The 144,179-nt window shown below is 42.2% G+C and overlaps 2 protein-coding genes and 2 long non-coding RNA genes across 6 annotated transcripts in view; 1 reads left to right on the forward strand and 3 right to left on the reverse strand.

Annotated features, from left to right (window-relative positions):
• The window catches only part of DIAPH3 (diaphanous related formin 3), a 123,359-nt gene extending 106,420 nt beyond the window's left edge, over positions 1–16,939 (reverse strand). The window contains exons 1-9 of the mRNA XM_083610496.1: positions 16,738–16,939; positions 15,075–15,107; positions 13,200–13,376; positions 11,362–11,466; positions 7,662–7,792; positions 5,523–5,597; positions 4,507–4,576; positions 1,936–2,072; positions 196–301 (exon numbers count right to left, since the gene is read on the reverse strand). Coding sequence (XP_083466622.1) covers positions 196–301; positions 1,936–2,072; positions 4,507–4,576; positions 5,523–5,597; positions 7,662–7,792; positions 11,362–11,466; positions 13,200–13,376; positions 15,075–15,107; positions 16,738–16,875 — 972 coding nt within the window. The 5' untranslated portion in view covers positions 16,876–16,939. The remainder of the gene's footprint in view (positions 1–195; positions 302–1,935; positions 2,073–4,506; positions 4,577–5,522; positions 5,598–7,661; positions 7,793–11,361; positions 11,467–13,199; positions 13,377–15,074; positions 15,108–16,737) is intronic.
• Positions 16,940–32,862: 15,923 nt separating this feature from the next.
• Positions 32,863–49,047, reverse strand: LOC310761291. Its single transcript, XR_014547338.1, has 5 exons — positions 48,918–49,047; positions 40,297–43,412; positions 38,478–39,967; positions 33,581–33,666; positions 32,863–32,991 (listed from the first exon to the last, which is right to left on the reverse strand). It is a non-coding gene; the product is annotated as an uncharacterized lncRNA (long non-coding RNA).
• Positions 49,048–49,169: 122 nt separating this feature from the next.
• TDRD3 (tudor domain containing 3) lies at positions 49,170–112,857 on the forward strand. Of its 3 annotated transcripts, XM_083610637.1 has the most exons (15): positions 49,230–49,470; positions 50,249–50,356; positions 60,809–60,893; positions 63,162–63,227; positions 68,739–68,899; positions 73,026–73,167; positions 74,879–74,950; positions 75,939–76,088; positions 77,540–77,674; positions 79,888–80,044; positions 82,123–82,248; positions 88,498–89,330; positions 90,297–90,422; positions 109,226–109,351; positions 112,634–112,857. In XM_083610637.1, the coding sequence occupies exons 1-14, from the start codon at positions 49,430–49,432 to the stop codon at positions 109,343–109,345; spliced, it is 2,322 nt and encodes a 773-aa protein (XP_083466763.1). In that variant the 5' UTR covers positions 49,230–49,429; the 3' UTR covers positions 109,346–109,351; positions 112,634–112,857. The 3 variants fall into 3 exon arrangements, with proteins under 3 accessions (XP_083466764.1, XP_083466765.1, XP_083466763.1); XM_083610638.1 differs by lacking the exon at positions 50,249–50,356 and having other exon boundaries at positions 49,170–49,470; XM_083610639.1 differs by lacking the exon at positions 50,249–50,356 and having other exon boundaries at positions 49,204–49,470; positions 63,166–63,227.
• On the reverse strand, positions 70,638–73,018 carry LOC310761364. Its single transcript, XR_014547432.1, has 2 exons — positions 72,690–73,018; positions 70,638–71,994 (listed from the first exon to the last, which is right to left on the reverse strand). It is a non-coding gene; the product is annotated as an uncharacterized lncRNA (long non-coding RNA).
• Positions 112,858–144,179: the final 31,322 nt, after the last annotated feature.

The following is a 144,179-nucleotide window of genomic DNA, read 5'->3' on the forward strand; positions in this document are numbered from 1 at the left end:
AGCTCTGACATCCTAAGTGATCATCATAATAGAGCCATAATAGAGCCACAAATCAATACAATTGATTGCACAGAAATGTCACTGTCTGCCCATCTGCAAATAGAACTGGTACATATACCCAATCCTAGCTTTATTTTTAGTCTTCCTTAGACGCTGCCTCTGCTATAAAAAAAAGCACACAAACTTATCATTTACTTGCAGATGGATGGAATTCCCCTGAAGACCTTCCACAATGGGACAAAATCTGTCAATGTTTTTCTCTTCTGCTGCTGTAGTCAAAGCATCCAAAATTTTTTCAAGGCTATAACATGAAAAACCAAATAAATAATTTATATTTACCAATAAAAAGAAATGGATTATAATAGCATAAAACTAATTTTAAAGCAATTTCTTTATTTACTGTCCTTAGAGCAAGTTAGAGGAGGACTATGCATAGAGAATTCTATATAAAGATTACCAACTGGAATGGAATCTTTATAATCTATTATTACTTATTATCATCATCATCATCATTAATTATTATTATTAATTACTATTACAGTGGTACCTCGGGTTAAGAATTTAATTCATTTTGGAGGTCTGTTCTTAACCTGAAACTATTCTTAACCTGAGGTATCACTTTAGCTAATGGGGCCTCCTGTCGCCACCGCGCAATTTCTGTTCTCATCCTGAAGCAAAGTTCTTAACCCGAGGTACTTCTTCCAGGTTAGCAGAGTCTGTAACCTGAAGCATCTGTAACCTGAAGCATCTGCAACCCGAGGTACCACTGTACTACTACTACTACGATTTGTATGCCACCCTTTATCCGAAGATCACAGGGTAGTTTACACTACAAAAATACCCAATTTAGTAACAAACAAAAACAATACCCACCCACCCACAGTTTAAAAGGCCAGGTTGTTTAGAAGAATTGGGAGAATTCCCCACCAGCTGAAGTTTCCAAACCGTCTTCAGAGGCAGCCCCATGTATAACATGTTCCAATAATCTAACCTAGATTACCAGAGCATAGACAACATATGTTAGGCTATTCTTGCCCTGACAGCGGTACAGCTGGGCCACTAGTCGAAGCCAATGAAAGGCACTCTGCACCACCAAGAACACTTGAGCCACAAGTGGGCTCTACAAAGTGGGAAAGTGCACTCGTGTGATTGTTTCAATGGCCTGAACCATTTGGATGTTCTACAAGTCAGCCCAGGCTTCAACAAGTGTGCCAGTCACATCAACCAGGGCTGTCTGGAAACCAACTGAATCCATCAGCCTCTGAGGGCTGGCACAGTCACAAAGTGCCTGTGCAGTGTACCCCTTACCAGGCATGCCCCACCCCTACACCACACCTCCCCTTGCCCAGAGCCACTGTAATTGGAGTCCCCCTACTCTCCGCAGTTCCTTTCTTCCCATACATGTCTTTCTTCCCATTGGACCATGTCTTGATATAGCCCCCAATTCCTTGCTAGATTGAGCCCAGATGAGCTCTCAATCGTTCAGTCAGCAGGGGGTGAGACGGGGGGGGGGAGGCTTCCCTCTGCCAGCCAAAGGTGTAAAAAGGCTGGCTTTCTTAAGAGAAGGAGGAATTCCAGCAGTTATGGAAGAGGGGCTGCTAAACAGCTCACCTCCTCCACTGATGGTCTCTGGCTGCTGCCACCTTTGAGAGCGAAGCACCAGTTCCCTAGCTTTAACCCTTGTGATTGTACAGATGTTTGTAAAACAGGCCTCCATTCTGTACATCTTGGCAAAGCCTTGTTTGCAAACACCACCAAAACAATGTGTGCTTTCCATCAAAAGCTTTCCATGCACTGTTTAAAAATGCTTACTGCCAAGGTATTGGTATTTTCAAGATTAAACTTTATGTCTCAATACAACCATTTCCAATTAACAACTTTCACCTACTTATTTCTAAGTCACCAACCAACTTAGATATTCAGTGCTGTACTTACATGTTTTCCTCTCCAACAATACATATTGCAGAAAGAAGTTTAACTATATCAGTCATCATGCTGATTTGTTTAGGATCAATTGCTTTGGCCAGTAATGAAAAGCTTCTCTCTTCACCCATTATTCTTTCCAAACCATACTAGACAAAACAAAAAGTGATAGTTAACAGAAAGTAGGCAAGTGCCATCCATTTATAAAAAGAATAATTTCTATTAGTTTACCAATTCTCCTAGCCACTTTCAAAATACAAATATTCCAGGTAGGCAGGACTGCACACTACTCAAATGACTGAAAAACTACCATGTAGTATTTTGTTGAAGCACTCATACAAAAACCCTATAGCAATAAGAATAAAATAACAAGGAAGAATACACAAGTGGAAATTTGCTTAGGCTCTTACAATTCTCAGAATATTTACCGTATTGGCCTGAATATAAGTTGTACTTCTTTTCCAAATTCTGACCACGAACAGTTAAAAGAGCAACTAAAATTTACGACCTTGCAAAAATTGGCTTTTACAATAACACTGCTGAAACAAACATATAGTAAAATGGAACGGGTGGGAGAGCCTGTGGAATTTTAAGGGAGTGGCTTATATTGGGTAGTTTTCTTTTCTCCCCTCCCCCAAATTTTAAAGGTGTGGCTTATTTGCAGGTGCAGCTTATATTCGGGCCAATACGGTAATACTCAGCCACACTATACACACCCTTCACATTACTCACACACTGTAAACTTATACTACAGGCATACACGCAGTCTAATAATTGCCTAACACTGCCACACTGTGTCCTTCCACATCTGTCGCTAAGCCTTGCATGCTCAGTTTTTTAAAGAACCTGGCTGTTGTATGTGTGCTATCATACATGTGGGGTGGAATGGGGGACATCCCCACTTACACACATCCAAGTGATGCAAGCAGGGGGGCGGAATGCAACCCTGTAGTGGAAATGTGGAAGACAATTGTATTTTGAGGAGTGTGGTGGCATGTCCCTTTCCCTTTAACATCCCCAGTTTGAGGTCTGCTGGATTCTCACCTGTCAGGAGTTTATTGGGTTCTTCTGTGTTGCAAGTGTTGGCTGGATGCCGGCTGCAGGTAGTGGGAGACTCTCAGCCGCTCTGTATTAATCATGAGTAATGCCAGGTGCACTTGAACGCATCAAGGCAGGCTATAAAAGTCATAGGTGGGAGGGGCCTGGTGAGCTTCTGTCCAGATCAAAGGACCTGATGATGGGACACCAACGGTTGGGGTTTTTCTCATGCTGCTCTACCTGGGGTTCCGGGCAGCTGAAGGGGAGATTGAGTAGCCCATGTCGGGTATGTTTTATGTTATGCTTTGTATACCTGCTAATGCTTTGTATGCCTGTTAATAAAACTGTTCTGGTTCCCCTTCCTCCACCTCATTCCTTTTGTCCTGATATCCTTGGAAAGAACTGTTGTATTTGGCAGCACAAACCCCCATATAAGTGGGAATTCCTGTATCCCACAGCGGAGCCACAGAAAGAATGTGGTTGGTCAATGGAGCCATGGACTCAAAAAGGTTGAAAACCACTGTCATAGGCAAATGATTAATTTGCAACATTCAGTATTTTTATAGAATCCCATTGTTTCACGTCCAGTCTTTGGCTTTACATGTTTCATTTTCATATGCATCATCTGCTATCTGTGTAAGCACATAAAGTTTTTCATAAATACACTCTGTATGTGTCAACTGATTTACTCCTAACTGCCATAGTTAAATTTTAAGTGAATATTTTGCAGGGAGTGCAACAGATACAGTATCTTCTGCTGCTTTTGGAACATGCGTAGGGTCTTATATAGAAACAATGCTGTCCTGCAGAAAGGAAACTGGACTTGGATTTAAAATAAATGTGTGAGTTTCAGTGTGTAAATTTTGAAGTTTGATTCTACCAGTGGACTAAGCTACCTTCTTTTTCCAATTGGCACCTCATAAAAATGCATGAAGGCCTCCTAACGAGGAAACTAAATTAGTACTATGAGGTTGAAATCCTAAACACAAGGGGAAGGGGGAGGAGCCCCATTGGTCACTACAAGATTAACTTGTAGATTAACTATGATCTTTTGGCACCTCACTGGCTTGATTCGCAGATAATGCTTAACATGTAATGCAAAAAAGAAACTATTATTGAATGGAAATGTGTAGCATTTTTCTTAAAAATATAAAGCAGTACAGAAATGAAATGAAATGAAATGTTCCATCATCATCATCACTACTACTACTGCAGCACTTTTAAGCCACTGGCATAGGCATAGCTTTCTGTTAGGCATGAAAATAGTTAAACCATAACACACCAGATATTGACCCCAACAAGAACTGAACACAGGATTGCAGCTTCAATTTGTGTATCTAGTTATGTAAATGCCAGTAGAATCAAGGATATGAGACAAAGGTTGGCATGTCACTTAACAACTGTTAACAGTATCAGTTATGTGTGTTTATACTTCATTTCTTCTTGAAATGAAAGCATCACTGAGTTTAATAGGGCTTATTTCCAAGTAACCAAGTACTGTATACGACAGCAGTCTTAAATAATTAAGCAAATGATGTTGCTAACCTTATTATTCATAAAGGCCTTCAAACACTGTATGATCTTGTGCTGTAACTTCTTCAGAATTTGTTCCTGTCTGAAACAAATTAAGGACAAATTTATATCATAATGCAAGCTATTCTACTCTTACTGAGGAGTGTATTAGGGCTGGGCAATATCTGCTTTTCAACATTGTGATGCATCACCAGCAGAGCATTACAATATAGTGATATATCACAATGTCTGAAAATGAGGAGGAAGGAGGACTTCAAAGTCGTTTGAACTAGTTTAGTAGAGTAGCCAGTTAACCCTCCATAGCCATTCCTCATTTACACCACAATGCAGCTCCCATCTGCACCAATGGGACAGCATACACTGACAGCACAGCATCGCCTTGCCTAAGCACCTCACCGCCCCCAAGCAGACACACCAGCTCCCTCCTAGCTTACCCCATGGCCATTGCCACCTCACTGCGTTCCCAACAGCTCCAGCACCACAGCCAGCCCCACTACTTCCATCTTGCAAGTAGCAACTTGAAGGGAAATGGGCACTGCCACCACCAATCAACCATGAAGGTACAGGGCCGGAGATGAGGAAAAGGAGCCAGCGCTGCTGCTACTGCTGTTCTCCACATGCTCCCATCACAGGGGCTTGCAGGAGGCACCAGGTGTGAGGCAGAAGGGATGGAGGAACAGCCCACTTGCTCAGCCGAAGAAATGATGGGCGGGCAAGCAGCGAGCACAGCACAAAGCACAAGAGGTAGGTGCAAGCATGCTGCCACCCCCAAACCCACTCCAGTATCTTTGGGGATGGCTGGCTGGGCTGTGGAGGGAGGGAGCGGGTCTTGAGTGGCCCTGCTGGGCTCGCTGAGGATTGAGGAGGCCTGGCCTGAAATGCTGGCAACACCTGCTGGCATTCATGGTATATTGCCTGGCCTAAAATTGTGAAATCATTGCTGCAATGCAGGTTTCAAAACTGGTTTTGGGCGATGAATCAATACATCACCCAGGCCTAGACTGTATATTTGTAGAAAAAAATCTTACTGCTTTGCTTCAACCAATCTTTCCAAGATGTCCAGTAGTAATCCAAGTCCTTCATATCCAAAGTTCTCGACCCAACTGCAAGTATTAAGAGGTGGTGAAAAAGACATTTTGAATATTGTATCCATTAGGTGACCTTTTATTTTAAGCAATTACTATAGTTATATAAAAATAGCGTCAAGAGTGTCAAGAGCTCAGAATCCTTTCCGTGTGGTGGGCAGCAAGACACCCACAAACCAGGAGACACAGATTTTTGCAGGCCAGTTTGATTTCTAGATTGGAATGTTAGTCTTGGTTTTGAGAAAGAGATGTCAGGTTTACATCTCCCAGCTCAACTATTTATTTATTTATTTATTTTCTTTCTTTATGGGGGCTGTAGAGCTTGTAATCTAGTCCAGGACTATGGTGTGGGACAGTGGGGGTTAACCCACACCATCTTCTCCACTTAAATGTGTCCCTTCCTCCCACAAATACTATTTCCTCTATGTGAGCATACATTTTTCCCCAATCATGGCAAGTCACAGCTTAGCTGAGATATTTCGCTGCAAGAAAGCAGAGCACAAGGTCTCTATCCTATGCTGCAGTCATAATCTGGGCTGGGGCTTCCACAGCCTCCTTTCTGTGCAAGGCAATTATCAGGCGTTGCTAATTGTTTCCAATATAACCCACAATGATTACTGGGTCTTGGGCAAGTTAGTTTCCAACAGCCGCAAACTATGCAAGGGAATACATCTGTTCAATTACAGTACATACCCTGACTGCTGTTCATGAGCTAATGTTTGGTACCAAAAGAAAAAACCAATGTAGATATAACTGAAATTCAAAAACCAAGACAGCAGCAAAAAAAGTTGAGAAAAGAAGAAAAAACCCCTCAAATAACATACAATTAAATACAGTATAACCACAGAAAATTGAAAAAGACTTTGAAAAACAGGTAACGAAAAACAGACAAAAGTATGCTTATGTATGATTAACACCAATGTATCATTTTGACCAAATGTTTTTCAACCAGACACCAAACTTTTTTAGTGATACAATGCTTCCTATGTACACACAGACACAAACATGGGAAACTAAGTTTCTTAGCCTAATGTGCCAAATATTTTAACCATGTAACAGTAGTTACCACTTGAAAACAGCTGTCGCATCCTTAGGAAATAAAGTTTTAACAGCACTGAAAATCTCTACACATTCCAAAATCTAAACTCCCCATGTGACATCACTCAAAAATAGGCAAAGACTTGCAGGCAACCTGTATGATATTTGAGTAAGGGATGTGTGTTTCATATATCATTTCCCAACTTGTTTACTGCTGTTTGGTATCAACTTATCTGCACATAGATAAGGAGGATGCATTCTTTATAGTAAGAATGCCAATCATGCGGCATTAATATTGCAGCTCTGCTCCACATCTCTTCTCAGTAGCCCTACTGTGGGACACAAACAGTTGACACAGAAAGGGCCTTGAAAAGGTGCGTAGACAATGCTAGAGAATAAGTTCTGAAATGTGTGAACATTTAGTGTTCATAAATGATTCTAAACAATTTATACGTAGACATTGCCATAAAACACTACAGCTAGTATTAAAACTGTTGATTTAATCAAATTCTAATTTTAGTTCAAGAGACCTTTTGGCAACATCATAATGATATGGAGATTAATTTAGTATCCAGTGAATGAGCAACACAGATGAAGTACACGAGCAGCATAGCAATGCACACACGGGAGAATCATTGAGCTGCTATAAAACAAAAGCACCATCTTTTCTCTGGATCACAACACAAACTGTAGTCACTTGTTCCTACTTTAAAGTCCAATTCTGCTATCCCTACAACTTCAGCAAAAATATTAGACATGCAACTTCATATTTCTAATACCACTTGTATATATTTACAGGGGGAAAACAACAAGACATCTAGGAAAGGCATTTGGAGGAAAGTGACTGCCACTGATATTGAGATCGAGATTCTGGAGAAACTCTACCTTAAACAAAGTCATAAACACACCTGGTAAAAGACAACACCTTATAAAATTTTACTAATTTGCTTTTTGTTTACTGAAGGAAGATGGTCATATAGAAATACAGCGACACACCTTTTTTTTAAAGAAAAAAAACAACAACTTTTGAACTACTTGAATTACCTGACAGGATTGCTAGTCAATGACACGCGGAGGGATTCTAAGCAACCGACAAGTTTTTCATCTACTGTTCCTGATTTCAGTTCATATATGAACTCCTGTGGTGAAATCTGCTTGCTACTCTTGAGGCACCCCTGCAAGGAAAGTAATACTTGCTCAATATCTCAGTTCACTGTATTTTACCAGTTACAATTCACAAGCATCTCATTAAACTACTAACTTTTAGAGAAACTCAGTATTTAACTAAAGCAATTTTCTAGCTAGTTTAAAATCATAAAATATGAAGAATGTATAACTTAGAAAGCTGGAATATAGATGCAATAAAATAAATAATTTAAAATTATATCTAGCTGATCATAAAAATTAAGCAATTACACATGGTACATAGGATTACTTGGAGAGCATTACATGTTTAAAGTTAACTATCTCCTTACATTTATACAAGTAGTATTTTTTTAAAATAAAAAAATGTATTTATAGCCTGCCCTACATTACAATAGATTCCAGGTTGGGGTACAGAAGTTACATAAAATTAACTAAAAACAACTAACCATAAAGCAACACATAATGGTCACTAACACTTTTAAAACTACTAGATTGGGTACTCACTCTAAGAACAAATACACTAATCATCTGCAAGTGCCTCCCTAATGTATCCTCCCAAACATGCTAGCTTGGCATGTGCTGGGGGACCTGCAGTACAGAAAAAACTGAAACGTGTCATTACCCACCTGCATACTGAGCAGTATACAATTTAAAATTAAATCTCAATACAAACATATTCAATTCTATATTTTAAAAAATGAATACTTATCTAATACACTGTGGCCACAACTGCATCAAGCCAGCCCTTTGCAGCAGCTTTTAAAAAATGCAACAAAAGCCGTATGGATTTCATGAGCAAAGGTTGCTGTATTTATAGTTTCCCCCGGATGCTATATCTATAGTAGCCTCCAGATGCTGGATCTGCAGCAAGGGGCAAAGGTGGCTCTTTTGCCAGTTTATCAGGAAGCCATATTGTTGAAGACAGGTTAAGGTATTCTCCAGGTCCTAGTGGGACCTTGCACGGCAGGGGAACCGGATGCAGTTCTGAATATAGGTAAATGTAAATGCCTTTAAGGCACAGGTTGTTCATTTTGAAAAGATTCTGGAAGCTAACTGAATTGAAGAGTCTTTACCAATACTGCTTTGTCTTTCAAACCTTATGAATCCCCTGTGTTTTGGAGAGGAGGGGCCTATAAGGACATGTAAATAGGTCTCTGGGCACATGAGGGTTTACAACTTGGGTATTCCCTAGATCTTAATCTAGCCTCTTTTCTTTTCTTTTCCCTTTCTTTTTGAGAGGAGATCTTTACTTTTGGACCTGGTTTCCACTAAGACATCTGTGAGAGCACCATTTCAGGGAGCAAGGCCAAATTGGAATTAAAGGCTGAATCCACTCCATTCCTAGGCAGTAGAAATAGGCAACCTATGAACCTGTGTACTGAACAGCTTTGACCTCTCTTCTTTCAAAAGTTGCTTCTTTCTGCTTCATTCTGCCTTGTCCTACCCAAACAAACTAAATTGCCATGACTGATAGTTACTGGGCAAACTTAAGCAATTCATCAGATGAAAATGAAACACACCTGTTTGGTAGATAAAGCGTTGTAAATCATTCATACTTCATTTAAATGAAAGAGGCACTGTTTTCATTTTCTAAAAATAGCAGAACTAACAAACTTACATTCAGATTTAATAGTAGCCTAAATAGCCAGGAGTACCTTTTACCAACTATAGATAGTGTGCCAATAGGGTTAGCCTAGCTGTGGAAATTCATGAATTGATAACCTCAAAACTTGATTATTGCAAGGCTCTCTATGTGGGGCTACCCTGTGCCTGGTTCAGAAGCTCCAGCTGATGCAAAATGCTGTGGCTAGTCTGTTGATGTACCTGTCGGAAATCAAGCCTATATCGGGAGTAACTGGCAACACTCCCAGGCACCCGGCTTGGTCTCCCGTTGACCTCCCTGACTGCATTCCCCAGCAAGATCCAGGCTAGGTCTCGATAGGCGATTCTTCTCAACGTGGGAAGAACACACCCCTCCCTCCTGCTCTCCCGGCAGGGAAAAGGAGATAGACAGAAACGTATTTACATGCTTTTATTCCTGTCTTTGCAGCATTACAGAAAACATGACTGCTCTCTTCAAGCTCCAGCAGTCGAGTGACAAACACCTCCTGTACTTCCTGTACAAGAGCAAGCGGAAGAGCTCATATTACACTCTGAGCTAATTCCGGTGCATTGCCCTGTGAGCTGACTGTCCCTCTGTTTCCCACGGACAGTCACAACATTCCCATCATGTTTACTTTTCAAGCTAGCAGTTTGCAGCTGCATTGCTTCTATATCGTAACAGTACCAGCACATAATTCCAGTGCTTAAAAGCAAGCACTGGCTGTCCATATTTAACCGGTCCAGGTTCAAGGTTCGTGCGTTAATTTACAAAGTTAATTTGTAACAATATGAGTCCATAATCCCTTATAGGTAAAGGTAAAGGTACCCCTGCCCGTACGGGCCAGTCGTGTCCGGCTCTAGGGTTGTGCGCCCATCTCACTTAAGAGGCCGGGGGCCAGCGCTGTCCGAAGACACTTCCGGGTCACGTGGCCAGCGTGACAAGCTGCATCTGGCGAACCAGCGCAGCACACGGAAACGCCGTTTACCTTCCCGCTAGTAAGCGGTCCCTATTTATCTACTTGCACCCGGGGGTGCTTTCGAACTGCTAGGTTGGCAGGCGCTGGGACCGAGTAACGGGAGCGCACCCCGCCGCGGGGATTCGAACCGCCGACCTGACGATCGGCAAGTCCTACGCGCTGAGGTATTACCCACAGCGCCACCCGCGTCCCCTAATCCCTTATATCCAGGCCCAAACACTGAGATCTTTGAGTGAGTCTCTGTCAGTAGTCCCCCGTGGCTCAGATATGCAGCTCATAACTAACCAAAGTTATGAATTAAGTATAGTGGACCCAAGGCTGTGAACTCCCTCCCAGCTGAGCGCCTTCCTTGCTGAACTTCAGACACTTGACTCAGACTTTCTTGTTCCAGCACTTATTTTAAGGTGATGTTTGGTTTCATGATAAAGTCTTAGCATTCTATTGTCCCATTTTCTGTGGATTGTTTTTATTTACACCACTTAGAAATGTGAATAAGTGGTACAGTGGTGCCCCGCAAGACGAATGCCTTGCAAGACGGAAAACCCGCTAGAGGAAAGGGTTTTCCGTTTTGGAGGTGCTTCACAAAACGAATTTCCTATGGGCTTGCTTCGCAAGACGAAAATGTCTTGCGAGTTCCTGCGGGGTTTTTTTCCTCCCCCCCACTTTTTCCCAAGCCGCTAAGCCGCTTATTAGCTGATCCGCTAAGCCGCTTAACAGCTGATCCGCTAAGCCCGCTAAGCCGCTAATAGCGCTAATCCGCTAATGGGCTTGCTTCGCAAGACGAAAAAACCGCAAGACGAAGAGACTCGCGGAACGGATTCTTTTCGTCTTGCGAGGCACCACTGTATATAAATATCTTAACTAAATAACATGCAATCTGGCATGAACTGGACTGTACTTGTTGGGAGCTGTGATTGCAGTTGCTGATAAAAGTAGTGTTTTCCTTGATTTGCATCAATCTCTTAATATCTGTTAGTTTTTCTCCCACCCAAACACCCACTCCACTCAAGAGTGCTTACCACTTTAGAAGCAGTACTAATATATTGCACCACCATTTCTTTTTTGGTACTGAAATCTTTCTCTCTCAATGGTGCCTTCCGATCTTCATTTAAATTCATATCTTCCTAAGGGGAAAAGGCAAAACAGACATTACATACTATGATTTACCCCCCTTCTACAAACAAAATCACCTTACCATAAACCAGGAATGAATAAAAGGTTCATTAGAATATGCTGGCAAATCCTGAGTTATTTGCTGTAGATTGCAAGGATTTTTTTATTTAACAAAAGCAACAAAATGATCCTATTAACTATTGAAATGTAGAAAGATTAGATTAACCTGGAGTGGATTTTTGTGTTGAAGGACTGTGAGCTCAGCTCAGCTTAGTTACAGTGAAAATGAAGATGTGGATGATACCAAGTTCTACCTCTCATTTAAATTGGAACCAGTGAAGTGCAGGGAATGTCGTGTGTGAGTTTCTGGGGGCAGTTGGAGGATGGATGGCGGCTAATGGACTGAAGTTGAATCCCAACAAGATTGAAGTAATGTTTCTGGGGGAAAGGGGGACTTCCTGGTCTTGAATGGGGTAACTGTGTCTCTGAACAACCAGGTGCGCAGCCTGGGAGTCATTTTGGACTCACAGCTGTCCATGAAGTCACAGGTTAATTCTGTGTCTAGGGCGACTGTCTACCAGCTCCATCTGGTATGCTGGCTGAGACCCTGCCTGTCTGTGCACTGTCTCACCAGAATGGTACAGGCACTGGTTATCTCCCACTTGGACTACTGCAATGCACTCTACGCGGCACTACCTTTGAAGGTAACTCGGAGACTACAATTAATCTAGAATGTGGCAACTAGAATGGTGACTGGGCGTGGCCACCGGAACCATATAACACCCGTTCTGTAAGACCTACATTGACTCCTAGTACATTTCCGAGCATAATTCAAAGTGTTGGTGCTGACCTTTAAAGCCCTAAACAGCCTTGGCCCTGTATACCTGAAGGAGCGTCTCCACCCCCATCACTCAGCCCAGACACAGAGATCCAGCACTGAGGCCTTTTGGCGGTTCCCTCACTCCAAGAAGTGAAGTTACAGGGAAACACGCAGAGGGCCTTCTTGGTAGTGGCGCCCACCCTGTGGAATGCCATCCCATCATATATTAAGGAGATGAGTAATTATATAACATTTAGGAAACATCTGAAGACAGCACTACATAGGGAAGCTCTTCAAGGATTAATCTTTTACTATGTTTTACAATGTATATATGCTGAAAACCGCTCAGAGTGGCAAGGACAACCCAGTCAGATGGGTAGGGTACAAATAATAAATTACTATTATTAATTATTATTAGTTGGGACTAGTAGAAATTATAGAAAGATGCAATTTAGGGTTTACTAATATATATGATTTATTGGTAACCATTTCCTTCATTATTGCTGCTCATTTATAAATTGCTCTCGTCGATTTTTCAAGAAAAAATAGTCAAAAATATTTTTGTCGCATATATAAAACAAGAGTAATGGTACTAGTATAATCTTTGCCATAACTATTTTGAAAGGTACCATTCACCCTTATGGAATAATATGAAAATTAAGCTGGTGCCATAAGTGGACAAGGCTATATCAACAGGCAAGATTTCTAGTAGAAGAGAGCCATTCATATAATGGACTGTAATACTATCTGCCACTGCTAAAATTCACACACAACTAGTTGAACTATTTTTTAATGAGTGTGCAGATATAACTTTAACAGTGCTTTTATTGTGCAGAAAGAGAAACCCAATAGCATAGTGGGAACTTTAGTATTCTGTTTACGATACCATTACACCTTCATAGCCAATTGAACAATTTCTCTTACCATCATTTTTTCAAATAGTGATAGGATCTCCCCATCTGATAAAGGATTAGGAATGAAGTCATCCAAATCTGTAGATGTAGGCCAGCTGCTGGTTGTAGAATGCAATTGTTTCAGATTCATTATAGTTGGTCGATCTTTTTTGCTCCCAGGAATTCGTATACTTGAAAATCTATCAAACTGAACAAGAACTAAGAATGAATATGTCTAAAGTTCATATTATACACAGTGCATCCTAAAAATACTTCTTATACATGGGATCAGTAGTATCTCTTTACAGTAGCACTGAAATACAAAAAAGCAAAAACATTTTTTTAAAAAAAATGTTGTATACCTAGTACTATTTCATTCCTACCATCATTAGGTGACTCCGACTCATTGTGGCTTTGCTTAGACAAACACTAAACTTTGGTTTGATATTACAGGATTGAGCCTGGACGAGCCAGGTTGTACTTTGTCTGATATACCAGGTACCTAGTTTACGGGTACTCCCAGCTTTGTCACTTGAGGTTCAGGTTACCTCAGTAGCTACAACCGCATTTTACCAGCATCGTTTGGTACATCAGCTGCAACCATTATTGGATTCGGATAGTTTGGCTGCATGGGTTCAAGCATCACTAGCCCTGAATATAAAGTATTGTAACTCACCCTTTGGAGAGCCACCCTTGAAGCTGGTTTGTAAGCTGCAGCCACTGAAGAATTCTGTAGTCTAGATGTTATTGGGCATTAGCTACTGACACCTGCGTTGTATGTCAGCATGCTATCAAGGTAAGTATATAAAGTCCTGAACAACATGGCACAAGTGTACTTTAAAAATTGCCATATTCCTTATACCCCTGCCCATACTTTGCAATTTGCTGCTGTGGCATATCCAACCACATGTGGCAGTCTTCAACAAAAAAATTGTACATTAGTATGGTGATACTGGGATTATGCAACTCTCTACCTAATCAGCAATAGCTTTATTCAACAAACCATAGTAAATATAAACTACAGTTTAGGGTTCTAAAATAATTAAATAAGCAGTTGACTGGACACACAAGTTAAAGCTTCCAATCTCCTCACAGCAGTACCAGAAAGGTGATCTGGAATGCAAACCTGAAGTAAACTTAGGCTCATACACATAATTCTAAACTATAATTTAGTATCATGCCCAAAGAAGTTAATAGGACCCCTAAATACATTCCTGCAGCAAAATCTTGCAATGCAAAATACCTAAAAATAAGGTAGGACCCAGGACTGTCATCTATAACTCTGACCTCCCAGATGTAGAAAGTTGTTAGCTGAATAGATAATGGAGAATTCCAGCCAAAACACGATAAATAGGACATCTCTTTCATAAGTGTGGAAGCATGGTTAAAGCATAGTTAACCAATGGCACACTCAACTTATTGGCTTGGTTTGCATGAACAACACTTAGGATACCCATTTATTCCTCCTATACTTGTTTTGTCAAAAACTATAGTTTATCACTACATCCAATCTGGGCAAACTATTATTTACAACCAAACATTTAATTCCCAATTCTAGTTTACAAGCAAACTTGCCACAGCAAATTGTAGGGTGCCACAGCAAATTGTTATAGTTTTTATTGTTATTATTTCTTACTCACATTTATCCATTTATTGGTTCACTTACCCATTAACTAAAGAAAAAATATGAGATGGCATTATGGGCAGGGGGACAGCACATTAGCCCTAGGCAAGTTCATGTAACACAAAATCATTATTTGGCATTACATCTGAAGTGAGTTACTGCATTTCAGTTAAGTGCCAAATCTGAATGACAAAAAGTGTTTATTTTACAAAGCAAGTTCCCGTTATCTGTGTGGTAAAACATACAGTTAGTCACAGCAGAATAAAAGCAAAATAATCTTACCACATCATCTGTCAGTGTCTTGATGTGCAAATGCTGTAAATAAAGAAACAAGCTCTTAATGCAGTTCAGATAGTCTACCAAAAATTAGCAAAGAAATTCTAGGTATAATTTCACTATGCAAGCAATATTCCTTCACTTTCCATCATCATATTGGTCTCTGTAAATGTGGAGGTAATCCTGATGATACCCCACTAGACAACCTCAAGAACCCATTCCATGGAACAGCCACATGTCCCTGGCCTCCTTGGCTTGGCTTGAGTGGCAGTAAGTGAAAAAGAACTGCCCCTGCTGCCCCCCTTTTTTTAACCTGGTTATGCCCAGAAAAGCTAGCAGATAAGGAGACAACCATCCCTTCCCTGCGAACTCTGTATGAACTTGTGGCTAAGAGTCCCCTTTATCAGTATCAGAATAAAACACCCTAGGGCAGTGGTTATCAACCAGTGTGCCTTGAATGATGGTCAGGTGTGCCATGGGCAACACTGGCCTCCATCTCTCTTTCCTTCCTTCCCTCCCTCCTCTGATGCCCTATTGCATCTCTGCCTCCCAAAGGCTTGCATGGCTGTTTGTTGCAGCAGCCCTGGCTCTGGGGCTGGCCAGGGGGTGCTGGTTGCCAGCAGCTGCGGCAGCCTCGGAGGAAGCAAGCAAGTGGATGAGGGAGCCCAGCCAGCCAGCCCTTGCTGTTGGGAATGGACAGACAAGTGAGAGGCCGGACAGGTAGACAGGTGCAGTGCTGGCCTTTCTTGTGCTTGCTGTGTGCAAGGCCTGCCTGAGAGCTGAGTGTCCAGCACTGAAGAGGAGCCTTTCCGCCATGCAGGCCCAGCTGCGCCAGCTGCTGCCACTCAAGGTGAGTAAGATGCTGGCCTCACATTCTCTTTCAGCCAGTCTCTGCTGGGCTACTAAGGCTGGGGACATCCTCTTCCGAGGCCCCAGTGGGACGTTGTGAGGAGGCACCTCTCTCTGGGGCAGGGTGCGGGTGGCTCAGAGACCGGGGCAGCTTCCCTAAGAAGAGGGGAGAGGAGGCTGAGGAAACACTCCACAAAAGAAGGGTGTTTGAAAAGGGATGAGGGGCTGCTGGCTGGGCAGGCAAGGGGGGACCAAGCTGGGCTTCTGAGGCTTGGTGCATGTTTCCCACCGGGGAGCTGCAGAAAGAACGGAGTTCCTCAAGGGACTCAAAAAGTTGGAAAACCTCTGCCCGAGGGTGAGGTAGCAAGCAGCGGCAGCATCTCTAGAGATGCCTGAACACCCTTCTCCCGACTGGCCTCATGCTGAAAGAAAAACGCCTTCCTTGAGCTTTTGTTTAAATATCCTAGTTATAGTTTTTTTATATATTAAAAAACCTCACCCTTAAAGCGGTTTACAAAAAGAAAATCCAGAAAAATGCGCAGCCATCAGAGTTGGCCTAACTTTCCCAGCGGCTTGTCTAACCAATTATCTTTTTCAGCAGCTGCAGGAAAGAGTCAAGGCGCCTCCTGGACCTCAAGAGGCAGCCAGTTCCCAAGGAAAGTTCCTGGGCAGCGTAATGGCGGGGGGGGGGGTCGCCAACCCCCCATGAGGGAAATCAGTTGCGTGGTGTTGGTTTTCAAAAAGAGGTATTTTCCAGAGACGGGCCTTGGGGAGGGAAGGAGAGGCTCCCGGGAGCCCAGAGCTGCCTCAGGCTACTCACAAACTTGGGCTTTTTACTGCTGCCGCCTCCGCCCGCCGCCGCCGCCGCCGCCTCCCAGCCGGGCTCGTCTCCGTCGCCGCGGGGCATCCTGCTCCCTCCTCGGCCCTTCTTCCCTCGCGGCGGCGCCCCCGGCTCCATGGCAGCCGCGCGGAAGGAGCCCCTCGCAGGCGCGCGCTCGGCTGAAGGCAGTTGACGAGGCCCCGCCCCCTCTCGCCCGCGCGCCCGGGGCCGTTGAAACGCCCGCCACGCCCGGGCTCGAAGCCCAGGCATCCGAATCTTCCCGCCACGGACTCCCCGCCCCCCTTCCTTGCCCGCCTCTGCGCAGCCAATCCCAGGCCGCCGAGCATGGCCAGGGAGCCTCTCTCCTCTCTGATAGGTGGAAACGGAGCTCTCCGGAGAGAGGGAGGGAGGAAGAAAGTCCCGGATGGAGCGGGCTGCCCTTTGGCTTGGGCGCGTGCGCGGGACCGAAGACTGACTAGGCTCCTGCCTGGGCCTGTAGATGCTTGAGGGAGCTCGTGTTTCATCTCTCTCTATACACAAACAATAACTCTATTGTTTTCCAGAGTTATTCAACACAAACAAATAAATATTGTTTGAATTCTAGAATTTTATATTTTTTTAAATGATTGGTTCCCCCATATCTACCTGTCTCTCTGTATATATATGGTTATCAATATAGTTTTAATTCTATCAATGTTAAATTGCTGTTTTTAGCTGTACTCTGTCTTGAGTCCCCACGGGGGGGGGGAGCAAGGTGCACACAAATGCTTGTTTTTATTTATTTATTTTATTTGATAAAGTTTGTATACTACCATTCCCATTGAGAACACACCCTCCCATACTTGTAGCTGGAAAATAAAATGGGAAAAGCAACACAGTTTCTTTATTCCACTCTCTGACATGAGATATTCAAGGGTAAAAACTGAAAACTGGACTTGAACCAACATTATTACTCCTGCCTCTCAGAAGACCCTGCTCTAATGAGCAGAACAAGTTCACCACTCTGGCAGATGCTGTGCTGAAAACAGAGCATCTGCCTTTTCTAATCATTACTTGACAGTCTAGGCTTATACAATCATCGTTTTGTTCCATGAGGCTCTCAAACGTGTCACAAACCAAACATCAATCTTTTTTTGGTGGTTGGGGCAGAGAAATTCCACTTGTTCAGATTACTTTGGCCAATATGTTGTTTTCCTGCTAAAATGTTTTTTTTTAAAAAAAATCTGAACACATACTGAGAAAAAAACCTGCAGATTTACATTCCATCCTAACAGAATTTCAGAGCAACAGGTGTATCATACTTGTGAGGCAGATGGCCTATGAAATGAAAAATCTTAATCTACTGCTGAGGAAGAGAAAAAGACAGAACAGTGTAATCATGGCCATGTTACCTATTTGTGTAATATTCTCCAAACCAAAGCCCACATTGCCCCATGTCCTTAACAACTATTTGTGATGAGACATACAGAAACGAGGTGCTAATTATATTGGCTTCCCTGCTTGCATTTCATAATTCCGTTAGTGTCTACAAACATTAGACCACCTGTACACTGTTTCTCATCCGCATGTGTGAAGAACCCCCACCCACGCCATGTTTTGGAGAGAAGACAAGTAAGGAAAGATGCAACACTCTTTCTCCTGCCAGTTCCCATGTCAGCAACCACCCTCCTTCCCCCCTCCAAATCTTAAAGCATAACCATGTAGCCACTTGGGTTTGCCATTGTCTGCCTTATTATCCTCCCTTAACTTTGTACATGAGAGCCTTCACTAACTGTTAACATGAACAAAATGTTGTTTTACTTTTTCAGGAAAAGTTATTTTTCTGGGAGCACTCTTGTGTTTGTTGTTCCCCCGGATGCCTTGCAAGGCTTTCCACCTCCCAGACATCCCTAAGTTACACATCCTGTGTACAGGTAGTTTCATAAATGTGCTAGTTTCTGGGCCAGCTCCACCAGACAGATGGCAGCCTGTCCTCCAGCAATATAAAGACAAGCTTGCAGTCTTTATAAGGTTCCCTTAGCACCGGGTCAGATCCCACCCCTGTGCTATTTGTGTTGCAGAAGGACTTATTTGCTGAAGGTGGAGAAGAGTTTGCAGATGTGCATAGAACATTTCCGGAGCCAGCACTGTAACACCTTTGAGATTTACCTCTGAGGCATTCACTGTAACATCATTTTGGGAGGCTGTCCTGCTGTGTCCCTTCAGCACTCGCTAGCCTCAAAAAGTCTAGCTATCTCCCCTGACTTGGTAGAGCAAATAAGGATCACGGTGCTGTTATTGAATGAGGTATAAAAACTTTTTAAAATAAAAAATCATGATTACAAAATGGTGGCAGAAAAGATTGACTTAAAACTGAATACACCTACCATTCAGCACCAAAGGTTGAACTTTAATAATGAAAGTCTACTTCGCTTTTATCATGAGGTTTTTGTGATATCTAGATTCCAAGGAGTAATGATGTTCCATTACTGTCTTACTCAGAGTTAAATATGAAGCAGCAAAATTAGGCCAAATTACTGCCAGCTTTCTGATTTATGCATTTTCATACTGTCAAAATGGCCAAAACTCCACTAAACCACTTCTAATTTTTACAACATAATTCATAAGTGCTATAAAAGATTATCTCATTATTTAAAAGTTTACACAGAAACTATGAGTTAAATTGGTTTCCTTTAAACTTCACACAGACTTTTAAAATTATTAGGAAGAGAGTTCCCCCCCCCTTGAAATAATTTATCTCGCACATGTACCAAATCTATACATATCTCAAATATGCAGAAAAAGGATGCAGCAGCAGAGCCAGGCATTTTAATGAAACTTTGGTACAGTATCTCAATTTGTAGAACATTGCTACGGATTTCTCCTTTTGCAGAATGCATGCCAAGAATTGGTCAACCTTGTGACAACTAAGAATTTATATACAAAAGCATCTGAGAAGCTTTAAAAAAGATATAGCCTGAGGCATGTTCTGCTTCATGTAGTGTCAGGAAAAAATTATACAAAGCTGCTTTTAAATAAGCAGAAACTAAACTGATGTTTGGCACTGACACTCTAACAGGAGAGAACAGTGATTCCTAATTCTTTTATCTTTTAGTTTTGCTTACTTTATGCTGAAGTTATTCATACTTGCACTCTTGAGGCCTACATAGTTTCAAGCCTTCTTGGTTTGGTTTCATCTGTGGTATGCATGCACACACTCCTACCCATCTAGATTCCGGCATGGGAAAGGGCAACGTAATCAGAATGGTCCCAACCAATTCAGTGCTACAATGATGTAGGACAGAACCACAGGTAAAATTTATCTAAATATTTTGGTTCCGACTTTTCGCTCCCATAGATCCCCAGGGTGATTTCCAAGTTAACAATGCAATCCAATGCCTGTCTTCAGAAGTAATTCCCAGTGACTTTAATGGGTTTTCTCTCATATAAGTGTGTACAGTATAGAATTGCACCATTAAACATAGAAATACAATAAAAATAACAGCAATACAACACAAATGAGTATAAGATCAATTAAAAAACCATAAAATAAAAATGGGCCAATAAATATGAGAGAGAGAGAGAAAGAGCATAAAAAGACAAATGGCTGTGTAGCTGTTGCAATATAGCTAATATGGAAATCAGGTCACAAATGCTTTTAATACACTAGCTTCCAATATAATAAAATTAGGGGAAGATCAAAATAATGAGTGCCACAAACTGCTGACCAAAACAAGTGTGCCATAGGTGTGTAAAGATGGCAGTTATAAAGTGTGCCAGTCATGCCTGTGGCTTGAGATGACTTGGTCTTCCCTTGCCAGCAGGACTGTGCTACGGTTTGGACATCTATGATAGAACTCACTTCTGTGTGCTTATTCTTGGAGCACCTTGGTCTGCAATTGATCCAAATGTGTTTCTAATTCTTGGAGCATTCTCACAGGAGGTTTACATCACTTTCAAGTCTGCCTGTGCTTTTTATGTGATTGTCATCATTGCTAAATCTATAGAGAAATCTGTAATTTGAATAGACGGTCTAGGCCGTGAAGGTTGTACAGTAATACAGTATTACGAAGCAATCTCTTTGTGGGGTGGGGGGGAATAAAGGAAACAACGGAACACTTTAACTCTTGTGTGAAAATGAGATGACATCTGATGGCTGGAAGGGACTCAAGAGAGAAAAAATGCCATGGTGCCCCTGGAGCCAGCAAAACTGGATGCCTTCATCTGTCCCACTTGCAATAAAACATGTCTCTCCCATATAGGTCTCTGCAGCCTCAGCAGACGCTGTAACTCTCCAGTGGTTTGACTTTACCCTCAAAAGTGCACCCCTCCATAGTCTCCCAAGACAGGCAGATGCCAACAACATCTGATTAAAGAAATCTTAACTAATTAAATGTATAAGTTACCAGTAATTGATTGACCAATCATGTATGTACAGTATATGGGGGGAGGGTTCCAAAGGAGAAAAATGTTTTAGATTCTGTATGCATGTGTCACAGCTAGCATAATGTTGGAAAAGCAATTTCCTTTATGTGAGAGAGGAGGAATTCCTTTTTCTGGTATGCTGCATGCTTTAAAAAACCGCAAAACCTGCGGACCAATTAATTAGAGGCAAATGAGTGCCCTCTTGAATGTCTGTGCACAAGAAGCACAGGGTTTTGTTACGTATTTCCATCATTTCCAAGGCTGGAGTGCCAATATGGTCCGGTGTAACTGAAGTGACATACATAGCCACATTAGCATCAGGATTACATTTCTCAAAATAAGCACGCACACCCGGTCACATAAAAAAAAACACTTCATAAAAATGGAAAATACTTCCGTAAGTAAGCTGTGATATGATGCACAGGTTGGGTCTTCCAAAGTTAAAAAAGCAAAACTCCCATTGGGCATGCAGAAGTCTTTGGGCATATCTAAATTAGTTATTTGGATACCAGCCAATAATTTTAAAGCGGTGGTGGTGGTGTGAGAGAGGCCATATGTTGCCATTTCCTTTGTAACACAATCATCTGTCAAACCTGTGTTTGAAGAACCATCAATCCTGCATGATTTGAGGTTGGAAAAGTGTGTGCGTCACAGGCAATGAATGTGCTGCCACACCATCTATCGTCCGTTTTCAGATTCAGGTGCCCTAGATGACTATCTAGCAGCCACCAAAGGGTTTAATGTAGTATTTTGGTCACTCCAAGGATGACGAATACCCTTCCACTACCTGTTGCTTTGAAAGAAAAGAGACCAGTTAAAGGGTTATAGCAGAAGCATGTTCTAGTGGGGCTGATGAGGAAAACATGGAGCTGACAGGGCTACATGAAATAATCTGGGGGAGGCCAGCCTCATGTATCACATGGCCCAGTGGAAGGATAACCATGAATTTCAGATCCAATTGAAGCTGTTGTGAAGAATTTGATTTCATAGAACCAAATGCATCTATTTATCTTTTAGGTATGTTAATCTGCACTACTACAACAAAAATGGAGGGAAAATAAAACCAATATAATTAACCCACCAATTATTTAGTAGTTCCTGGGCTCTGCAAATAATATATTATTTTTAAATATATTCTTTGTAAAATTTGTAAAATCTTTGTAAAATATCTCATTCTTCTCCTCTTCCTCCTTCTGATGTGGTAAAAACCATGTAAAATCAAGTTGAAAATTAAGTAAATTACGTAGATGTATCACAGAAAATAGCTTCTTTTCAAAACATTGCTTTATAGTTACAGTCTCCATATTTTCAGAACTGAGGATGGTGGATATTGCATATATTTCTGATTTGCATATGAAATAAAGGCATGGCATGCTACATAAAACACACTTTGTCTATCAATGTCTCTCATCAGATAGCCTGTGTTATTTTTTTTTATTTTTTTTATAAATTTTTTATTGGTTTTTCAACACATATTAAAAGACAATACAACACAATACATAGACAAACAAACATATAAACATGTATAATTTCTTGACCTTTCTTTCCTAAAACCTTCTTTCAGCGACTTCCCCATACCTCCCCTTTCTGCATCCCTGTTTTAAATCATTCCAGCAACCCCTAATTTCAATTTCTTATAGCACCTTCTTTAACTCTTTTTTTTTTCATGTCCAATTGTTTGTCACTGCAATTCTATTTTGCATTACCCAAGACATTTTAACATTCATTAATTTTACAGCAATTCTTAAGATAAACTTTAAATTTCTTCCAGTCTTCCTCCACCGTCTCTTTCCCTTGGTCACGGATTCTGCCAGTCATCTCCGCCAGTCCCATGTAGTCGATCACCTTGGTCTGCCATTCTTCCAGTGTGGGTAGTTCTTGTGTCTTCCAATACTTTGCTAAAAGTACTCTTGCTGCTGTTGTAGCATACATAAAAAACATCCTATCTTTCCTTGACACCAATTGGCCTACCATGCCCAGGAGGAAAGCTTCTGGTTTCTTCACGAAAGTGCGTTTAAGCACCTTTTTCATTTCATTATAAATCATTTCCCAGAAGACCTTAATCCTAGGGCACGTCCTAGCCTGTGTTATTTTTTACAGCCACTGCAGCCTTTTAAATGCTTCTATAAATGCTATGTTTAGTTCTTCTAGGGATTTTCATTTTATGCAACAGATAGTCTAGCTGCTATAATAAGAAACATAAGCAATTATTATGTTTTAATATCTAAACCTGGCCTCTCACCTAAGAGAATAATATTCACTAAAATGCAAACTTAATGGGTTCTTTCAAATTCAAAGTAAATTCCTGTTGTACTTTCCCCCCAAAAGTCACACTCATCAGATAGGTCCACCATAGGTGGTAGCAGATGCCCCATTCAGATGTGCAAACAAGTTATGGAAACCCCATCTACAATTGTATGGGAGTCGTATACCATACTGTATATGTATCCCAAAATTTCAAGGTGTTTTTTATATGCAAAAACTGATTGCATGGTTAACCAAATAGCTTTCCAATCATAATAGTCTATAGACTGCTCCACATTGGTTTCCCATGCTATCTTTAAACTAGTCATAGTGCTTGTTAAAGAAAATATTGTGTATTTAGTTTTTATATTAGCCCCCATTCAGAAACATTGTTCACTTCTACCATTCTTTCAAAGCCAGTAAATAGCAATGCCCTCATCCTTAAGAGTACATCATTCTAACTGGTGTATTCAAATTGTCCAATATCAGCTCTGTGGTAAAGAATATATATTTAGGTCTAAAATATCAATTTTCTTCCCATTTTACTAATTTACCTTTGGGTATATCACATTTAAATCTAGGGTGATAATCAGGTGGCATTATTGGAGAAATTCCTGGAGAAGGTGAGGCTTTGCCAGTTTTTCCAGACCTGAAAAGTGCACCTGATAATTGGGTTTTTTTATTTTATTCCAAACTGCTGAGGTACAATGGGTGGAATGACAATACACATAAAGATTCTTTGCCATAGTTTTTGTTTATTCTATTTTTATCCATGGCTACTCTTATTTGAAAATCAAGTAGCACAGTTGCTGAAGATGGAATGAATCATCATATATAGCCAGATTAGAGACTCCCCATTCATTCACTTAAAAAACAAAAAACAAAATGCATGGTAATTCTAGATCTTTCACTCTGAAAAAAATTGAATATTTTTAGTCTTAATAGTGGGAGTGGGGAAAGGGAAACAAATAAAGGAATATTGGAATAAGTTTCATTTCTGCCATTCTATTTCTGCCCAGCATACATTATTCTTCCCCTACCTCTTTATATTTTTTGAATGGCTTTCACTAAAGGCTTTTAATATAAATTATATAGTTTACCCAGTGTTATAGGAATATGTGCTCTATATAGTCCTAAATATTTAAATGCCTTTGGGCCAAAAAGTACCCCAGCCATTCAGTTAAGCTCTGTTGGTTGCTTAGGTCCTAAAGTTCTGTCCTCTGGTTTATTAATGTGGTTAAATTAAAGTTTCACCTAAGTATCAGTTCAGATTTCACTTCTGGGAAGTAAGAGAAAACACGTGTTCCTGGAAGGTAAGCAATAAGGAAGGCTTGCTGCTCTTTTGGCACCACAGAAACATCTAACTGAGCAGTGTTGGGATATTGGGAAAGATGGAGCCCTGCTCTGACCCCACATGGCAATAATATTTTTGTGAAAGAACAATTTTCCTCCCAAATTCTGTGGAGAGATGAGACAAAACTTTCCTTCTCAGATTTTTGCCACACATAAGAGCAACTTAAGGACCAATGATAAACACTTCCCACAGCAGTTTGTCTCTGATTCTCTCCTGCAATTTTTCTTTCAAGATTGTGCCTTGATCCTCTGACCTTGAACTACCATTGTACAATCATTGTACAGCTTTACTTGTTCAAGAATTTATTTCAAATGTCTCACAGCTTATGGTTAATCACTCAGTACTGTATACACACTTGTGGTGTGACACTCATTTATAATGCATTTGGGAATTTAAAACAACAACCCAGAAACACTCAACTGAATAAGATGTGGGGGTTAATTTCTGTCATTGAAAGAAGAGAAAATAAAGTGCAAGAGTGGATGATAGGGACTGTAGGAATTCTGCAATATCTCTAATGTCTTGAAACATTATTCAGGCTGTTAACTGTTAATGCCACTACAGCAACACAAAGAGCATATGCATAGCACATATAATTATAAGTTACTTTTTCGATATCAAACTGTGTGGGTGTGGGTGGAGGGGGAAAGAATGCTTTAATAGCCACTTGACATGTTTTGAAAAGCTTTCTATACACTATATTACAAATAACAATTGTTATATTACAAATGTTATATAACATTTTTTATATTACAAATAACCTTTGGATGGATTCAACTTTTACTACTTACAATGTCTAATTCATGGTATATTGCTCTGTCCCAGCTCCTGCCAACCTAGCAGTTTAAAAGCATACCAGCATGAGTAGATAAATACATACCGCTGTGGCGGAAAGGTAAACGCCAGAAGCAGTTTAGTCATGCTGGCCACATGACCCAGAAAGCTGTCTGTGGACAAATACCAGCTCCCGTGGCCTGAAGCGCGATGAGTGCCACACCCCATAGTTGCCTTTGACTGGACTTAACCATCCATGGGCGGAATCACACAAAGAAGACACAGCCCAAGTGCCCAGAGACAGTAGTGGCATAAGGTAAAGGTAAAGGGACCCCTGACCGTTAGGTCCAGTCGTGAACGACTCTGGGGTTGTGGCGCTCATCTCACTTTATTGGCCAAGGGAGCCAGCGTACATGTGATGGCCTGGGAATCCGATTCAGAGGCTGAACCGGAGGAATCCCAGCCTGCACAGGAGTCCCCGCCTCCAGGGCCGGCTGAACTGGGGCAGGGCCTTGATTCTGAAGCGCCTGCACCTGTGCCGGATCCTCAGGAGCAGGCACCAGGTGAATCCACTCTGGCTCCGGAGGTGGTTGAGGCCTTAGTGCCTACAGGTGAGTCTCCCCCTGGGTCCAGTAACCCTTCAGCCTCTCCTGAACTGCAGAGGCTCAGGGCAGAGAGGCGAAAGGAACTGGTTTCTCCCAGGAGGAGTGCTCGCCTTAAGGCCAGGAGAGGCGGGTCTCCTGGGGGCCGGGACCGCCCCTGGCCTCAGAGAAGATAAAGGTCAGTCAGCCCGGTCCCAGGTTGCGGGAGCAATGTCGTTGAAGAGCTGTTTTGGCCAGCATCCAGTCCTGTTCCCCCAGAGTTCCTGTCCTTGCCCGGCTTCTCGCTGTGGACCCCGCTTTGCCCGTGGAGGACTGTCTGCCGACCCTCAACTCAGGTCCTGGACCTCGCCCCACGGTAACCTCCCCCCTGGACCAGCACAGTTTGCTCCCGCCACACCCGCACTCCCCCTTCGTTGGGGTGCGTTCGGGAAAAGCCAGAAGCCATGGCCGACGCCCCAGCTCCAGGCAAGTACCCAGTGGCCTTGCCAGAGAAATTTGATGGGGCCCCGGCCAGCTTTCCCATGTTCCTCGCCCAGGCTAAGTTGTATATTCAGGGGCGAGCCTGGAACTTCCCTGACGACCGCACCAAGGTGCACTTTTTGATCAGTTTGTTAAAGGACCAGGCGGCCAAGTGGGCATTGCCACTGCTCAGGCAAGACTCCCCCTTGCTGACAGACTATATGGGGTTTTGCAACCATTTGGAAGCCGCATTCGGCAACCCCCAGAAGGAGAGTCAAGCCAACCGGGCAATTAGGCGTTTGAAACAGGGCAAGTCCACTGCGGCCGTCTACACCATGGAATTTCGGCTGCTGGCACAGGACTGGTCCTGGAATGACTCTGCTCTTCGGGACCAGTATCTTGAGGGGTTTTCGGATGAGATACTGGACCAGCTGGCCATGATGGAACGCCCCGCCATGCTAGACGCCCTCATTAAGCGGAGCCTGCAGATAGACGATCGGTTGGAGGACCGTCGCCAGGCCCGGGACCACTCGCACTCCCGGCTCCTGGCTCCAGTCCTTCCCAGCAGGTCCACGGCCACAGCCGAGTCATCGGAGGAACCTATGCAGCTCGGGGCTGCGCGACCTCGTCTCTTCCCCGCGGAGAAGATGTGGTGTCGGGAGGGGAACCTATGTCTCTACTGTGGCGGAAGCGGACACTATGCCCGGTCCTGTCCCGAAAAGTTGCCAGCCGCAGGGAAACCGCCAACCCCGGTAGCCAAGGGCCCTGGCAACCTGGGGTCCCAGACCATGCTAGAGGGGCCCTCACCACTGGAATTGTGACACCTCATGGTCCCGGTGCGTCTATACCCTCCAGGTGGGCCTTGGATTCTTACCCACGCCCTGGTAGATTCGGGGGCGACCCGCTCATATATGGACGCTGCCTTTGCCACCCATCATCAGGTGCCACTTCAGAACAAGCCAGAACCGGTACAGGTGGAGGCAATTGACGGACGGCTCCTGCGTTCGGGTGCTGTCACTCGGGAGACCCAGCCCTTGGTCCTGTGTCTCCAGCAGCACCGGGAGGTGCGAACTTTGGACATTGCCTCCATGCCCCGGTTCCCCCTGGTGCTCGGGATGGACTGGCTGGAGGCTCACAATGTTCAGATTGACTGGGTCAATCGGACTGTGCACTTCCCAGACCCATGTCCCCATGCTCAATCTGAGATGCTAGCAGCCGCGCCCACTGAGGAGGCTGCATCAACGCTCCCCGCTGAGTACCGGGACTACCAAGACGTCTTTGAGGAACGGGTGGCAGACCAGCTGCCGCCGCATCGGTCTTTTGACTGCGGCATAGACCTCCAGCCCGGAGCGCCCCTGCCGGTGAGTCGCTTATACTCTCTTACAGAGCCGGAGCGTGAAGCTTTGCAGGACTTCCTGCGCAAGAACCTGGAGCGTGGGTTCATTCGGCCTTCTACCTCGCCCACCGCTGCGCCAGTGCTCTTTGTTAAGAAGAAATGTGGGGAGCTTCACCTTTGCCATGATTACCGGGCCCTGAACAAAATTACCATCCCAGACCGGTACCCCTTGCCCCTTATTTTGGAGTTGCTGGAGCGGGTGCAAGGGGCGCAGGTGTTCACGAAACTGGACCTCTGGGGGGCCTACAATTTAATTCGGATCTGAGCCAGGGATGAGTGGAAGACAGCATTTGGGACCTGGTATGGGCAGTTTGAATACCTGGTAATACCCTTCGGATTGTGCAACGCGCCCGCTGTGTTCCAACGGTACATCAACCACGTGTTCCAGGACTTGCTAGACAAGTACGTGGTGGTGTACTTGGATGACCTTCTGGTTTTCTCCCGTGACCCGGCTCGCCACGAGGGTCATGTCCGGACCGTGCTGCAGCGTTTGCGGGAGCACCACCTGTATGCGAAGCTCAGCAAGTGCGAGTTCCATCAGCGGTCAGTGGACTTCCTTGGAAACCGACTCTCTCCAGATGGGGTGCAGATGGATCCTGGGAAGGTGGCAGCGGTTCGGGAATGGGCAGCACCTCGGAACCGCAAGGACCTACAGCGATTCCTGGGGTTCGCCAACTATTACCGGACCTTCATTGCAGACTATGCTCATCGCACCACCCCGTTGACCCGGCTACTGCGCCCCAAGACGCCATTTTCCTGGGACAAGGAGGCAGAGGAGGCGTTTCAGGGGTTGAAAGCCTGTTTCCATCCTGATCCCTCTCGACCCTTTGTGGTAGAGACTGACGCCTCCAGCATGGCTCTCGGTGCCATCTTGTCTCAGCAGCACGGACCTGATGCGCCACTCTTACCCTGTGCCTTCTATTCCCGCCAGCTCCTTCCGGCGGAGCATAACTATACCGTGTGGGAGTGGGAACTACTGGCCATCAAGGTGGCCTTTGAGGTCTGGCGCCACCATCTTGAGGGGGGCACGACACCCGGTGGAGGTGAGAACTGACCACCGGAACCTGGAGTACATCCAGACCACCCGCAAGCTGAACCAAAGGCAGATCCGGTGGTCGTTGTTCTTTTCCCGGTTCCAGTTCCGGATCCGCTACATCCCTAGCTCCCAAAACCAGAAGGCGGATGCCCTGTCCCGGAAACCTGAAGACATCGCAGACATGGTACAGCAAGCAGTAGCAACCACGATCCTACCAACGGCTGCGTTCCTGGCCACTCAGGAGGCTGAGCCACTGCAGGCTCGGGTGCGGGAACAGCAGTGGGTCAACGCTTGGGCCCAGGAACGACTCCGGGAACTGGCCAAAGGGTCATGCCCTCAGTATCCGGGGCTGGTCTTGCACCAGGGCCTTCTGCTGCACCACGGTCGCCTGTACATCCCGCCAGGGCCACTGCGGGCTGAGGTTCTCCGGATGACCCATGATGCCCCAGCAGCGGGACACTTTGGGCGGTATCGGACCACCCATTTGGTAAGCCGCGAGTTTTGGTGGCCCCGCCTGAAGGCTGACGTGGCTCGCTACGTTGCTGGTTGTGATGTCTGCCGGCGGGCCAAGGGCCCTACTGGGCGACCCCCTGGCCTACTTCAGCTGTTGCCAGTTCCACCACGTCCTTGGTACACGGTTTCGCTGGACTTTGTAGTGGACTTACCCCCGTCTCGTGGCTGTACCTGCCTCCTAGTTTTCTCCGACCATTTCACTAAGATGGTGCACTGTGCCCCCTGCCCATCCGTACCCACAGCTAAGGAAACCGCTCAGCTATACCTTCAGCGTGTCTTCTGCCTGCACGGCCTACCTGAGCGTGTGGTGTCCGACCGGGGTGTGCAGTTCACATCCGGTTTCTGGCGAGCCTTGCACCAGACCCTCGGGACAGAGGTCTGTCTATCATCAGCCTACCACCCACAGACCGATGGCCAGACGGAACGGGCGAACGCGGTGCTGGAGCAGTACCTCCGGTGTTACTGCAGTTACCAGCAGGATGACTGGGTCGACCACCTAGCATTGGCGGCGTTCGCCTACAACAACGCGGTGAACGCGTCCACCCAGCAGACCCTGTTCCAGGCCAGTTACGGTTATCATCCACGGCTTTTCCCGGATGTGCTGCCGGCATCCGCGGTCCCTGCGGTGATGGAGTGGCTTCAACAGCTCCAGTCCCAGCAACAGCTATTGATGGAGCAACTGCGCCAGGCCAAGGAGGCGTACAAGGCCCAGGCCGACCGCCACCGCCAGGTGGGGCTGGAACTCGATGTCGGTGACCTGGTATGGCTCTCCACTCGCCACCTCCACCCCTCTCGACCTTCGCGAGAGCTGGACACTCGTTTCACCGGCCCGTTTCCCATTGTGGACCAGGTCTCGCCTGTGGCATTCCGTCTCCGGTTGCCTGCAACCCTGAAGGTTCACCCTGAAGGTTGCACAGGTCCCATCTGAGTCCAGTGGCCCCGCCCAACAAGGGGTGGTGTGATGGCCTGGGAATCCGATTCAGAGGCTGAACCGGAGGAATCCCAGCCTGCACAGGAGTCCCCGCCTCCAGGGCCGGCTGAACTGGGGCAGGGCCTTGATTCTGAAGCGCCTGCACCTGTGCCGGATCCTCAGGAGCAGGCACCAGGTGAATCCACTCTGGCTCCGGAGGTGGTTGAGGACTCAGTGCCTACAGGTGAGTCTCCCCCTGGGTCCAGTAACCCTTCAGCCTCTCCTGAACTGCAGAGGCTCAGGGCAGAGAGGCGAAGGGAACTGGTTTCTCCCAGGAGGAGTGCTCGCCTTAAGGCCAGGAGAGGCGGGTCTCCTGGGGGCCGGGACCGCCCCTGGCCTCAGAGAAGATAAAGGCCAGTCAGCCCGGTCCCAGGTTGCGGGTGCAACGTCGTTGAAGAGCTGTTTTGGCCAGCATCCAGTCCTGTTCCCCCAGAGTTCTGTCCTTGCCCGGCTTCTCGCTGTGGACCCCGCTTTGCCCGTGGAGGACTGTCTGCCGACCCTCAACTCAGGTCCTGGACCTCGCCCCACGGTAACCTCCCCCCTGGACCAGCACAGTACAGCTTCCGGGTCATGTGGCCAGCATGACTAAGCCGCTTCTGGCGAAGCAGAGCAGCGCATGGAAACGCCGTTTACCTTCCCACCGGAGTGGTACCAGAGTCCCATCATCAGGTAACTGGCAGCAGATGTGACTGGTGAGCACCTGTTCTGCTTTAAGCAACCGACTCTGCAATGCAGATGTGAAGTGAGGCTTCAGCAGCACCCTGGACAGTTCCATACAGATCTCAGTTTGGAGACTCCACAAAAGCAGAGTTCAGATGCGACTCAATGATAGCTAGCCATCCTCAGTCTGAGCCTTGAACAGGAGCTGAGCTCTAGCTCAGAAGCCAGCTCCACCTTCTGTGAGAGGAGTCTCTCCATTTAAAAGGGCCCAGCTTAAAGCAAGCCATGTTTATCAGTCATGTCTGTTGTCAGCTGTATCCTGCTGAAATCACTCATCCAACAGAAATGCACATATATATACACAGATAGGTGCACCCTGGAAATAAGTGAAAATGGCCCTCCCCTCATAACATGGCATTATTTACTATCAGTTACTGAGAAGGCCTTCTTGAAGAAGAGTGAGCACTTACTTTTTTAAAAAAGAAATTTAATTATGCTTTTCAGGTTTATATATTTCACTGATCTGACAATCATTTTAACATTTCAAAAATTGTCTTCCTTCCGCCTCTTTCTGCGATTCCTTAAATTTATTTTTAATAACTTCCACATATCCAAATTAACTTAATTTGCTCATTTATTCATCAACTTTAAATATATACTCTTATAAAACTGCAAGTTATTACAATACTCCTGCCAATGTTCTTATCTGTTTACAGTTTATCTGTAAATATTCAACAAACCATTTCCATTTTTTTATATATAAAAAAAGTTATATTGATTTCTTATTCTTGCAGTAAGTTTTGCCATTTCTGCATATTCCACAAGTTTTTGTATCCATTCTTCCTTTGCTGGGACTTCTTTCCATTTTGGGGTGAGTAACATTCTTGGCGCTGTAGTAGCATACATGAATAAGATTCTATACAGTTTAGGTAGTTCTGTCCCTATAATTCCCAAAAGAAAAGCTTCTGGGTTTTTTTTTTTACAAGCGTTATTGTAAACATCCTTTTCAATTCATTATATATCATTTCCCAGTAAGCTTCAACCTTACTACAAGATCACCAAATATGATAAAAAGAACCTTCTTTCTCTTTACATTTCCAACACTTATTTGATTTAGATTTATACATTTTTTCATTTTCATATCATTTTCTCTTAGACCATAGCATGCTGTAAATTTTATATCCATATTCCACAATTGTTCCCATGCTTCCATGTCTATATTATGACCAATATCTATTGCCCAATGTATCATTGAGGATTTTACTTGCTCATTCTTTGTCTCCCATTCCAATAATATTTTATACATTTTAGACAGCACTTTTACATTGCATTCCAACAGGTCTCTCTCCAGTTGCGATATTTGTTCCCCAAACCCTCATATCCTATCTTTCTTAAATACTTCATTCAAATGATGATATTGTATCCATGTTGTTAATTTCCCTGATAATTCCTTAAATTCTTTTAATTTATACTCTCCTCCCTCTTGTTTTAATAAATTTCTGTAAGTTGTCCACCCTTCTATCATATTCTTTTCCTTTACTGCTATAGTTCCAATGGTGAGAGCTAAAGTGGTGTTTTTACCTCTAATAAATTCTTGTATTTATCCCATACATTGTACATTCCCCCCCAATTATGATTTGTAAATCCTTTATGAACTTTCACATTTTCATACCATAAATAAGCGTGCCAACCAAAAATAGTAATGACCTTCTAAGTCTAGAATATGTGAATTCTCTGATGTCATCCATTCCTTCAACCAACAGACAGGATGCCTCATAGTATATCCGGCAGGGGAAAACCTCCTTTATGTTCCTTTCTTGCTTAACTCCTCCTTCGTATTGGCTAATTTTGAGAAAACAAGAAAATAATAATAATAATCCACTCTGGGGATGTTTTGTGATCGTACCAACAATATTGTTCTTTTGATTTCTAATACTTTACTTCAATACTCAATACATGTAGAACATGCTATATCAATTATTGTTGAGGTTTATTCTTAACATTTTGAAATACATGTTGAGGGGAAAACCCCTAATGAAATAAGCTTCATCTAAGATAAGTAAACGGCGTTTCCGAGCTCTGCTCTGGTTCGCCAGAAGCGGCTTAGTCATGCTGGCCACATGACCCGGAAGCTGTCTGCAGACAAACGCCGGCTCCCTCAGCCTATAGAGCGAGATAAGCACACAACCCCAGAGTGGTCCGCGACTGGACCTAACGGTCAGGGGTACCTTTACCTTTTAAGATAAGTACAGAGTTCTGTAATATGGAACACAGAAGGGTAGAAATTGCATTCTTGGAAACTGAAGGGCTAAGAGGTTAAGAGCTAAAGTTAGTGTGTAAAATATGAACTTTTCTTTTACTAGTTTAATATGTGTGCATGTAGCTAATTGATATGTATTTACAGTCTCTTCATGCCATTAATAATACTTGCCTTGAGATAATTTTCAGTTGCACCATGTCAAGCAGACAACGGAGACTCCCTTGCATGTGAACAAAAGCTCCATTGTTCTTCCAGTTCTGAAGTAAATGATAAAAATTATAAACTAATTTGCATAACAGGAGATTAGAAAATTATCCTTTTATCCTTCTTAATATATTTGCCCTTCCTAATTATAAAGATACAAATCTTTTCAGAATAGCTTCACACAAAAATATTCTTGGATAAAAATTGCATGTTAAGCTCGATTTTGGAAGGTTATTTGCATAATAAGACAAAAGAGATAAATTGCTTCCATTTAATAATAGCCAATTTTACACTGCTGTTCCATACATGGCTGCTCAGAATAAAGTTCCACTGAGTTTAATGGGCTTACTCTCAAGTTAAGTAGTTATGGGGTGGCTGCCCAAACTGGACTCTTTGGGAGCAGAACTTTCTCTCTGAACTTTACAACTATAAGTTTCTTTGCAAAACTACTAGTCAGCATGGAGAAACACTTGTGACAGGCCAGTGTCTGCCATGAATTAGCAACCAGTTGTTTCTGTTACATGGAGACCCCCCCCCCCCGGCTTCCCCACTCTCTCCATAGCTTAGTGTTGAATCTCCTGTCAAGATGACTTTCCTGACTGGAACAGAAGGACTAAGCTACTGGGCTCAGGCAGTTGGCTTAGAGTTCCAAAAAGAGACGCTGCCTTTCAAGATTCACAGGCGATTGCACAGAGCACTATCTCTTTGGGTGTGTTTTTATGTGGGTGAGTAAGTGGGCCTGAGGCATGAGGCAGAGGGTACACAGTTGGCTACTTCATGAGATGCTGAAAGCAAAGGCAGACATGTTGGTAAACGTCTTTATTATGATAGGGAACAAGTGTCTGAATTCTCCTGAACTTGAAAGCTTTCCCACTGTTGTGAGACATTTTGGTTAGTCTAATAAAGGTTATGCCTGCCCAACTCTGGATTCGCGTACTATGTGACAGAGCATTGGCTGCCATTCAAAATGGTCCATGAACCAAACTTGGGACAGGATCTAGGTTATTCCTCTATGGTTTGTTTCTTGGCTGATCTCCTGAACTGGGACACAAGAAGCTGTCTCATTTTAAATTGTTATTAATGTTGTATTTTAAATTGTTGTAAGCCACCCCAGGATGTTAGGATGAAGGGTGGGTTGTTGTTGCTGTTAATGAGTTATAGATCACTGGTCCTTCTAGCTCAGCTCTGTTTACACACTGACTGGAGGTGGTTCTCCAGGATTTCAGACGGATCTCTACCAGTCATGCAGAGGTGACAAGGATTGCACCTGGAATCTTTTGCACACAAAGTTTCTGCTCCTCCATTAAACTAGTACCCCACCCTCAATGGACTTTGGTGGTTCAGTTTGGAAGCTGCCAAGCAGGAAACAAATTAACTTCTAGTGATTGCATGCACGTGTATTGTCCTAATGGATCACAACAGATAACTGTCTATTTAGCATGATGTTGTTATTTACATAATAGTCTAACTTGATTAGATTTATTAGACTTTCATATTGCTTTTTACTAAAAACAAGTCTCAAATTTATTTACATTACGTATAATCAACACAAACATGACAAAACATGTTATTTGACCTCTGAGCCACCCAAAGAATTCAGGACAAAAAATAAAGTACTTCTTCACACAACTCTGCAAAATGTGATGAGTCACATGACTACCACCTTGGACGGCTTTACTAGGGGATTAGACAAACAAACTCATGGATGATAGGATTGTGGGCAGATCCACACCACACACTTAAAGCACACCCAACATGCATTTAAAGCAAATGACTACTCCAAAAGAATCCTTTGAACTGTAGTTTGTTAATGGTACTATAGGTTGTAGCTCTGAGAGGGGAAAACTACCATTCCCAGTATTCTTTGGGAGAAGTCATGAGCTTTAAATGCATGATGTAGATCTGCCCACTATGGGCAGATTGAACCTCCTTCAGATGCCACATACCTCTGAACGTCAATGTAAGAAACAAGCAAACAGTTCACCAGCTCATGAGTTTGACTGGCCAAAATACTTGGTTCAATCAGTCTTTGGAAGCCATGCCTACACAGAGGAAGGGGTATAAATTTGAGAAACAAATGAATAATCCTTGGAGGTTTTTAAGCAGAGGTTGGATTGCCATCTATCATGTATGATCTAATTGAGATTCCTGCATTGCAGGGGTTAGACGAGAGGACTCTTGGGGTCCTTTCCAAGTCTACAATTCTATGATTCTGTGGATTCTATAACATAGTTACATCACACACTTTTGCAATTTGGTATCTATCAAGTAGTCATTTTAATAAATATGGTACACATGGTAATAAATGCCTCAATATGTACAGAAAGGATAAAAATGAAACTCCTGGAGCACACAATTCATAAAATAGCAGAGTTTATACGACAGACAGCTATTGCTGTTGTGCCAGGAAAACTGCTGCATAAATATCAAGAGAAAGTATTGCATTTAGATATAAATCTTCTTCATATTCAGATTTCAAGATGTGCTTTAAATGGCTAATGCAAGAATAATTTCCTGCTGTCTAATATCAATCCAGATACAAACTTAGGTTGCCCCTCCATTTTGACAAATGGTATAATCCCTCCCTCCCTCCCGTTTTTAGTTCAGTGAACAAAATTAATCTTATGCATCTTAGTGCCAAGATGGCATGTAGAGATACAACATGTGTTTAGGAGGTAAACCTATGGCAAGATCCGTGGATATCAGCAGTTTAGGATGCAGGGTTTTTTTTTTTGCTAATTCAAGGCTAGTGTAAATCTAAAAGTGGGAGCATTCGGGTGGCGGAGGGACTAGAGAGAGGGGATTAAGGTTGTACAGTATTGGAAACTCAGTCTGCTTGGTCACATGACCTGGCAACCCTGCAAAGAGCACTTTTTAAAAGGCTTGCTTTCCTTCTATCAGGGATATGTATAACTTTATGCTGGCTTAACTCACACTGGCATGTGTGGTTTTTTATATTAATATTTTATTGAAAAGTTTTCAATTATAAAGAAATAAAGTGACACGAAGAAGAAGAAGAAAAGAAAAAGAAAAATGCACAGAAATGTGTAGAGAAAGAAATATGAACATACATGAAAAATACCCTAACCCATACATTCTTTTGTAAGTTTGATATTATTATCCTAATACACATGTAAATATTACTACACTGAGAGCCCTCTCAAGCCACTGAAGGAAGCTCTGTGGCCCATCAGCCGCACACCTTGGCTTTTGGACAGAGACTTCCAACTGGACCCCTCTAATGTTATTGCACTGTTTTGGGGCGGGTGGGTGATGCGCTGCTTCAATCCTTCTCCTGAGGTTAGATGAAAAGTATTCCACCCAATGCCTCATCTGCCCAAGTTGTGACTATGGCTATGGGGAAGGCAAAACCTTCAAAGGGGGCCCATCTGTTTGCAGGCAATTTTTCCCCTGGCTCCATATTTGGCAACCATTACGCAATGCCTGGGGGAAGAAAAAGTTGGCATACAAAATCCACAGCATTACTGAATAGGGCGGGAGGGAGGGGTGTTCTTTGGCTGACTGCAGTCCCCAGGGTTGGGCACAGGTGGCTTTTATAGGCTGGGGGTGGGCCCATCTGGTCTGCTCCCAAGCCCTGCCCACCCAGCGAGGCCGGATTGGCCAGAATTCAAATACCAGGTGGTGGCAAAGTCTGCCAACCCAATCGGCTGGCCAGGGAATTTCCACAAATGCCAGCCGCTGAGCCAACATTGCTCCCTGGGGTGGGCAGAGCCTGCCAAGATGGGGCCGCAACAGTTGCCCACCTTGAGACTGGGTAAGCAGCCATTCTAACTTCTCTATTCCATTTCCCCACAACAGTTAGCATTCTGTGGCCACGAAGCACACGCAGTTGCTTTTGAACACTGGCATTCCCCCAGGCTTGCTGATATTTACCTCTTGTGAGGGTTACCTAATCAATGGAACTAAAACTGGAATTAGAGGGAGTGATGATGAGTGACCAGGAAATAAAGAGCTACATGACTAATTCCACACATGCAAGAGAACTTTGGACCCAATCCCCAGGCAAGCAGCCAGTGTGGTGTAGTGGTTAAGAGCGGTGGACTCGTAATCTGGGGAACCGGGTTCGCTTCCCCGCTCCTCCACATGCAGCTGCTGGGTGACCTTGGGCCAGTCACACTTCTTTGAAGTCTCTCAGCCTCACTCACCTCACAGGGTGTTTGTTGTGGGGGAGGAAGGGAAAGGAGAATGTGAGCTGCTTTGAGACTCCTTAGGGGAGTGATAAAGCAGGATATCAAATCCAAACTCTTCTTCTTCTTCTTCTTCTTCTTCTTCTTCTCTTTCTCCCCACTTCATCCTCCCATTGCTTGCTTTGGAAATGGAAAAAGAAAACAGTTTGCAAAATGTCTTAGGTCAAATGCCACAAGGTACTTGGGCATGCCTAAAGCACCCTTTGGATCCTGGCCAGGGTTCTCATACATAAACTGTGGCAAATTATGCCTACTTTCATCTTTAAATATTTTCTAATAGTTTATCAATGCACTCAAATGCCCAAATTCTTCAGTTTCTTCAACAGCAAGTACTCTTGACTTTTGTTAACAAGGCTGACAGAAAGTCATTCCATTTGATACCGCGGTACTTTGGTTCTCAAACTTAATCCGTTCCGGAAGTCTGTTCCAAAACCAAAGTGTTCCAAAACCAAGGTTCACTTTCCCATAGAAAGTAATGCAAAATGGATTCATCCATTCAAGACTTTAAAAAACAACGCCTGAAACAGCAATTTAACATGAATTTTACTATCTAACAAAACCATTGATCCATAAAATGAAAGCAATAATCAAAGTTCTGTACTATAAATAAGACAGTATTGTAGATAATAAAAATTAAAATTAAAAATTTTTCTTACCTGCGCTGATGATAGTCATTGTTTGGATGAGTGGCTTTTATCCATTTCCGCATTTACACAATCAGTCAATCATAAAATGAAAAACAAGCCACAGTCATGAAAATGAAAAAGCCACACAAACAAAAACGCAAAAAAAGCAAAAACAAAAGTACCAAATATCACCTCAGAAGACTGCAATCAGAAACGGAAGGTTTAAATTACGACGGGGGAGTCTCAAATGAGCAGCACAAGGGCAGAAGCGGGAGGAAAAGAGGCTTTAATTACGATGATGGGGGGGGGACTCAACTGAGCGGTGCAACAGTGAAATAGAAGCTCAGGAGCACGTTTGGCTTCCGGGGCAAAGTTTGAAAACCAGAACACCTACTTCCGGGTTTGCAGCATTCAGGTTCCGAGTTGTTTGGGAACTAAGCTGTTCGAAAACCAAGGTACCACTGTAAATTATTGCAATAGGTTCCCACATGAAGAAATGGAAGCCTTTGGCTGAAAGGTGGTCTGAAAATCATTGGAATGAATGAATAAATAAATAACAAAAAGTCTAGTGTTTGTGACATCACGCATGGGGGGGGTTATGTTCCAAAGCCAAAATTGTGCCTAGTCAAAACACATTGGGTTCAATGGTGGGTGGAATTGCCAAAGTTTTTTTTCCCAGATGTCCGTCTCCTTTCCACTTTTTTTTTTGTGTGTCAAACACTTAAAGCTGAATGTGCACAAGTTAAAAGTTGCAAGTTATCTGTATAGGGCTTTAAAGGTCAAAACCCGTACAGTCATATCTCAGAAGTCGAACGGAATTCGTTCCAGAAGTCCATTAGACTTCCAAAACGTTCGGAAACCAAGGCGCGGCTTCTGATTGGCTGCAGGAAGCTCCTGCAGCCAATCGCAAGTGGCAGAACCCACATCAGACATTCATGTTCCAAAGAACATTCACAAACCAGAACACTCACTTCTGGGTTTGCAGCGTTCGGGAGCCAAAACGTTCAACAGGTATGACTGTACTTTGAATTGGGCTAGGAAACAAATTTGCAGCAGGTGTAGTTGGGTCAGAGCCTGCGTTCTATGTTCACACCTTCTAATTTCACTTAACAATCTAGCAGCCACACTCTGCGCTAGCTGTAGTTTGTGAACCATCTTCAAAGGAAGCCACAGATTAAATACATTGCAATAGTATAACTGGGCGGTTACCAGAAAAGGTCAGCTGGAGTTTAGAGTTTATGAGCTGAAAGGGAAGAAGAGGAATTGCTTCTCCCTTGCTGTTGTTGCCCAGGCAGAATATTCTGTACTGGAAGGTAAAACTTTTGAAACCTGTGCAAAATGGGCTAAGATGTATCAGAGAAAATCATGTGAGATGGAGATGGTTTGGAAGTGGGATAGAAATAAGGTTGATTTAAAAGCATATTTAATGTTTGTTGCTACTGAGTATATATTTTTTTTCATACCAGAGTTGTGGATGCCTTGAGACGAAAGACATAGGAGAATAATGGTCAAAGACAGACCTAAATAAATAAATAAATAAGGTCAATGAGAATGCCCAACCCTATGCTGCTTTCAACCTGCTATAGCAATATTTCTTTATGCTCTTTAATCTTGGAGTTATTTTATTAATAAAATAAATTTTATTTTATTTTTTAAAGAAAAGAATGGGTCTCCTGTTTCAGTTTGGAATAGACATTAGGCATGGTTTGAAAAGCAAGTTCTGGTACAGAAGCGTCAGTAATGCCCCCTATCAATATGTGGAAATGCAGGAGCAGTTGGTCTAAAAATAAGATGCCTTTAAATGTGCAAACTATCCGCCAGATTGTAAAGATGCTAATGTAAGACCAACCTCTTGCAATATTGTGTTTACGTTGCAGTGCCATTTGCTGTTTAGTAGAAACATTGATAATGCCCATGTTCCATCTGTTAGAAAATGTAAAGGCAAACATTTAACAAATGCAGGGTGCAGCTTCCTGGCAAATTAAGCTGAATACAACCCAAACATAAAGCAAGATTTACAACTTCACTCTCGCTTTCACCTGCCCCTTTTTTACTTTATTTTACTTTTTAACTTTAATTTTTCCAGAGTTTTGAGTAAATACATAAATAAAACACAGTTTTATGTTTAAATTACTGCCTTGTAAGAATGAAATATACATATGTACACACAAACAATATAAGCAATAAAACTGAAAATAAAACAATATTGCAGCTGTGAATCACAGCAATGTGCTACTGAGTTTTCCTGTAACTGGTTGTAATGCATGCTTTTGTAATGTGCGCAAATATGAAAAGTAAACAAGGACTGTATAGTAATGAGCATCACAACAAAGCAAATCAGTTTTAAGACACTGTTTGTTCTGGATGGAATCAGAGGAATTCAAACATCAAGTGGAGCCAATTCCAACCTACCAAGCCTGCTGGCTCCCTTTCAGGGACTTGGTTATTATTAAAGGTCGGTTTAACTCAGCAAAAGGCAGCTTCATATGGCATGTCTTGGCCTCTGCCACCCAGGCCTTCTGGGAACGTGAGATTAAAGAGTAAGGATGACAGAGTTAGGTTTTTACGCCCCTTTCTAGATATCTGCCAGCAATACAATATCCTTGAAGAGTTGTGGCCACCAGAACTGTATGCAGTATTTCAAGTGTTGGTGAAACATAGCCTTGTGTAAGCTTTATTTTCAGCCCTTTTTCTCATTATTGCTAACACAGAATTATCCCTTTTCACATCTGCCATCTTAATTGTGCTATCCACTACAGCCCCAAACGTTTGTTCCTGGTCACTCATCACCAGTTCAGAGCCCATTAGTGCAGATTTCCCATTTTAATGCTCATTCACCCAGTTTGGAGAGATCCCTGAGAGTTCATCATGTTCTTTTTTAGTTTTAACTGCCCTGAGCAATCTGGTGTCATAATCAGCAAGCTTGGCCACTTCACTGCTCACCCCTAACTTCAGATTGTGAACAAGTTTAAAAGCGGAACTGAGGAGTAGCCATAATTCAGAGACTAGACAGTGTGGGGCCAGGTGGCTTGACTGAACAAAATGCAGTTTCATAGGGTATGTATTGGCATGTGCCAAATCCTCACTGCCAAAATTGATGAATAGGGAAAACACTTTGAAATGGACTTGTGAAGTTTCTAGAAAGGCTGCTTTTTCTTCTTTTTTTATTTTGATGGTGGGGCTGGGAAGTACAGGTTGGGGTTCAAAAATGGCAAACAACACATAACCAGTAATTATATCTCACACAAATTTGATGCAGTAGCATCAATAAATGGTGGATTTTTTAAAGGATCTGCTCTGATTACAATACAGAAGACCCAGTTATTAACTCTTAGACTGTATCTCCTCGGGGTAGCAGGGTAGGACAGCCTACCAAGAGAGCCTGTTTCAAACAGAGTGGGCAAACCTTTATTCCTCCAACCTCCAAAAAGATTATGAGGGGAAATGAAGAGCAAAGCAAGAAACCAATACCAAAAGAATCTCTGCTTTGAGGGTAAAGCTGCTCACTTTAGAGCGGAAAAATCATCCACAGAAGCTAGCACAAAGAGTCAGCAACAGAGTAGTTTCAGCAAGTGGTTTAAATTAATTACCGGTAGTTGGATGTTAAGGGATGTGGGTGGCACTGTGGGTTAAACCACAGATCCTAGGACTGGCCGATCAGAAGGTTGGCAGTTCGAATCCCCACAACGGGGTGAGCTCCCGTTGCTCGGTCCCAGCTCCTGCCAACCTAGCAGTTCAAAAGCATGTGAAAGTGCAAGTAGATAAATAGGTACCGCTCCGGCAGGATGGTAAACGTCGTTTCCGTGCGCTGCTCTGGTTCGCCAGAAGTGGCTTAGTCATGCTGGCCACATGACCCGGAAGCTGTACGCTGGCTCCCTCGGCCAATAAAGCGAGATGAGCGCCGCAACCCCAGAGTCATCCACGACTGGACCTAATGGTCAGGGGTCCCTTTACCTTTACCTTAGTTGGATGTTGATGTGTCTCCCTGCTCCCTCTAAGCAGCAGTAATGCAAATTAACATCTTCTATAAGAACTAAGCTTGCTGTACTGCCTGTTCACTTGCTTAATGTTTTCTACTGACAAAGTGCAAATAATATTACTTTTATTGTCAATGTACAACCTGTGTACAATGAAATTAACTGAGCCTCCCTCCCGCTCCAAAACAGTCAATCTCATTGCATTCTGTGTGCTTGTCACACAACACACCAACCCCGAAAGTCAGTTGCACTATATTATTTTCCATTCAGCAGCCTAACAGCCCACGGGTAGAAATTGTTTTTTAGCCTGTTGGTACGACAGATTATATTTCTGTCTCCTGCCCGAGGGTAGAAGATTAAAGAGGTGCTGGCCGGGGTGTGAATCGTCCCTGAGAACTTTCCTCGCTCTCCTAAGGCAACAATCTCTTGCGATGTCATCTAGCGGGCTCAGGGGACAGCCCATGATATCATGTGCTGTGTTCACCACCCTCTGTAAAGACTTTCTGTCCATGGCTGTCAAGCCAACGTACCACACTGTGATACAAAGCTTCTGGACTGCAGATCAAAAGGCTTCCTTCCAAGCAGGCCTAAAAAGAAGAGGCATTCGGGAGCGTCAGCCACCTTGCCGTGAGCCACCATTTAAGCTCCAAGCAGAAAGAATGACTAGAAGGGCATGCCTGCTGCCGCTTTGAGGAGCAATTCAGCTGAGCAGAGAGGGAACAGCAGCTTCCCTGTGCAGGGAGAAGTGAAACACTGCAGTGCTTCAGCTCTTATAGGGAGAGTAATGAGGACGGGAGAGACCAGGGGCCTGGAGGAAGGGAAGCGGCTGGGCAAGTGGATGACTGTGCATTCATGAGACTCAAATTCCTCTATTCAAGGGCACTGGGCTGGCCCTGCAGGTCTTCCCATTGCCCAGGGCCAACTTTCTTCTTCTCGGTGCCAGTGAGAAGCAGTGGCAGTGCTGAGGATGGGGTGGTAGCCAATAAATCTAAGAAAGTTTTTTTAAAAAATAAATAAATAAAACTGATTAAAAAAGAGATGGAGTGCTAACAATGCTTTGTGGTTTAGGTGGACTGTTCTTATAGTATTTGTCTTTGTAGCTCTGACACCCATTTTATGGAACACTCTCCCCAGAGAAGCTCGCCCAGAACCTACATTATGAACTTTTTGAAACCCGGTGAAGACCTGCTATACTTTCCAATGCTGTTAAACAACTATGGTTCTATTGCTGTTTAGGCTTTGAACTGTTTTTCACCCTTGGCTGGATTTTATGCTGCTGTGATTGATTTAGCTTTGTATGTAGTAAGATTTTTGTTTTTTTAAGTTGTGAACTTCTCAGATGACAGTTGATTAGGAGATATTTATGCAACGACATATAAATGCCAAAAACAGATAAAATATTACTTTTCACATCTATACCCTGCACCACCTGCAAGCTCAGGGCAATTGATGTGAGGCTATCCTATTTCATCCTTGCAACACCTCTGGGTTTGGGCAAATTATTGATCTGCCAAAAACCCCTAATGAGCTTCATGTCTGGGTGACCAGTTGAATCCAGGTTTGCTAAGTCCAGCCCATCACACTTCTCCAGTGTCATTCAAAACAAGGGAAATAGTTGCAGTGATACAATTAGAGTGCAGAAGGTCATGATCAAGCCTGCCCAATCTAAGCACCTATGATGGCTAATAACAGGATTGATGTGTGACTTTTCTCCATACTTTCAGCAGTAAAGGTACTATTAATTAAAATGGTATAAACTCTGCAATACAATGCAGATTCGGGATGGAAGCTAAGGGACTGTACTGATTCCAGTTGCACCTTGCCACCTTAACCTCAAAAGTGTTTTGCTGAATCAGACCAAGGTCTACATGATCCAGGATTCTTTCCAAGCAACCAGCAGGGAGCAAATGTTTCACTGGAAGCCTGCTTGTGGCCCACAAGCTGTCTCCACATTTGCTTGCTATGATTTGTTTGTTTTGGGTTTTGATTACACATAAAGTCTCAAATTCTAAGCAGTGCCAGTTGAAACAGCGTTATTTTTATTTGATGGTTTAGTACTTGTTTGATATGTTATCTATGAACATTTATTACAATCTTTAGTTTTATATTTTAACCTGTCTAAAAATTATGGATGCAGATTTGAAAAGATGTAATATCCAAGCAAACAAATCTAGGAGTTATGATGGAGCTCAATGAAACATCGACCCAGTGAATAGCAGCTGTGAAAAAAGCATACTGTGTGAAGGATCATTAGGAAAGTTGTCAACATGATTATCTTAATACAAATATATGGTGCAGCCGCACTTTGAATGCCATGCACAATTCTCATCATTTCATTCTTGCATTTCAAAGGGAATTCTATAGACCTGGAAAATGCAAAAAAGGACAACTCCTCACCTGTTGAAATAATTGCTTCCTTATTTGGATGCAGCTGTATTATGCGAGTTGATTATAGATTATACATCTCCAAAATAGTTCCAGGAGTAATATTTTATCACACATTCAATAAAGTAGTTCAGACCTCTGTAGTTCATACTGACTGCATGAAATTTAAATGACATCTTGCAATTGACATGAAGGTAAAAGACTTCATTGGTTATCTGACCAAAAATGAATTATTTGAGTATTTCCTGCAATTTTTTTTTTTTTTTAGAATCACACAAAAACATTGAATGGTGGGTTCCTTTGATTCTTAAACATTTTGATGCTATCAGCTTTTTCTTTTTGTGTGTGGTGGAGAGTTACTGCTTTTATTATTATATATTTTTACAAGAAGGGCCATAGAGCACTACCTAGAAATTACAAACTCATTATTTTACAAATGTCATTGCTTAACTGTAGGCTAAATATTTGCTTCTTAAAATAGAAGTTTGGGTCCGCAAAAGTAATATTACCCCAGATGAGCAAGCAAGTTTTAGAGCCAAGGTTTTAGGTAGCATGTTCATCTTGGCACATCTAACTAATAATAAATATTGCAAGAAAAGCACAAATATTATGTATACCACCATTGTAGATCTGAAACGTTTTCTCTACTCAGGTAGAATGTTTTATTTAGAAACGTAAAGAAATGAAGGGAACATTTTTTCATATGTAGTGGACATGTAAAAAGGGAAAGTAATATTGGGAAATGATTTATAATGAGTTAAAAAAATGTTTAAAATAACTTTCCCCAAAAACTGGAGTCATTTTTGTTTGGAATAATTCAAACGCAAGTCCCTAAGTTTCAACAAAATTTATTTATGTATGCAACAATTGTTAGACCAAAAATGGAAAGTGAGGGAGGTCCCAAGTGAAGAGGACGGGCAACATAAGATGGTAGAATATGCAGAGCTTGCAGGTTTAACATGTAGGATAAGAGAGCAAGGAGAACATATATTCAAAGAAAAGTGGAAAACATCTATTGAGTACCGTATTTTTCGCTCTATAACACGCACCAGACCATAACACGCACGTAGTTTTTAGAGGAGGAAAACAAGAAAAAAAATATTCTAAACGAAATAGTGGATATATGATTTTTGTGGTTCATGCTGTGGCCACAGACATGTGATCTGACAGTGAGTTTGGAGTAGCCCAAAGCAAAAATCCTGAGGATCCATGTGGATCCATGCTTTGTAACCATGGAGGAGGGAAGGGGGACCATGGATCCTCTGCTCACGACTGCAGATCCCCCCCCCCCGCCACCCGCAGGCATTCGCTCCATAACACGCACAGACATTTCCCCTTACTTTCTAGGAGGAAAAAAGTGAGTGTTATGGTGCAAAAAATACGGTATATGGAAAATAACTGTACACAACTGAAAATGCTGGTAGCATTAAGATAAAGTCAACTGTGTAATTATTGTTTGAGTGATGTAAAAGTGAACTGACTGAAATGGTTACAGCAAAATATGCAGGAATGAAAGATAAATAAAATGAACCAAGGAAAGAGGGAAGTAATGGGATATCTAACAGTATGTAAAATGTTGACTTTAAGAGGTAAAACTGCAGATTTAATAAAAATTATTACTTAAAAAAGACTTTTAATTAACATTGGAGAGGACCTTTGTTGAATTGGACTTTGTTGTGACATTATAGAAAGATCTTGGCCATGGGAAAAGGGCTATGTTGGGTTATATAGCATTATATTAAGTGCTCTGTTTTAATTCCAGTTCAGCTCATTATGAAGAGCAAGGCCTCAGCACTAAAGGCCTGTAATGTTGAAGCAACCTGTACCTGCTTATCTCCAGTAATGCTGCAGCATCTGTTGTTTTTAACACCATTTAAGGTGCATTGGTTTCTGAAGCTATGTTGCTTCTAGTTTGTTACTGCAATGAGTGGTAGCTTTTGGAAATTACATTGCTTTATGCTTCTTTCAATGTCTCAAAAAGACACATATTTAAGTTTGGTACATGATTAAATTTTTTAAAAATAATCAGTTAAAAGGGCAAGTAATCAATTAAAAGATCTGTCAGTTATGTGATACAATCTAATTTCCTATTATTAAATACATTAATCAATTATCTCATGCAGGTGATAGTTTCAGGCTACTAACAGTTTATATAGATGGTGTGCATAAATGATCTACAGCAATGCCATCAGTGGTACTTAATGTTCCATTCATGAATGAACTGCTATTTATGAACGAACTGTTAAATGATACTTGACAATGAACGTTCTTGTGCTGGAGTTCTGACTCAAAATGCACTTTCATGGAAATAAAGCCCACTGATTTCAAAATCCCTCTTCATATACTCTAAACTTGCATAGGCGACGCTTGCTGGGTACTGAGATACCAGAACCATGTAGGGTCAGGCTGATTGGGTGGGAAAGACACACAAAATCATTGGTTCAATAGTAGAGAATTTGGCAAATTAGTGGGAAACTCTCATATAATTGACCCAGTAAGTTGCAGTGGGTGTGGTTTCACTGTAATGGCCTCGTGGGCCAAATGGGGAAGCCTGATTAGGCCCACAGGCTGGAGGCCTTATTGATGGTGCAAATTTTCTCCTGTTCCAAACCTGGTACATGAATTTTTTTTCTCCCACTGACTTTAATGGGAGATATATTTTTTCAAAAAAATTGATATAATAAAATAATTAAACATAAATAAATATGCTTTTGAGAAGTGTAAGGGGGTTTGTACCCCCGCCTGCAGGGGTGCATTGAGATTTGCAGCAGTGCATTTGTTGCTGGCTGTGCAACTGAGACTGACAGATTGGCAGCACAGAGGTCTTGCATTGCATATTGCGTGCAAAGGTATGTGCTGGTGACATATCCCTTCATGTATGAGTGGCAATGTGGATATCATCACCAGCAGTCACTGATTTTTGGGCACTACTGTAATGCCTCTGCCAATTTAATTGTATGTGTTTTCCCCTCCTGGGCTGTGCGCACAATGGCGATGGCAGCTTGTATTCCAGTGTGGTGTCGTGGTTAATATTGTTGGACTAGGACCTGGGAAGCCAAGGTTCTAATCCCCACTCAGCCATGAAGCTCCCTGGGTGACCTTGGGCCAGTCCCTGCCTCTCAGCCTAACCTATCTTGCAGGGTTGTTGTTGTGAGGATAAAATGGGGAGCAATGGAAAACATGCAAGTCACTATGAGCTCCCTGGGGGAAAGGTGGGATACAATGAATTAAATGAAATATTCACTGTGCCAGGGTTAGGCAGAGCAGCAGCAACAGCCCTGCTACTACTGTAACATTATGCTGGCTTAATTTACTCTGGCCAGCTTCTTCTGCATAGGACTATGTTCCCTTAGGCTTTGTTCAAAACCTTACATTTTGCAAGCGCCACTGAATTCAACAGGATTTAGTTTTGAGTAGATATGGTTGGAATTGCACTGATAATCTAGGTTTTGGTTGCCATTTACTGTGGTCCCTCAAGACTGCTTTGCTAGAGTAGATTCTCCAGGGTTAGCACTCTAGGATTCAGCTCCTTTAGACGCTATTTACTTAACTAGAACTTAGCTCCTGAAAAATAAGGCCTTTGCTGTGTGGATGATGGATGGTACGAATACATGCTTTGATTATAACTGTTTCTAAATTGTTTCTTTAGCCATCCGTCGAATATCATTTTTTGAAACTATTAAAATCAAACAAAAAAGCCAAAGATCCCCTCCATCCCCACTGAATCCTTTCCTCCCAGCAGTCACGGACTGTGGTCTTATTGCCTCCCAAACCTTTATGGCTGAGTCCTGCCACTTTCTTGGTGCAGTGGTGGAAAAAGCGGACCAAGGAGTCTGAGAGGGAGCGAGTCAAGCAACCTGGAGGAAGGGGGTTCTGCACCCAAGTTCAGCCGCATCTTTTGACCTTGTTATGCTATCAGCACATTCACACTGCAGGACCACAAGCCACTTTTTCCTCTCTTTTTAAGAACGGTGGGGTACACAGTGCAGGACTAAATTTATTCATGGAGTTATATTATTATTATTAGTAGTAGTATTATCATTTCTATACTGCCCTTCCCCCGAGGATCACGGGCAGCTTACAGTATAAGACCAGAAAAATACATTACCTGAAAACAAAATAAAGAATAACACGCCCCCCCTTCAGCCAAAGGCTAACGGAGTGTCCGGCGGGCCCCTTTCGGAGGCCGAGCCCTTTCCCTCCCGCAGAATCCCGGGCTGCGCTGCCTGGCTCTGCCCGCCCCCCGCCCCCCAAGCGCCTCCCCGACACCGGAGCCTCGGTCCCGAAGGGCGCGCTCGGGGAAGACCCGGCCCGCTGGCCGGAAAGGCCCGCCTCCCGACCCGGAAGCGGAAGCAGCTGCGGAAGCGGAAGCGCGGATCTGGGGGCGCCGGAGACTCCCCGACTTCCGGCAGCGTGAGAGTGGGCGAAGCGGCGCTCCGGGAGGGGCGGGCGGAGGGGGGAGGGGGCCTGCCGTTCTTCCTTTTCCCTCCCCCGGCTTCGTGCGCTTCCCCTCGGGTGCCTCTGCGCCTGCGCGGCGGGGCCTGAGGCGGGCGGGGCCGAGGCCTCCCCGCGTGGCCCTTTCTCCGCGGGGGGCGGAGAGGAGGAGGAGGAAGAGGCGCCATGGCCGACAGAGGCGCCTCGGCGCTCCCGGAGGCCGGCTGGTGAGTGGGGCGGCGGGGGGGGGAGGAGGGCAGCCCCCCAGCGACTTCTCGCCCCTCTTGGCGGCTCCCCTGCCTGAGGCGGCCTCCTGGGCCGCAGCCTTTCCCCGCAGGCCTCCCGAGCGGGTCCCTCTTCATCACCGCTGTGCTCCCTGAAGGCGCCCGGGTGTCGGGGAAGGGCCGAGAGACAGGCTGGTCTTCCCCGAGGAGGGTGGGAATGCCGCGCCCTCCGCGCCGCCGCCTCCCGCATGCCCGGCGGGGTTCTGCCTCTCGGGTTTCGACAGCGGGGGGGGGGGGGTTTGCAAGGGCAGCACCGCTTTGCACCTGGGCTGCTTTTCGGAAGTTTGCAGAACTTGGGTGAGGGTTGCCTTGTCGTCAGCTCACCGTCCAAAAATATTCTTATCAGCCGTTTGTCGCCTCTTGTATTGAATTTCCTATACTTTATTTTAGCATACCTTACAACTGTGTATGGCGGATCAGTAATGCAATCTCCTATACTATAGATGTAGTGACTAAGAAAAGAGATTTGCTTAAGTTCACCTGATGAGTCAAAGTTTGAAGTTGAAGTTTGAGGCATTTCTATCATGTCAGTCTTTTAACTGCTGTCCGAGCTTTTGAACCTAGGTTTCTGTTACTCCTCACGCAGTACACTCTTTCACCTAAAGATATGTTGTCAGCTTGTGAAGATTAGGCCAGAAATGATTAAACTAGCTGCTGTGCAATGGAAATCAAGGTGGCACGATTTAAAGGTTTTTGCATTTGTGCTTGCATTTTTTTTTAGTCCTTTCTGTGGAAATCTGTCCTTGCCCTTTACTTTTCATCAGATATGTACTGAGGTTAGCTTGACAGTTAAGAGATTAATGAAAGTACACTTGAAGAACCTTGCAAGGTATATTTCATATGTTGTTGTTCAGTGCTATATTTATAACTAATAATTACATTGCTTGCAGTATATGTACTGTTGAAACAAACCATTTTCTACTTTAGCAGCTTTGGTAGAGAAAGCTGAATAATGTAAAATGCTGAATACTAAAGTATTCTAGCAAAGCTAATATTTTAAAGTAGTACTTGGGCCTAACCACGAGGTTGACAGCTTTGGTTGACAAGTTCACAACAGTATGAAAACATATTTGGTCACTGATGTGAAGCAATGTTGCTAATTATTTGGAGTGAAGGAGGTGATAGGCAAACTTTTCACCCACTCACTTCCAGCCTGCCAGGAGTTCAGGGACAAGTAGAATAGACAAAGAAAAAGTGATCATACTAGAGTGAAAATTTAGAAATTCTTTGTATTGCTTTTAAGTTTACCTTAAGTACTTCTTCATTAGATATATAATCTAAAATAATTTTGTAAGCTGCAGTGAAAGCATGATGTACCTGGCAGGCATGTGGCCAGCAACGTGTTTATTTAACTTGTATTGATGCACAAAACATATTCCCTGTTAATTTTATGTATTGTATAACTATACCAATTTCCCCCCAGTAGCCAAATGTGTAAAATAATATGACTTAAGCATTTAAAGCTTTGTTTGAAAATTTATTTTTTATTGGAGAAGACCCCTTACATTGGTTGACTTTTGATAGAGAATCAGGGGCTGATATACACTTTTGAACTGAGTTGCATCCAAAATCATGTTCAATGAAGTTCAGCTAGCATTGGGTGAAGAGGATTGAGAGGCAGACTTCACCAGGTCTTCCCGCTTCAAGATTTGGAGGTTTGAGATAACATCTGACACGAGTGGCTGCATGGAGGATGAAGGAGTCATTTTAAAAAGCCTCCCTTTCCCTCTTCCACCAGTGGGAAGCTTTTGCTGGACCTCAGTGCCTTCCAGGAGTGGAAGGAGCCCTTCCATTCACAACAATCTGGCTCCCACCCACTAACGCTAGCATTGAGCTGTGCATTAGCATCCTAGATGGAAGGCACCTGAAGGATAATCTAGTCCAGCCCCCAGAAATGCATGAATCTCAGGTGGCCCGTATGAGGATCGAACCCATAACCTTGGCATTATCAGCACCACTCTCTAACCAACTGAGCCAACTGGCATTAGGAACTCTATATATATTTTGAATAAATACTGTTTACTTTTCCTATCAACACTTTTGGTCAGCAGGTGCAGAGAGAGCAGACTTCCACCCATTAGCCCTGTCCTCATGTTCTATGTGTTAGGCAGAAGGTGAAGATAGGTTTTGTGCATACAGTATAGCTATACTCAGGTAATTTGGAGTCCCTGTGCAGACCAAGGTTCTTGATCACATACTCAAAATGAGGAAAGCCTATTCTGACTTTTTATTAAACATACAGAGATGAGGGGCCAACAAGTACAGTCTAGGTGCCCACCATGTTTTGATAGAACATATGGATAGACCATGAAAACTTGAAAAGAGGGCTATAGTTAACTGAAAAAAGTTACGTTACAATTGATATTTACTTGCATTATGTACATTCATGCATTATGTTACTAATTCAGTACTTCTTTTTTTTTAAAAAAATAATTTTTATTAACTGGCCAATCACATCAAATTAAATCACATCACATAGATTCCAAATTACAAAGCCAAATTTTTAAATTTTGTTGGGGGAACCCATACTTCAAGATCCAAAGGGGGATTCAGATCATCTTCTTATTACTGCGTTAATGTCCCAATCAGTCCAAACAAAATTCATAATTCTATTCATTCTTATCTTGGTGTTTCCACATCATATCTTGTTCATATAATTTCTATTTTTCCTTTACGATCTCTTCTGTTAGTCTCCTTAAGCTGATAAGCAAAATAATAATTCAGTACTTCTTTTAATGCTGTGTGTGTGTGTGTGTGTTGGTGCCCATCTTCAGAGAGAATAGAGTGTTCCTCCAGGGGTGAACTCAAACTGCTGTGTTAGCAACACCAAAGTCACCTCCCTGTCGCGCAAGCCTGGGTGTGTGGAGGTCCTGGACTGTCCAGATGACAAGATCCATCTCTTGGCTTCACTGATGCAGTCCAAAGGAAAGCACAGCAATATGTTTGGCACCAGCTGCAAGAGTTGCCAGAAACAGGCATACAAGGTGCCATCCAACTGTCTTGGGGATTCCACTCTGGATTTGTGTAGTTTTTACTCCTTAGCCTTTTCTTCTCCCAAAGATAACCCACAAGACAGTAGAACTTTTAAGATAAGATTTTTCTTTCTTCTACGTGGGCTACCTTCTGAGGTAGATGAGCCCCATCTGCCTCTCATTTCTCTCTACAGCACATGCAGCAACTGCCTTCTTGACCGTTGGATCCACTGTTGGTCACATCGGCTCAATCTGCAGGAGCCTGTCTTCACATGCAGGGGAAATCCCTAAGTCACCGAGGGTTTGAGACCCTTCGACTACCCTCACCTGGTTTAGCTGGCTAGTCGCAGCCATTTCCTGGGGCGTGGGTTGTTGCATGCTGACAGCTTCTAAAACTTGTTAATGTATGGGTGCTTGAAAAGCTTTCACAGCGCTAGAGCAGTGTATGGTCATATTTAACAGATGTATATGGCAACTTGTTTTTGGATACATAGAATTACACTGGTGTATGTGAACACTGGAATTCAGTACAATTTGCCTGGATTCTCTCACCTAAGATACCTACAGCCAACCTTTTTAGAACTAAAAAGGACACGCAGTGTGAGGACACACAGTGTAAATATGATGACTTAAAATGTTGATTGTAAAAGATTGCTTTATTTTCTTGTTGTTTGTATGTGAAAACCCCAATAAAAAAAGAACTAAAATATTCACCCGATGAAGTTAAACGACAGATTAACAGAGCCAGACTGATACCCAGAGAAAATTTGCTGCAAGACAGACCCCGAAAAAGAAAATAACAGAACACCACTAGTAATCACATACAGCTCCCATGTTAAAACAGTACAACACATCATCAGAGATCTACAACCTCTCCTAGACAATGGCAGTTCTCTTTCACAAGCTCTGGGAGGAAGACCTTTCATTGCCTACAGACAACCACCCAATCCTAAACAACTCCTCACCCACAATAATACAACAACCAGACTTAACATGGACACTGGTACCAGAGCCTGCAATAAACCCAGATGCCAACTTTGCTGCCACATGCACCCGGATAACACCATTACTGGCCCCAACAACATCAAACATACCATCTCAGGACTATTTAATTGCTCATCTTCTAACATTGTGTATACCATCAAATGCCAACAGTGCCCTTCAGCTCTCTATATTGTACAAACAGGCCAAACCCTACACCAAAGGATAAATGGACATAAATCTGATATCAGGAATCACAAGACAGAGAAACCAGTAGGAGAACACTTCAGTCTCCCAGGACATTCTATACAAGATCTCAAAGTAGCTGTCTTATTACAAAAGAATTTCAGAAATAGACAGGAAAGAGAAGTTGCTGAATTGCAACTTATTACCAAACTTAAAACCATGGAGAGACCTGGTCTGAATAGAGACATTGGATTCTTATATCATTATACATGATAAAGCTATTTTTAGCCATCTCACCCCTTGCTTTTTCCTGTAGGACCAATTGCAGTCATTAACAGTCGTCAACTTGTTTACCACATCTATTAGCCAATCACCCATTCCCACCACCCTTCTGAGTAATACCCCTCCCCATCCTCTCACTATATATAAGGGTCTGATGACTTCTGTTTCAGTGTATCTGAAGAAGTGTGCATGCACACAAAAGCTCATACCAATAACTAACTTAGTTGGTCTCTAAGGAGCTACCGGAAGGAATTTTATTTTATTTTATTTATGATGTTTTAATGTATTTTTAATCTTTTGTTGGAAGCCGCCCAAAGGGGCTGGGGAAACCCAGCCAGATGGATGGGGTATAAATAAATTATTATTATTATTTGCTTATTGCGTGCTGAGATTGTTTACAGTCATGGGGAAAAGAAAGCGCAGCCTCTTTGAATTCTGTGGTTTTACATATGAAGACATAATAACAACCAATTGTTCCTTAGCATGTCTTAAAATTAGGTAAATACCAGTGTGTATACTCAGTGTGTTGTAGCTGTGAAAAAGGCAAATCTCATGCTGGGGATTTTAAAGAAAGGAATTGAAAATAAAGCCACCCGTTTCCTAACCCCATTATACACACCTATGGTGCGGCTTCATTTGGAATACTGCGTACAGTTGTGGTCACCTCCCCTCAAAAAGAATATTGTATAACCAGTTCAGAAAAGGGCAACCAAAATAATCATGGGGATGGAGCGACGACTCTATGAGGAAAGGTTGCAGTGTTCAGAACTTTTAGTTTAGAGAAAGGGGGAATAAGAGGTATCATGATAGAAGTTTATAAAATTATGTCTGGCATGGAGAAAGTGGCTGGAGAATTTTTTCTCTCATAACGTTAGAACTTTTGGACATTCAATGAAGTTGAACATTGGAAGATTCAAGGAAGTCATTCTTCATGCAACACATAATCCAGTGGTTTTCAACCTTTTTGAGCCCATGGCTCCCTTGACCGACTGCAATCTTTGTGCGGCACCCCTGTGGGGCTCAGGAGCCCAGTTATGTCAACCCTTGCCTGTAGCTCCTCACCCTTTTTCAAACACCCTCCCTTGTGGAGTGTTCCCCCAGCCTCCTCTCCCCTCTTTTTGGGAGTCCTCCAGGCAGCCGCTGCCACCACCCCTGGTCTCTGAGCCACCCGCCCAAAAGAGATGCCTCATACTACCCTACAGGGGCCTCGGAAGAGGATGTCCCCAGCCTTAGCAGCCCAACAGAGACTAGCTGAAAGTGAACGTGAGGCCATCACCTTACTCACCTTGAGTGGCAGCAGCAGGCGCAGCTGGGCCTGCATGGCAGAAAAGCACCCCTTCAGTGCTGGGTACTCAGCTCCCAGACAGACACTGCACGCAGCAAGCACAAGAAAGGCCAGCACTGCGCCTGCTTGCCCAGCCTCCCACTTGTCTGTCCATTCCCAACAGCAAGGGCTGGCTGGCTGGGCTCCCTCATCCACTTGCTTGCTTCCTCCGAGGCTGCCGCAGCTGCTGACAACCAGCACCCCCTGGCCAGCCCCAGAGCCAGGGCTGCTGCAACAAACAGCCATGCAAGCCTTTGGGAGGCAGAGATGCAATAGGGCATCAGAGGAGGGAGGGAAGGAAAGAGAGATGGAGGCCAGTGTTGCCCACGGCACACCTGACCAGCATTCAAGGCACCCCAGGGTGCCATGGAACACTGGTTGATAACCAGTGCCCTATTCTATTTAACATCTACATGAAACTCTTTAATAAAATAATTATTAGAAAAAACATGGCTTAAATGATACTACTCTGGGCATAAATGCAAGTGAACATATCTCTTTTGAACCTTTGGCACAATTTTCTTGATTGCTACTTACTGGAGTGTAATCATGTGATTTCAACAAGATTCTTTTTTTTGTAGCAGTAAACTAAATTTAGTTATGCTTCTGATTCAGGATCCGAAATAAAATTATGTAGGCTTTGAGATAAATGAGAGATTCTGTTTTTCTGTTTAAGGAAGGACTAACACATTTAAGACCTTAAGTGAGAAGAGCTGTCTCTCATTACGTTAGTCTATATTAATTGCTTATTCACATATACCCGCTCCCCCAGCCAACTCACTGCATAGTTTCAAATAATGGTTTTGAAATCTGATGTGCATGACTGGGGGCTGGGGAGAGAAAGAAGGGCACACAGTCAACTCAAAGTACAGTGGTACCTTCGGTTAAGAACTTAATTCGTTCTGGAGGTCCGTTCTTAACCTGAAACTGTTCTTAACCTGAAGCACCACTTTAGCTAATGGGGCCTCCCGCTGCCGCTGCACTGCCAGAGCACAATTTCTGTTCTCATCCTGAAGCAAAGTTCTTAACCCGAGGTACTATTTTTGGGTTAGCGGAGTCTGTAACCTGAAGCGTATGTAGACTGAAGTGTATGTAACCCGAGGTACCACTGTACACAAAGGTTGTGAGCATCCAGTGCATCTCTTGCATAAACCACAATGTACATAGAACAATGTTCCTTGCTGTAATTGTGCTCTAAAAGGTCAATTTTAGCAACTTTCCTGTTTTAATTTATATACTGCTTAATGCCAAACTAGGTTTCTAAGTGGTTTACAAAATATAGAAAACCAGGTTATGAAAACATTAATATATAAACACCTATAAATAAAATGAGCAATAAGACAATACCATTAAAACAATATATCAAGTACAGGAGATTTTGGTTGTGAGATCAAGTGAATGTCTTTGTCAGAAACTTCTTCAAAAGCCAACAGAACGCCTTTCGAGAGGGGCTTTTGTGTCTCTGAGCAGGCAGTGCTTTGCACAACAGCAGTACAACCAGTGGTTGGTGTATTCATTGTGTTCTTATGATATTGTAAGCTGCCTTTGTAAGATGTTAAGCCCCAAAAGCAGAATGTGCTATATTTTATATTTTTGTTTTATACAAATGCATTATTCTAACACCCAAGTATTCCCTGGTTCCCCTATTCCTTTTTGACCTGATGGAAGTCTCATAGAACATGCATTTATGTGCTGTTCTTGCCGCACATAATAGTCTAGTTCAGGGGTTGGCAAGGCTTACCAGGCATGGGCCGGATCACTCCCACAGAGATCCTCCGTGGGCCGGGCCAGCACAGCGCGATGCCAGAAATAGCTTCTGTGCATGCCCAGACACCGAAAATCGTGCCTGCGCAGAAGCGATTTCCAGTGTCTGGGCATGCGCAGACGTGATTTCCGGTGTCTGGGCATGCACAGAAACAATTTCTGGAGCTGCGGAAGAGAGTCCCTGTGCCATGCTGTGCCAGTTTAGCGCAGCTCAGTTTGGGGGTGGCTCTTGGGCCGGTTAAACGGCCTCCGTGGGCCTCTTCTGGCCCATGGGCCTTAGGTTGCCTACCCCTGGCTCTAGTTAATGCTGGTGAGTGTATAGGAAATTATTGTGTCAGGTAGGTTTGAGTGTTTTGTGGATAATGTGTTAAGACAATTAGGCTGTAATTGTAGGTGCCTGTTCTTGGGAGTAAGTCCCACAGAATTCAGTGAAGCTTATTGTTGAGTTGGCCTGCATGCTTTTGCTCTGCATAAATTATAGACTTTCTGAAATGGAATCGAAAATACATATTCTACCTGCACTCTTCTGCTCAAACATGCAACTCCATAAAACTAGTGTTAAATTTAAAACTATTTATTTATACTTGGACATTCTCCCCCAATTTTAAAACACTCGTTTATTTTTTAAGGAACAAGGACTTGACATGCAGCAATAGTTCCACCAAGTGGTGATTCCATAGTTGTACATTGTGATGTTTCCTAGACAAGAAAATTCTGTTTGCTTTGTTTAAGTATAATTTCCTTCCAGGTTGAAAGTAAGATGTAAGCACAGCATATTGTATGTTATTATTATTTACTAAACAGTATATTACAGTATTTCAGTGACATCCTCAATTACATCATTCCATATTTTAGCGTTGGTCCAGTTCCTACTTCAAAACATTAACAAAAATACTTTTGAGTAGCATTATGAATTATTGTTGCAATTATTATTATTATTATTATTATTATTATTATTATTATACTTTATTTTCTTTCATTGGTGCACACTGCTTTGAGGTGTGTGTTTTTTAAAACAACAAAGATTACATTGGTTTGGATTTTGCTTTAGAAAGCAGGATGGTTCAGCTTATGTTGCTTTGCTTCAACTTGGGTCCAAATCAGAGCTTTGCTTCAGAAAAGCCAAGGCTTTGTAATACTTTTTTCACCGTGTGTGTGTATCTCCTTAAAATCTTTATTGAAGGTCCTGCTCTAAGTTCCCCAGCAGATGAAGTGAGATAGGTGACATCTAAGGAGGGCTATCTTGGTGACAGCAATTTATGAAGTAGATTCAGGCAAGAGGCTTACCTGGCACCATCTTTATAGTTTTTTCAGCATCAGATAAATACTTTTTTTCCACATTAAAAGAGTTAGAACCTCAGATTAAACAGACAAGTTGTTTAATCTGAGGTTCTCAAAATTATGATTCATCCTTATTATGTATCTGCCAGAAATAAATCTTCATACTCCTTTCATTGTTTTGTATCATATTTTTAATATTTATTTTCATTCTTTGTTTTTAGTGCACTTCCCTGCACTAAAGTTGTTTAACTTTATAAATATAATAAATAAATATTTTTGTAGGTAGAGGATGTACTTAACTCTGATCTAAAGCTGGTAAGCCTGCTCAAGTTGTGACCAGCTAAGCCAAACACTGCCCAACTCCCATGTGCTAAAGCCTGCCAGATACTTAGCAACCCCTTGCTTCGGCAGTGGCAGGCAGCAAAATCAAGTTTTTTACTCCTTTGTGTAGCTGTTAAATGTCTAGTGGCTATATAACTGATAGCTTGACATATAGAAGGAAGTTATTGCATGTGTGTATACCAAACTTCAAAATGACAAGCCATGTTCTGATTGTCTTCTGAACCTACTTAATGGTTAAAAGGGTGTGTGTGTGGCAGGGAATTCAATAGAGTGGTGAAGATAGCTTTGGGGGAAATGCAGTTCTTTTTACAGCTACTGGTTTGGATGTAGTGTTACTCTTAGAGTGCTCTCCTGAATCATCTTCTGCAAGCAGAGCTTGAATTCAGCACCTTTTAAATTTAGCACTATAGTACAGTGGTACCTCAGGTTACATACGCTTCAGGTTACAGACTCCACTAACCCAAAAATAGTACCTCGGGTTAAGCACTTTGCTTCAGGATGAGAACTTTGCTTCAGGATGAGAACAGAAATTGTGCTCCAGCGGCGTGGCCCCATTAGCTAAAGTGGTGCTTCAGGTTAAGAACAGTTTCACGTTAAGAACAGACCTCCGGAACGAATTAAGTACTTAACCCGAGGTACCACTGTAGTTATAAGCCCTGCTGGGATTGGCTCCGCTCCAGAGTTTCTGAGTTAAATTGATCCCCACCCAAAGCACAGCATGCATTTGGGATTGAATCCCTTCCCTGTTTTCAGCAGGAATATTTGCATCTGTGACTTGGTGCAAGCTGAGACTGTAAAAATTAAAAATAATCCAGAGTGCACTTCTAATTCTTCCCTTGAGCCAAGTCACCTGATGTGCGGCTCTTGGAGGGTTGGCTGGATCCATTTCCTCACCTGTCATTTAGTGTAATGTGTGAATGTAGAAAACAAATTTCCTATCAGGCTTCAGCTTTATTTTTTTATTTTTTATTATTTCTGGCTAAGTTGCATGAAAATGTTTCTTTTTCAATAAAGGCGTGGTTTAAAAACAAGCAATGGTGTTTGTGAACCCGATAGGTTCATGTTTGCATGGACAAGTAATGGGTGGTATCCAAAAGTTAGGACCATTAATTTCAGTACATCTTCAGTGAGTAAGACTTAATTGCGCAGCACCCAATGTTTCCTGTCCAGCTGCAGCCCTTCCTGACATGGAGGATCTCCTGATTTTTAAGGAGTGTCTTTTCCGGAAGTTCAAGAGGCTGAACTGAAAACCCCTGCTACATCAGTAGAATTTTATGCATGGCTGTTTGGTCTTTACCATTATCGTAATGGTGATCCGCCATATTGTTTCCCCCTCAAAACAGCAAAATGGGGTGGGGGGTTGAAAATAAGTATTTGGGAATATTGTATATGGAACGGTAAGGGTATTGTTGAGGCATCAGAATTTGCTGAGGAACACCTTCAATAAATAATATTTTGATAACCTGGCAAAAAAAGTAAAAGCATCAAACTTGCTTTACAAAACATAATCAAGTTCATATTAATTGAGGGTGTTGCTCTTGAATATCTTGGAACAGTCAGGTCAAAGTTACTTACAACCAATCTGTTTTGAAAGCAAAGGAATTAGCTTCAGCTGCTACAATGTTTGGTTGGATTACTTAGAAAATAAGAATGACTTTGTTATTTCAGGACAATGTCCAGCATAATGAGCAACATTTAGTGATGTCTATGTGCTTGTGCAACAGGACTTGGTTCCTTTTCTCCCTCATACAGCACCTCCCCAGGCCATTAAACTCTGTTTCATAGAGTCCCATAAGCCTCCAGAGCAGATCTTTGGAGGTCACTTGTGGGGCTCATGGGAGGGAGAGAGGTCACACTGCTACATTGGCTCTCACCCAAGGCTTCTATCGGTGACCAACTAGTCATTCCATAAAAGCTCACAAGCAAACTAGGAGGACAAGAGTTCTTCTCCTTTGTTCTCCCCATCATCTGGTATTTTGGAGACTTACTGTGCAACAGTTTAACATCCCAGAATTGCTTCAGTGAAATCGTAACTTGCTGTACAACTTAAGATGCATTAGAAATGTTTTCATGGATAGATTAAGGATTTGGGATGTTTTCATTTGAGATATCCGTATACTAAATCAACATTTTTCATTTCTTTTAATAGGTACCTGTCAGATGAAGGAATTGAAGCCTGCACAAATTCATCTGACAAAGTCAACATAAACAACATTATTCTGATTGCACTTAATGTAGGTAGCATATGTGAACTTTCATAATTGTCTTGTTAATTGTCACTTATTGTGATCATTAGCTTAAGGGTTGGCTGATATAATACAAAATGAAATACCATAGTTATTAAAGGTGCTATTATTGTAAAATAATTACTAGAAAACCCTAAAATAGGTTAGAATAGTATTATACAAATAAAGTTTTGCCTAGTAATTATTTAGGGTGGGTGACTTGAGTTGTTGTCTTAAAAGGAATAAAATAGGCCCATCACAATAACAATTGCTAGATTTAATTTCCATTCTGAGTTATGGAAATACAGTTTTGCAATTTTGTTTTTACTTGCTGGGTTTAAAGAACAGGTTTCCATCTGTAATAGAAGTTGATTGAAGCCGTTTTATGTATATATTCTACCTTGTTTTTATGCTCTGGTCTTAACTATGTTGGATAAATTAAGTTAGAAATACTATTTCTGTTATAGAAGTATAGGCATTCTTTAGTCTATTACCTGGGGATTTAGCTGGATGCAATTTCTTCTGCCATAACATTGTTAAATAGAAAACAATAGTGATATGGTTCATTCTTTGAAATCACTATTTCTCCTGCTTCTCCCCAAAGGGAACAAGGTAGAACTATCGGTGTTGACTGCATCCGTGTTATATAAGCATTTTTTCTAAGTTTTGTTAGTGCTTCATACAATTCTCTTCGTATTTCTTAAGAATAATTCTGTATAGTATATCAATTACTAACTTTATGTGTTCTCTGAAAATTTAACTGTGGGCTTCTGTTCATGCTTCTATACTAGGCAAGCAATAGTTTTTCTGGTTCTTGCCTTCGTTTAAAATTACCTTTTCAGCGCAGCAGATTTTTTTATACCAACAAAAATTGTGCTAGTGTACTGCATTGTCAGGTAATAGACTAAGCATATGTTATCATTAACCAGCAAATAGTCAGAATCTATGAGCAGACATTTAAGGAAACAGAATGGAAGACTAAAGACCCTGTCATGCCTTCTCTCTTTCTCTCCTTAGAATTATAGTCTTTTATAGTATCTGAAGAAGTGTGCATGCACATGAAAGCTTATACCAAGAACAAACTTAGTTGGTCTCTAAGGTTCTACTGGACAATTTATATATATATATATTTAGTCTTTTATAGTGTTCATTATATTTCCTTTGGGTTTCCTCACCCATATTTTGCTGGTGCGTCTCATACATCTTGCAAATCTGTTCTAGAGGGATAGCATAAGGAGCTGCAGTCAGCAGGAAAATAGCCCTAGCACCCATGTACACAACTCCTTTGTCATTTCTGCTTCCTCTCAGGATGCTTTAGATTTCATTCAATAATACCACCTACATGATCCCACAGGAGTTTTTGCAGCCATGCATACTAGAAACTTGCTTAATACAGTGGATGAACAAAATATAGTTATGTAAATAACTAATGAAGGTTATGTAAATCCTAATTGTAAAGGGTGTGCAGGTAAAGAACCAACATTTAAACCACAGAGATTTAATGATTTCTATTTTTAAAAATGAGCGGTGTCTCTGGCATTGGGTCAGCTATTGGAACAATACTATAAATGTTTAGTTCAAAGTTAAAACAAAAATTTGAAGCATAAATCATTTAATTCTATTGTGCACCTGCTTGTTTATAGGAAGAAAATGTAATCTGAGTGTTGCAGTGTCTTGGGTAGTAATATTCATTTTTTAAAAATACTGTATACTTCCTTTTAAAAGTGAACATCTCAATGTGCTTTACACAATAAAAACATAAAACAATGAAATAGTGTATATGTGTGTGTATAAAACAATTAACTAAAAAAAACCCATTCTAAATAAAAATAAAAATATCAGTAACAGCTAGCTAAAGGATATGACATACAAAACCTGCTTCAAGTAAATGTAGACTAAAGCAGCTGGATCTTAGAAACCATTATGAAATATGGAGGCAACCAAGCATACATAGCTGCTAGAGGTCTGAACTGTAATTTCTGTAAAAAGGCAACAAGTTTTTTATAACATTATTTTACTCTTCTTAAGTAGGGATTATTCCTTTTTAAAGATTTACATTAAGTTGCACAAAAGATTATTTTGTTTAAGAGCTGTGTATGAGAATCATGAGCTTGATAATATTTACTTTGTTCATGGGTATGTATATTTACCAGTATGCGTGACTGTGAAATACTGTTATTACTTCTTACTATAAATTATTTCTTATGAATTGTTACTTTCTTTCTGGTATCTATTTTGGAAAACAGTACTCAAACTTAATTTCTATTTTGACTTCAGACAGATTTAAGAGCTATTGGGAAGAAGTTCCTTCCAAGTGACATCAATGGCGGAAAGGTGGAAAAGGTAAAATTGCTGGCTTTTGCAGTACTTGTGTTCATACAGTACTTGTATTCCTGCAGCTTTTCCAGCTGAACTTGTCTCTCTTCTTCTCCCTTCTCCATTTACTGGGCATCATCCCTGCAGGGGCTACTGGTGTCAGGTGATTAACAGGTGGGTTGTCAAAGTCTCTTGCAAGGTTTTCTCAGGTGCCTGGGAGCCAGCTGATTGTCAGGTGCTTGGGAACAGAGCTAGCTTTTAGGCACTTGGAGAGCACTGTGCAAGCCCTGGGCACCAGGATGACAGTGCTGCATGCTGCATGGATCAGCTGTGTGATCTAGTTCCTTTATCTAGTGATCTAGGGAACTTGGTGGCACAGCTAAACCAGCAAGGTGAGCTCACTCGCTATCAGCTGGGTAGTAACTTTATTCCTGCTGTGATTGAGTTGTCCAATCCAGCCACTTCTCTACCCGCCCCACACCTGACGTCACATATGATGTCACATGCGGGCAGGTGGGGGAAACAGCCCCAAACACATCCCCACCCTCATCGGAACAACGATAACTAGGGTGTAACAGTACAGTTTCATGGAACATAGAATCATGATATACAAGCTTCAGCCACAAGATGGCTGTGTTAGATTAAATTTGAAGAAAAATGTTGAACTTCAGCATATGTGACAGATAATGTAACAGCGTGCCTTATTGTGAGTAGAGTTAAATGGTGTTTAATATAATGATTATTGTATTTAAACAGGAAATCTGATACTTCTCAGTGTATGAAGGGTTTGAACAAATTTAGAGCTAATCCAAACTATGCGCAGTTAGCATTTTTTCCAAATTATTGTTGGAATATTAGGTTTAAGTGCTGAAATCAATTTAGGTTAGCAGTCTTGGTCTTCTCTGCAAATATCTTTAATATCTGTTTGGTTGTACAAATGAAAATTAGGGATCTTTTTAATATATTGTTATGCTGACGGTGAGACTAGATCTTCTCTTGTCTTTTTAGTGCTGGGTGTTTAAGCGATTTTTTTCAGAAGCCTTAGCTCTGTACAGTGGTACCTCGGGTTAAGTACTTAATTCGTTCTGGAGGTCCGTTCTTAACCTGAAACTGTTCTTAACCTGAAGCACCACTTTAGCTAATGGGGCCTCCTGCCGCCTCCGCACTGCCGGAGCCCGATTTCTGTTCTCATCCTGAAGCAAAGTTCTTAACCTGAAGCACTATTTCTGGGTTAGCGGAGTCTGCAACCTGAAGCGTATGTAACTCGAGGTACCACTGTAATTAAATGTATATGTTTAATGGGTGTAACCATCAGGTGAGAAGCTGAAAAAACAGGGTGCCAAAGTATAAGCTGCACTTTTGTGGGTCAGATGGCCTCTAGATGGACCCATTTGTTAGAGGAGGGAGATAAATTGTGCTTAGACAAGGAATCATTTGGTAAATTCAACAAGGAGGTTTTAGGATTGGGACAGACATAATTTTGCAGATTCTTCTGCACAAACAGCCTGTAGATATTGGACTGCTTCACATTTTAAACTAAACAATGATTTAGTGCTATGTACACAAGCCTAGAATGAGCCTGAGGAAAGGCCAATGTCCCCCAGCTCTCCTGTGCAACCAGGAGAATAGCTTCTTAGGAGCCAGAATAAAATTCAGCCACCCCACTTGCTGTACTTAATAGTTGAATTTAGCAGCACAGAAGTTCCCGCCACAACAGTTTGGCAATTGTTTCTGAAGGTTAAAGAAGGTTTTCTAGTGGGTGGGTGTTTTTTGTCAACTCTATTTTGTCCTGTATATCTCTGGCTTTGGTGTCATTTCACCTCAGCGGCCAGTGGAATCTGTGCATGCATAGGCCCCACTGTCTTCAACTTAACTACTTTCCTGGGAGTAAGCCCCATTGCATTCAGTAGGGCTTGCTTGCGAGTAGACACACTTTTGCTTGCGCTGCTTATTGAAAAACACCCTCCCCATCATTCTCACATAGTACCCAACCTCCCATTTCAGCATACGGCAGCTAGCTAAATCTTCTCCCCCCCCCCCAGCCCTCATCCCATCAATCTCCCTTTTTATCAAAGGGAGGGAGGGAGGCCAAACAAGCAAAAAGATAGTCTCCTGATACTGAAATTTTAATCAAATCATGAAATCGCTTTTTGTTTTATATAAAAAAATGACCTTCTAATATATTGCAGATCATGTGCATGGTATTCAGAAAACACAATATTGGAAAAACCGGGAAGCTAGTGCTTCTTCCTGTGCTAACTCTGCCTCGGTCAGCTGTTCCCTGCCAGCAGGCTGCTGCAAAAATCGCCACCTCTTTGAGAATGGGTTAGCTCTCCCCAGTGGCGGAGGATGCCGCTCGGGCACATGGGGCTGGGCAAGGGCGGCAACACACCGCAAGGCCTCCGGAGTCTGCCTGCCTCCTCCCACTCAGCCGCCCTACAGCTGGGGGGAGGCAGCGGGCGGTCCGTTGGGGCAGTGCGGAGCCTGAGCACGCCCAAGCCACCATGTCTCTCCCAGGAGAGAGGCGTGGCTCGGGCGTGCTTCAGGCCCCGCGGTGAGTGCCGCCCGGCATTTTGTCACCCCCCTCAATGGTGACACACAGGGCGGCCCGCACCCATCGCACCCCCCCCTTCCTCCACCTGGCTCTCCTTGCCATCCCTACTAATAGCTACAATAAAGGTAAAGGTAAAGGTACCCTTGCCCGTACGGGCCAGTCTTGACAGACTCTAGGGTTTTGCGTTCATCTCACTCTAGAGGCCGGGAGCCAGCGCTGTCCGCAGACACTTCCGGGTCACGTGGCCAGCGTGACGAAGCTGCTCCGGCGAACCGCCACCAGAGCAGCACACGGAACGCCGTTTACCTTCCCCTAGAAAGCGGTACCTATTTATCTACTTGCACTTAATTGTGCTTTCGAACTGCTAGGTGGGCAGGAGCTGGGACCGAACGACGGGAGCTCACCCCGCCGCGGGGATTCAAACCGCTGACCATGCAATTGGCAAGTCCTAGGCGCTGAGGTTTTACCCACAGCGCCACCCGCGTCCCTGGAATAGCTACAATAGTCTGCTGCAAAAATTCCTGCCTTTTCCCGTTAGCTCTCCCCGTCATCACTACAAATAGCTACAAAAACTGGTTACAGGCTGAGCAAAAATCGCTGCAATCTCTGCACAGTTTCCTCTGCCTCCTGATCGTTTTTCACTTCCAAATTGCTTTCTTCCTTGCTCCAGTGATGCTGAGTCTCTCTGTGGCACAACACTTACAAGGAACTAGCGTATTTTTTGTCCCCATAGGACGCTCCGTCCCATAGGACGCACCTAGTTTTTTTTGGGGGGGGGGGGAAATAAAGGAAATTTTTTTCCCCTTTATTTCCCCCCCAAAAGCAGGTCGGGGAAACCGAACCAGGTCGAGGAACAGCGGGATGGCGGCGCTGCGCCTCCCTGCTGTCCCCTGAGCTTGTGGGGCTGGCCAATGTCTGCCCGGCGCGAGGGGCGCTCTGCTTCAGGGTGTTGTGCGCGCCGGGCGGCAGGCTGCTATCCGCAGCGTGGGGAGCCCTGCAGGGAACTCCTGCAGGGCTGCCTAGGCTGCGGATGTGTTCCCGAAGCGCCGGGCGCTCTGCTTTCAGCGCGCCTGGCGCTCTGGGAAGCAGGCTGCGGATTTCTTCCTGAAGCCTGGGGAGCGAGAGGGGTTGGTGTGCACCGACCCCTCTCGCTCTCCAAGCTTCAGCGAAAGCCTGCATTCGCTCCATAGGACGCACCCAGATTTCCCCTTCATTTTTGGAGGGGAAAAAGTGCGTCCTATAGGGCGAAAAATACGGTACTCTGTGATGCTGCTGCTGCTGCTTGCTCTCTGTCCCGTTCTCTTTGTTAACTCTTTCCCTTCGAAATTGCTTGCTTCCTTGCTCCATCTCTCTCTCTCTCTCTCTCTCTCTGTGTGTGTGTGTGTGTCTTTCCCCTCCCTTGTTGGTGCTGGAGCCCTTTGTTAGCTGTGTATAGACCCCCCCCCCCGCTTGACTTTCAACTTGCTTCAGAATAAAGGGGGGGAGCCCCTGTGTTTATTGTGTGCACCTTTCTTTTGGGGCAGAAGCAGCCCACAGGTTTCTTATTAACCCAGCCTATGCAGCCAGTCCCATGTTAACTGTGAGTCTTCCAGCTTATCAGTCCAAGCAGGGGGGAAATACACTCTCGAGATGCTTGTTGGCTTGCAAGTTGCTTCAGAGTAAAAGAAAAAAAGCACTCTGCTCTGCCTTTTGAACCTTTCCCCCCATCTGTGTCTCTCCCCCTCATTATGCCCCCCCCCCCATTTTCTCTTCCAATCCCATACCCTACCCTAGAACTCTTCCCAATTCTCTCCTGGCCCCTTTGGTTTCTCACACATTTGTTATTAACAACAAATTAATACATTGATATTAAATGTGAAGTTTGGGTGCACAGTTAGAAAAGAATGAAAGTGAACCTACTGCAACCATTATAGGTCTAGCCTCCGTGTGACCCAAGGTTCCAGCTGCATTTCTTGGAGGCTCCTGAGGCTGTCAGACAGGATGCCATAAAGAAGATGACAGACTTGCATGGGATTCTGTGCTGCTTCTACAGAGCCAGATACTCACCATGCTCCATAGAAAAGGGGTTGGCAAAAAATGTTTATTTCAAGTGGAGGACCAAAGAGCTAAAATAACTATATGGCTATGCCAACAGTGGACATTGATGAATGCCCTTTGATATGGTGAACGGCACATGAGGCATCCTTCCCAATATTGATGGTGCATGCAAAGAAGTTTTGGGCTATCCCAGGAACAAGTGTGCCTTCTGAAAGTGTGTTCAGCATATATTCTTCAGAGACAAATGGCATCTCTATTGCCAGAGAATGCTGAAATGCAAATTTTCCTTGCAAAAATTTTCATTTAATCATTTTTTGTTCTGTAAAATTTTATCCATTCTTTCTGGTTTGGCCTTGTTTAGAAAAGAACATTACCCATGTATAAGACTCAATGGATACTTGAATATCTAAAAGTGTGACAGTGAATTGGTGTTTTGCTTGTTTAGTAATGTAATTAAAATTTTAGCAAACATTCTCTCACCTTACTTTTGATATATGCTACTGATTACTTCCACAGCTTTAATTTTAGAGAAAATGTGCTGATTTAAACATTATTGGTACAGTACCACTATAACATAGCAGTTGTAACAATATGTTAAAGCTAATTAAAAAATTATCAGTTTTAGAATTAGACTCATAAGTGGTAGCAGTTGTCAAGACATTACCACGTTCACCTCTACATAGCTCCAGCCTTATTTCAGATATCGTGATATATTGAAATATTGCAGTGTTTAGCTGCTGATATATTGCAATGTTGAAAACCAGATATCGCCCAACCCTAGTGTCCATAGAAATGATGGCAGTGCTCTGGCAACAATAATAATGAAGTATAATTAAAAATGTTGTGTTTTTTTTAGGTAACCTAATACCTACCAGAACCATTTCCTATAGTAGTTACACAAAATAGAACAAAGCTAATTAAAATAATTTTGCCATTGGTCTTCACAGCTAGAAGGTCCGTGTGTTCTACAAATCCAAAAAGTACGCAATATAGCTGCACCAAAGGACAATGAAGAATCTCAGGCTGCTCCAAGAATGCTGCGTTTGCAGATGACTGATGGACACACAAGCTGCACTGCAATAGAATATAATTATATGTCCAAAATAAGGTAAACAATACTTATTTTGCTTCATATTGACTGAAAGCACATTACATTTTAGAACTCTCAAAGGCATTTCAATATATAGAATATGTCTGAGTTTACAATATCTTTTGAAGGAGAAAGTTTGTTCCAGAAGTGAAGAAATAATAATCCTATACGAAGAAATCCTTCATATCTTTTTCTGTTTGTGGTTTATGCCTCCAAGAATAAATTCACTTCTAATCTCTCATAGTGGTCCTTGGTTTACAATAGCTGAAAACACAGAAGTACACTGTAAAAGTAAAACATTTATAAGAAATGAATTGAATAGAAAACTTTAGGGTGTTACGTATTATACACAGCTATAGTTAAAGCTGTCCTTCAGATTCTTTGGGCAATTGTGTGCCTATATGATACCCATTCAAGTAATCAGCTGGAGTTTAACATAGGGTGATAAGAGCTGAAAGGCCATCTGGACAGCTGATCAGTTGTGTACATAAAATGAGTGGAATTTCATTACTAAAAATGCTAATGAATTGCATAATAGGTATACTGGATTAGACTACATATGAATTAGTGACTTGATGAGAAGCCATGTGCAAAGCTCGTTGGCTTTACATGTATGGTAAACCATAAAGAGATTGCAGAGCAGTTTGTGCACTAAGAAATTACTTGGTGAGCAAAATCAAGAATATTTTAACTTTATACAAAAGCCTTTCTCCCTGTGGGTAGGAGCCAACTTCTAGGGGCTGAGGGGGCTACTTCCCCAAATAAAATATTTGAGGGTGCTGGGGCCCTCAAAGTTGATGTGCATTGCCATTCAAATAGTGTGCAGGCACCGCATCAGGGGGGGACTTACCTGCCACCCCATATTTTATACAAGTTGGCACCCCTGCCAGCACCAATTTAAAACTGCCCTGCAACATTCCTGAAGCTTCTCTAACAGAAAGCTGCCGCCCCCATGCACATTCATAGCTACACTCCATAGGGATATGCAAGATTGTGCAAGGTTGCACCCAGATACATTTACCCTAGTGCTAGTTTGTGATTAATCATAAGACTTGTTGTCTTTACACAACTTCTCCCCACAGCTTTAGAGGCCACAGTACAACTGGAACACTGCCTCCGTATTAGATATTCTGTCCTTTTCCATGTTGGTCAAGGAGGTAGGCTCCTGTTTTATCCTATATTATCTACACAGTTGCCTTAAATCTTGCAACAAGACAGCACTGGAGGTAGTGTGGTGGCCAGGATTAGGTATTTGGTTTCATAGTTGTATGTATCCTTTAGATCTACTTTAGTATAAACCATTCAAGAACCACTGTGGCTTCACTTTAACTGCCCATATTTCTTCCCAGAGCTCATGTGCCCGTTTTCTCATTATCTGTAGATGAAAGCATGTTAGGCATCCAAAAATAAGTGTGAAGCTGTACTCCAGTACCAAAAGATCGGTCCAGCTTTGCAAGATCCTACAGGACAAACCTTCACTTTTATATTTGAATATATTGTATGCTATTTAATTAAATAGTTTCAAAGACAACGTTTTTGTTTCTGAAAATGTGAAATGATGGTTTTGTCATCTTAGTTCTTTAAAAGAAACATGTTTCTTTCTGGAAAAAGTTGTCCTTTAAATAAAGCCTAAGTGAAGAATAAAGTTTATTTGCACCCGTACTTGTCAAAATATTTTTTCAAAGCAGTTTCTAGAAAGAAAACAAAATAGAGTGACAATAAAAGCACAGCTTAAAATAGCTCAGCATTTTTTAAAAAAGAAGATTTTACATAAGCAAAAATCGGCTACAAAATATCTTTAAAACGTTTTCAGCATCTGTCCAAAAAGGGGGTGGGGGGCTTCTCTAGTTTCTTCAAGTGGAGAATTCTGTGATTGCAGTGCCAGTGATCAAAATTTTGCTAATGACTGGCTGGAGTTTAGATTCTCAGATGCTGATCTTGGGCAGTCCTTAAGGTAACCTGGTTCTAGACTGCTTACACATTTTGAGGATTAAAAGAACACTTTAAACTGAGCCTGGAAACAAACAGTGTATTACTGCAATGTATTACTGACCACCCTTGTACCATTGGCAGTTTTTGAACTAGAACAAAATGGCAGCTCTGCAGACGGAGCCTGCTGACTTGACTTCAGCACTCTTTTTCTTAAGGATGGAAGTTGTCACATATTATGTTAGTTAATAAACTATGATTGTAGTATTCATGGAGATCTGGAAGTAATTCGCATCACCTCAACTGTCTGAATAGAGCTGTTGGCAAAGGGCAGGACTGAGCAATATCTAGACCAGGCATAGGCAAATTCCAGCCCTCCTGATGTTTGGGACTACAATTCCCATCATCCCTAGCTGACAGGACCAGTGGTCAGGGATGATGGGAATTGTAGTCCCTAACATCTGGAGGGCCAGAGTTTGCCTATCCCTGATCTAGACCACCAGCCCATCTGATAAGATGCTAGACTAGGAATATAGAAGACCAAACTCCACAGTTGGGCTCCTTCCTTCATCTGTGGCCAGCACAGAATGCAAGAGGGTCTGTATGGAGCCAACATTATAATGAAGATGGCGAAAGTAGAATGAACATCTTTTTTCATTCAGTAATGTTTGACAAGGATTTGGAATTTCTCATGACACTTTGTACTAGAGATGTCTTGATGCTGTTGGTGGATTACAGATATGTGATGGGTCTCTATCTCCTTTCTGTGCTGCTTGGCCAATGTGTGAAGCCCTTTGCTTCATTGGGAGGGCTGCATGCTTTGGATCCTCAAGGTCCCAGTAACCAGGCTGTGAATTCTCACATGCTACCTGTAAAGGTGTCTCAGTCATGAGATGCCCCATATTCAGATATCTGAATCTCATATCTCCTTTGGGCGCTGTTCCATTTCCAGGAACGGGGTTTGTTCTCACCTAAGTATCCCTAGTCAGAGCTCAGTTTCTGAAGTGATTGACAGCTGATTTTCTTAATATATTCTGTCAATTTGACAGATGAGTGAACAGTTTAAAACTACCATTGTAATGATTGATGTTCTATAGATGCTGCAGCATTGAAAATGTGTTTTTTGTTTACCTATTTTGCCACTGAACATTGGAGGCACTTGGAAAAAAAACGTACAGTGGTGCCTCGCAAGACGAAATTAATTCGTTCTGCGAATTTTTTCGTCTAGCGAATTTTTCGTCTTGCGAAGCACGAAATCCCATAGGAATGCATTGAAAATCAATTAATGCGTTCCTATGGTCAAAAAAAGTCCAAACAAAGCCAAATTTGGTACAACAAGAGTTTATTAAGTGCTCTTTAAAGTCACACATACTGTAAAGAGCATTTCAAAATTCAAACCCAGAATTTTTTTAAAAAAACAGTAGAGTGGCCCAATGGTCACAGAAAATCATAAAAACGCAGAAAAAAAAACACAAGCTTCCAGATTCTTGCAAACCCCTCCCCAACACCAAGTCCTTGAATTCCAAACACCCCAACCCAAAATCCAAACCCCCCCAAAAAAGTTTTAAAAGCTTAACTTAACAAATGGCTGCAAAAGAAGTTTTGGAAAAGCTTCAAAAATCACCAAAGTCTTTAAAAACCTCAAAAAAGGCTACTATGTACACTGCGTTCTATGAGTTGCTCCTCGAAGTCAAGTCGCAACTGTATTAACGGTGTTAAGAAAAAGGAAACAAACTTGCAAGACGTTTTCGTCTTGCGAAGCAAGCCCATTGGGAAATTCGTCTTGCGAAGCAGCTCATAAAACGGAAAACCCTTTCGTCTAGCGAGTTTTCCGTCTTGCAAGGCATTCGTCTTGCGGGACACCACTGTACAGTAAAACACGTTTTCTGTGAGTGCTTCCTGAAGCAATATGGAAATGGATTCTTACTATGCTTCCCTCATAAGGTGATAGTGCTGGGCCATGTGTTTTCTCATGACTACATCTTCAAATGCAGATAACTTCAAGTGCAGTGAGTCCTTTCTAGTGATGCCTTAATAAGTCGCATAGCTATTTAGCATTAAAACAATGCACTGTAGTTTCACACTACCAAATTCTTTAATATGCATCACATAATAAATAACTTAGAACTGATTCAGTGTAATGGTGATTCACAACAAAATACTGAAATAATACTTTCGTCAATACTTGTGGAGTTCCTCTTGTTCTTGTGTTTAGTCTGAACACTCCTCCTGGAACGAAAATTAAACTGCTGGGAATTGTGGAAGTGAAAAATGGCATCCTCCTTCTGGATGACAGCAACACAGTGATTCTTGGCGGTGAAGTGGATCATCTTATAGAAAAGTGGGAGTTGCAAAGGGTGAGGTAACATGCTTTTCCCTACCTTAAGCTGAATAATAATAATAATAATAATATAATAATAATAAATAATAATTTTATTATTATTTATACCCCATCCATCTAGCTGGGTTTCCCCCAGCCACTCTGGGCAGCTTTCAGCATATCTAAAAACAAAATAAAAATATCAAGCATTAAAAACCTCCTGATACAGGGCTGCTTTCAGATGTCTTCTAAAAGTTGTGTAATTCTTCATCTCCTTGACATCTGAAGGGAGGGTGTTCCCCAGGGAGGATGCCACTACTGAGAAGGCCCTCTGCCTGGTTCCCTGTAACTTCGCTTCCTCCAGTGAGGGAACCAGCAGAAGACTCTCAGAGAAGGACCTCAGTGTCTGGGCTGAACGATGGGGGTGATGCTCCTTCAGGTATATTAGTTAAACTTCAAATTATTTATTAGGTATATGAAAATGAAGGCATTGTGATTGTGTTACAAAGCACATTTAATTAAGTCCCATTGTAATGTGCATTAAAAATGTTTTTATGGAAAGGTCAGCATTTAAGCTGGGGATGGGGAATCATAGGCTTGGGGGCCATACCTGGCCTCTGGGGCTCCCCAAGACCATCCCCCCAGACCACAGCCTTCACCAGTCCTGCTCCACACTCTCCTCAAGTTATTTTCCTCCTGGAATGTGTCCTTGTGCTGATGCCTCTTGCTGGCCTGGATGGAGAGATGCATGGTGTCTATGGGGCAGAATGTGGGAGGGTACAGAGGAAAGTAGAGCATCCATTGCTCTATCCGTGTTTGCCTCTGGCCCTAAACTGCTGTCAGGTTGCTCACGAGGGGATTCTCCATCCCTGATTTAAACCCAGAAAATTTAGCATTTTGTTAGCATTCTGAGGTGTCAGAGAAAAATGGGCTGGCAAAAGTTCCACATTGGAGGTGGGCCGTTTCTGTACCAGCCTTCTATCCAGTGTCAGTGCGGTACTGTAAATGTCATAAAGCTCTCTGATTTCCCTGCTGAGGCTTTCTACTTTTTGCCTCTTCACTTTATGGGAAAACCTGTCTCCTTCCTGAGGCACTTCAGAAAGAACTTCGCAAACACTCCTTGTACATTTCTTGAATAGTGGTTTTTGTCTGATTATATTATTTATTGCAATAATGTATAACCTGCTTTTCATGATGTAAATCTTTCCAAGGCAGCTTGCAGAGTAACGAAACTGTTAATAAAACTGCATTCACACTATTAAAATATTAAGCAGGATCCTTCCCAGAAGGCAGGTGTGGTAAAAGATCTTGGGGTGTGGGAGGGCATAGTCCCTCTGGAGCAGCCTCTAAGGTGGTCTTTTTCCTGCCTAATAAATTGATATCTAGCGCTGGTTGAAGACACAGTGTGTAAAACACAAAGTTCTGTGGTTTGTGTAGCATGTTTCCAGCCTGCATTTCTTTGAATCCATAGAACTTCCTATTCCTCAGTAAAAAGACTTCATATGTATTTCTTTCTAGAGGCACAAGCTTAATGCCCAATTCAAACTGGGTAGTTGATTTGCTTGTTTAGAAAGTTTGCCTTCTCTTTGTCTCCTTCAAGCTTTCCTGTGCCTTCACACTCTTCTCATGACACCGGTGCTTCTAGTAAGGTTGATCAGTAAGTTGGTAGATACAGGGCATGAGGGGTAGAATGTCATACCTCTTGCTGTGGCAATACCAGTTAATGATAATGTTGCTTAATTTCACAGAGCTTATCGAAACACAACAGAAGTAACATAGGAACAGAAGGTGGACCTCCTCCCTTTGTGCCTTTTGGGCAGGTATGACGTGCTTTTAAAATAGGTTTGAACTTTGAAACAGAAGCGACTCTGTTGTATCTTAGAATATTTCTTATTATTATTTCTTATTATTTATTGAATATATATACCGCCCCATATCCAGAGGCTTTATTTTTAAAAAGCTACATATAGGACTTTTTATTTCAATACTTTGGCATTGTGTTCTTTAGAGTCTAGTGTTTAACAGGATATGGTGCAGGAAAAAGATATTTAAGCATTAATTTACAAATTGATATAACTGTAAGAAACTAGTTTGAACATAATGCTTTTCTACATGTTTGAGAACTTTCAAGCGGCGGCCAAGTGCTTTCGCAGTCCATTCTTTCAAGTGCCACAAGGAACATCAGCTACGTGATACTTTCTATTTAGCAGTTAAATGTTTGGTTAGATATCTTTTTCATTTTAAGTTTTGCCCCTGCTTTGTACTTAGCTGTGTGTACATGGGCCATCAGTATTGGTTTATTTTTAGAGTGCGCGCGCGCGCGCACACACACACACACACACACACACCCAGTTTCTTGTGCACGTACCTATGTCAATGAGACTATATTCTAAAAGCAGCTTGATCTGTGGGGTAGAAAGTTTCAATTTCCGCTGTTTGGTACCAACCAGTTGTCTAGAAATGGAGCATTCTTCATCCAGTAGAGAGGATTCTTTAATCAAAGCAAGACCTGAGTGGGGCTGGACTGGGCGGCTTCCTCTGGAGCCTCTTGTCCACTTCTTGGAACCTGCGCAGCCCCAAAAGATCTTTAAGGGAGAGGAAGAGACAGGGGATCATGCTGGGCTGCTTGAGTAACACAATTGCTCTCTTATCATTTATCTGTCTTTGTTTCCTGTGTAGTAGAGACTGGGAAGTTCAGATCACAACTAGAATCTGGCATGTGGCTGTATTGTGATTTGATTCTATTATATTAAAAATGAAATACATGGTAGATGGAGCTGCTTTTTAAATATGCTTTTACATTTCCAGAAGTGTGTATCTCAGCTTCAAGTGGACAGCAGGGAGCTGGATCGGAGAAAAACTCTGCAAGTGACAAGCACAGCGAAACCTGCCGGGGACAATGATGAGTTTGAAAAACAGCGAACAGCTGCTATTGCAGAAGTAGCAAAAAGCAAAGAGGTTAGAAAGAGGGTCTGCAGTATATTATTATTATTATTATTATTATTATTATTATTATTATTATTATTTACAATAAATTTGTAATTTGTGGAGGTACTATAATGTCTGTGCGTTCTCTTCTTGGTATTGTATGGAGAAATGAATATGAAGGTATTTGCTGTCTTCCCACAAAATAAATTATCCAGTGAGGAGAAAGGGGGTTCTAAAGGAATTTGGCATGGAGTACTGCTGAAGAGAAAATCACCCAATCAGTTTAGAAGCATGCATTGTTCTATATTCATTGATTATAGTTATTTAAGCTAATTAGAAAACTTGAGTACAGTGATACCTCATTTTAAGAACTTAATTCATTCTGGAGGTCCATTCTTAACCTGAAACTGTTCTTAACCTGAGGTACCACTTTAGCTAATGGAGCCACCCGCTGCTGCCACGCGATTTGTGTTCTCATCCTGAAGCAAAGTTCTTAACCCGAAGTACTATTTCTGGGTTAGTAGAGTCTGTAACCCGAAGCATCTGTAACCTGAAGCGTCTGTAACCCGAAGTACCACTGTATGAAAGAAAGAAAGAAAGAAAGAAAGAAAGAAAGAAAGAAAGAAAGAAAGATAGATAGATATTGGAAACATATGTTTCAGTGTAACTTATCTCAGTACCCAGGTGTTTGTTTGTTTGTTTGTTTGTTTGCTTGTTTGCTTGTTTGCTTGTTTGCTTGTTTGCTTGCTTGCTTGTTTTGGAAAGACCAGAAATACAGGGGGAGTAGATTGATCAGATATCACACTAGCCAAGGATTAAAATGAATATGTATATTGAATCACATAAATATGTCAGACTTAGGGTAGATGTTTTGACTGGTTTATTTCGTACATAGAATGTTTTGGAACCAAAACATTTTGTTGTGTATAAAAGCAAGCAGTTTTAGTAATGTAAAAGGTCCCTTAAACTAAAAGCCTAACCCTACTGCCTGTGTAATCTCTATAATGTATCGGTGATGAAATATTCTTCCTTCCAATTTCTGATTTAAGTTGTTTTTTATATAAGTTGTGGAATTCTCTCCCCGCAGAGGTGTGTCTGGCTTCTTCATTCTGTGCCTTTGCACCTCTTTGCCTTTGACACCTGAAATGTGTGTTTTCATAGCCCACTCTGTTCTTGTAATTATAATCTGTTTTACATGTTTCTTATTCTGAATTTTAAATTGTTGTAACCTACCCTGAGAGCTGTTTGTGAAGGTTGGGTAATAAATTTGATAGTAATAATAATCCCCAATTATGCTTGTTAAAACCTTTTTACAGTATTTTGTGATTTCTAGAGAGACCAGAAGTGGAGCTAGAAATCAAAATTTTGTTTGCAGGAATGCTAAAAATGAGTATCTTCAGACTGGCTTTCCATAGTGGTTATATAAAAAAAGTTAGTACTGGTGGTACTGAAAGATTATTTTCCTTATCTCTTCTCTAAAGACTAAAACGTTTGGAGGAGGTGGCAGTACTAGAAGCAATCTCAGTGTGAGTACAGGAGGGAATCGAATCAGGGAAGTGTTCCAAAAAGAGAAGATCAAGCCTGAGGGGAAAAATGAAGGTGTCTATCGAGAACTGGTAAGGCTGGAATCTCAGCAAGCCTTCAAACATCAGTATTTTATATGAAGGATGTTCAGGGGGAGGTGAGGGGATGTTTTTGTCTGATTAAAAGCAGACATCTTGACTACCAGTACAATTCCTATGTGTTATATTCAGTGGAGCTTACTGAAGGGTACTTCAGTTAGGATTGCAGCCTAACTCAATATTTGATTAAAGTAAAATGTTAAATTGCAAGAAAATTGAAAACCAATTGTCATGGCTGAAAGGTAACGTCTTTGCAGATATGTTTCTTATAATCCAGATTTCTCCCCCATACAGATGGATGTTGAGCTTTTCAACTATGAAAATATTGCTGGATTTTAGTGACATCATCATCAACAACAACAATCATCATCTATTTCTACCTCGCTCATCTGGCTGGGTTTCCCCAGCCACTCTGGGCGGCTTCTAACAAAAGATTAAAAATACATTAAAACACCAATCATTAAAATTTCCCTAAACAGGGCTGCCTTCAGATGTCTTCTAGATGTCATATAGTTGTTTATTTCTTTGACATTTGATGGGAGAGTGTTCCACAGGGCAGGTGCCACTACTGAGAAGGCCCTCTGCCTGGTTCCCTGTAACCTCACTTCTTGCAGTGACGAAACTGCCAGAAGACCCTGGGTGCTGGACCTCAGTGTCCAGGTTGAACGATGGGGGTGGAGACGCTCCTTCAGGTATACTAGGCTGAGGCCATTTAGGGCTTTAAAGGTCAGCACCAAGACTTTGAATTGTGCTTGGAAACGTACTGGGATCCAATGTAGGTCTTTCAAGACTGGTGTTATATGGTCTTGGCGGCCGCTCCCAGTCACCAGTCTAGCTGCCGCATTCTGGATTGGTTGTAGTTTCCGGGTCACCTTCAAAGGTAGCCCCACGTAGAGCGCATTGCAGTAGTCCCAAGTGGGAGATGACCAGAGCATGTGCCACTCTGGTGAGACAGTCTGCAGGCAGGTAGGGTCTCAGCCTGCATACCAGATGGAGCTGGGAGACAGCTACCCTGGACACAGAATTGACCTGCGCCTCCATGGATGGCTGTGAGTCCAAAATGACCCCCAGGCTGCACACCTGGTCCTTCAGGGGCACAGTTGCCCCATTCAGGACCAGGGAGTCCCCCACACCCATCCGCCCCCTGTCCCCCACTAAAACTGGTTTAAAATGTTGTTCTTTTGCCAAATCTGTAGTTTGACGTCAACCTTGCTAGTAATTATTTAAAAGTCATTGTGGCAGCAGTGTGCAAGTTGAACTGTTCTTGCAAGCTGTGGCCAGGATCCAGAGAAATGCAAAGCTAGTATCATGTGCAAAGCTAGTACCTTGTGTCTTTATTGAACAGCAGTTCCCTGTGCTATACTGTGAACTGCTTCTGAAACTGAAGGAGCTTTCAAAAGCAGTTTGGCGTGGAGGTTAGCTATTCAAGAGGAATTTAAATGTTTGAGATTACCTGTGCTTGTGTATCCCTCTTGAAATTGGTTGAAAAGCACTTTCAAATGCAAGAACCCAGATGGATACTGGGTCACTCAGCCAGGCTGAAAAGTGCCTTCTTTTGAATTCATTCAAGGCAGGTAGTAGCTGCTGGATCTGTGTGCAGCCCTGACAGTGAGAGGGCTGTGATACTTGCAGTGTGATTGATGCATATAAGACGGGTCTGTTTCCATCATAGTGCAACAGTTTACAATTCCCAGAACACACCAGGTTGTATTGAATGATGTGGGGATAGAAGTGTATTCATCCCAGGCTTTCCTGACTACTCCAATCCATTGCAGTTTTCTGAACCTCCTTAAAAGACTCCCTTGAGTGGTGAGCATATCCTGAAATGTGGCACATGGACTGCAGTGGAATGGGAAGAGCTCCAAATTAGTGGGCGGCATAGGGATCACCTTTAGGTGGTGGCATCCCCTGCCTGCTCCTGCCCTCCTTGGAGATAATTCAGGAAAGACGTTTAATCAAAGGCAATAAATAAAGGGCATATTTCGATATTCCCTTTGTCTGTGGTTTGTATGAAATTATGACTTTGTAAGAAATTACTCTTAATTTAGCAAAACAGACTTGTCTTGTGGTCTTGTGTGTCTTGTCTTGTGTGTTCATGAAATACTAATTTGTGTTTTAATTTAATATAAATATTCACTTTAAAAGTAAACAGTTTTATGGGGTACATTGTATCCATGGTTTACATGTATTCATGTCTTCTATTGCAGGTTGATGAAAAGGCTCTCAAACATATAACAGAAATGGGTTTCAGCAAGGAAGCAGCAAGGCAAGCGCTTATGGATAACAGCAACAACCTTGAAGCTTCATTGAACTTCCTTCTGAACAGCAATAAACAAATGACTGTACAGGGGCCACCTCCTAGAGGTACAACTTTAAAGGCTGCTTCTTACAGAAAAGCATTTGAATAGGAACAATTTACTTCTGAACTACAACCAAAGGTTTCTGGTGGTTTTCTGTGAAGCCACCAACTATAATTACTTCCCAGTTAACATTGCTGTTGATGTGTAGAGCCTGAGGCTATTGTAACACAGTACATAATGGATTTGTAATACAACACCCCAAGGGATTCTGTAGTTGTGGTGCTGTAAAGCTTCTTTCAACGAATGTCTAACCTGCCTTAATGTCACCAAGGTCTTGAGAGTTAGAATGTTCTTTGGCTACCATGGGTTGAGCTGATGAGATCCTTCAGAGGAACATGGCAGACAGCAAGGCCAAAGGGGGCACATGAGCCCAGGAAATGACTTAGCACAAGGAACTAGGAAAAAGTTGTTCGGAAGAAGGGAGTGATACAGAGGAATGGTGAAAAGGAGCAGGAAAACTAGGAAAGGGTGTGCAGAGGTGCACGTATCTAGGAACCTTAAGGGTAAAGTTTCTTCTCCTTTTTCTTCATTAAATTTATATACTCTGCTTCATCCTAAGATTTCAGGGAGGTTCACAAGGTAAAAATACAGGATAAAAGCACAAAATAAATAGAACAAAAACAGAGCAGCACCCCCACCCTGCCGCAAACACTTTTAAAGGGCCATAGAAAATTAATCAGCCCAAGGCCTGGTTGAAGAGGAACACTTTCACCCAGCACCTAAAGACATATGTTGAGGTCGCCCAACAGACCTCCCTGGGGAGAACATTCCACAAATGGAGCCACTGCAGAAAAGGCCTGTTCTTGTCTTGCCACCCTTTGGACCTCTCATGGAGGAGGCACATGAAGAAGGGCCTCATGATGATCAAAGAGTCCAGATTGGTTTTTAGTAGAATTATGCCAAAAAGCAGTTTAAACAGAACCTCTTGGAATTTCTTCCACTTGGTTTATTTTTCACATATGCTTATTTACAGTAGCACTGACTGGGAAAGAGGGGTCAGAAAGGGAGGAGTTAATTCTTATCCACAGTGGAGATGAACACTCCATCACTGTGATCAGCACACTTTTTAACTTTGGCAGGATCTTGTAAATAACATATCTAATTTTACCAATTCTTTCCTTACTTTCCTTACTATCACTGCTGTGTGGTAAAAGTAGAATGTGCTCAATTACCAGCTTCTGTGTCTTATTCTACCTCAAAACGTGGATACTACAGAAGGTTTTTGGCTATTACTTCCACTTTCTTTTATATTCTGGCTACCCACCCACCCCATTTAGCTCATGGATTCTTCCTGTAATATTTGCAGTTAATTCCCACTGGACACCTTCTATAGTAGTCAGGTTCAGTGACTTTTAAAAGTTTTGTCATGTATTGAAGAGGCAAGGCAAGCTTGCTGTTTTGGTCAAATAAGAATAGTGTTGTTACAGACTGCTGTATACCTAATTTTTAAAAAAAGTCTCAGATAAATAAGTTTGAGTGGACATAAGGTAAAGGGTTCATTTTAATGGCCATGCATGCCCTAGTCAGGTGATCATCTCACATGATGAGAGGGGGAACAGGAGCTTGATAACTAGCTTGGTTCCCAACCTAGCTCCTCTCTCTGCTTTGGAGGGTGAATGTTTCTAATGGACCCATGCTGAATTGTGGGAGCTCCCTGTAGAATTAGAACCCTAATTGCTTACAGTATTTGGAATTTGCCAGAGCATGAAAAACTTACCTTGCATCCAGGTGCAAAGATTTTCTCTGAAATATATATCCTACTTTAATACACCTTAACATGGTAGGTGTAAGATATTGTCAACAAAAATATGGAAAATGTCTTCAGCCATCTATTTCAGCCTTCCCCAACCTTGTGTCCCAGATGTTGTTGGAGAGCATTTGCCATGCTGGCTAGGGGTGATGCAGTTGTTCTCCCAACAACGTCGGGGAACACAAGATTGGTGGAAGCTAATCCAGTTGATAAGTTACTACATTCCTTTAAGGTTTCTCTGTATACCTAACTTTAAAATACTTTGAATTGCTTTATTTTTCAAGCTAAGTTCATTTGACTATAACTAAATAGGTTATATGGTTTATCTCTAGGGAAGGGGAAAGGCAGAGGCCGGATACGACCTGAAGATGAGGAAGAACTAGGAAATGCCAGGCCATCGGCTCCAAGCACACTGTTTGACTTCCTGGAGTCTAAAATGGGTACTCTTGCAGTAGAAGGTATGTAGACAGGGTGGGAGTTTGCAGCTTCTTGCACGACGCCATGAGTAGATCCATCATCCATATGAGTAGATCCAGCTCCTTGGCTAGTTCACAAGTCCCAACTGCTGTGCCTAGGGTGGGGCTTAGAAAACCTCCTGCATATAAGTCTTCAGTCCTTATAGAAAGATGCTGGAACTCTATCTCCTTGACTTATTTGCTCTCTTTGCTGTGAGCCTGTGTGTATATGATCTTAGACTGTTAACTGGAATTCCTGTTGACCAAACTTTGGACCGTGCCTTGGTCTCACTCTGAATCACCCTGTAAGTGAAATCTGACTCTTGGCATCCTTCTCCCTGACAGCAGGATACGGACCATTGCCACACTGGCTGGGGTTCATGGACGTTTTAGTTCGAAACAGGGCACCCCATTGGCTAAGATTGATCTAGGGTAATAATCGATGGGGTAGGAGAAAGTGCTGGAGCAAGTAGAATCTATATACCATGTTGATTCAGGTGATTAGGGCCCCTGCAGAGTGATCCTCTTCCCACCCTGACCTCTGGGCATTCCATTGTACAGTGGAACCTCTAGTTATGAACTTAATTCATTCCGGAGGTTTAACCTGAAACTGTTCTCAACTAGAGGCATGCTTTCGCTAATGGGGCCTCTTGCTGCTGCCGGCACACGATTTCCGTTCTCATCCTGGGGCAAAGTTTTCAACTTGAGGTAACTCTTCCAGGTTAGCGGAGTTTGTAACCTGAAGCGTTTGTAACCTGAGGCGTTTGTAACTCAAGGTACCACTGTACTGTATAGACCTAGTATTGTGGAGCAGGCATCACCTTGAATATTTATAGCTGCCCTCTTAAGTCTGAGTTTTCTTGGACATGTCCTCTTTTGGGGGGCCAGCATACCCATCCAGGCGGATTTTTGCATTTTATATGAAATGTCCAGGTTTGGGTCTGGAGCGGGGTCTGAAGTGAGGTCTGCAGCCTACGTTGGCACTGCCAGCGACACTGAGGACAGATGTTGAGGATAACGACGCCAGACCCACATGCCTCCTCACTTGCACGTCACCCAGAGGCCACACGGTTCTTCAGAGTGGCAGAACAGTAGACCTAATCCTGTGTTTCCCAAAATGGGTGATACCGCCCCCTGGGGAGGCTGCAAAGATCCAGGTGCAATTGGTGGGTGTTGAATAAAGCTGAGGGGACGGTGGAAGCGACACCACCTCCCCTGGCTCCAGCGGTCATGCTGGAGGCCAGGGTTTTTCCCAGACATGGGTGAGCCATTTTCAGCTTCACCCAGGCTCGGGAAGTAGATCGCAGCTTGCCTGCCTATTTGGCCAATGGCAGGTGGGCAATGGCGCCAGCCCCACCACTGGGGCGGATCGGACTGAGCCAGCCGGCTTCACTCTGGTACGGCCCATGGGTTTTTAATCCCGGGGCCTAGTTCACCTCATAGAGCTGAACATTAATAAATTGAAGGCAGTGCACTAGGTTCATCCTTCTCATTAGGACTATTTTTAATGTTATTTGTAATTTTTATTTTAATATTATCCTTTGTTATCTTCATTTTGTGTGTGTAATGCAAATGTTACTATGGTTGATTTTAATAAATTTATAATTTCGAGTTTCAAGGTGTCTTATTTACAACATTTTTCTGTGCTGTGGTGTAGGACAGAGGTAGAAATATAGATACATAAACGATGCAAATTTGTCACTGCATATTTCTCTTTGTTCACTTAAGGACGGTGGATTTCCAGGGGGGAACCTCTGGTGTAATCCGTCAAGGCAGCAAAGAGGGAAACTTTAAAAGTGACTGGTTGAACAGATAACATTTTAATCCCAGCAAATGGGTTGTCCATGGGTTGGCTTATACTTGGATCATCTAGTGAAAAGACTGGAATGTTTTTTTCTCCAATACCAGTCCTGGTGGGACCTTTGGTATGCTGCCTTGTCTTTCCCACTCATGCCCAGAATATTAACCAAGATCTAATTAGAAAACGCATATTGGTCATCTTGGAGACTTCTTTCTGGCCAGGTTGTGTATGGTTTGCCTGTGTTTGTTATAGCTCAGACTTCACCACGGTTGCATTGTACAGTCTACCCAAACTTGCTTAGCCAATAGCTCTTCCTTTATTTTAGACTGGACTTGCTCCAGCTTTACTGTAGAGGCTCAAAGTTCAGGGCTAGGAGGCTCTGGGATATTCTTCTGGAGTACTTTACACTCTACTGGCAGCCCAAAGGGACTCAGCTCATAGGATATACCAGAACACTTGGACTCATTTAATTCTGTGGTGCCAGAATGTCTGTTTCTCTATGATGGTTTTGGTTGAGGTCTAAAGCCTAATACCCTCTCCAGCCAGCCTCCCACAGAAGTAGTAATGGCCTCCAACTAGAATGGTTTTGTTTTTTAAAAAAAGGGTAAGACAAATTGATGTAGTATATTTTTCCCTTGTTAACAATGGCTACAAACCACATTGGCTATGTTCTGTCTGCACTGTCGGAGGCAGGATGCATCTGAATTCCGGTTGCTGGGAATTACAAGTAGGGAGAGTTGCTGTAATGCTCATGTTGTTGTGTTCCTTTGCTTTGTGTTTTCGATTTTTCTTTAATGCTGTCAGATAATATTGAGATTTTCCAGTGTAAGAATATGCAGCTTGAAGTTGTTCTGAAATGTCTGTATATTATTATTTCTTAAATTTCTATACCACCCTTCGTCCGAAAATCACAGGGCGGTTTACAACATAAAAACACAAAAATACATACCATAGTAAGAAACAAGTATTTCGCCCTCGGTTTAAAAGACTAAAGAATGTTAACCAGCCAAAAGTCTAGTTATAGAGAAACAGTTTTGCCTGGTGCCTGAAGATATGTAATGAAGGTGAGCCTCCTTGCGGAGAGCATTCCACAAGTGGGAGCCACTGCAGAAAAGGCCCGTTCTCGTGTTGACACTCTCTGGACCTCTTGTGGAGGAGTCACAGGACGAAGGGCCTCAGATGAGGATTGCAGGGTCCAGGTCAGTTCATATGGTTCATATGTTGGCTCCCCAACCATTTTGTATGAAGTGAAACAGTAAACGTGGCATTAACCTGAAGCTACTGTGAGGGATGTTACTGGTGTAACGGGTGTGATATTTTGCATTACAAATTATACTCTAATATGTGATAGTTGCATAGTTCCAGATAGTGGGATAAACAGAGGAAGTTTGGTATGTAGTGTGCAATTGGAAGACCAAGGGGCTAAGAGCTATTTCTTCCTTTAAGTTAAAAAACAACAGCACAAGTTTTATTCCGAGCATCTTATGCACTATATTGTTGATCTCTTCCAGTCATTTTGAATCCATTGTTGCAAAAATTAAGGAAAGGTGTCTGAAGTTACAGTTTCAAACACTTTAAGGGGGGAGGAGAACCTGTGCACCATCTAGAAATTATTTTTTAAAAGAACTGCATTATTTGCATGTGAAGAAGCTTTCAGTATTCTTTAGCATTTTATTTAATGAAAGGTTTCCTTTTAAAAGTAGTTTAACTTGGAGTATTTTGAAGTATTTAGACTACACGTAAAAGGAGATTTTACTTGTTATGGAACCACTTTCAAATTTTACAAAGAGATAGTTGTTTCGGCAGCTACTTGAGGCACCCTTCCTGGAAATAAGCTTGTTGTTGTGTAAAACACAATTTATGAAGCTCCGAGCTATGCAAGAGTTTTGTTACTCCCAGTTTCTGTGATTTGTTGTTGAATGTCCTTTGGCAATACCTGACATCCTTATCGATGTCTTGTATAGCTAGATGGAAATCTTCCTAATGGGAAAACTCAGCTTTTTCCTCCTTCAGATACACACTCCCCCCGCCCGCCCCCGTCCAAAAATGGGAAGCTTAGTTCCAAATGGTTTCAACACATGTGAACCACCCTGAGATCTATAAATGAAGGACAGTATACAAATTTAATAAGCAGCAACAACACTGAGCTGGTGCAAAAACAGAATTGTCTTCTGCAGGAAATTTTGCAGAGAACTTTAATCCAGGGATGGTGGGACCTTGTGGCCCTCCAGATGATGTGGGACTCCAACTCCCCTCTGTCCCAGCCAGCATGACTAGTGACCCAGGATGATGGTTATGATTTCCCCATCTCTGCTTTAAGCTAAGAACTTGGGGATTGCTGCACAATTATGGGGCTCACCTCAGGTCCAACACTCCTAGAAGCTTATCAGCAGTTCATTTTCGTAGCATAAAGGAAACTGACAGGAACTCCAACCCCACCCCACCATTTCCTCTTGTATTATTCCTTCTCCAGTGAGCCATTAGCCCAAACTCTCAAATGGTGTATATGCTTTCGCTGGACAGTAGTAACAAACCTAATTTGACACTTAAGAGCAGGACATGCTGTTTTGTCACACAGCTAGACATCTCTTCAGCTATTATGGTAAAATGAAATTGGGGAAAATAGCTTGGAAAATGGTTCAGTCTTTGCCTTAATTGCAAGACAGGAAAGCTTTTGTCTTACACTAGGTAGTTTTAAGATGACAAGCATTTCCCTTTTAAGTTGTCAGTCAATCATTTTATTCACTTAGGTTCCCATAAATCTGTGACCTTGAAATAATCATGCCAGACTAACCTCTTTCCCTTTGCAGAAAGCTACAGAAATTCATTGGGTTGGAAACATCTGCTGTGATGGTTAATAAAATCAATGCTTTTTTAATGGATTGTGGCTTTCAAAGTCCAAAATTACTGTCAAATACAAATAGTCTGAAGTGACAGGGTAGCCGAATTACACCAGTCCACTGACTTACCTGTCTCAAGGTGGACTCTGACTGCAACAGTTCTAATGAATGTTTTTCGTCTGTGCTCAGCCTGAATTAGTAAAATTTGCTAGGGAGATCAACCAAATTAGATACCTTGTACACTCAAGAATTCCAGCAAAATTTCAGACAGAATTAATTAAGCAATATAAACAATTGATTTGAGAAGGGGGGGGATCTAATATTATTCAAAGCAAAGCATGCACCTTCAGATTTATCAGAAGGTCAGCAGTTCGAATCCCCGTGGCGGGGTGAGCTCCCGTTGCTCGGTCCCTACTCATGCCAACCTAGCAGTTCGAAAGCACGTCAAAGTGCAAGTAGATAAATAGGTACCGCTCCGGCAGAAAGTAAACGCCGTTTCCATGCACTGCTCTGGTTCGCCAGAAGCGGCTTAGTCATGACCTAGAAGCTGTATGCCGGCTCCCTCGGCCAGTACAGCGAGATGAGCGCTGCAACCCCAGAGTTGTCTGCGACTGGACCTAACGGTCAGGGGTCCCTTTACCTTTTTATCTTACCAGGTGCACCAATATATGAATTCTTTTCATTTAAAGCAAGTGTTTGACACAACAAAGAAGCAAAAGTTTATGACTTCTGCTTTTATACTCTCTGCTCAACAGATGGGGTTTGCTTCACTTACTATTTAAGCTAGACCTGCACAAGATGAAGCCTGTGAATTGTTTATAGTCTCTTTCCTGGCCACTTCACCCCTCAGCCCCCTGGATTTAAACTACTTTTAGGCTTGTGACCCTTTCCTTTCTCCTTGATGGAGTTAAGAAGTTACAGCCATTCCGTGGTTCAGAGGTTGTGGTCATTCCATGAAATACTTTCCTCTGAGGCATTGTTTTCATTCTCCCTTACTCGATTTGCCAGACATTTGAGTTGAGCGGACTATGGTTACCTGCAAAATAAGAAACATCCCAAACCACGAACCCTTCAAAGCATGGTCTGGTAGCAGTTGCTGATTAGCGGTAGCCATAGTTTGCTCTATTAACAGCTTCGAAATCAAGAGCTTCAAAGTGCTTATCTTTAGGTGGCTCATCCCCCAGTGTTTAACTCCTGTAGCTTGTGAAAACGTCATTCAGGTTAATGCCATATGAACACTTTCCCATGTGTCTTGCTAACATAGATTATTGACATGCTTCTTGATTGCACCTTATAGAATAGTTCTATGAGAATGTTCTATGAAGTTTTATTATGTTGTGATTTTATTATTTTTAACTCCCTTTTTAATTTCATGTGAATTCTTGACTTTTATGTGTAATTTTGGCATCCTAGAATCTTTGCTGAGAGGCAGGATATAACTAAAATAAATATAGGTTGAGAGTGACAATGTGACCTTAGACTCCATGTATTATTTATACACCAGATGATCAATTACATATCGGTTGTCAAATATCTAAACTGTCTTTAGGAATTAAAATTGTTTGATACTGATTAGCTGTGTCACTAATAACTGTTGTTTTTCTTTTGTAGAACCAAAGTTACAGATGTCACTGCAGCATCAGGGGCAGCACAGAGTAATGAATACTGAGCAAAATGGCATAAAAGTATATAGTCAGCAAAGGCATGTTCCTCGAAATGACACCAGGCAGCCAAGGAACGAGAAGCCACCTCGTTTTCAGCGAGACAGTCAAAATTTGAGGCACGCCATGGAGGGGAGTGTATCAATGAGAACCAGAGCTTACGAAAGACAAAATTCTTTGGGCCCTGAACAATGGATTGAAGAGAGAAATAGGTGTGATAGACTTTATGCTCGAAAAGATACTGCCTATCCCACAGCTGTTCACCCTGGTGACTTTCATTTTAAGCGGGACATCCCAGTGCAAAGCAGACAAGGAAAAGTTGCATCACCCATGGAAATGAAAGAGAATTCTGCTGCTCAAGATGCATCTGACAACAATAATCAGAAACAGGGAAGTAGGGAAAACCAGATACACCATCCTGACAATTTCTATGATAGGAAAACACTAATGCTAACAAATGAAACTTTAACTGGCTTAAAAAATGAGCAGCACTTTGGTATGAACATAGATTATCAAAACCCTGTTAGAACTGATCGTTTTAGTTCTGTACCAAATGGCGATGTGGAGCATTTTCAGAAAGGAAGGAGAGTTGGACCTATTAAACTGCCTGCGCCCAACATGGCCCCAGCATTTGATGTAAAAATGTACTATGATACTGGGCCCAAAAAGAGATCTGGACCCATCAAACCAGAAAAAATGGTGGAACCATCTACTTCAAGAGAATATGGGAAAAGCTGGCAACCAGGGGATGAATGTTTCGCCCTTTACTGGGAAGATAACAAGGTATGCCCTACTCAAGTCAAATTCTATTGCTTCTGTTTTAAGTGCAAGAGGCGTCTTTGTACTATCAAACTCTGGCTATTGTTTTGGGGAAAGGGACGTTGATAAAATATCCCTGTTTATTGTGTATTTTGTGTTTTTTATATTGTGGTTTTGTGTTGTGAACCCTGAGATGTATGGGTATAGGGCTGTATACAAATTTAATAAACGATAATAAATAAGAAAAGTAAATAGTTTGCTGCCTGGGTTTGTAAAGTTTTTCTATCCTGGCTTCCTGTCCTTCGTGGCACTCCGTTGGGTTGTGTGGAACTAATAATTTTTTTGTCATATCTGTAGTAATGGGTGTTCATAGGATATTTCCTTAAAAGCAGTAGGCTTGAAATAATCCTGGGTAATAGGTGTGACACAGAAAGTGGGACTCTTTAAGAGTGAGTTTTCTCTGAATAAGTGATCATAAAGACACAGATGTGCAGCCTTGTTTTTCCCTCTGTACAAAGTGTATAAAATGTAAGGCACTTGAGCAATTTAAGGATATTTTAATTTTTAAACAATAGATTATATCTGCATATTTAGTAAAACCTTTAAAATTGAACTGCAGATGCCTTTTTAAGAATCAAGGATATGGAAGAATATTTACAACTGATATAATCAACCATTCATTTTTAGGGTGATTTGTCATCTTTTAATTTTTAATTATTATTCTCTAGTATGTAATGCAGTTTGCCAACTCACACCTCACTGATTAAATTGTCCCGTCATTTAATCAGCTAAAGTATTTGTTGATTAAATTGCAGATTTAAATCTTTCACTAGGAATGTTTTAAAAGAAAATGGATAAAGTTACTATTAGCTGTTTCTCATACATTTTTCCTAATCCTATTACAGATTGGTTTTTATTACATGGTTTGTGAATATATTGTTGCTTTTGCAACTAAAATATGTGAACTTCTGTTTTAAATGTCTTTTCCAGTTTTATCGAGCAGAAATTGAAGCTCTTCATTCCTCTGGGACAACTGCAGTTGTTAAGTTCTGTGATTATGGAAACTATGAAGAGGTGTTACTAAGCAACATCAGACCCATTCAAGCTGACACCTGGGTACGTGATAATAAATTGTATACAAAGAGATAAAGTGCATAGTTCATACGAACAATGAAGCCATAAACAGATGACTGGTAATCGTGCAGAGAGTTTGAAGTAAAAGCCTGAAGAAGAGAATTCTAGAACTGGTTTAAGACCTTCTTTATTACATATCCATCCATAACAATGCCTTAAAGAATCTGCATGTGGTCTTACACTCATGTAATAAAATGTAAATTGTTCGGGCAATATTCTCGAGTCACTAGCAAAATAATATTTATATGAAAAATTAACAGGATGCTTTTTAAATTTGCTCTGTCAAATTAAGGGTTCTGACTGACAGCTTCCATATGGTTCTGTTTTAGTTTAGGAGATGATGAATTCATAAGTCTTAAATTCCAAAGGGTTTTTTAATCTATCTGTATGTACAGGTAAAATTAGAGCTGCTTCCACCATTGTTTTAATTGTGCTCATTATTTTGACAAATGCTACTTAAGTATATTAGATAGGTACAATAACCATAAAGACCTAAAGTGCTTCATAAAATATGCCATTCTAAAAGGTCTTATACAACATGTTCATGGAAAGCTCTATTTAGGTAAAACTAGAGTTTAAAAAACCTTTTTGTTTAGTGCACGTTTATTCAAGAACAATTGGGTTGTATCCAGTGAAGCCCAAACTGCCTCCCCCTCAATTAATTCTCAATTTCCCATTCACACTGCTCCCCACTCCCCATCCTAGAGAAGCATCCTTGCATGAGTACAGCATTGGTTACCACCCACTGCTTTGAACTCCATTTTACTAAGACTGTATAATTGGCTATGATGACACTTTATAACTATCCTGTTAATGGTACACAGAAGAGTGAACGCTTGAATTGGCTTTTACATTTTCAGTCTTTTCTGTGCTCTCTTTCTGAGTTTTTTTTGACAACCCAGTAGAAAAATTAAAAATCCATTATGGTTTTTTATAAATTTTATGACTTAACATAGCAGTTCAAGTAGTAATTACCAGAACTCGTGCTACATTTCTTCATGCTGCTGATAATTCCTCACATTTTATTCTCTTTCATATAGCTGCAAACATATTATGTAAAGTGGTGGACCTTGTTTTTCTTTCCATACAAGCTTCTGCATTCTCTTAGTACTAGTTTCTTCTAGCAAAGAGGTTTGTTCTGTAATTCAGGATGGGGACAGTCAACTGATGTCTAGAGTCTCCTGCTCTTTTCCGTCCTATCAGATTAGCTCTCAGATTCTCTGGCATCCAGCCCAATCTGAAATGTACTGTCACAGTCCCTGTTGTGGGTCCCCATGCAGTTCTTCTTGCACGACTCCCAGATTTCCAGACGACATTGAAGTAGGTTTAGAAGCCATCAGTTCTGTCACACATCTCTGCAGGATCTCGAGATAGGACCCAGGAGCATTATGCATCTCATGCTTTCTAGCATCTTGGTCCTGTGCAACATTCAGAGCCTCAGTTGGAGGCAGCAAAGAATGCTGCAGGCCATATTGTGGCAGCCACTGCAAAACCCAACTTTTGTCATACCTGTTTCCTGGCCTAGAGACCCAGTACACTCATCATTCAGAATCTGTTTAGTTTTCAGATGTCCTGTGGATATCCAGCAAAGAATTTGAGTCATTTCAGGATGAAATAAGAGAACCCACCCAAAGCCCTCATTTGTATTGATGCATTGCTAAAGATGAGTTATGCTAGTTCAGTGTTCGTCTGATTATGGGCTTGGTCAGCCTGTTGCCTGATCTGAGGGACATCACTGTGCTTTTGTTGCTTGTGGTGGCTGCAGTCATACCAGTTCCAGCCAGTGTGCTTCATTATGATACTATGGTCATGCACAGTCTATAGCATCAGGAGGAAAACTGGTAGGCAGGCCTGAAATAGTAGCAGCTGCTGCAAGTAGCAGGTGAAAATACAAGGACAGAGAAAAGAGAGAGGAAGAGGCTCAGTGAGTTGGAGGCAGTCTGTTGAAGGACAGGTGTGTGTGCCACACCCACCCACATCCCGTGGTGGCCTTTTCTAATTGCCTTGCCTCAAATTTTACATAATGAAGATACTCATAATACACACACTTAAATTGACAACAAAGCAACATAAATAATGCACCCTTAGGATTTGGTCGATTTGGAGAGTGCATGTAAATGATGCTCTGGTTGCAGAAGGCATCCAGCCTAATCTCCAAACAGTGGCCAGTAGGAGAGCTGTCCCTTGTTTTGTTTGGATCCTGCAGCTGGAGGTGTACTTAGAAATGGCATTTTTTTATTTTTGCTTCCTTACCATGGAACTGAGTAATTTCCATTTTGTTGAAAATAAACAAAAATGGATAGTCTTTTAAAGGTTCGATCCTGATATGGTTCTAACTCTTAAGCTTTTCACAATATCGTTTGAGTCCTGGCAGAAGAAAAATAGCATACAGTGATAAGGAATACAGGGAAGGAATGTTACTGTAATAAATGCATTTCAGTTATATTAAAAGTAAAAGAAAGGGCTATATGAATTCTGTATATTTCCTAAAGCAATAAATGTGAGATTTTGAATGAGTTCTTTTCAAGCAGACATACAGGTCTTTCAATAGAAAATGTAGATGAAGAAGCTTGCACTTTCCATCGCTCAAGTATTGTTTGAACGTTGAACTTGGCTATAGATATGTACCCTTATATATGCAATCCACTGTTGTGCTAAATGTAGCAGTGATCACAAAATAAAGGTATATGTTTGCAAAAAAGAGCCCAAAATTAAATGCCATCACAACAATAAACTTTTTCTTTTGCAACATTTAAAATAAATTTGAAAAGCATGCATTGTTCAGAGACTTCAGGCTAAATTAAGTCTGTTCTGTAGAAATGTAAAATAAACACAAGATAACTTAAACCTAAAGTGTTATGTTTTTCTCAGATTTCAGGAATACATTGGTTACAAATGATTATGCACTTGTCAGCATCTAATTTCATTATCAGTACTAGCTTTTCTTCTTACTCTCATACGTCCGTGTGCTTCTCAGTAATCTCTAGCATTTGGCTTTATTTCTGGAAGTAGAACTTAAGCATCTGGTTATAATATAGCTGTTTATGGTTGCTGTCTAAGAGTACTCTTAACCCCACAGTAGCCCAACAGAAATAATGAGGTACTTTCAAGTGACAGTGCTTCAATAATGGAGCACATCTTTTCAAACAAGTACCTCTTGCATCAGTCAGCAATTTTGAAACTTTTCATCTTCAGAGAACACTTCACTTCAACATGCCTGCCAAGGCGCTCTTGTGCATTGCAGAGGATTCTCAAGCATATTTTAGGTTGCACACAAACTTCACAGGAGGCGCTGGCTAGGCCTGATGAGCTCCGTGTGCCTTAGAACAAATACACCAAACATTTGGAAGTTAGTTATGTTCTGTCAGCCTTTTAGTCATTACAGAAATCTGAACATTAAGTAATACTACTGCATATCTGAAGTCTCTTTCCAAATTCACACACTTTAGTTTTAGCTTATTGGTAGTATGTTGGCAACCACCAGTAAAATAAGACAGTGAATTGGCAGGAATGCTCTAGGTAAGGGCACATATCCTTGTCCACATGAGCAAAGCTGTACTCTGTGTATATGAGGATAGGTGCTTCTGTGTCCATCCCACAGAGGTGACCAATCTGAGAGTGACTTCTCTTATCAGGGTATCTGGACCATCTGTGTTACACTAGAGAGGGGTAAGGAGAATTTTGCTACCCACAAGGTGAAGATTATGTGTGGTAAGATGATCATCTGTAAGGCTCCTATTTGTAATAGGAAGAAAGTGAAACATTAGAAAACAGTTCATATGCAGTTGCTGTGTGCTGGTTACCAGGAACACAGTGCCCAACCTTTGTGTTGTGTTTTGAATCGTACGCGCGCGCACACACACACACACACGTCAAAATCACTCTCCATGAACTCAAATTGGGTTAGCAACCTTATTATTGAATAAGTAGTGAGCTGTTATAGGGGCCTGTACTGCTGTTTACATGCTGCTCTTGAAGGTTCTTAACAAGGGCTACACGTCAGTTTAGAGGTGGGTGGGGAAAAGGCTTTTAGCATAAACAATAAAACTCTTTGATTTAAATGTACTTCCTGTATTAGCAGTGAAATGTGAATCTTGCCTTCATTTACAAGTAGTTTCCATAGTAGCACTGAAAAGTGACTTTGAAACAGTTCTAAAAACCGGTTTTCTGTTGATTTGACTGCAATGAAACTAGTGCCATGGGTGCAAACCATACAAAGTGACAGAAGGGTATATATGATTTTTGAAGAATAAAAACCTACTTCTACTTACTAGGCACGGTTGACATAAAAATGTGTGTTCGTTTGGGGTGCTGATCTGCTGGCTGGTCAACATACCACCTATATTTGATGAAAGTCAAATATTCCATGAAGTCAAAAATATTGGGTAAACAGTAGCCAGTCTCTCTTCTTGATCACGATGTCATCCAGTAGCCTTGGTGGGAGAGGGAGGCCCATTTCTCCCCAATGCTGCTGGAGACAGGATTCATTTTTCTCACACGTGCATGCATGCACACACTGTATATATTAGAAGCAGACTTCTTTACCTCAAAACTCCAGAAAACTGCATATTTCTTTCCAGTTAAGCCATTTGGTCTGGCTTCTTCTATCCATGTGCTGTAACTCACACAATTTGTGGAAAGGCTTCAGATAATTAAAATAGGATTATCTGTCTTTTCAGAAGTCTTAATAGCGATAATCACAAATGATAAGCAGCAGTTATTGGTGAAATCATCTGGTTTGATGAAGTCAGATGCACTACTGTGCCATTCAGGGATGACTTTATGGATTATGTGACATCAGTGCATTAGTTTTATATGGGCCAGTACTTGTGTTATGTCTTGTAAAGTGCTGCTTGTACATCTTAGCATTTATAACTTTGAAGTGAATAGCTGAATGGAAGCAGTAATCACTCTCACAGCCTTCTGAAAGAGATCAGTATGGCTGCAATCCATCTGTTGGTCTGCCACAGAGGTGGGGAACTAGATCTGGCCAGTGGGCTGAATCCATATAGACCCCATGGACCAAGTTTATCACAATGACATACAGTGACTTATTTTTGCTTGTGCAGATAATCATCAGATTATCATGGATGGCAGAGCTCTACACCCAGGGCTTTGTAACCCCTGATGATCATCTGATTGGCAGTGCAGCCATGTCTTTATCTGCCCCACACCTGATGTCTTATGTGATGCCAGATGCAGAGTTTATGGGCATGGTTTGGTCATGGCTTGGACCCAGTTAAGCCTCAGGCTGGAGATGCTCCACCCCATGGACCCCACCCCACTCCATAGACTGATCATGCACTTCTTTCATAGTGGAAGGAGTCCTTGGGACTCAGATACACCATTTTTTATGTGTATGCCTGAAAACTGTATAGTGTGGAGCCAAAACAATAACAACAACAACATTTGTGAGTGAAGATATATAGCTACACTTGTCAGAAATATGTGATTGGCTGTGGCTTTTTGTTTAATTTCCACTTGATGTAAATTCCTATGTGTGCTCTTAGGTGATGTGTTAAATGGCCTTCTGAACATATCTGGAGCAGAGATGCATTGAAACCACATCAGTGGTGGTAAAACAACAAAGTACTGTGTTATATTCAGCTAAGACATCCCATTAGTGCAAGGATGTTAGCCTGCACAATGGGACTTCGCTTCTTGTGTCTCTCCCATCTGCTGTAGAATGTTGGCAGAACCCTCAGAACAAACTGTGGAGGGAAGGGAAGACATTTTGGGACAGGAGAGGAAGTCCCATTCTGCAGGCAGAAGTTATTGTATTAGTGGGACAACATTATAAGATACAACCCTTTTTTTTTATTGCTGCATCTGAAATAGAGGCTTAGGGGAAGGCTGGAAGAGGACATGATGAGGACATGACATGACGATTATCAAAAATCAAGTGCAAACTATGGAACCAACAATCTGGATTTTTGCACTGAATAGTCTTTGAATTCTGCCAAACCGGTATTTTGTAAGCAGGCAGACTTTGGTAAATTATAGGAATAAGCAGGATTTCAGACACTTAGAAAAGTAAAATTTCCATCAACTTCAGTGTCACAGAGGAACGAAATGTTTCCTCTCCCATTTGGGTGGGCAGGTGGAGAGAATGAAAGATAATTTTTTGGGAGAAAGTAGAATATTTACTATGCTTTTTATCATTTCCTGGTGAGTTTCTATTTCTACGATTTGAGAGAGCTTCCAGGACCTACAGTTGGCAGTGAGGAACCTCAGCTGAATGCCCAAATTAGACCCACCAGGCCACGTTCAATAGCCACAGTTGCCTGCTACTCATCTGCTTACAATGCATCAGGAATGGAACAGCTAAAGTCATGGTGGCAAAGGAACAATCAGAAGCCTTAGGGTGGTTCTCAGTTGTTTTGTTGCAGCCCTAGCTGCAGTTTACATTTGGCATTGAATGCCACCCTGCTTCTTTAGAGTACAACCATAGCTGCCTTATAAAAGTTGATTGATAGTTGGACAGCCCCACCCACCTGTCAAATGTGGAGGGCTGCATTTTGATCCGGCCCATCCAATGGAAGTGGTTCCCCTAGCCTATGGAACTGTAAGGGCCTTTGTTGTTGGCATCAGTCTGTCTCAAGAGGCAATGAAGTGCGTCTGGGTTAGCAGCACTGAGGTGACATCCCTGGGGCACAAGCCTGGGCAGTGTGTAAGGAGGTCCTGGGCTGCCTAGACAGGACCCCGCCCCCTTCAGCCTCACTGGTGTGGCCTAAAGGAAAGTAGAGCAATGTGTTTGGCACCAGCTTGGCAGACTGTAAGTCTAGAAATTAAGCTGCAGTTGACGACAGCTGAGCCACATCTATTTTAAAAATCACAATAGATGGGGAGAGAACTGGGTCTGAAGGTGAGCTTAAGGTGTTCTGCAAACAGCTCCACAGACCTAATCCCATTCTGTCTAGAGACTTAGCACAGGGATGTTACCATTGGGGGATGGGACAGCACTGTAAGGTTTTGTTGGTGCTCATTTGCCACCTCTAAACTTAGGGTGATAAAGAGAGAAACAGTTTTCTTTAGCTTTGCACATGAAGTGATACTGTTAGGAAAATACCTGAAAATTAAAAATTAGTAATTAAAAGGATTTCCAGTATTGGAGATGGAGCAAGAAGCAGCTGCACTGAAGGTAGTTAGGCATATTTCAGTTTTGCCAGTTAAAATATAGTAAAAATAGAGTTGAAATAAAAGGCCTTAATACCATCTTGGCTTAGGAACAGGCTTCCCTTCATGCCATCAACATTACCCAGAAACAGAAGAAATGAAACCTGTTAACTGGAGGCAACTGTGATCTAGCAGCATACACCATAAGCACTTTTTTCTACAGAGGGTTGAAATTACTTTGGAAAAGTCTGTTCCCTGGCCTCCACTGATCACATTATTAAGGACCATTAGTACATCTAGACACTTGAGTTAGCTTGATGATACTGAAGTACTCAGCAGTGTATCATCATTATACAATTCCATAGGAACTAGAAAAAGTTAGCCACAAGAAACTCAGGTCATTTTTAAAACTAAAAGTACAACCCTCAGGTTTCTCTCTCAGAGTATTTCTGAAAGATCAATAGCTTCTGATTCTGGAATTCCATTTTTATCTTCATGAACCTAACGAAAGTGAATATTTACTGAGGCTGAAAAAAGCTTTTTGTTATGCATGTTAGCTTCTTCTTTTTTCTTTAAAAAATGGTATGCATATTTTGAAACAGCTGTTTGTTTTGCGTGTCAATAGGAATATGAAGGTTGACAGGATTTGAATTTTACACCTCTAGAGTAAATGGGATAGATTGCCTTATAGATTGTCTTAAATGGTCACTAGAAAACATTTTGAGGGCATAATCAGCAATTAATAGCAGTATATTTAAAAACTTTGCTTGCTTTAAAAATTAGAAAATATTTCATCACATATTTTTTCAATGTTTACCCAGATTTAACAACCACACACTCTTAATGCACAAAACACACATGCAGGTACATGTGCATGAACACATCTTCTATTTATTTTTCTGGGCCTTCTCTACGAGGCAGCAGTTAGGGGATGAGAGATGTAGCAGTGCAGCATATAAATAAAGGAATTTGAACAAAATATCTCATTATTTTCAGTATTTGTGCTTCACTTCATCCCACAACACTCCCAGTACAAAGGCATATTATCCAATGTTATATAGGCTAGCTGTTTGGACCTAACACATTGATTCAACATTGATTCAAAAAGGGTTCATTTTTTCAGGTGGAAGGTATTCCATTCTGAAAGCTATTTAATTTTGGAGTCTGTTATGAGCATAGACTCCCAATCATGTCAAATAACACTTGGTATAGGCATAAGCTGTGAACAGCCTGAAGTCAGAATTAGTCTAGTACGCAAAACAAGATGGTTTATTAGATTGAATTCCTTCAAGTATAAATTACAAGTCCTTTCTAGCTTTAATTCAGTTCTGTTTGCTTTTCAGAGAGATCTAAAAAATTCAGTAGCTTTATCCTTTTGAAAGCATACTTGTTTTAATCTTTAAGACATTGGGAGAAGAGTTTATTGAGTTTTGAGATGGAGCCTTTTCTAACTTGTTGACTACATCATAACTGAACCACATTTGGATGTCAGGCTGAACTGTGTTTTAGTATGTGGAGAATAGTCCTAGACTCATCCAGTGTTTGCACACTTCTCCTATCATCCCATAAGTTCAAAAGGAGGAATTCTGAAGCTTCTCCTTTTTCTTTAGGATATCACAGTTTCTTGTGTCACTTGGAGCTAAAAAATAAGCCAGTTTCAATTACAGTTCCTTGTATGGAAGACATGGGAGGCTGCACTTAACAAAAACCAAAAGCAGGAGCTTTCAAACAAATCTCAGCCTTGTAGGAAGGAGAAGGGAAGGCGAGAGGAGCATGTCAACTTAGGAGGAGGCTAAGCCCTTTCACAGTGCACTAAACTCTGGTTTAGCATGACATTCAAATACAGCCAGTATCTTGGCGACTTGATATTATTCAGGTCAAAAGACCTGTTGTGGAGAAAAATATTGTTCCTTGTGAGGGACATAGGAATAGCCAGTGAAAACCATGTTGCCGGTGCAAGTGTGTGAGAGGATTATGAGGCAGCATTCATATTTGTGCTGAAATGTGATAATTTATTGATATTATGGGTATGTGGACAGCAGTACATTACTTTTGCAAAAACAAAACTTAAACCCCTAAATGTTTTGTCAAAGTGAACAAATTGTTTTGGAAAAGGACAGCACTTATGAACTGTGCCAGAGGAACAATAGTTGGATTTCTAACCAATCACTTGCAAACAATTGTTATCCTTTCTTCACAATGAAAGCCTTGATATTTCATATTCTCATTCTGACTGCTAGAATGATTTAAATATGAAAGCATCATGTGTCAGAGCCATTAGAATAATTGAAATGTTAATGGACATGACCTCCAACCCCTGCCAGAAGAAAGCGTTAGGCTCCAAACCTATCTTTGGAAAACAGGTTTTCAAATAAGTCTACATTAGTTTGCTCTAGAGAGCATATGGATAGTGAGCAAAGACCAAAACCGCACCAGAAAGAAAAACAACTGACAAGTGGTGAAAAATTGGAAATATTCATTGCAAACATGATGAAAAATAAGCACTAAATTAAATAGATATGAATGCAATACAATAGATGAAACAATTTCAGTGGGGCTACTACAAACATTAAATAGGGGGAAAATATAGCTGGTTGCATTAACTGCTTAAGATTAAGATGACATGTAGGAGATAGATGTAAAGACTTTGTGGAACAATGAGTAAATAAATTATTGGAAATTGAGAAAATGTTAATCAAAACATCCTTATTTACCAGACTTTCTTGGGTGAGATCTACTGTTTTCCATTAGAAGATTCCTGAGCAAATGTAGTCCACAAGGATCAGGAAGAATAAAAAAGGAAACAGAAAAAAAGGAAAAAACTGAAGAAAACTATCATCTTTGAGACCTGACCTGGAAGGAGTACAAGTCTCCACTTAGCGAACAAAGCAGTGTGCCCAATAAAAGCATAGATTGATTCTTCATTTCTCCAAAACACCAAACCACTGTTCCTGCCTTCATAGAAGGTGGGTTTGGAGAGGAAAATGTCACTGGAGGAAAATCCCATGTGAACTAGAAGTTGTAAGATAAAGGTCGAGAAAGAGAAGAAGGCCCTTTCCCTAAAATAAAAAAAAATCATTTTAAATCTGGTTCTCATTGGTTACATCCTCAAATAATTTTATTCATTAAAAATTAATCCTCCATCAATTTGTGACTTACACCAAGATTCTGAGTCGTCTTTGTTCCTCCTCTTTTAATTACCCAAAGAAAGGCTTCGATTTTTAAACAAGAAAAGAATGTTGTTTTAAAAAGGAAAAACAATCTGCTAATGTAACATACATACTTTGACATCAAACAATGTCATGGAAACGTGGAAAACCCAATCTTACAGCACTAAAACGACAAAGGAAGAGCAGGAAGAGCAGATATTTTTAATCTAAAATGCCTCATTGCAGCAGGAAACAGGGCATCTCTTCCTTCATTTACGTTCTCTTCTACAGTTTATTTTTTTCTGTCCATTTATGTTATTTTATTTTGGTCCATTCTGCACTGATTGACACCTTCGCTGCCCTCCAGCAGAGCCTGTGATGCAATGGGTGGCCTTTTGGCCGTGTTTGCTTTTGGTAGCATTCCACCCTCCACTGATGGGCATGAATGTCTTGTTGAGGGACAAAGAGTGGACATGTACCCAGCCATTGCCAGCATTTCCACCAGGCACACCAAAACCACTCATGCCGTCTACCATGTGACACTGTGAGAGCAAGCCTCCTTGGTGCTTGACACTGATGCCAAGATTTCCAACCACCACAACCTTTGGCATTTCTCTACTTTGGTTCCATTCATTTTGTTGTTGACAGCAAACTGTTTTTTCAGACTGAGAGGTCACGAGTTTCCTTTGACATGCCTACAACACCACACCTTAGGGACTTGACCCATTCTCAAATTTGAGCATGGCAGTTACTACTTCAGTACTGATGATGGGTGTGGAAAATACCACACATTTGGTTCCTCAACATCAAATGGGGTCATGCCCTGGTTCATCAGCTGTAGAAATCCAAAGCTAAGCAATCTTTCTGTTCTTGTGCTTCAGAACCTAAGAAAGAAGATAAAGGGATATGTTTGCATCTCAGGAACTTTTCTATCTAAGACTATGCAAGAAACCCAAATTTCATAGGCTAAGTCTGATCTGCCCTTGTTTGGTCCCCAGTCCTATACATGTTGCATTAAAAGGACTCAGTTGAAGTCTAGGTCATCAGGTTGATGTATGAAAGAGGGATCAAGGATTATATAACCCCCAGACAGAACGATACTATCTTGTCATTCTGGCTCTCTTGTATCTGAGACTGGTGTTTGCTCTCTTTTTGGCATAGTTGTATACCACATTTTGCTTGTAGCTTTCTGGGATCAAAGAAGTTGTCTTCTAGATCTTGGACATCCAGAGACTATTTACACTCACTATAATACTTGAGAAAGTATCTGTGGGATCCCATTGTCAAAAAGTCCCATTGGTATCAGTACTCTTGCTCCCTGCCATACCATTAACACTGCAGCTCATCAGGGGATTTTTGTAGATGCATCCAAGGCATGAGCCATTTTTGTCAGGGACGGGGACACTTAGCACCATAATATCATTACAGGAGCAGATATCCTTTGGGCCACAGGGAGTTAATATAAATCTTTCAATATGAGATCTGTTGTCTGACAAATCTATGCCTCCAAACATATGGTGGATTGTAGGCCATGGCAGGTGCTGTTGCCCTCTGCTTGCATACTTTGCTAAACTACGTGCGGCATAACCAGGATGCCTGATCCCACACTGAAGGCCTGCCTTTCAGTGGGAAGGGACTCATCAGTTCTAAAACTAATGCCATTCTGTACCGAAGCTCCATACCTAGGCCCACAGTGTTCCATATGCCCTTGTCATGGAGGTTTCTCCAGATGTCCTGTATCTCAACCAACAGAGGCACAATTATCCTGTTAGTCATCTTCACTTTGATCCAAGAGGTCGTTCCCATCTGTGAAGTTCAGTTATCTAACCATCCCAGGGCAGCAGATATCCCAAGCATCTGTTTTGACTTGTGACATGTCATAGTTGGGAGCTATACCCACCAGCATTTGGGACCAGACTCTGGCACTTCTGCTTGGTGTGGCATACTGTCACCATGGTTCACATGCAATATGCAGTTGACTTTTTCTTGCTTCCTGGAGATGACATTTCCTGTTCAAAACCTTTGTCTCCTCTTAAGAGAGATGGATCAGAACCCTCCTCTGAAAGGAGACAATGGAATCGTTATCTGATGCCTTGAGACTTCAGGGCTTCTGCTCACTATCCTGAGAAAGGTCGATGCCTCTAGACAATTGTAGACCTTCTTGACATAATTCCTTCATGAGACCAAGGAAATTCAGGGTTGCCAGCATCCTTCCATTCCTTTATGTTGGGAATTTGTACCCATAGACTTGAAGATATGTACTTCCACATAGCGATCTGACACAAACATCACATCCTGCACTTTGCTCAGGGAGACCATTGCTTCCAACTCCTCCCATTTCTACTGGCCATGGCCGCCAGAGTATTCATAGAATGTGTGACTTCTTCCCACATGCTATTTGGATGGTCATGCACATCTGGCCTCTAGCATACCTCAAAACCTTATTGTATTGGCTACCAGTGTGGTTGCTGGACCTGCTCACACAGCCAGCTGCCAAAGTGCCTAGGATCAATGCCTTCAACTGTGTCACCTCTTCATCTGTTTGAAGAGGCACCTTCTTTAGCATTGGCTCCTAGATATGTTCCAGCAGGGAGTGGGCTCCCATGCCAAATGTCTTCTTCCACCTTTGGGAGTTCAGTGCTCCTTGTGGTGAATGCAGATGATCGACTTGTACTGCTCTTTCACCTCTCAGTCCTTGACTGCTGTAGTTGCCACAAACACTCACTTTTGTGTGGGGTGGGGGCACATTGTGGGTCTTATGGTCAAGGCTGTGTGTTCCTGAGTAGAGCCAAGGCTTCTCATACATTCCCCTGAACTGCTGGCCATCACCAGAGTCTTCAGGTTCTCCTTTTGGAGCCATACCATCCAAGTGGCCTCTGACAGTGTTCTACATAAACAAGCAAACTGGCACTGGTTCAAGGATTCTCCTGCCCTTACACTGGAGTTGTGGAACTGGTGTGTACCTAATTCCTGTGGTGATTTATATTGCTGTGAAAGAAACTGACCCAGCAGACCACCTGAACCATACTTCATTACTCTGGCAGGTGGACCCCTGTGCTTTCCACTACCTATTCCTCTATTAGAGGATGCTGCAGGTAGAGGTTTTTGTCACCTTCACCAACAGGTAGTGCAATGATAGTTCTGCAGCCAGAAGGGCATGTACAGGAGACGTCTGGTGGTGCTTTCCTCTTGAATAACTAGTGATGGGTCAACAAATTATCACTGGCCTTAAGAACCACTTTCTACTAGTCAGCTGTAACATATAGCTACATCATGATAGTGCGACAATATTCATGCAATTACCAGCACAGATATTACCTGACAGAGTTATATAACTCAGTTTGTGATTTAGGGGTAGGTAACCTTTTTTCTGTCTTGGTGCAAGGGACCACACTCAAGTGGTAGTCTTGGCCAAGACAAAGGTAGGTGCGGCTGTTCAGCTGTTCCCAATCACCAGGGCAGCAATGAGACAGAATGAGATCTCCACGGCCTCCCAGTTTCCCCCTCCCCACAATAGAAGAGGCTGCTGGTCCTTTGAGAACCACAGCTTCATGGTGTTCCAGGAACCTTGAGGTAGTAGTTCCCCGTAGCTCCCAGCATATCCCGCTTCCCTCACTTTTTGTGACAGAAATGGCAAGGGATGCAGAATCACCATTGGGAAAAATCACTTGAAGGTGCTCTGGATACCTTCCCTTGTCCTTTGCCTTTCCCAAGTAGTTTCAAGCAGTATCCTAAGAGAGCAGTGGTCCAAAACATCCTGTTTGGACCTGTTGAGGAGGCTGGTTCTGGCCCATTGGCTGCTGGCTCCCTGGGGATGATTTCTGACTAAACAGCAAGAATCTTAATGTGATTGTGTTGCCAGTTACATAGATTGATGAGTATATGAATCATTCATGTGATTTATTTGACAGCTGGTATTAATTCCACAGTTTTTGACACCCCCACCCTTTCAGCTATTTAGGATTTTTATTCCATTAAACTAAAAAGAATTATGACACAACTGCAGTTGTTTCTATACTTAACTTGGGGCTAAGCTCCTTTGAGCTCTGTGCTGCTTACTTCTGAACATGTAGGTTAACTAGCAAAACATAGGTAAAGGTAAAGGGACCCCTGACCATTAGGTCCAGTCGTGAACGACTCTGGGGTTGCAGCGTTCATCTCGCTTTATTGGCCGAGGGAACCAACGTACAGCTTCCAGGTCATGTGGCTAGCATGACTAAGCCGCTTCTGGTGAACCAGAGCAGCACATGGAAACACCGTTTACCTTCCTGCCAGAGCAGTACCTATTTATCTACTTGCACTTTTGACGTGCTTTTGAACTGCTAGGTTGGCAGGAGCAGGGACCGAACAACAGGAGCTCACCCTGTCATGGGGATTCGAACTGCCGACCTTCTGATCAGCAAGTCCTAGGTTCTGTGGTTTAACCCACAGCGCCACCCGTGTCCCTCTTAGCAAAACATATTGAGCTTTAAAAAGCCTAGTGAAATGCAACCTTTAGTTTTAAATTAGAAATGGAAACAATCTGACAAAGAATTGTAAGCATTTACCCTGTTAGCCTGAACTTTCCCGGTTAGAAGAAATCCTTCTCAGTTCTCTGAGAGGCTGCAAAGCTTGCAGACCAAAAAAGGATCAAGCTCCACCTATTCACTCCCCAAGTTTGTTTTTAATCAGAGTTATCTGCATTCTCCATTCAATTCGTGCTGGTAAAACAACTGAACAAGTGATCTCCTACAGAAAGACTGTCTGTGCTTCCTCAAAGTCTACACCTTTTGAATTTGAGCTAATCTGCCACGAACAAGCCAGTTGCGGGAGGGCATGGCCATAATGACCCAGGCAATTATGGCCCTCTTCTTAGAACAGCCTATTCCAGTATGAGCTTCCTCTTTTCATCTGCAATGAGAGCCCCAAGAATGTAGCTGTGAACTGGCATAGTACTTTGCTGGTCAGTGTGGTAAGAAACTTCTCACTCGCTAGATGGACATGGTATGTGCCACAAAATGGTCTAGCTGCCACTGTGCCAGAAACCTATCTGCTTCACTGGACAATGTAGCTTTGGGAAAAGGTTTGGGGCACATCAGCAGCTCTTCAGAGTCTTAGGCAAGATACAAGAGACATGCCCCAGTCATTCCGATGTGAGGAAACCAAGTTTTTCTGCTCAAGCTAATGTCTGATCTGATTTACAAAGGCAGGCTGAAATCTATGTCCTAAGCTCATTCTTAACCATTGTCTTAGCAAAGCATTCACATGGCTTAATAGCAACTGTGGAGAATACACTTTTGCTGCTGATGGTCTTTGGTGGATGCCGAGAGGGCATTTGACAAGTTCACTTGGGGCTACTTTATTTGAAGCACATACGGTCATAAACAGCTTCAATAACAGTACTATGTTTGGTCAGAAATGAGGTATGACTGCAGACCAGCTCCACTGCCAACCCCCACTTGATTTAGCATGGTCCCAAAGTCTCTTGTTAACCTTATCTGAGAGTGTAGCACGTGCAATTCCCTTTCAAATATCTGAAGCGAGGTGTAGGGCAACACCTATGCCAGGGCTGGGGAACCTCTGGGTTGTGGGCCTAATTAGGTCTGCTAACCAGTTCCATGAAACTACACATACCTACCCAACACCTCCCATCATATGTGATGTCAGATGTGGTAGGGACATTGCTGTTAGCTCACAGTCGTGAGCCATATCGTGTGCACCTGAGGGTTTATTGGCAATGCAGGCTTGCTCTCACCCTTGTAGTGAGAGCAAAGGCACCAGCATCAGCTTCCTTAGAGAGTTCCCCATAGGGAATTCATAACACAGCTATGCCTTGCCAAACCAGGACTTGAGCTTCAAGCCTTGCTTGGCTTTTCCTTTGTATCCCAGTTTGCGCTGCTGCAGAGGAATGCCAGGGTGCTCTCCCACAGGCCAAATGCAGTTCCACACCCCTGGCCCAGTCATAACCAAAAGGTATGAGCCACCTGGAAAAAGTGTAGACTAAAACATACACATGTGCTTTAAGCACAGCAAGAAAAGGATAGAGCTGCATTTTAACCTGCATTTAGAATAATGGGAACTCTTATTCTAGTAACTATGAGCTAGCTTTTTAGGTCACTTACTAATTTCCTCCTCTTTTCTTTGCTTTTAATCTTTCTGAGAGGAGGTTGTACTATAATTTAAAATAAGAGGCGGGGAAGCAGATGGGAGGCCAAAAATTCAAGTTTAAATTTAAATTCATGCTCAGTGGTGATAGCTATTGCAGTTGTTATATGTAACATCTGTTGAAAGAGCTGCTGACACTTTAAAAGGGTATCAGAAGTTTAAAGGTGAGAAATCTTCTACTTAATATGTTTTGGTTTTTTCCTTTACACTAGGAGAACTGAACTGGCTTTGAAATAAAAATAGGGCCAGGTGTTCCTATTTCCCCCCATGCTGTTCAATCCTTGTTCCATTTATCCCTGCTAGTTCTTTCTATAAATGATGTGAACAAGAGGTGTCTCTAATGTCATAGCAAAACATGTGAGTTTGTACAAAAAAGTACTGATAGAAATGTCTACTGCTCCTCTTTCCCCTTACAATCTTAACCTCCACCTAGTGTAGCTGGAGTGAGAAATTTGCACAGATTGTGAAAAAGAAACACAAACGGTATTCTGGACCAGACTTCAATTGACTTGTGATACTTCAATCTAATATAGTCTATGTTACAGGTGGGGAAACAAGATCCAACCAGGAGACCACATCCTGAGCTCCACCAACTCCCATCCCCATTTTGTGTCAAAGTGTCCTGAGGTCACTATGACCTTTAGCTGATTGGCACTTACAGCAAGGCCTGCTTTGTGCAGTCAGGAACTCCGTGCAGCTGATCCCAGCAGGCTTGACAAGGAGGCTGTGCTGTCAGCACCATATCTTTGTCTCCCTGCTGGAACTGGCTGCAGCAGGGAGTTGACAGCTAGGAAGTCTGTAGAGCAGCTAATCCCTGCAGAATTTATCTTCTTTGGGAACCCACATGCTTGCATGGTCTCGCTAAGGCAAGGCTTAGTGTGTCTTGCAAGCCAGTGTTTTACACTTGCAGTGAGCAGTAAGCACCCAAGTGTTCAATGGAATTTCCTCCAGAAACTACATAGGACTGCAGTCATTCTGAGCCTCATAAATAGGGTATTATGCTATGTACTCTTGTGTGTTCTTATCTCTATCTATCTATCTATCTATCTATCTATCTATCTGTCTGTCTATCTGTCTATCTAATCTATCTATCTATCATCTATCATCTATCATCTATCAATCTGTCTATCTATCTATCTATCTATCTATCTATCTATCTATCATCTATCTATCTATCATCTATCATCTATCCAAAAAATCTAAAAAAATGTTTAGGGGTACTCTCATTTTCCTACTCATATTGAAATACTGCCCCTCAATGAGGCCAGACTTAGATTCACAAAATGTTTAGGGTTATGCGACCTCTGTGACCCCCCAAAAGCACTGTATCTATCTATCATCTACATTCTACAGTATCTCTGTATCTATCATCTATCTATGAAGGCATCAACAGAACAGCTTGCATTTTGGGATTCTTTTTGGGGCATGACTATGGGGATTGTCATGGTGAGCTTCCAATTCAGTAAGGAGCAACAATTTACGGCCAAAAAACTATAATTAGTATTAGTTTTTTAAGTGCTTGCTGTTGAATGGCCTTCTGTCACATATGATTTCGTTGAGATTCCTGCTTTTCAGGGGGTTGGACTAGATGACCCTCAGGTCCCTTTCAACTTTACAATTCTATGATTCTATGATTTTGGTTATGTGTGTTCCACCTTTCCTCCAAAGATCTCAAAGCAACATACAGCATATGGTTGCCCCCTGTCCGCACTCCATTTATTTCACAACTCTGTGAGGTAGGCTAGAGTAAGAATGTGTGACTGATCTGAGCTCACAGAAGGAGTTTCAGTGCTAGGTCTCCCCGGTTCCAATGTGTCATTAACTTGTGCACCGTGCTAGCTAATCACTCTGAGCCAACCTCAAAGTAGTGTGGGACATACATATAACTATAGTTTTCAGAGCTTGTTTATACCCTACTGAATTCTCTATTTATTCATTACGGACATTATATCACAGATAGGGTTCCTACAGAAAGAGTAGTAACATTTTTCTGTTTCACGTTTTCATTTCATCTTTGATGCTTCTGTGTTGGATCTCACACCTTAAGTACTTGTCACTCCAATGCCATGTTTTTAATCATTAAAAGTCCCACTAGTCACTTTTCTGGCCCTTTTTTGCAGATTAGTTTGTGTAGACTTTTGGGGGGAAAGATGTTCTATCTATACGATTCCTTGCTACACATACAGCCTCTCCCTGCTCTTTCCAGTAACCAGATTTCACTTCTCAGGCTTCTGTCCTTAAGAAAACATGAGTGTGATCTGGCCCAGCCATTCTTGTAAGGGCCATTTTAGCTAAAGATCTTTTTGCCTAGAAAGGGAACTTCTTTCTGTATAATTCTGTCAGTGTACACTTTTAAATAATGTTGTTTACCTGCAGGAAGAGGAAGAATTGGCTTATGAACAAACTTTAGAATTCCGAAGAGGTGGTGATGGACAGCCCCGGCGGTCAACACGGCCTACTCAACAGTTTTATCAACCTCCAAGAGCTAGGAACTGATAATGGGTAAATACTGATGATGGTCATGCAGAGTGAGGGGGTGGTGGGGGTAGTGCACAAAACCTTTTAATGTTTGGTTTTGCAAACATTTATCACTTCCTAGAATAAGAGAATAACTCACAGACGTTCTGTTGGAATTTATCTGATGCTGCGGGGCTGTCTAGAAATTTGCACTGATGGGGCTACTGTTTTGAGTCAGCTAAAAATTACTAGTCATGGAGATAATCTCTGAAAAGGAATGGGTATCTGAGGCAAATGTGGTGAACCTGGCTAAAGCATTTTGTTTGTTTGTTTGTTTCTATACCCGAAGGTCTCAGGGTGGTTCACATAAAATATCAAAGACATAAAATCAAAACAATACCAACAACCCAATAAAAACCCTCAAAAGAGCCAGCATTTTAAAAAAGGGTATAGGATGTAGATCAAGTCAGGCAAAGGCCTGGTTGAAAAGGAAGGTTTTTGCCTGGTGCCTAAAGGTGTACAGTGAAGGCGCAGGCAAAGCATGATCATGCCTGGATTCCTCTCTGTTCAGTAGATGCTGAAAACCACACCAAACCACAAAGCGGCTCAATATAAATGGTGAGATACTTGATTTGAGAAATACTTGCCAAAAGCATTACCCACCACTGGGTCTGTGGATAAAAAAATGTGACTAAAGCCAGTATGTGGCAACCATGGAATTGATTGGTTTAGGACTTTATATTAATTAACAGTATAAATCTATGCTAGTGTCAATTGGTTGCAGTTTATTTATTTATTATTTATTTAAAATATTTATATATCTCTGTATCATGAAAATATATCACAGCAGAAATTATAGGGAAACTAAAAGGAGGGAAACCCCAGGAGTGTGGGAACAGAATATTATAAGGTATTTTTTTAAAAATACTGTTTCCTAAATTAAAAGTATTATCTAATTCAATAATAGAGGGTGAGAGGAGCCCACCATTGTGGGAACAATCAATAATTATCTTAATTCCAAAACCAGGAAAAGATTTGAAAGACCCAGAATCGTATAGGCCAATTTCCCTAGTAAATCAAGATGCTAAAATATTGACAACAATAATGACAAAAAGGATGAACACTTTCATGTATAAATAAAAACCAATGTGGCTTTATAGCAGGAAGACAGGTGTCTAGTTTAATAGGACTGTGTAGAATGACCAGTGTTAAAAATGATTATAGAAAGTTTAGGATTTGGAGAACGATTTAAAGGATTAGATTTAGACTTGATTTAGGCATATGTCATGGTGAACGATAGTATAACAGAACAAATAACACAACCTGAGGTACAAGGCAAAGATGCCCCCTTTTCCCAATCTTATTTGTATTGGTCATTGAAACTCTGGCCAATGTAATTAGAGAAGATGGAAATATGAAAGGAATAAGCAATAAAGGAAAGGAGAAGATAAGCTTATTTGCAGATGACACCTTGCTAACAACTGAAAATCCATTGGAAAATATGCAGGTAATAGAAGCACATTTGGAATAAAAATTGAAGAAATAACAGGGTTGTGAATTAATTGGTCCAAATTAGAGATGATGATATTTAATTACGGTGAAGATGAAAAACATTTTCTTGAAGAAAAATAAAATAGATATAAAATTAAGAAATGTAATAAAGTATTTGGGAATAAATATAACAAGAAACTTAGAAAATTTCCCACTAACTCCAGTGGTGATGATAGAAGATTTCTCAGTAAATTTTTAAAAGGCAGGCTGTTCCACAGGATTGGGCCGATGGCCGATGGCTTGATTTCTTGTTGTTGTCAAACGAGTCTCACCAACTCAGGGAACGACCAAAGACGCAAAATGATCTCAGTGATAGAGCTGGAATATCAGGCGATCCCTGAGGTGTACAGGAACCTTGAGCCTGTCTTGGTGGCAGATGGAGCTGTGTGGACAATGGCGTCACATGTTCTCAGCCAGAAGCTCCCACCAATGGAGAAACACGCAGCCACAGCCCTCGCCCAAAGAGCACAGAATGGCAAGTGGTTTTTGAGGCTGGGGGAGGAAACGAGGGGTGAGAGGGAGCGGAAGTGTGGAATATCCACAAACAGGACATGGCTGGCTTGGAACTTGGACTTAACAGGAGCAATCCATATGGCAACATTTTCTTGTGGGTCCCCTTTGTATCTATTTATCTTCCAAGGTTATAAACTGCCCTTCTCTTTTTCTATATTTGATATTTAGTGTACAGAAATTACACTATTTGATGTGATTTCTTTCCTGACATGTTTCTTCTTCAGAGCTGTAGCCTCTTGGGCTGCTTAGAGACAGCTGTTGCCACCTTTACATGCCCGGCTTTACTGGGATGCCAAGTGTGGCAGCAGGGCAACATGGGCTTCTGTCAATATCAGAAGCACCTGGGATGCTCCTGAGCTGGGAAAACACAAACTACAAAATTGTGGATCCACTTCTCCGTTTTGGAGTTCATTGCTAACATGAATGTGGGTGGTGATTTTTGCATTCTTTGTTTATTAATTAAATTAGTATACTGCCCTATACCCCCAGGTCTCAGGGCAGTTCACAGGATAAAATCACGATATAAAAACACAGAATACATAATCAAAAGAAAAAAGAACAACCCCCCTCCCCCACAAAAGCACATTTTAAAAGGGCATTGAATGTTAGTCAACCAAAGGCCTGGTTAAAAAGGAATGTTTTTGCCTGGCGCCTAAGGGTGTATAATGAAGGCGCCAGGCGAACTTCCCTGGGGAGAGCATTCCACAGATGGGGAGCCACTGCAGAAAAGGTCCATTCTCGTGTTTCCACCCTCCAGACCTCGAGGAGGAGGCACACGGAGGAGGGCCTCGGAAGATGATCTCAGCGTCTGGGTAGGTTCATATGGAAAGAGGCGGACCTTGAGGTATTGGGGTCCTTAAGGCTTTATAGGTCAAAACCAGCACTTTGAATTGGGCCTGGAAACTAATTGGTAATCAGTGCAGGTGGACCAGGATCGGTGTAATACGCTCACACTGTCTTGCCCCAGTGAGCAACCTGGCTGCTGAAATTAATGAGGAACACTCATTAAGTTAATACCTAACCTACTACTGGGTTCTTTCTTTTCTCCTAAAAAGTGCTTCAAAATCCAACAACAGTGCGTCTTACCTCATAATGTCAAAGCAGCTTTACCTCAAAAAATAAAAGTTATCTGAGACAAAATTGCAGTTTTTTGAAGCCTGTTTTTATAGAACATCTGCTAATTTTTTTGATTAACAATGGGAGATGGAGTGCAAATGACAATGAGATCTCCATGTTACCTTTTTCCTCTCCTCCGCATTTCAGGTATTTGTTGTGGCAAAAGTTCTCAGTGTTCTCCTTGGTGCTCAAGACGTCTCACTTTGCCTCATGGATGGCACTTGATAAAGAAGGCTGGTACAAGCAGGGAGTACGTATAGGATGTATTCAACAGAGACATTTTTTTAAGTTCCATGAAGCTAAACTTTTTACATATGAGATAAAACCATTGTTAATATTGCCATCAATAAAAGCCACCATGATCTACCCTGTCCTTGCTTTGTGTCTTTTTTTTCCCTTGGCTGAGTGCAATCCTAATTCCTCGTATTTTAGCATCTGAAGAGGACATTATTTTCTGTGGTGGTACATTTATTAGGCAATCCTATGGCAAGATGAGCAGTTGTTTTTTTTAAATAAATTTTTATTGGAGTTTTACAAAAGAGAAAATTAAAGATTCACAGAATAAAAGAAAGACCACAGATAAAAATAGACATTACAAAAAAGAAAACACACAAAATACACAAAAAACAGCTAATTAAGAAAAAAAAAAGAAATTTGAAAAAAGAAATAAAACAAGTCCATTTTTCTCAATATCCTCAAATTCATATGCTTGTATCCTTGACCTCCTCACACCTCCCCCCTTTTGTGTTCCCATTTACATACTTAATTCAGCAAATTCTTACCCTTTCTCAAATATCTTAACTTTGTGCCATAACATATTAAACCTCAATATTTTCAACCATTTATCAATACATTTTTTTACATAATCTTATTAACTTTTGTCACTAGTTACCACTTATTACCAATCCAAGCATAATTTTAACATTCATTAATTTTACAGTATTTCTGAAGATAGTCTTTAAATTTCTTCCAGTCTTCTTCCACCATCTCTTCTCCCAGGTCTCGGATTCTGCCAGTCATTTCCGCAAGATGAGCAGTTTAGGATGCCTGAGCTCAGGCAGCCCCAGCTGGTGTTAAATCCCCAACCCTGTTCAGCTGAAGCTACACCAGAGTTATTTACTCTCCCGAGCTCAACCAGGGCTCAGCTGGCTGGGTTGAAGGTGGCTGAGCCCCGGATGGTGTAAAATGACCAGAGAGGAAAGACTTAGGCTGGTTCTTACACCTGTTCAGCTTGGTCACATGACCTGGCTGTTACGAAAGTACCACAAAGAGATGGCATATGAAGTGTTTAGCAGACAGGTAGTCTTCCAAAGAAAGTCAAACGGCAAGTCTAGGAGGTAGCGTTTGAAGTGCATCACAAAGCAGGTCCAGGAAGTAGCAGTCTAAAAAGTGTGTCATGTAGCTTTACTAAGGATATTTATAATAACTGGGGGAGGGGAGATATCTGGCAACTTGCCAGCTCAGCCATACCCTCCTACTCAGAAGTCCAATTAACAAGATCTGCCTCTACTGGACAATCAAATACTTAAAAAAACCCCCACCCAATTGGAGACACCTTCCTGTGCTAAAAATCAAATTCATTGCACTGGCAACCCAACATAGAACACTATTTTAAAGGGCAAAAGGAGCTTACAGTCTAAAATTTGACACAGGGGAGGGAGATGAGGCAGGGGTAAACAGGAAATAAAATTTTAAATGTTTCAATTGCTTGTGGTTAGGTTTAGTTACAGGCTTACATGGAGTAGTGCACAGGAGCTAGGGGACGGAGCCAAAGGTTTACTACTACAGATGAGATTAGAGACTCAATAGGCCTTTCATTCTGACTCATAAGGCTGCTTTTCCACAATACAGCCTGGATTGTCTCACTGTGACTTCTGCAATCAAGGCATGGAGAGAACTAAAATTAGATTTGTGAAACTCTAATACAAAGTAGCACAGAAGTTCCAAACCACTTGAAGCACATATGAAATATGTATTTTGCTTTGCAATTGTACTTCTAAAAACACTACAGATCACATTCTAAGTCTTGCATATCAGTGTTACAGCTGATGCTTTATATGCAGATGGTACCAGGCTCAATCTCCAGGGATGACTGAGAAAGACTTCTTCAAACCCCTGGAGAGGTGCTGCCAGGCAATGCTGATGTGGATGGAACAATAGTTTGACAGTGCTGCTTCCTGAATTGAGCCATAAGCGCTTCTTTAACACACATTGGGACCCCAAGATGGCATGATAACCACTGAAACACTCTTTTCCCATGCTCATTCAATTTCCCTCAACGGTCTAAGCATGTGAATCACTCTGATCACAGACTCATGGGCTACTAGGCTGCTGCTTTGGGAGACACAGTGAGATGGCAGCTCAGTCTTTGTGCCAAATGTGCATGGCAAAGGTGTATTGTTCCACCAGCATGCAATCCTGTTCTCTGAAAGTTTGCCCTATTTAGGATATCTGATTGATTACAGATGTAAACAGGTTTGGTGTAGGCATTGGGTGTGTACCTTAAATCAACTGCCTGCTGGTTGATGGATGGAAGGGCTTGACCAGGGTCAAGTTCACCGTATGACACGCACAGCATATGACCCACCGCCCTTCAGCCCTTGAGTTGGGCGTCTGGACAAGAAACAGCCCCACTCCCCGGCTCCCTTAAGGGAATTAAAAAGGAATTATTTTTTCTTATGTGCAAAAGTCAATGGATTTCAGTGTTCTCCTGCTTTTAGATATTCCCTTGGGCCACTTTTTTAAAAATGCTACTTTGGTGCATTTAGATTGTATTCCAACATAAAAAAATGCAGCACATTATCCTTTTTTCAAAGTACAACAAAGGCTGAGATACTGTACACATATGCCATGTAATTGTATTATATACATAGCAAGAAAAACTGTCATACAAGTCTTTATATTTCATAATATATCTACCTAGGAAAAGGAAGATTCTCACCAAATTTGTTCATAAACTGAGGTGACTCTTAGACTTCGAATCATGCAAATTTGTATGTATTCTATACAGAGGCATGGGGGGGGCTGAGGGGGCTGCAGCTTCAGGCACATTTTTGGGAGGGGTGAGATCAGGTGCCCCCCCGTGAGGAAGCTGCTGAGGCTGGGGTTGCTACACCCCTGATTCTATACACATAGCTGTTAGCACTTTAAACTAAATGTGAGTTGTTTTTCTGAATAGACATGCATAGGATTGTACTGCCATCTATTGAGACATGACTGTTGAGGAGTTATTTCTGCTGGAATTTAAGGTGCAGTACAATGGTTTAACTTTATCTGCCTGTTGTCACAGAAGCAACAAGATACAAGAAATTAGTTGAAAGAGACTATTTAGCTCAGGAATGGGGGACCACTACATGTTGTTGCACATTGGTCAAGGTAGCTGGGGCTGTTGAAAGTTAGATTTGAGCAAACCTTGGTGACCTGTTCTTGTCTTAGATGAAGCATAGTGAGAAGCAACAAGCTAACAACTATGGGATCATCTGCACTTCCACTTTGCCTGTCCCTACAAAGAGTGGGTCCAAGCAGCTTTGCCTTAGCTCTGACACTTTCCCCTGGAAAACCTGCTCTTTAGTGCTAAACTTGAACAAATAGTGCTCCATGGACAACCCGATTGCCATTCGTTCTGATTCAGTGCTTTCCCAGGGGAAAGCAGTAGAGAAAGTGCAAGTGTGGACGAGCCCCATGTTTCAATCACGACAGTCTCAGTATGGAGGCTATCAGAAAGTTCACCTCCCAGGCACCGTTGTCAAAGATTTCATCATTAATGTCAAAGGTCGTCATTTCCAATCCACAACCTCAAGCTACATAACTGTTTATTACTTCCATTATGAGAACTGTTTTCTTTCATTTTGAAAAATTCTATTTAGTCTGGAATAAAGGCATAAAACACGTCAGATAACAGACAGCAAAGAAAGAAAAAAGTTACAGTCACTTAATGCAAGATAAGTACATTTAGGTAAGGAGATAAAAGTGCTATTGTGCTAATCCAAAAGAGAATCTCTTATTTCATGATGGCTGTATTTTCTTGGGAAACTTTGATAAGAGAATGAAAAAATCTTTTTCGTGTATGCTTCAAATAGAACACTATAAAGTTGTCCCATGGGCATGAATGCTCCAAGGGGGTAGCAGGTATTTCTCCTCTGGTGCTCGCTTTAGGGCCGAACCCCTTACCTGAGGTACTTCACAAAAGCTAGGTTCCCGGGTCAGAGTAAAAAATAAAGAGAACACAACCAGGCAAAAATCCAAAAGCACAGTGGGCTGCTCAGCCTTTGATTGTTTACCTATTTGTCGTGACAAAGATTCAACCTCTCTAAAAGCAAAGAAAGGAGAACCCTGAGACAAAGGGGGGTTTGCCTTTCAAGTCTTACATTTGGCGCAAAACAGTAAAAAAATCCCACCCCACAAGTGTCAGTGAAGCATAGGCAAATGTCAAAGAGACATCCCAAAATTGGGAGGGGTTACAGCAGGTGAGGCAGGTCAAAATTGCCTGTGTCAATCAAAGCATTTGGCATTTACAAGCATTATACCTTTCCAGACAGAATTTACATCTGGCATTGACATTCCAATGAGTTTCTGCAAGTTACAAACAGGTGACATTGTGTGCAATCTACATAACCGGCACATCCCATTCAGTAGACAGTCTGGGTAAACAGAGTCATACTCAGTGCTATTTTTCTAGAAAAAGGTGCCAGAAATGGCCTGTGTTTTCAGGGGTTGTGTGTGTGATGTAGTGCTTTGTGAAGACATATTGACACGTTTATGTACATGCACTGATGAGGACTGAGGAGGGGGAGGTCATGCTCCCATATCACCACAAATAGTTCTTCCTATCCCCTTTGCTCTTCCAGCTTTCAATCATTGTATCAAGGTCTATGGTATAAGATAGGTATAATGGATTAAACTTTGCTTGCCTTACAGTGGTCTTTGCCACTTGTTCACTTCCAAATACTCAATTCCTATAACTTTCCAGTGTACCAAGTTCGTTTTCAAGTCTCTCATTCATAGATCTGTTAGGTCAGTCAGGCTGCCAGCGGCATTTGAACTCCATGTATTAATGTATTCTTAGTTTGACACTATTGCAGATTTTGGGACAACATACTTTAATTATTTCAAGATGATGCATTTTGTGTGGTTTTGAGGTATGACTTTGTGGGAGGTAAGCACAGAGTAATTAGACTAAATTTAACTGATGAAATTCAGAAGAAGGAGATTAAGTCTTAATAACACAACAGCTCTGTGTGATGCATCTTGAAGAGATTTAGCTAAATGCAAACTCCTGTGAAACCAAGAAGAACTAAATGCTGTTACGCAAAGACTCAAGTATAAGTAAAGTACGTAAATTAAAGAACCAGGCAGCCCCTAATGTGTTTGCTGGTTTTGTCTGCTTTCCTGCTGCTGCCACCCGTAACTCTGCATTTATTTTTCTGAGCTGTGAATCATTTACATAATGTGAAGTGTAGAGATTTAATCAAAATCAATGGTCTTTGACATCCCAATTAGTAAGATGAATGCCACCTGCTTTCTGTGTAGGTTGCTCAGTTCATATTTTCAAAAGATCCAGAAGTGTGCATTTACAAAATGTTATGTACTTAAAGTAAATTATGTGTGAAGAACAAAATAAAGGTCATGATCCAGCAAGACTCTCCTATGTGCATGGTGTGAAGTGCTGCTGCTTTCACTGGGCTGATTTAAAGGGGATCCTACCATAAATGGAAGACATTTCCTCTTGCCCAAGGGAGGTCCACAATTTCTGCGGATTTCACTCTCCAGCTGAAGCCATCATAGAGTAATAGAACCATAGAGTTGGAAGGAACCCCAAGGGGCATCTAGTCCAACTCCCTGCAGTGCAGGAATCACAAGGATCTCAGACAAAGTCTCCACTCTCTGCAGGTGCAGGTGAAGTTGATGTGCTGCTCTGGGCATTGGCTGCCTGTCTGAGATCTCTTGTGGCCTCTGCTCTGGCGGGGGGCCAGCTCCTCCCCCACCTCACCCTCAACTTTCTGCTTGGGCCTGGTGGAACTTTGACCAGAGGGCTGCCCCTCCTGGTGCCAGTCTCCAGGTGTAGTCCCTGGCTCTGCTGTTTATTGCATAAAAGCACACCTCTGTGCTGTGACGGGTGAGCCCCCGCCCCAGCGTGTCCCTCCTCAATAGCAGAAGGCAGAATGGGGACATGGCTTTTGAAGAGCAGTGCCAAAGTGGTGCCCATGGACACTCCCCTCATTCCATATTTCACATGGGGGGGGGGCGGGTTCAGGCGGTGCAGGGCCTTCACTATGGAGGATGGGGTAGGAAAACCTAATTCCATGACCAAAGATCTGATTGTGGTGGTTAGTCATGTTGCTGCTTCCACAAATTGTCTCCTGTGCCTAAGAAGGTTCATAGCATTTCATCTACATTATAAGCAAGTGCTTGAGCCATCTTCAGAGCTAATGAAAATATATACCTTAGTTGTAAAGGGGTTTACTCTTCAACAACAGTGCCATTTATTTTGTTTCTTCCTCTTTACACATTAGCAGTATGTGAGTGCAGCAAATATACGGAACTGAACGCTGAAACAAAGCATGGAATTTTGCAAATTGCTAGCATTTACAACAGCATTGGGGAAGCTGTGATCATCCAAATTTTGTAGGACTACACCCTCTCCTTGCTTTACGGGAAGACATGGGGCTCAACTATACAGCTGCAAATAAAACATTTTAAGTGACTTGTAAAGTGCAATATACAAATGTGACACCAGATAGCGATGGTGAACTATGGCAATTTCAATATATTTTTTGAAATGTTTTTTAAAAAAACATTTTCTCAGTGTTTTTTATATGTGTGTAGATTCCACCATGGAATTGCTACTGGTGATGGTAGTATGGAGACAATGGCTCATGGGATGGTGAGCATATGCTATCACAGTAGCTATTTAGGGGTGGGAGGGAGCATTTTTGCAAGCAAGCAGAGATGCATGGGAAGGGAACTTAGGTGGAGAGGAGTTGGGAACTGTAGGGGGTTATTCAGACACACTAAGGAGGTAATGAAAAGAATCATAGTGAGAGAGTAAAATTGGTAGAGGGGCTGGACAGGTGAGATGGCTGTGATGGGAAGGGAGCACTGGCAAGCACCAAAAAGATATCTACCAGAACTACAGCATATATATCCTCAGTCTTTTTCACTTGCTCAGCAAGAAAGGGTTGGTGAGCTCTGCAGATATGAAGGAATGAATGTCAGTGTGATCCCACTAAGTTAGCATTGCCTAGTTTTGTAACATTCAATTTTCCTGACAAACTTGAGCCTGATTAAGAGTCCTGCTGGATCCAGATGTTTGCTTGTGGGGTTTTCAAACTCTAGAGAAGAAGGATGGGAAGAGAAAATGAGCGACAACAACCCAACGCAGATGGAGTGGTAGAAAGCCTCTGCAAGTGACCTCTGGCCAGAGTGATCTCAGCTTCCTATGACAGCACACTGGATGCAGAGGGAGAGGTTTAAGAAAGAGAAAGAGAAAGAAGAGGATGAGTCAGAAAGACAGTGAAGAAAAAGCAGGTTCCCTGCTCCTGTCCAGTGACATTGAAAGTTCTGGAGGTTGTGCATTTTTTAATGGCTTAAGTAAGTGACAGATGCGTTATAAATCCAACTTATGTTTTCACAGTTCTTTGTGTATGGCTGTGACTTATTGAGTGTGCCAGTTTGGCTGTGTCATTCAGGATTGCCTAGCAAGGGAGCTTGTGCCTTTAAAAACTATAAGCTCTACTTTTCTAAGTTATTAAACTCCTTCATGGTGCAATGAAAAAATCATTATGACATCTGCAAAACGCCTAGCATCCTCCTCAACAAACAAAGAGAAATATAGCACAGTTCTGTTAAAAAAAGAAGTATCAATCCCTTAAAACAGTCCCATGCACAGGATTTGGGGCAATGCTCCCTGGGTGCTTCCCTTTTCCCAATAGGAAAGGGTTTCAGCAGTGAAAAGCTCTTTTTCAGCAGAATGTCCCCAGACTGGGCTCTTCCTCTTTTCAGATTGCGCATCTTGATTGGTTCTTAGCAGTAGAAAGGAAGTACGTATTAATTATAAGTTCCCCCTGTGGTTATTTTTCAAACAGTTGCTGCAACATACAAGCACAGAGGAGGACTGCAATACTAACAAAGGTACTCCAGATGGCCCAGCAAAATCAAGTGTACAGAACTACCCTGACATATCAGACATGACAGAACAGGAAGCCCAATCACATCTTCACCATACATTTAACGCACATCAGCTCCCTCAAAAAATATTGTACAGTGGTACCTCAGGTTACATTCGCTTCAGGTTACATTCGCTTCAGGTTACAGACGCTTCAGGTTACATTCGCTTCAGGTTACATACGCTTCAGGTTACAGACGCTTCAGGTTATAGACTCCGCTAACCCAGAAATAGTGCTTCAGGTTAAGAACCTTGATTCAGGATGAGAACAGAAATCGTGCTCTGGCGGCGCAGCAGCAGCAGCAGCAGCAGCGGGAGGCCCCATTAGCTAAAGTGGTGCTTCAGGTTAAGAACAGTTTCAGGTTAAGAACGGACCTCTGGAACGAATTAAGTACTTAACCCGAGGTACCACTGTAGTTTGTAAAAGGTTCTGGGAACTGCACTCTATGAGGGTAAACTATGGTTCTCAAGATTCTTTGGGGAAAGCCATGTGCTTTAAATATATGGTCATATTGTGAATGTTCAGATAGTGAAAATGTTATCTCTTTATCTTATAAATAATAAACTTGAAGTCACTGAATGAAAGTTATTTACAGCAGGTAAATACGCACACTTATTTACAAGATAAGTAAAGATATTTTAAGCACACTTATTTACAAGATGTCTCGGGAAGTGTGCTGTCTCCCCGGGGCTAAGATCCAAGATGTAACTGAACGACTGCAAGGAATCATAAAACCCACTGACAAATACCCCTTCCTCTTGGTTCATGTGGGAACCAATGACACCGCAAGCAATAGCCTCCAGAAGATCAAAAGAGAGTACGAGGCTCTGGGCAGGAAATTGAAGCAATTAAATGCACAAATTGTCATCTCATCTGTCCTCCCAGTTGAACGACGTGGCCCAGGGAGAGAGGGAAAAATAGTGGAAGTGAACAACTGGCTTCGCAAATGGTGTAAACAGGAACGGTTTAGATTCTTAGATCACGGACTGCAGTTTCTTAAAGATGGACTTCTGGCAAGTGATGGGCTGTACCTCACAACGGTTGGGAGGAATGTTTTTGCCCAGAAACCTCATCAGGAGGGCTTTAAACTGACTAATGTGGGGGAGGGAGACAGTGCTCCTGAAGGTAGGAGTCTATCAATTGATGAAGATGATCATCCAAATGTCATAGACCAAATGGAGCAAACAGCACGCAGACCTAGTGGTGGGAGGAAAAAATCCTTAAATAAGAGACACGGGGGAATGATTAATGGACTTCAATGTCTGTACACTAATGCGCAAAGCATGGGAAATAAACAAGATGAGCTTGAGCTCTTGGTACAGCAAATTAAATATGACATAATAGGCATCACTGAAACCTGGTGGGATAAGTCCCACGATTGGAATGTAATAATGGAGGGATACAATCTATTTCAGAGAAACAGACCAGACAAGAAAGGAGGAGGAGTGGCGTTATATGTCAGGGATGTGTATACCTGTGAAGAGATCCAAGATTTAGAACCTCAAAGCCAAAGTGAGAGCATTTGGGTCAAAATTAAGGGAGAGAAAAATAACAGTGACCTCATTGTGGGAGTTTACTATAGACCCCCAAGCCAAACGGAGGACATAGATGATGCCTTCCTGGAACAGATGGCCAAGCATGCAAAAGGAAGGGAGATAGTAGTAATGGGGGACTTCAATTACCTGGATATTTGTTGGATGTCAAACTCAGCCAAGAGCATAAGGTCAAACAGATTCCTCACTGGCCTTGCAGACAACTTCATTGTCCAGAAAGTGGGAGAAGCAACAAGAGGAACAGCCATTTTAGATCTGGTCCTAACCAATGTTGATGACCTGGTTAGTGGGGTAGAAGTGGAAGGATCATTAGGCGCGAGTGATCATGCTCTTCTGAAGTTTACTATACAGCGGAAAGGAGCAGCCAAGCATACTAGGACTCAATTTCTTGACTTTAAGAAAGCCGACTTCATAAAACTTAGGGAAGTGCTGGGTGAGATCCCATGGGCAGTAATACTAAAAGGAAAGGGAGTTCATGATGGCTGGGAGTTTGTTAAGAGGGAGATAGTAAAAGCACAACTTCAGGCAATACCAATGAGACGGAAACATGGAAGGTACCTAAAAAAGCCAGGGTGGCTATCTAAAGAACTTTTAACTGAGTTAAGATTAAAAAAGGATGTGTACAAAAAATGGAAAAGGGGGGAAACCACCAAAGAGGAATTCAAACAAATAGCCAGCACGTGTAGACACAAAGTCAGAAAAGCTAAAGCACAGAATGAACTCAGGCTTGCTAGAGAGGTTAAAAGCAACAAAAAAGGCTTTTATGGGTTCGTAGCAAAAGGAAGAACAAAGAAACAGTGGGGTCACTCAGAGGAGAAGATGGTGAAATGCAAACAGGGGACACAGAAAGGGCTGAACTCCTCAATGCCTTCTTTGCCTCAGTCTTCTCCGATAAAGCAAACAATGCCCGACCTGAAGAATTTGGAGCAAATGATTCAGCAGAGGAAACACAGCCCAGAATAACTAAGGAGACAGTGCAAGAATACTTGGCTAGTCTAGATGTATTCAAGTCTCCAGGGCCAGATGAACTGCATCCAAGAGTATTAAAAGAACTGGCAGATGTGATCTCAGAATCACTGGCAGTCATCTTTGAGAATTCCTGGAGAACAGGCGAAGTCCCGGCAGACTGGAGGAGGGCAAATGTTGTCCCTATTTTCAAAAAGGGGAAAAGAGAGGACCCAAATAATTACGGCCCAGTCAGTCTGACATCAATACCAGGGAAGATTCTGGAGCAGATCATTAAGCAAACAGTCTGTGAGCACCTAGAAAGGAATGCTGTGATCACCAATAGTCAGCATGGATTTCTGAAAAATAAGTCATGTCAGACTAACCTGATCTCGTTTTTTGACAGAATTACAAGCCTGGTAGACGAAGGGAACGCAGTGGATGTAGCCTACCTTGATTTCAGCAAGGCATTTGACAAGGTGCCCCATGATATTCTTGTAAAGAAGCTGGTAAAATGCGGTCTTGACTATGCTACCACTCAGTGGATTTGTAACTGGCTGACTGACCGAACCCAAAGGGTGCTCATCAATGGTTCCTCTTCATCCTGGAGAAGAGTGACTAGTGGGGTGCCACAGGGTTCTGTCTTGGGCCCGGTCTTATTCAACATCTTTATCAACGACTTGGATGATGGACTCAAGGGCATCCTGATCAAATTTGCAGATGACACCAAACTGGGAGGGGTGGCTAACACCCCAGAGGACAGGATCACACTTCAAAACGACCTTGACAGATTAGAGAACTGGGCCAAAACAAACAAGATGAATTTTAACAGGGAGAAATGTAAAGTATTGCACTTGGGCAAAAAAAAAAATGAGAGGCACAAATACAAGATGGGTGACACCTGGCTTGAGAGCAGTACATGTGAAAAGGATCTAGGAGTCTTGGTTGACCACAAACCTGAGCCAACAGTGTGACGCGGCAGCTAAAAAAGCCAACGCAATTCTGGGCTGCATCAATAGGAGTATAGCATCTAGATCAAGGGAAGTAATAGTGCCACTGTATTCTGCTCTGGTCAGACCTCACCTGGAGTACTGTGTCCTGTTCTGGGCACCACAGTTCAAGAAGGACACTGACAAACTGGAACGTGTCCAGAGGAGGGCAACCAAAATGGTCAAAGGCCTGGAAACGATGCCTTATGAGGAACGGCTAAGGGAGCTGGGCATGTTTAGCCTGGAGAAGAGGAGGTTAAGGGGTGATATGATAGCCATGTTCAAATATATAAAAGGATGTCACATAGAGGAGGGAGAAAGGTTGTTTTCTGCTGCTCCAGAGAAGCGGACACGGAGCAATGGATCCAAACTACAAGAAAGAAGATTCCACCTAAACATTAGGAAGAACTTCCTGACAGTAAGAGCTGTTCGACAGTGGAATTTGCTGCCAAGGAGTGTGGTGGAGTCTCCTTCTTTGGAGGTCTTTAAGCAGAGGCTTGACAACCATATGTCAGGAGTGCTCTGATGGTGTTTCCTGCTTGGCAGGGGGTTGGACTCGATGGCCCTTGTGGTCTCTTCCAACTCTATGATTCTATGATTCTATGATTCTATAGGTACTCAGAACAGCAGAATTTGCTCTAACAGCAATCAAAATTTAACGGATCTAGGTAAGGATGTAATTCTTAAATTTTTACTGATACATTTTGCTCATTTTCTTTCTCTCTGTAACTATGAACTATGCAGACAACTTTGATCACTAAAACTGTCTGATGCCTGGTAGGTAAAATACAATTAAACATGCTTTGTGTTTTTTTCTCTGGGGTGTGGAGAGTGTAAATGTACACCATACACAATAGATGAGATTATTTGTCACAAAGTTAGATTGCTTTAAAATCAATGAAAGATATTCATGGTAGATGGCTCCCTTAACAGCTGTCACCCATGATACTTAAATGCTGACTCCATGTTCAGGTGCCCCCTCCCCCATTGCATCAGCTGAACACCTCAGCTTGACAGAGCACTCAGTCTAGCTCAGGCTTCCTCAAACCCGGCCCTCCAGATGCTTTGAGACTACAGTTCCCATCATCCCTGACCACTGGTCCTGCTCTAGCTAGGGATCATGGGAGTTGCAGGCCAAAAACATCTGGAGGGCTGAGTTTTAGGAAGCCTAGTCTAGCTGCTATTGGAAGTAGCGTGTTGGACTTGATGGGCCCTTGGTCAGTTCTTATGGCCCTGTGCTGGATTCCCTGAGAGAAATCACCCCATGGCCTATTGCCATCCTGATCCATCCTCACAACCCCAAGCAGGTACTACAGGTTGGCCTCAGAGGTGCTCCTTTCCCTTCCACCAAGCCCCACAGCCCTGCAGAAAAGTCTCAGGGTTGCTATATTTCAAGAAGGAAAGTCTCAGAATGACACCTCTCACCTTAAAGGTGTCTGAGGGTACTCACAAAATCTTAATAGCCTTCCATGCCTACCTGCCAAATGTGACCAAATGAACCTATCAAACAGCTGCCCCCCACCATGCGAGCCGCACCCACATTTCAGCCTGGGGCTGGGAGAAGGCTAAGTCAGGTGGGCCAATATGCTGATGGACCTAAAAATCCTACTTGGCCCCAGAAGACAACCAGAAACACACACTGCATTTAGGGCAGGAGGATGGGCACTGGAAAGGGAAGAAGAGCTCAGAGAATTTTAGCAAAGTTCGCGCCTGCACACTTTGCTCCACCAGCCATGTCTCCCTTTCGCTTTTTCATATCCAATTTTAATACTGCATTTGAATGAAACAACAACTTCACATCACTCAGGGAGCTTCTTTGCAATAGAGCAGCTAAAAATAAATAATATTACTATGCCTTTGAAGTTTGAATGTACTCTAGAAAATGTTTGTTATATATGCTTTAAGAAATACAGCACATAAGATTCCAAAAATGGGAGCTTATAGTTGTAGCGGCAACCTAGCACTGGAAGGGTAAGTTTCACTCTTCAAGCCAGGGAATGGAAAGCAAGCATGCACAGACCTAGATATTTCAGTTTAAATTACAACACTAAATTGGAAATGCTAGATCCCTTCCAAAGGCAGCCAAACTCCCCAAAGCATCTGGCTGTTGTGAATAATGCATAAAGAAAAAGAGTATTTAAACTTTCAAACAACACTGGGAAATATCCTAAAGTGTTTTTCGATTTAATAGGAATAAAAAAAGTTTGAGGATATGGAGCCAGTTGGTAATTAAGGACCACATACCATGAAAAGATCTGCCTTTAGTAAGAGTTCCATGATTTCCAGTACTCTGTCAAAAAATGAAGGTTTGCCCCAAGAAGGAAGGGTGGAATTGTTGGTGAAGGATTTAAAGACATAGTGCTCTTTAAAGACAGAAGTCAGACACTGGCAACCTTTTTGGCCCAAAGGCCTTGTTCATCCTTGGCCAAACCTCCAGGGGCCCAGATGCCAGTGGTGTTGCATCTCTTTCAGGGCACAGCACTCCACCCGGCCCAGTGCTAGGCCTACCACCCTTTCGCTGCCAAAATTGGTGGAGACCAGAAAAAAATGTGTGGGTGGAGCTGGTGGAGGGGGAGGCTGGATCAAGCTCCCCAAACAGGGGTCGCCCACTTCTGTTGTAAGCACTGTCTTGTCCTCATGCTCAGTACTCAGTTGCTGCTTGGTAATTTTAATTAGGCCAGCCGTTTAAAGTGAAAATGCCACATTTCCTTTTAAGCAAAGCTCTGTTGCTGCATGCCAGTGGGGTCTGTCAACAATGCCAAAAGTCAGTGGGGCCACCAGCCTCTCTCATGTGGACAGACACACATGCACATGCACACTCGTGCACATCCACACAACTGCACAACACACACACTCATCCACTTACACACCCATCCAGGCAGTTTTCTGAACAGATCAAAAGCCAAGATGCTAAGACGACTGTGACTGGGCACCTGCGTGTCTATACCAACCAAGCAAAAGGCATGGGCAGCAGAGAAAGGAGGTAATCTTCTTCCTAAATTGGTTTTTAGGCTATATGGAAATATTATTGCATTTCTTTGTATTTTTTTGTAATGCTACTTTTGCACTTTAAAAAATAAAATAAACATTCTCTTTAGAAAAGCAGGATGAAATTGAGCAGTTTCTATTTCAGGTATCAAGGTCATAGGATGTTTACAAAGATATTGTTTCTAAGGTTGCAGCTACCCCCAATCTCTGCCAAGCAGCAGCAAGATTCCAGGGCTTTGCAGGCACTCAAGTAGGGTAACCCCCCCCCACCCTGGCAGAGAATCTCTTGCCCTCAGACAGTTCCCATGACTTGTTAATGACTTGTTTCCAGCACCTTTTGTCATTCTTAGAAACGTCTCTCCCTGGTGAGACCTTGGCCTGGCATCTTCCCTTCAATACTCCAAATATCAGCTGAATCCCACCCCTTTATTGATTTCACCACCCACTACCTCTAGCAGCTATGGGTACCCTGGCACTCCCAAACTCTGTAACCCCAGATCTGTAACAATACCTCACCTCTGAGAGCCATTGCACAGCTTCAATTATATCAATTATATCAGCAATTAATAAAACAATTAATGATGCCTCCATCCACATGGATCTTGTAAACCTTCTGAAGGCTTCTCCTAAACACATTCTTAGATGGAATCAAGGTTTTAACTCAATTAGGGTTGCCATATTTCAATTAGGGTTGACTGACACCTGTAAAGTTGTTGAACTTTTTGGAGGGAAACCACCTCCACAAACCACCTCAAAGCATTTTGAGCTGGTTCCTCTGCTTTTTCCATTGCATTGCCATACATCTGGGTTTTCACAGACATTTTGCTGAGAAAACACAATTTTTACATCCAAAACCCAGGACATGTCAGGATTTCTCCTGACCTATGGCAAGCCTAGACTCAATGTTTCTTTACTCAAAGCCACAGGCAGGGATTGTACTAACGACACACAGGACAGGCGGTTCTCAGCAATGCAAAAACAAAACAAAACAAACCTTGGAGACCGGGGTTGTCATCTTATGTTTTGTGCTAATTGTTCCTCTTGGGGAGAGTTTATATTTAATTCAACATTTTCCTCTAACTGAACTATTTTTTCTTTAAATGCTAGCAATAGTACATAAATTTGTGCTAAATAATATTACAGCTGATGTTAAGTTTTGCTTAATGACTCAGTATAGTAGTGGGATCATATCAGGCCAGGTATAGGTGGAAATGAGAGAGAAATTTGGATAAAGAAAAAGTTCTTGCTTTCATTGTCATTTATCCTGATACAACACTTCCTGGGCTTGTTTGTTTCTCAGATGTTTACACATCTTTAACTTTATTCATAAGCTGAATGAATTTAGAAGATTCTGCAATATATTTAACAGATCTTAATTTGCTTCATTTCCCCTCACATTATTTATTACCTTTCTTCCCAGGAGCTCAAAGCAGAACTCATGGTTCTTTACCACACCCTCATTCTGCTCTCCAAAGAACCCTGTGAACTTAGTATGGTAGTGCCTGTCCAAAAGTTGCCCACCAAGTAGAGATTTCAGTCAGGGTTTTCCCAACCTAGTGGCTCTTATACAGTAATAAATCACATAATCCTCTACCTTTATCAGCTTGAATATGAATTACCCCAGTACCCCAGTCACTTTCAGTAGATCCTCCAAGTGTCCCTATTTTCCAGGGACAGCCCAAGATTTACAGAAGCCGTCCTGGTTTCTGATTCGATCCCAAAAAGTCCCGCTTTTCACTAGGATGTCCCTATTTTCATCAGAGAAATTTAGGAGGGTATGGAGTTATGTGACCCCCGAGCCAAGGGGGTACCATATTTTTTGCTCTATAAGACGCACCCGGCCATAAGTCACACCTAGTTTTAGAGAGGGAGAACAAGAAAACAAATATTCTCTCCCTCTCTGCGCAGCGCACCTTCAACGAAGCGGCAGGAGAAACGGAGCCCCTTCCATTTCTCCTCCCACTTTGCTGAAGGGGCGTTGCACAGAGAGGGAAAACTGTGCAGCGCCTCTCCAGCAAAGCGAAGCCAGGGGAACAAGAGGGGTTGGTGAGCACCGACCCCTCTTGCTCTCCATGGCTTCAGTGAAAGCAACGCGAAGCCTTCGCAGCACAGCGGGAGCGCTCCCGAGGCTTCGTGTTGCTTTAGCTGAAGCCATGGAGCCTGCATTCGCTCCATAAGAGGCACACACATTTCCCCTTACTTTTTAGGAAGGGGAAAGTGCGTCTTATAGAGAGAGAAATACGGTAATAACCTATACAACCTCTAAAAGACATCTGAAGGCAGCCCTGTGTATATATATATATCCTGATCTTGTTTGAGGATTAATGTTATAAATGCGTTGTTGTTGTTGTTATGAAATAGGAATCCCTATTTTCATCGTAGAAATGTTGGTGGGTATACTTTCAGTAGTAATTAAAGGTGTAACACTCAAACAGTATGGGGTACTTTGGGTCATCTTAAAAATGGTCCATCTTTCTTTCTACTTAAAACCTTGGTTGCTGCAGCTTTGGTGTTGCTAGGAAACTAATTGGGACACTTAGATGACATTACAAAACACCCAAAATATCTGCTTTTCATCATGAAATCATTTAATCAAATGTTTTGATTTGAATTTGTCTGTACTTTGAGAAACACCTTTGCAAAATGCCATTTCTAAGCCATGTTATCAGCATGTCTATATGACAGATACACTGTTGTTCCTATTGTTCAGGACTTCATGGCTGCCATGATGACAGTGGGGCTGCCTCAACATTTCAGTGGCCTGAGCACATAGCAGGTCACACTCTGGATCTTGTCTTTTCAACTGGGCAGGAAATGGACGATCTGAAAGTGGGGGATATTGACATCAGTCCCTTGTCAGGATCAGACCACTATCTTTTGAGCTTTAGGCTTTCAGCCTATTGGGAAGCCAATAGCATAACATAGTTATAGGAAGTCCACTAGACCTATTGAACTGTTCCATGCTGACCTTGCAAGTCCATTTAGTTTAAGTATAGGAAAGGCCCAATTCTACCTCATACTGGTGGATGATTACACTAGATGAACCTGGCAACCAGCACCTCCTGGCCAGCCCCAGAGGCTCCATTTGCCTGGGAAGCTTGTAGCCAGAGCTGCTGCAACAAACAGCTGTGCAAGCCTTTGGGAGGCAGAGACGCAAGAGGGCATCAGAGGAGGGAGGGAAGGAAAGAGGGACAGAGGCCAGGATTGCCCATGATACCCCTGGCCATCATTCAAGGCATCCCAGGATGCCACAGCACACTGGTTGAAAAGCACTGCTTTAAGGACTGCCTAACCCCATATAAACCAACCCGAACTCTGCATTAATCCTCTGAGGCCCTTCTTTGTGTGCCTCCTCCACATGAGGTCCAGAGGGTGGAAACATGAGAACGGGGCCTTTTCTGTGGTGGCTCCCCCTTTGTGGAATGCTCTCCCCAGAGATGCTTCCCTAGTGTCAGGGGCGTAGGAAGGGGGGCAGTGGGGGCGCTCCGCCCCAGGTGCCATTACAGAGGGTGGTGACATTCGACGCCCCGCCCCGCCACAACTCCCAAGCCATTGGGGAAGGGGGGGAGCTGCACCGCTTTGCCAGCAGCATTCCCCCTTTCCCCCTTCATTTTGACAGATTAGCAGAGGCTTGTGAGTCGCGGGCAGGCGGCGCGTCGAATGTCCGCCATAGGTGGCTTGCTCCGCCCCCGGCTGCAGGGTGCTTGCGCCGCTCCGGGCACCTGAGTGGCCAGCTCCGCAGCTGCCTCGTGCCATCATTACATGTCTTTAGGCACCAGGCAAAAACATTCTTCTTTACCCAGGCCTTTGGCCATTAAATAATTGATGGCCTGTTAAAGCTGGGGCAAGGACTGTTGTTATGTTTATTTTATTATTATGTTATCTGCTACTAGGTTTTTTTTCAATTAAGTTTTATTATTCATGCTCTGTAAAATCTGTTCTTAATGTTGTATACATACCTGGGATCTTTTGCTAAAGGGCAGTATATAAATTGAAATTCTTATTCTTATTCTTAATGTATAGCCTAGAAAAATATCAGGGAGGAACTTGTGTGCCAGCTTCTGTACTGCCACTAGATGAGAATCCTACAAGAGACACTTCCAGGAATTGGTTAGACATATTTCTGACAGGAAGACATATTTTGACAGGAATATTTATTTCCAGGCTGATGTTGATAAATGTGTTACTTATAAGACAGTTTTGTATGTGGTGGCAGTTGAGAAACATTCAAGTATACTAAATCTACTGCTATATCCTGTCAAGCTGATCACTGGGTATAGAATCATCATGTCAAGAATGATGCCAATGCATTTGACTTACATTCTGATCTGTATTAGAACATCTTGGATTGTTAGACATTCCCGCTTGGGTTTTACCGTATTTTCCCATTTTAATTTTTTGTTTTTTGATGCCCCCCAATAAAGTATTAACTGACCAGCCATGAAAACAAATATTTTTTGTTTCTTTTGTATTACAATGTCCTTTGTGCTTTGGGTTGACTGAGAAACTATTAACTTGGGCTTTAAACAGGTCATGGCTGCATGGCCTCTGCTGATGGAAAGAACTTGTCAAGCATGCTGATAAGTGCATGGAACAGAACTTGATTGGTGAAGAGGGTTTCTTTAGATCATTTTCTCAGGGCCACTGGGCCAAAAAAGAACTGGGGACTGGAAAACACACCCACCCCCCACCAACTGGCCTTGGAGGTTCCCTGCTTCACCAGCCCATGGCTTATCAGTCAGGCTTCCCTCAGTAGCTGTTTGGGATATGTGTACCATTAGGAGACAAAATAGGGACTTGCAATTGCTTTGTGGCTCTGAGTCAGGACAGATTCTGATGGTGGGATAAGATGGATGAAGTCTAAATCATCCCAAAAGGGACAGGGACTCACACTGGGATCTTGAACTATATAATTAACTAGAATAGGGAGAATCTCATTGCAGAGCATTGAAATGGTTAATGAAAGAGTAGTCATGAGACTATTGAACTATTTGTGGCTCATCCCTTCATTTCTGGATCCATGCCTAATATAGATAAAATGATCCAGCTTTTTCTTGTCACAGAATCTAGATTGTAAAAATACAGAATTTAAGCTTGTTAAAATTTAAAACCCATAAATTAAACAAATACACACATGGCTTTTTGAACTGTGTATGTGAGTGGAGGACAGGAATATTGATTGACCTAAAACATTTTATGTGATTAGCCAACTGGTTATGATGTTTTCTGCTGTTATATTTTATTGTGTATTGTGTATGTTTATTGTGGTTTTATACTTGCTGTGCTGGCCATTGGACAGTGTTCTCCGCTGCCACTGAGGGCAGCTTAGAAGGTGCAGAGCAGGCCTTGTGGCACACATACCTGTAGCTGCAGGGTTGGCACCTGAGGCAAACCACAAAATGGTGCTTCCCTCTCCACCAGAGAAGAAAGGGTGAGTGAAGATCTACATCAGGAGCAAGAGGGGAATAAAGATCTACCTCAGGATCATCTGCCCCTGTGGATCTTGCCACCTGAGGTGGTAGCCTCATCTAGCCTCATGGATGGGCCAGCCCAGCAGAGCTCTGCTCTTTTACGCCTCCCGGCCACTAACTCACCAGCCTGCCTGGCACTGACTAGGCAAACAAAAGGGCAGTGCAGGATGGTGGCCTCTGTGTGCATCATGTAAGCAGAGGGACACATGTCCTTCTGGAGCACATGACCTGGATGAACTGCCTCTCTCCCTGCTTGCTCAGTCATGGGCCTTTCCCAGTGGTGTTGTGATGCACTGGGAGCAGACAACTAGGTGAAACAGGCAGCTAAAGAGCCAAGTCTTGCTGCTGCCAAGGCATCCCTCATGTCAGGGAACTGCCATCAGCTCAGAGGCGAGAGGGGGAGGGGCAGCTGGATTACAGGGAGCCTCCAAAAATCGTGGGAAGCAGCACTTCCTCAGCGGAGGAAGGAAGCCCCGCCTCTAGTGGGGAAGAGCTGCAGGGCTCGGAGGACGCAAGAAAGAGCCAGGACACCATGTCTGAGCAAAGCGGGGAGGAGGGAGGCCCCCCTTTACCCAAGCCTTCCCTGCGCAGTAGGCTTTCATGCAGAGATGGGAGGCGTTGGCTGGGGGTCAAGAGACTACTCTGCTGGGGAAAGTTTAAGGACCGCCCACTCTCAGATTCTGCTAGTGAGTGAGCAAGACATGGAATAGAGGCGTTCTGCATTGTAAATGTTTTGCACCAATAATAAATTAAAGCCTTTGAAAAGACCAGTGAGGGACCTTGCCTGATCACTCTCGAGCAACCACACCGATAGGCATAACACCTCAGGAGGAAAGGAGCAGCTAGGGGGCCTAGGGAGAGGGAGACAGGAGGAATGGCCAGGAAGCAGCTGCCCAAAATCCCAGTATCCACTGTGACATCATTAGCCTGGTTGGTGTGGGTAGCTTAGCAAGGTCTTTATAATATGATAACCATGACAGCTGTCTTTTGGTCTGGTGCGGCATCAGATCCCACATAGTCTGTTGCTCTGTAAAGGTGGCATGGAAGCTGCATTTATATAATAAACTGAGACTAATACAAAGTAAGATACAAATGAAGACAAGCTGTCATTCCAAGAAACTTTCTTGCAGCCGAAAAGAAATGGTAGTGTTGAATCTCTCGCCGTTTCAAGATGCTTCCTACGGATTTGTTTGCGGCTGAAAACTCGATGTGGATGGGGTTTTTGTTTGGTTTTGGTGAAGATGTTTGGAAATAGGTTCCCCCACCCTCTTTTCTTGGGGGTACTTAATACATCACAAACAAAATGCCACCTTTCATTTATTTCAAAACATCAGCAGGGAAAGTGCACCCGGAGCTCTGTAAGAAATGCAGCTATCGGGTAGTATAAATGAATCATTTCATTGTCAGCTACTAAATCCATCCTCAGATCATTTTAGAGGATGCACTATGTGTCTATCCTGGTATCTACCTTGTTTCCCTGCTTCAGTGGGTGTGTTGTGCTTCAAAGCGGTCTCTTCTTTTATTGTTATCATTGTTATTCTAATGCCTACTCTGTGATAGCAGCTTAGAGTACGCCCAGCTGCATTTGCAGAGGAGGAAGCTCAAAGAAAAATATAACTAAGGTACATAAATCAGAGAAAAGTGTAAACAACTTGGGAGTCTTTGGCTTTCTGTCAATGCAAACTGATTAAACTTGCATCAGATTAGAGCCTGAGCTTGCTCTTGTTTGTGCTGCTGACCATTAGAATACAAGGAGCAACAATTCTACACATTTCCAAAAAACCTATACAATTAAGGGAATGACACATCCTTTGACCACCCTGTCTCGTCCTTCCTCCTGTCACCCCCCCACCCTCCACACTGGTGTTGCATATCAAATCACACAGCCTCATTAGTATGCATTGTTGTTGTGATCTGATTTCCCCAATGTAGCTGCAGACTGGCTCTGATAACCACAGGAGGCCCAGTAGATTATGCTAGCCATGAATCCATTAATTAAACTTGGCAAATAACAAAGAGATCTATAATTTCTTTTGAATTATTGAAGTCTGTGTTAATCAAGATTCCATGATAAACTAACAGCTCTTATCAGCAGAGCAAAAACTGGTTTATAAGTAATTCCAAATTCAGCTTGAATCTTTAGTGAAGGTTTCTTCTCAGATTGCGATGTAAAGATTTGTATTTAGTTTATTCAGTTTATGGCTCACACCATATGGTTTCAGGCATATGCAAATGTAATTGCTTGATTAATCAACAAATATGGATAACCAATATCAACCTGCTAAGATTTCTTTAGCTGAGTGACTGTCTTGTATTTATTTTTAAGTTTTATATTCTGATTTTCAGTTTCCATAGCAAGAAAACATATCTTCCTAGAAGAGCACAAGGGTTGAAGCAATTCCTTTCACCAATTAACCAATTCAGAAGCCAAACTTCACAAATCCAGGTTGAGAAACACTATTTTATTTACTTCAAACAAGGTTCAGCTGAGTTTCCAGATCTTAGCAAACAATGTTACTGACAAGTTCTCCCCATAGCTTCGACTCAGATTGAGATTACTCAAATCAGTGAAGTTTAATATCACTGATATGAAAATGGCAAATAATAGGAAACTGGGATCCACACAGCACAATAGATACTTGCAAAATAAATGTAAGATTGTTAATGGAATCTACCTGTCACATGATTTATGTACTTTCATTTCTTGTTTGTGAGACTTGTTGCTGCCTGGTCAGCATTCTGAGACATCATGAGACATCGGTTGCTTCCTTTTCTGCATGTGAGGGAACCACTCAGATGAAACCACAGAGAGGTCCAATGTGGAACATACCCCTGGGGAAAGTAGTGTCAATGCTTTTGTTGGAACTCTTTTTATCCAGAGAGTGTAACTACAGTAGACTGACTTGCAATAACTGTTAAGGGTCCTATGTGAAATCTATCCCTCTTATTTGATCTTGGTTATCAGGTTGCACTTCTTAATGGACGGACTCAAATTGAATTATAGGATTAATAGCCCCTATTTACCGTAATGTTATGACAATTCACAAAAGACATGTGAAAACATGTTGGTTAAAATGCTTTTAGGTGTCTCTGTTTAGAGTTCAGGATGACTGAAGAGGTTTTTGGTTCATGCAAGTGGTGGCTCAGTGATGGTTCCGGTCCATGAACCATTTGTGGCTGGCTCTTGGTCTGATTTTTCTCTGGATTTCCACTATTCCCCTTACCAAGTTAGGAGAGCAAGGTATACCAGAGGCTCTTCTGATTTCCTTCTGAGAGGAATGCCTGCGTCTTGGCAGAAAGACCAAACCGGTGTGCCTGTTGGGGTGGTGGTAGAATAGCTATTTCCTTTGAGCAGTAATGTTGGGCAGAGTCTTGACCACCAGACTCAAGAATTTGGCCATCTCTGATGTATGGGAAAAGAATATTTCACATTGCTATTCTAACATTCCTACATTTTACATACTAGTGAGCATTGAGCATGAATCTCTGCCACTGCAGAAGAGAGATTTGATATGCAGATACTAGGTTGTGAATATGCATTGACACTATATCACACATGATTATTTCAGCCGAGTCGTTTGTCAGTATTTATCTGTCAATTAAGACTGAATAATGCCTTGCGTTGTGAATCTAAGATGTGTGTTAATAATTTGCTTTCTGCTGCCATCACAGCATCTTCTTTCATTGCTCTATGTGCTGTGAATATAAATCCCAAATAAAAAAATGCACCAGAACAATGCAGTGTGTTGAGCTACATTTTAATACACTGACATTTCTTGCCCTCTTCTGAAAGAAGTACCGTTATTTATCCTTCAGTTTAAATAATGTAAAACTACTATGTCTAATATTCAGAAAACACCATGAGTTTCATTTAAATGCTTCCATGCCTTTGTGTACAGTAGCAGTAGCAGCTAGTAACATAAATTTCCCAAAAAAGCATTTGATCATGTGGAGTCCAAGGCAGTTGCACTATTAGTTTTGCTAACTAACAATGATACTTGATACTAACAATGTAACTCTATGTAACTCTACAGCAATCAGGAGAGAGGCATTTTCCTTCAGTGTATGAACTTTGGCAATGTGTGGGTTGGCAGGTACTTTTTTTCCTCCTCTAGCTACTTTGATAGTATACAAGAAGCAGCCTGCTTGACCCAACTCTATAGAACTGGTTAAACACAGAAGGATAATAAACTAAGGCTGCAAGACTAAACCCTCTTACCTGGGAGTAAACCCTGTTGAACTCAACCCTGTTGAGGTTCACCATTTATTTGTTTACAATAAATATATTGTTAATTCATCAATTTATTTGCAATGAACTGGTGCATTGTCTAAAGTCAGAACTCCATGCTACTGGAGTGTGGGATGGAAAATTCACATTGTAATAATGTCAGGATTTGGGCTAAGTTCAAATAGACCTTTCAGAATTGGAGGGGGAATCGAGCATGGAGTTCCCATTTTTGGTGGTAGTGATAGTGTTGTAAACAAAAATCTGCCCTTTTCCCCTTATGGGGTACCCAAGAGCCCTAACGTAGGTTCCTTATTGGTAGGAGAAAATAACAGAGGCCAACCAGAGAACATTGAGAAGCAAAGCAGCTTTATCGATCTGTTGCAACAGGGTGCTCCCCTCACATGCAGGAAAGAAGGAGGAACCCAGAACCAAGGTGTGCTCGTCCTTATATAGACATTTTAAATTGCCCGCCCTGGAGTGCAAGACTACCCCCAGAAATATCATACATACATCACAGAAGGGGTGTAGCTCAATACCACCCCCCCGACACATCATACCTACATCACAAAAGGGCGGTCTACAGCAGAAATCTGAGTGCGTTGTTTATCTCCTGTCTGGCAGGTTACCTGTTAATGCTCACTTGACTGGATACCCTGGGGAGCCTGGCCAGTCTTTTGTAATGATAAATACTTAGTTCCTGAGCCAGGTCACAGGCTCACCCTATTCATGCACAGACACAGTGGCGTAGCGTGGGGGGTGCAGGGGGGGCGGACCGCACCGGGCGCAACATCTGGGGTTAGGGCAAATCAATGGGTTAGGGGGCACAAATCCACGGGTTAGGGGGCGCAAATCCACGGGTTAGGGGGCGTAAATTACTTGCCTTGCCCCGGGTGCTGACAACCCACGCTACGCCACTGCACAGACATACCCTTAAGACAGTATTTGTGAAGGAAAAGACAATGCGGAGGCTTTTCCATTTTACTTTGACTTTGCAGAGAAAACATTTGGTCAGTTTGGGAGCCAAAAATGGTTTCAGGTCAGTCTTCCTGTGCTGATCTATGTACGTGCTTGGTTGGTACATTTATGAACATTTGTATATATCTAAGACCTTAAAATTCTTATCACAATAGCCACTTGAAGCTGGGGCCAGAGATGGATTCTATACTCTATGCAAAGACAGTGGGTCACATAGACATATTCACTGCTAAAATAAAAAGCTTGATTTGTAACCTGATCAGTATTTTCCTGTTTGTGTTAAGAATAAATTGGTCCAAAGGATGGGTCGAGACAATGGGCATCCTCAATGCTTGCCTAAACTAGTTTTAGAGGAACTAGATGCTCCAAAGTCTAGATGTGACAGACCACAGCAGTTTCTGTTTGCTTGCACCAACTTACATCAAAATATAGCGTAACCTTGCAAGGAAATAAACTTCTGACAAACAAGCCCATATATGACTTGTGCTAATTATATGCATTTTCCAACAATCTGGAGAGTCCAGAAGGTGCACAGGGGAGGGTGGACAGGGGTAAAGGTAAAGGTAGAATGTTCGAACGATGTTGATTCAGAAATTAAGTGGTTTTTAGCTGTAATGATTATGTAATTAAGAAAAAGAAAGGTCAAAAATTATATAGAAATTAGGGGAAGGATTTGCTGAATTGAATTAATTAGAGATTGGAATACAGAAAGAGGAGGTATGAGGAGGTCGGGAAAGTAAGTTTTATAAATATAAGGGACTGAAATTATACTTGTTTGTTGTATGTGTTTTGTATGTATTTTTGCTGTTTCTGTTTTTTGTTTTTTCTATTTTATATAAACCTTTAAAACCTTAATAAATATCATATATATATATATATATATATATATATATATATATATATATATATATATATATAAAGGTAAAGGTAAAGGCACCCCTGATCGTTAGGTCCAGTCGTGGCCGACTCTGGGGTTGCGGCGCGCATCTCTCTTTACTGGCCGAGGGAGCCAGCGTACAGCTTCCGGGTCATGTGGCCAGCATGACTAAGCTGCTTCTGGCGAACCAGAGCAGCGCACGGAAATGCCGTTTACCTTCCCACCGGAGCGGTACCCATTTATCTACTTGCACTTGTATAAAATAGTACACAATGTGCTTTGAAACTTGTGATTGCTGCTCAGTTTTATGGAAATTATTCCACTGGGCCACTTTGCTGCAGCACTGAAAATAAAGCTTTTTATTTTCCACTCACTGCCTTTTCATCATTGACTTGGGAAGACAGTACAGTGGGGAGTTCCCCATTAATTTAGCCTCATGTTCTCTGTAGTACAGTGGACGCTTGGGTTGTGAATATGATCCATGCAGGAGGCATGTTTGCAACCCGTAGCATTCACAACCCGCAGTGCACCGTCTGCACATGCACGGGTCGCGATTTGGCGGTTCTGCACATGTGCAAGGTGCTATTTAGTGCTTCTGTGCATGCATAAGCACTGAAACCCGTAAGTAACTCGTTTCAGTACTTCCGGGTTCAGCATGGTGCACAACCCGAAAACGCACAACCTGAAGTGTCTGTAACCCGAGGTATGACTGTACTTTGCTTAGACTCAAGGTCTGTACCACTGAATTAATTAAGAATCAGCAGGACCCTCATTACAATCTTATTTTAACCACTGGGTGGCTGGATCAAATCACCCCCCCCCCCCAGTTGTAGTTGCACCTGGAATTGGATAATGCTGGCCTAGCTTACAGGGCTATTGTACAGATTAACAAAATAACCTATGTGAAGTGCTAGGATCACTGTAAAATGTTGTTTAGGTGGTAGTAGCACGTTTTTAGTGTCAGGCTATTTCACAGACTGGTTATCATTTGCTTTCATGTGATAAATATGATAAAATGCTGAGAAACTCAATATATTGGGAACCTGTGCTAGTTGGAAAGAAATACCATGAGGGGTGTGAAATTGCAAGCTATGAATCTAGCACTGGGATTTGTGCCTACAGGCCAATCACCCATGACCTTTTAATACATATACCAAAAAATGTCAGCAGTGAATGTGACAAATCATACAGGTCAGGCATACTCTCCAGGGAGTTAGGATCGGTTGATATGGGTAGATCTGGATTTCTCCTGCTTAATGTGTGAAACAAGCTTAATGGTTGCACCCCTGTGAGTGCAAATGGAGACATGCATGTAGCATATAAATAAGAGAAACATAAATGCTTTCGAATATACAATAGTTATATTGTTTTGTCTTTATGGAGTTTCCATATGCCGTTTGCAATTATTAGTGTGCACAGAAGGACATTAGTTGCCCTCTAAGATCTGAGGATCTTGTCCTGGGATGGCACAATAAGCTATTGCATAAGACGAAAAAACTGAAGCTTGTCCAGACTTTTTTGTTTTGTTTCTTGTGTTATGAAAACATGAATCAACAATCTGTTTGCTCATCTGGCCATGTGGTATTCAACTTTGATTTTTCCCCCTCATAAAGTATAGGTCATACCTGCCATTCTGCGTGCCTGTTGAACTCAGTTAATTCTGAGATAACAGCTTTATGGAGATAAGAGCAATTGTGGCTCCCACAATGCCTTAATAGAGTTTACTACGCACAGCCTCTTCCTGGAACCATGTTACGTGCACTGATAATGAAACGATCCTATAGCATGTCGCTTATTTTATGCCTCCACTGATTTATACAGTAGCTTCAAAGATCCTTATTCAAGATGTAAGCAGAATGTGAAAAAAGCATGACAGGTATATAGGCTATTAATATAGTTTAAAGCTTATGGTTTGTGGGAAATTGCTCCTATGCTGCACTGGTTATCCTTTTTGGGAGATGACAATATGCAGCAATTAGGATATACAATACTTTGGCAAGCGCTCCAGAATATACAGAATTCCAAAATGGAATTCATGTTCGGGAGCTTAGCTTAATTGCCAGGTTCCATTATCTTCTAAATTCAGCTCTAAGCATTAAAAAAGCAAGTCTAAGCAGGTAAATTCATGGAAACAATGCTTGGCTCGGGAATTCTCTTGACTGAGTGCAAACTGCTGCTTCAGATTTTGACCCAAGCCTACCTTCAACTTTGCACAGGCTTCTGGCCTCTTTCTGCACTGGAACTTGACCTTCCTCCTGGCCCTGACTTTGTACTTGTCTCTGGCCCTTGCTGCTTTGGTATCTGTCATAAGTACATAAGAGGAGCCTGCTGGATTAGGCCAATGGCCCGTCTATTCCAGCATCCTGTTCTCACAGTGGCCAGTCAGATGTCCTTCAGCCCATCCATGACCATGGTTATATTACCTGGCCCTTTGCTCCTTGTCTGCTCAACCTGCTGCCTGAGGTCCAGTGGCCTTGTCTGTTGCCCTTTGGATCCGTCTGCCAGCTCCCAAATTGGAGCCCAGATGCAGCTTTGGAGCAAGGTCAAGGCCTGACACTTAGTCAGACTTATAAGACGTCTCCTTTCAAAATATAAGTTAGAAAAGGAATGCTGCTTTTAGCTTTCACATTTCCCAGTGTGGTATCTAAGTCTTCTTTTATGCCTTCAGTGTAGACTCTTAGAATCTGCTGTTTTAAAACTACTTGCCACATAGTTGTTCATCCCTCAAGGTTTTCAGGAGTTCATGCAAAGGTTTATTGGTGAAGAGGTGGAGTCCTGCTGATTTATCAGCTTCTGACTAGGAACTTGAATCCTTCCTTCATGGATTCCTATTTTTCACCTGTTTTCTGAAAATGACCTCATCAAATGTTCAGCTATCCTCTGAGAGCAGCAAATTCATGGAGAAGGGGGAGGACAACAAGAGAATTTTAATTCCTACGACAAACAGTAACAAGGCTGCACAAGCATTGCTGCGCAGCCTTGAGAATCACAAAATGTTAAAGGAAGTTAGCCATAATATGTTTTCCGTAGACAGCTTTATGCGGGTGCTGAGGCTATTTAAATTGTAGGAAGGCACAGATGAGGAAATCATGCACAAGCTTGCAAGGCCTTTTGTTGAGTTAATCCAAATCTTGACAGAATGCCTTTTTGGCTGCAGTCAGTTTCATAATCCTTCTGTATTTCTTTCCACTACCTTCCTTCATACTTCACCTGCCTTGTTTGCATTTCCTCTAAGGAGTGACAGTCAAATTCTTCTTTTTCTTCTGCTCTCCATCCTCATACAACTATGCTACTGTACATGCAGTAAATTGCTATTGCCATGAAATGGTTGGCAATTTGAAATTCTCATCTCCTGTTTGCTCTCAGTGTTAGCTAAGAATGTAATGCCTGCCTATGAGGGAGGCCACGCAAACAAGTGTTAATCTCATGTCTGTCATCATTATGTTGTTTAATTTTAATTCTGGTCAGGAGGGAAAGACAGAGCTGTGAGCTGTTTATCTACCTGGGGCAGCACCCCCACAAATTTCCATTTGTGTAGGACCAAGATAGCTTGCCCTCCTTGTACATCCTCTAAAGAACATGCATGTAGCATGAATTCTGTTGGCCTTTGTCCAATGAGAGGAACACAGTACCTTGAACTTGTCACAGACACACTCTCAATCCTGAAACCAGCTCTAAAGAAGAACTTATTAAGAATGAGAGACTTCTGGCGCTCACCGCCATGGTGAAAAGTGGCTCCACGCTAGAAGCGATTGTCCATGCAGCAAATTGAGGATAATCTGAGAGTAATTATCCTTGCAAGGCCCCACCCCACCCCAGCTTCATAATTTTCATGGAATAACTACATGAATTAAACTGTGTGAAAGCATTGTAATGATTTGTGGCATTGACCTTCTATGGTGGTAAAGTGGACTCTAGTTCTGTTTTTTTATGGCTTCAGCGAGATACCAGCTTGTTAATGGATGGGAAAGGGATCAAAGAAGATAATCCTGGATGGAGGCTATGGCGAGACACCAGATTTCTTTTGGCTTTGGATAAGTAAAATTGCATGGGATGTGTGGCGCAGCAAGAACTACAGTCCTTGAAGTGGAAATGAAGGGAAATGCTGAAGTTGATGGATTACATGCAGGCAGATGAATGCAAAACAAACATTTCACACAGGAATCTACAACTCCTCTTGCAATTAATGGATACGGAATAGTTAAATACAAACACAAGTCGTCAGATCAGTGGCTGTTAAAATAAAGGATTAAGATCAGAACAGTTGTATTTGGGCTAAGAGAATGGGAGCAGGATGGAAGAAGAACATCATTTCCTGAAATCCAGAACATGGGAAGTCATCTAAAATTGTTTAATTTGGAATTGGATAATTGGCTTTTTAAACTGAATTATAATTTGGCATTGTATTAATGTGGCTTTTATTGGATTGTTATAATTGAAAATAATACACACACACACACACACACACACACACACAGTGGTACCTCGGGTTACATACGCTTCAGGTTACATATGCTTCAGGTTACATACGCTTCAGGTTACAAACTCCGCTAACCCAGAAATAGTACCTCGGGTTAAGAACTTTGCTTCAGGATGAGAACAGAAATTGTGCTCCAGTGGCAGCAGGAGGCCCCATTAGCTAAAGTGGTGCTTCAGGTTAAGAACAGTTTCAGGTTAAGAATGGAACAAATCAAGTACTTAACCTGAGGTACCACTGTATATATATATATATGAATAAGCGTAAGAATAAGAAACACAAAAGGAAACAGAATGATACTTGAAGAAAACAGAAAACATAAAATAAACTAGATAACTTGTTGAAGAGTATAGGAGATGTCCCAAATTCTCACATACCTTTGTCTTTGAATTGGACTGCATTATCACATGACTGATCTCTGTATACAGAGGAGGAAAAGGGATAAAAAGATGTGGGCATGAAAGATTAGCTGCAGGTTTTAGCATTCCACAGCCCACTTGAAAAACCAAGATAGTCACTGTGTTATTATAGTCAATATTCCTGGAGTTTATGTATGCAGTCAAGAATCTGATATTAGTCCCTGTCAATGTGGAAACAGAATTCCAAAGCGTTCCAACCACACCACATGGGTGTGATGGCACTTTTGTTTCTTTGTGCAAATGTGAAACACAACTACTAAATATAACTTTGTTATTGTTTATCTGATCGCTTTATTCAGGGATGAAAGAGAATCAATTAACATAACTCACATAAGTCTAGCCTTTGTCTTTTTAACTACCAGCAAGTTGAGGGAGGGGGTCCACTCCTCAGCTATCTGGCACAGAGCCACTTCTTTTGTTACCCTAACAACTAGGGCTGGGCAATATCAGCTTTTGAACATTGTGAAGTATCACCAGCCAAACATTGTGATATAGTGATACATTGTGATGTTGAAAAGTGGAGGGAGGAACAAGCAGCGTCAGCCCCGGCCCTGTATGGCGCCAGGGTGAAACTGCCTCAGTTCCCTCTACTGCCCGCACCCGGAG

This window comes from Podarcis filfolensis, assembly GCF_964270895.1.
Source record: "Podarcis filfolensis genome assembly, chromosome: 4".
NCBI classification, from domain to species: Eukaryota; Metazoa; Chordata; class Lepidosauria; order Squamata; family Lacertidae; genus Podarcis; species Podarcis filfolensis.

Coding starts and splice junctions, on each gene's coding strand:
- TDRD3 (XM_083610637.1), top strand. CDS start 49,430: ATGGCCGACAGAGGCGCCTCGGCGCTCCCGGAGGCCGGCTG. Junction 60,894..63,161: donor TTATTCTGATTGCACTTAAT/GTAGGTAGCATA, acceptor TTTTGACTTCAG/ACAGATTTAAGAGCTATTGG. Junction 76,089..77,539: donor AAGTAGCAAAAAGCAAAGAG/GTTAGAAAGAGG, acceptor TCTTCTCTAAAG/ACTAAAACGTTTGGAGGAGG.